Genomic DNA, 144,179 nt, shown 5'->3' with positions numbered 1-144,179 from the left:
TAATTGAAAAATTTAGAAAAAGATTTGAAAAACAAATGACTAAACGTTGTAAATGCCGATATGTTAGAAAACTTCAAAACATGGTTCGATCAATCCAGTGGGATATCATATTGATGACTGCTTTCCCGATCCTTCGAATTATTTAGCGAACTGCGAGGCGACACCATGCTTACCATGTTATTAAGATTACTCATATGATACTTTAATACAAAAGGGATGTTTGATTTTATCATTTTTAACTAGTAAAAAATATTTTTTGGGCTCTGGAAGTTCTTGAAGAAGAATACTCTGCAGCCACTGTATTAATTACTGTTAAATAATATATTAAAATAAATTGCAAATTTAATCCCAAATCTGTGAATCAACAACGGATGTAAGACTAAAAGTCGTAAGAGCGTGCCGGAGCACACGGGCTAAAAAAGAAATGGAAATAAAGAATTTTTTTTTTCAGATATCACGAACGATTCGGTTATTTTCAGAAATATCACCTCTAAATAGCAGAAATATTTCATCGAATTGTAAACTGCCAATGAAATCTCCAGAATTTATATTTTGCAAAGGGAATTGCTCTATTTTTTTCTATTCTGAAATGCAAAATTTTAAGCAAGGTAAAATAAATATTTGAGGCATCAACAATTTACTAAAATATTTATCTGAAGTTCTATCGATGTATTGTAAAATAAGTCAATTTGAAACTCCGCAGCGTCTTGTCCTTATCGAATATGTTTCAAATTATTTGAATATTTATAAGCTACAACGTGCATCATTATCCTTCTGACGCGAAGACAATACTGTTCCGTTTCCTGATATTATTATCCGAAAGAATCTTTGGAGATAAATTTTTCACTCATTAAAAGTTTTGTTTAGGCTTCTCGTGTAAGTGGATATGTATATTTATGAGCGGGAGTGGATAATTTAGACCAGAAAGGATTAATGGCGAGGCGTGCTTTCTAAAAATATACATACCATGAATGCAATAAAATTAATTTTTACTTCGAAAACCTCTAAAAACTTCAAAAAGTATAAAACTCTACGATGAATAGAATACTACTATTTACTTTATTATACTTTTATATTATGGAAACAACCGTTCAGCTATTTAGAAACGATTAATGACTTTTTTTTTTCGGTGGCTGAAATTCAAACTCAATCTTTCAGGTTTTATTTCTATGAACGATTAAGATCATGGCTCCATTTGAGAACTTTCTTTTCTTTTTTAATGAATCATTCCTTCAAATAAATTAGAGAAAGGGGGACCTCTATCTTCATATAATGATTTTTTCCGATTAGAAGACACATTTTTATTATATAAGGATGAATCAAATGATCATATCTCTCGAACCCTAAAAAAATTGCAACAGTTTTTCAAATTAAATTTATGATGAATAATTCTGTAATAATACTTACTGGCATAGGTTAATAATATCATAAATTTGACTGCATTATTTTCTGTTAGAAAACACAACTATAGGTATATTTTAATTTTGATTTTAATTACATATAGTTTGTTTTATTTATTTTAGCCTGTTAGGTGCAATTTTAGCGTTCCTCCATCTGCTGTAAAGTGTTCTTCCAAGTGCATGACGAGCGTAACCAAAATTAAAGCACAAACTAGCAGATTGAATGATTGCATAAAAGAAAAATGCTTGAAGTGTTAAGACGGCTACTTTAGGAGGGTTTTCTCATAATACTGAAGGAAGAGAGATAAATAAGATATTCTAAACTCATTGCTTCAAGGATATTCAGCAATAATTAAGACAAGTTTAATGACTAAAAATACAGAGGGTATTTACAAATTTTCGGTAAAAAATTAATTTTTTTTTAAAATTTAAAAATGTTTTGGAATAAAAAATTTTGTCAATAGCTTACTATTTGAAATGAGAAAATATTATCAACTACTTTTAAATTTCTTCTTCTAAGTTTTTGCGCTTTCCGAAGAAAAGTTTTCTTATTTCCTAATTCAAAACCGCCGAACACTTCTACTCACAACGAAGACTCCAATCGAAAAAGATAATGCTATTTCAAATATTTCTAAAAAGAATTCACTGTTAACAGATGAAAATCCGTCGAAGCAGAAATCAATTGCAAACTTTGAGTTACATCTGTAGCAATAATAAACAATAAATCAATGCTTAAAACTTCAAAAAGTTAAAAAGCCTAACGTCCACCAGCCTTAGCTGCGGCATGCGATACGATGCTGAGCAATATGTAGAATTCTGAATGAAAACTGTCTAACAGAAGACAAATGGAAATACATGGATTTACCTAAATGACTGTAACAAAAATAAGCTTCTATTTACATCGAAAATAAAGATAAATAAATGTATGAACCTGCTTCTACAAATTCAAAGAAAAACTCAATAAGGAATTTAGGACTGTTGCAGAATTCTCCTACAATAGGAAACTATAAATAAGAATAGCGGGAAAAATATTAAAATGAAATCAACGTATTATCAAAAGAAGGTTTTTATGTCCGATATTTATAGAAGAAATTTCCATTTCTTTATCCAAATTATTTTCAAAAACTGAAACACCATCAAATCAAAGTTAAAGCTATATTTTGAAGAGATCCATTGTATTTCTTGAAAAAAAATGAATATAGATATTGCATATATACTTTCTAAAACATGTTACTGCGAAGTTCCATGATTTTTCATTTATAAACTATTGTGCCACTGGAATTTAGAGAAGAGCTTTTTCTAAGTGACTGATGAACTCTGAAAAGTATTGGAAGAGAAATGGGAATCAATACTTCTGGAAATATTACAGAAAACCTTTATATCACAGAAATCACTATATGGAATATATAGTCCGCGAAATAGATTATCACATTGGAAATTAAAAAAATAATCTTTACATTTTTAACATGCAAGTGGCCCCGAAATCATTCTGGAAATATGCAAATATTCTTGATAAAACTCCTTTGTCAATTTCTCACCACATTTGCTGATAATTCTTTTTCCACAAAAGGATTATGACGTCACAGTTGAATTTAAGAAGATGGAATCTTCTCCTAAAAGTTCTTTTTGAGAAAGACTGCATGCATCTGTAAGTTTGCTTCTCTGTATATAGGACTGCAAAGACATTCATTATTTAAACACACTTCTCCATACTATAAGAAAGATTTTATAGAATAATAAATAATAGATATCTAAACTTTTGAGTCTTCATTTATATATTTATATTTTCCTCAGAAGTCCAAAACTAGGAAATTATTCATTAAAATTCAAGAAAGAATATTTTGACATAGATAAGCATCTTGTCAGTAACGAATGGCAGCTGCAAATGAGAGGAAATGCATACTGCCGTTTCATCTTCAATTTATAAAGGAAAAACAACTGAACAAAAGGAACATCAGAAAAGTTTTCACCATGGAGTACAATCCAGATTATCCAGTTCGCTGCTGTCCGGCTTCCGTATTATCAGATCTAGTTTCCCTCCATCGTAATTAAATGAGAAAAGCAAGATGTTGCCTTGGCAATATTGCCAAGGCATTGGAAGCAGGCTTTGCTACAATCTTCCTATGTATAGAGCTCAAAACACAAGTTGTGACAAGAAAAGAACAGTGTTCTGCTGGTTGTTCATTGTTTCATTAGTGTGTAACGGACCTCAAATGTTGCCGCTGTTCCTGATTATAACTGCACAGTACCCATAGAATTCCGAAATTGTTCTTGGGGTATTCGTAAATTATTCTTGTGTTCTTATATTTTTAAGTGTACCACAGTGAAGATTCCAAAATGGGTGATAAAGGAAAAACAGTTGTAGTGACTATGGAGAAGTTACGTATTATACAGTGCCTAGACCCTGGTGTAACAGCAAAAAAAAAAAAAAAAAAAAAAAAAAAAGAAGAAGGAGGAGAAGAGGAAAAAAAAATACATCTTCGGAATTAGGAATTGGAGAAAGTACAATCAGCCACTGGAAAAAAAATCGAGCAAAAATTGTAAAGTGATATGCTGCCCCAAGTACACCACTTTTCAAGTGTATTATATAAACATATATAAACTATTGACAACTGCTTCTATGATTCATCGGGACCGTTCACATTTTACGTGACTTCATATAAATCGAATGTTTATTTAGTACTCAATAAGAAGTGAGAACATACGTTTTATAACAGTGAGTTTTAGTATAAAATCTTTGTCTTCTGGTATTAGTGGGCCAAGAAATGAGTTCATAGAAGTCCGGCCTATCAGGTTTTTATATTATCCGGCCTGCCTTTCCGCCACATTAGGCTCTATACTCGGGAGTGAACTGTACTGCAAAAAGATAAATTATTATCAATTGTTTGATTTAGCGCCATTCTCTCTAGCTCACAGATCCATGCCAAATATACTACAGAAATTTGACTTCCAAAATACATCTTGTAAGGGAATAGACAGGGCATAACAACACAAAATAAGACAATATGTAGTTACATTGTTATGTAACATGAAATGAGCTCCACTGATTTGTCCTGTTAACAAGAATTTTGCAACTGATAAAATTCAGAAAAGAAGCCTCAAAGTATTTAATTTTATTTTATCAGCTAAAGAATTTATATCATAGATTTATATGCAGTATCTCGACGATACCACAAAGGATTTGCAGTGTTTCTAAGAAGATGGTGTGCAAAATGTTTTGCATTTATTTTACCTCTTACCTTAAAAAACTCATTAATAACTGCTTTTTGACTAATCTATGATGCAACTAGAATATTATCACTAGCAACCATCAAAAACAATTTTTTATAAAATTGTGTTTTTTTTTCTGGCTTTTAATAAACTAATTACTGCAATTTTCCTTCTTCAGTGTAGGAAACTACTAAAATTTTCTTTTATAGCAACTAGATCTCTCTCCCGTTTATCAAAATCTCAAGTTACATAAATCTAGATTTGTGATAATATTAACGAGAAATTCACAAAAAGTGGAGCGTAAGATAGCGAGATTCGTGCGATAGCATTAATGCATGAAAAAAAGAAAAGAAAGAAAAAGTCGGAATGTTTGATGCCTGATGTATCGAGGTTATAAGGCTGCACTTGTTTGGAGCTGTTCAGATTGGGATTTAATTCGATGACAACGAAGTAATTTTTTATTACTTTTTAGACATTTTTTGAAAGAAAAATAGAGGTATTTCACAGGTAAAAATAGGATTATTTTATTTTAATTATATTTCGTATTTCATTTAATTATTTATACCTTCTGAACGAAAAAAGTAAACTCCAGCTGTAGAATAAAAGGAGAAAATGTAATAAATCGAAAAACTGTAATAAATCGTAACTGTAAACTGTAAAAACTGTAATAAATCGAAGGAAGCACAAAAATATAACAACGTGTAAGAATATACAATTCGGATAAAAGCGTGCAAAGTTCATATAAGCATATTAGTTGAGTTCTTCGTTTGTGAAACGGCCATTGAGCTTTCACCCAGTCTAGAGCTATGTTTCTATGTTGGTACGACAAACTTTGAATTATTTCAGCTATTTTGAGAGACTTGATGGCTGGAGATGCCATCACTCCAGATGTTGAAATCATTGTCTTGTTCTATTGCTCATATCATAGCTTCGTGCATTTCCATGATATGGGTAATAGAATGAAAAAAGGATTGCGACAGCTTCTTATTTGATTTTTGAATGGCTCTATGATAAATCATTATATTTTCGGTGGGCAATTGATAGAATTACAGATGTGTAGTAAAATAATGTTGCTACAGACTTCGAATTCCTTAGCCTACTAATTCATTTCGGAATTCAAATGTAAATCAGATCAGACGATTTCCCACTGATATTATTTTTATTTTTTCCCGTCGGTGGTAAAGTTATTGCTAAAAGCCATTCAGCGCCAAAGGTCTTGGTGGCTCAGAAAAGATCCATCTGACGTTTTGATTTTTCAAATTAATAGAGAGATTTAAAATGCATGCATACCTTTTGCAATCGTTTTTCTGTAAACCTTAAATCATTTATATGCAAGAAACTACATTTGGGCTCAGAGGAAGTTGACAAACAACAATACGAGTTCCTTCATTGATACGAATCAAACTATTCCGAGTTAAAGAAATGCTAAACTAATGTTAATATAACATGAATAATCCTATAAATATTAAATTAAGAGATATAACTGAAAGATTTAACTTTATCATTTATTTTCAGTGAGCTATTTGTTAATGAGTAAGGCCTTATATCAGCCTCATTTAACTGTGACAACGAAGTATGAAACGAAAAAATTTGGATCTTTTAAAGTTTACTTGTCTTTGTCTATTATTTTTTACTATCAAAACCAATCTCTGCAAGTTAAATTTTGTTAAACCGAGTCACCCGTAGATTTTAACCGCAAACTTTTTCTGCTGCCATTTTTTAGAATAAAATAATTAACTGCAGGTTTCCACAAATACTATTTTTTCTTTTCCTTATTTTTAGAAATCTTTTAAAATTGCCTACACTGTAACCAGATCAATTAATAAAGATTATTGTCAGACTCTAAAGAAAAATGTTTTCAAATTGAGGAGCTATATTCTTGGTCTATTAGAAAAGCAGCAATCAGAATGGTAAATCTTATATTTTTCGTAACAAAATAGAGAATGGAATACATTTGGTATTTAAAGATAATAAAATTAAAATAGCAAATAATCCGTAAGATTTATCGCAACTTAAAATGATGCGGATACTGCAAATGCGGCTGTTAAGTAAGAAAAAGAAGCGTAGCATAAATAAATCATTTTTTTTCTCCATCCCTCCTCGTTCAGGAGTTAAGGCGCTTAACTTAAATGAGATTTCGGGATTAAAGGAGCGGGAACTTTGTGATTTCCATTAAAGCAACGATTTCCACCAATTGTTGCGCAGGAGATGATGTTTTCTTTCCCGAATTCTGGAAGAAAGAGTAGCCAAGGTGATCAGTTTTGGGAGAGAACATCAATGCCCGCTAAATAAGAGATCAACACAAATAATAAACAAATATCCGGAAAAAATCTTCTTTTATAGTTCATGAAGGTTTAAAGCATGAGCTTATTAACATAATTTATTCACTTTTGAAATAATTTATTTCAATATGAAACGATTCTTAAAGAAATAAAGAATTATAATTGCCCCAGCTTCGAAAAACTTGTTAGCCCCACCTACTGAAACGGTACAAAACTCGGATGAAAGAATTTTTGATATTTGAATCTGTATTTGCTTTAAGAGGATGTGACACTTCCTCGACATTTCTTTTAAGAATTATTAAAAAATTTTGAGATTATTGCAATTTAAATTTTAAATTAAATTACTTTTTGATCTGAATCTTTAGTTCAAATTAGATGAATTTTCTTAAATTTTCTTAAATTGTTGCCAACTATATTTTCAAATATAAGTATTCTTCCATGAATTTTGTTTGTATATTTTAAGAATTATATTATTTATAACTGTGCATAGATTTCAAGATACATATAAAATTTAATTTAATCCCTTTACTGCTGTGCACTGTGAATAATGGAGAAATTTAGCATCTCTCATTTTTTATATTATATATGTTTTAAAAAGAAGCATACATACACATAATGATAAATACATACAAAAATATGAAAAAGCATTAGCAATTTTATAATCTAAAAGTGAGGAAAAAATGAAATTTTAAAAAATGTCATTTTATGTTGCATTTGCACACTTTTATGTATCATCGTGATTAAAAATATCGTATAGGTAACTTCTAAAACATCAAAGGTTCTGTTTAGAATTGAGATGAAATGAATAGAGTCAGCGAGATAAGCCTATAAAATAAAAACCGTTGCTTTGACAATTATGTGTACTCTTAAAGTAGCAATTTATTTAAAGGATAGAATTCATTCGGACAGGCTTAACTATTTCAAGCATCCATTTCTTTCTTATAGAGTTGGAAAAAATAATTTCTCAAAGTAAGATTTAACATACATTTAGGAATTTAAATAAATTTACAATTCAAGATATAATGACTTTGCTGGCGGATTTCGAATCTGCTTGTTTAGAAAAAAATACATATGAAAACATTAGTTACTTCGTTATGTGTAATAACAGATGGCGTCAAAATGTGAGTAAACTCGTGTTCCATCCATGCCCTAGTAGCTCATACATATTGTACAAGATTGTATGATATTAAATAATCTTCGCAATATTGTATAATATTGTTGAATATTAAATGATATTATATAATACCACACGATATTGTACAACAGGATGTTCTACATGGGCTAACAGGATGTTCTGCATGGGTTCCATATATTCCGAATATCTTACACGTTTCAGGAATAAAAAAAACGGAGTACTAAATTTAGGATACGGAGACAAAAAAAAAAAAAAAATACTGCCCATATTTTTCTTTTTTACATTTTACCTCAATTCTAATTAATTAGTCAGTTACATTAATAGAATTCTTTGGATGAAAACTTGAATACTCATTTATTAAATAATGTTATCATAATTCTGATACTCAATAATAAACTCGGACGGTCTTTTAGAAGTGAAATATTTCTGTCAATACAAATACATTTCTTGATTATGCATTTAAAAATTATCATTGAAATTTATGGCTAAATTTATATCTCTTCTTTTGTAGTAGAACATTATGTAAAATTTCATTATAATCAGAGTATTTCATCCAGAAATTGAACACTCCAGTTTTAAAACTTAATTTACCTATATTGTAGAACTTTTCTATTAATATTTGATAAGATAGAACATTATTTAAAAACAATTATAGAAATTTGAACCATTTCTATAGAGAATACCTGGATAGAACATTTTTCATGGGTTCTACCAAGTATTTTCTTGTAAATAATTATAATTAGTTCTAATTCGTAAGTGAATTTACACGTACATGTAATTCTCGATTTAATTTATTATTTTATGCAGAATTATTTTTTTTAAGAATTATTTTGTTCAAACGATAATAATATCCATGACGGTCTTCCTTTCTTCAGCATCTGTTAAATCAGATGAAGAAATTACTCTGGAATTTTCAGTTACATTCGCATACTGGGTATTCAGAGGAATTGAGTTTTCAGTCCCCGATCGTCCGAACCTAAAACTGAGACTGGACAGCCAGTCATTTTGTCACTTTAGCCATGACATGGAGATGAGAAAAATGAATGTAGTAATAAACTCAATTCAGCATCATATAACTATTACTCTTCTGTGAGTTATACGCATACTGAATTTTAGCAACCATTTTATAGAAAAGACTCTCCTTTATAATATCTGTTTCAGGAGAATAAATTCTACCAAAGTAATAAAGTTTATTGCAGGAAAATTAAGATTAGAGAAATTTGGATCATAATTTGAATCATCATTTCTCTCCTCAAATCATTCTCCTGGACAAAGTTGTAGAAATGGACATTTTGAGATATTCGGGAGCCAACAATTAAGGCAGAACGAGGAGAAGATTTAAATTCGTTACATTTCAAGGGGTGCACCGAAGCGTCAATATCTCGAATTCACTGACCGTAACTTGCACGTCAGAAGACACCGACAAAGCTCAAAATTTTAAATTGAATTATTACTGCATTTCAATTTCGGCCTATGCTTACGACTTGCCTTTGTCGTGGGTTTTAGATCTTATATTAAGGATATGTTCGAAGTTAAGAATTGATTGGAAATTGAGTAATATCATTAATAGTTGCCTTAAACTATTTTAAATCTACGAATATAAAATGACAGGCGAAATGGGCCATATTCGTATATCGTACCATTATCCATCAGGAATTCGATCAGATCATGGATTATTGGAAGTATTGAGAATTTAACATTCGGATAACTGATGAGATGAACTTCGAATATAATTTTTCGAAGGGAGGGCATGCGTAAGAAAAGCTGTTAAATATTCATTTTTAAAGTGCTTGCCATTAAAAACAAAGAAGCAGTTCAGAAGTATGCTCATATATGGTAATACCTATTCAAAAGCGTAAATGAGATTTCAAGACTTTTTTTTATATGATAAATTTTATTTGTTAGCATCCGTCTGTCTTTGATTACAATTACACTATCACGTAAAACACAAATGCTTTTTAAATTAGTTTCTGTTATATAGATCTGTTGTTTATTTTATTTTGATAATGCTCTTTCATTATTAATCTCTTGGATATTAATTACCTTAAATCTTTCACTCTGAAAATCTTCGAATGTCACAAGAATTCGTCCTTTGTTTTCTCAGAGAATGCTATAATTTTAAAGAAGACGAACTGACTTTTAAAAACATAAAATTTGCAATGTGTTATGAAAAACAGTTTTGTTTATTTTGCAATAATATAAGCATCTTGGTATGTATGGGAAGGCTAAACGCATTTTCCAATTAAGAATTCATTAGAAATATGTAATTTGAAAAAAGAACCACATCAAAGGATCAAATCATTTCAGTTCTGAATGGGAAAAATTGAATGTAAGACTTTTATTTGAGCTGTTTCTTTTAAATTCCCAGTTTTGAGAACTTTAAATTTTTTTTAATGAAACAAGCATTCTTTTTTAACTTTTTTCTTTCTCTTTCACTTAATATTCCACTTGAATACTCGTTTATTATTACAAGTTATTATGGTAGTTTTAATATATTTTTTTAATTGAAATTTTTTCAATAGAGGAGTTAGAGGCTACTTGTAAAAATTTTTGGAAAAACGTTTATATTTTTATCTAGATTTGCGATTTTTTAATTATAATTGATTTTTATATCCTAATTATTCATTCATCAAACTACTTTCGTTCTCTCTGTTGATTTTCGCCCAGAAGAAATTATTTTCAAGAAAGAATACAAATTTCCTCCTTATGTTCATATTTTTATACATTCTCATATTACTCTGTGTCATTAAATATCTTTCAAAGCTATCAACTGTTTCAATATCGTCCGGAGCTGCATTAGGTTGTAACATACGTGGGGCAAATAGTACAATAATGAAAAAAAAAAATCCCTTTTAAATTTTGTCATTTTTAGCATTTTTTTATTAATTGAAGTACAAAAGACATTTGATAAATATTATTATTTGGCAAAGCGACAATGATAATATAAAATGGTTTATATTAAATAAAATTATTCATTCAAGAAACAAAAAAAAAAGGCCATCAAAATTGTAATTAATACAAAAGATAGCAGATCGTTTCTTCTCATATATTTTACCTGCGCCTATCTTTTGAAAATTAAGTGTTACATTCATTCGTTTTCATTGGAGTAACTGTGGGCATTTCGGCAAGCCAAGCAAAACTATTTTTTTGTTTCGGAATCTGTACCTGAGATCAAAATCCTCTTCACATTTTTTTTTCTTTTCTTTTCTTGTTCTTTTTAGATTAACGTTTTCCTCACAATTTTCTTTCCTTGCTTATTAATTAAAATTTCAAGATCTTTGTCAAAAATTATTGATGTTAATTAAAAAATATTAAAGCATTATTTTAAAACTTATTACGTTGATAAAACAGATAAGCAAGAGCTTTTTTTTAAGAAATCAGTTAACTTGTTCGAAATCAAAATTCAAGAAAATGTTCAAAATTCAAAAATTATCGATCTACGACAAAACATATCTACTGTAACGTGTCCCCTTTTCCCTCACATGGTAATTGGCACTTCTACCAGATATAACGTTAACATTTTTCCCACACATAGTTAAGTGCATATGGACCTCCAGATGTGGATCCTACAATAAAAGAATCTTTTTTAGTTCTATTTCATTTCAGTTATATTAACGTCCCGTTTTACAGCAACATTAGGGCTATTTTGGGACGTACTTCCTAATTTTGAACCGCTGTCAGATGACGAGAAAGACACTTGAGATGGTAACTCCCTCTCCAAACTTCTACATCACTTCTACATGTGGGAGGACGTTTGGCTCCGACAGATTTAGCATGCACCAGACCCACTTACACTACGGTTCTTCTGTGGAATTGGGTCTCGAACCTGAGACCCTCCGGTTCCAAAGCCAAGACCAAGCGGCCTCCGCTAAGAGAGTCATTGTGTCTGGTTATTTGTTACTATTCAGGTGTGGGAACATAGATGTATGTTCCTTCATTCCAAATCTATCCATCATGTCTTCAGGGGAAAAGAACATCAAAACACTCAGATACTAAACATTTTTCCCTTATGAAGAGATTTCTCACGTCATCAAGAAACGATTCATCACCAGCAACCGCTGTCAAGCCCAGGTGAACTTCAACCACTGTGAGCTGCGAATTGATTATATGCTCGAGAGCAACCACGATCAGGTTGAGGAAGTGTTGCTGAAGGGGGTGATAGGGAACTCAAGTTCACGAATGAGAAGCCAGAGGCGGATATCTGATGGAAATAAAATGTGGTAATTTTTTTTTCAAAGAGGAGAAAAAGGCTTCGAATTAGAATTTGGAGAAACGCTGGTGAGAGGAGAAGTTGTTCCTGATTTTTTTGAGAACCTCGATGTGATTCTGGTTTCTGTGTTCGGGTCCAATCGATAAAGATTGGTGTGTTTCTGGAGCGGCCCAGGAGGAGCCATTCTGAGCTAACAGCCTGTTACTGATATATAAACAAATAAATGACACAGCGTCTACCCCCTCTGGTAGGGAGGTTTTTTGAAATCCAACTATCGCTATCCAATAAAATAACCAAAGAGTAATGTGAAAGGACTGCAACTTTTTTCTGCACCGTGTCTGATCTGTATTTGTGTGAGCATATGATTTTTGAGAGAACAAATTTAAAAGATAAATATCAGAAACAGTTCACTTAACCCTTTAAAGGGCCATTTTTTCTAGTCATATTATGTTAAAATATTTTTAGGCTTGAAATTAGAATAAGAAAAGGGATTCATTTAGCTTATTAGATAAATTTAATTTGATTCCTTAATTAATTTGGTTCATTAATAATTAAGTAACAAATCAAGACACATCATTTTGTCTGAGATAAAGAACTGAAGCATCTAAGTTTCTGACTTACTAAAAAAATGTGTCAGAACTTATGCTAACCTACATAATTTCATACAAAGATTGATAAATTTGGTGGGAAGCATACTTCCCACGGCCCTAGAAAGGGTAAATGGAGGCAATGAGCTACAGTATAGAACATGCACCAAATTTAACCGTTTTCAACTGTATTATCAGTTATTTTTGGTGATAGTTGTCGACACTGCTCTCTGTTGTTGTAGAAATAGTTTTGGTTTGGGGAGAGTGCAAAAAAATCCGTTACATTTTTTAAACATCTCCTTTAAATGGAATTACAGAGGAGAAGAACGCGTGGTTGGAATTTTAGTTAATAATTGTTGTGGTCTGAGGAAAGTGAAAGAGATTTCAAGGGCGTTCAACTAAATTTGTGATAAACTTTCTGATTGAAGGAGCTTTGGCGAAATTTCCTTTTATCTAGTTATTATGAAAAGTACCATGATGTGGAAAAAATATAAAACAACCAACAATATTTGAATTGGAAACCCAATAATTTTGTAGGTTGAAATTGTTGGGGTGTTCATCCAAAGCACTGCATTTGCTTCCAAATAAAGAGGAGAGGGGAAGTTATTTTTGTAACATCGGTTTTAATATCTGAAGAAGGTTTTGATATCTTTAATATCTGATATCTATACTTTAATATCTGATTATCTTTAACATCGATTTTAATATTTGATCGGTTTTAATATCTGAATATATAATTTGAACATAGATTTTAATATCTACTCATCCTTAGTACTATAGGATATATACAATGGGTCATCAAACGTTCAAATAGTTTAAATGAGGCAGAAGTAAATTAAGAAAAACATATATTTTGAAAAGATATTATTTTTAAAATCTGAGTAAAATTTTTATAATTTTACCTAAGTATATATTATAAAAATGATATGTCTAGTGAAAATTTCAGATCGATATCTAAATTATTTTTGAAAAACAACTTTATCAAAAATATTTACTAGCTCTTCTCTATCAGAATTCGAGCATAGAAAAAAACATTCTTTTTCCAAAAGTTTCAATTTACGATTTTAGATATTTTTATAATGATCGACTTTCCAAAAAAGTTGTATAAATTGAATTTGAAAAATTAAAAAAATGCATTGTGGCAACTAGTTCTCGAAAAACGCTTAAAAGTAATAGCATGACGGTAATCGGAAAATATGTTCAAGCTTAATAACTGAGACAAGATCTTAAGGTCAAATGTAATTTTCACTCCTTTTTCAAAAATCGACCACTACAATACTATAAGAAATCGTAAAACAACATTTATAGAATAAGATTCGTTTTCGGTCCTCAAATTTGCCAGATACTCCATACAAATATTAAGTGACAATAAGAGTAGAAATCCTCCTCAAAGCTTCAGAATTTTGAACTGAGTTCCTTTCCGATGAGTTGAAGTAAAAATTTAGGGTGTCATGAGCATTTCAAAGTTCGAGTATTTTTTTTAACCAAGTAGTGGTTTGTAATCTATCACAATAATCAAGATCTCGCTTTTTTAGCAATATTTCAGCCTCCGGATACCAAATACGATAAAAACACATTATTTTTCGCTCACCAAACACCTTTACACGTTCGAAAAATTTCGAAAAAGGCAGATGGATGATTGGGTGTTCTTTTTCAACACCAGTTACTTGAAGTAGAACTGCATCTATATCCTTATCCACAATACATCCTCATCTGTCTGCGTTATAAATTGACGATTGTAGTCCGAAAAATGAAAGACTGGTTTGCTTGCGAGAGTTTTAAAATTCATTCTCTGTCCAATGTCCCTTTTAATATTTTCCTTTAATGCATCTGTGAGAGGCATATCAGTAGTGGAAAATACTGGCAATAATAGAAATAATATCTCAATAAATCGAAGGATCTCGCATGTCCGCTTTGGCTCGAGGGGTAAGAAAGTTCTTACAAGTTTTATTTTGAGTTTCGATAGTCTTCCACATTCTTCTCCAATCATATGTCCCAACTGGACATGGCTCTGAGCATTTTGGTTGCTTAAAAGGCAAACAGCCTGCTGTATCTTTACCTGTTGTATTACTGTTTCTAAGTGATGATATGTATATATGTTCTAAGTGATATATGTTATAGGAACATGACAGAGAAGACTGCAATGTCATCGAGATAGGGTATAACAAAGTCTTCATAAGCATCAAACAAATGTCCAATTATTCTACTAAATTCATGGAGAACATTCTTCAGTTCTAATGGCATTTGTAAAGTGTGTAGAAAAGACAGTAGGCAATCGTCTATTTAGAAAATCCAAAACTGTATATTTAGCAGAAAACACAATCTCAATTTTTTTCTTGCATTCGGTAGAGGGTAAAATCTGGCTTTAGTCATTTCATTGAAATATAATAATCTGTACACTGTCAGAGATTTTTCCAAATTCCTTCAACTAATGACATCAGTAATATAGTATAATCAGAATATTCTGCCCCAATAATTTTTAAGGCAAGTATTTTCTGAATTTCCGTCCGCAAGATTTCCTTATGCCTTGGCGACATTAATTAATGTCGTGAGTGGAAGGTCAGTTTTCGAAGGAACATTAGAAAAATATTTTCGATATTTCCAGATGACATTCGACACTTTCTGATGCTGATCTCCCCGCAGTATATTTCCACTCAGTTCTGGAATAGTTTTTCACAAATCAAGAACATTTAGAGTTGATTCAATGTGAGGAATCTTTGATATACTGACTCCCATTCCTTCTTCGGCCTCTAAGAAAAAGCAATAACCTTTTATAGAAGGACTTCAACATAATCACACGTTAAAGTTGATTTATCCCTTGTATGGTATGGACAACCCATAATTAATTTATGAAAGTTTTTACATAACAGTACCACGCCTGTCCATCGTGGGCTAAGCGTTGTTTACTCCACTATTAGAGAATATCATACCAAGTTCTATTTCCGGATTCTCGTCATATTTTTTTGTCGAAATTTCTCCAACTCCTTAATCGAAATCTTGGAAATATTTTCAAGACTAGATTTTCTATTGACTAGAGTGAACATTTATTCAGCCACTGGAGTCTCTCTTATTTGAGTTGAAACCAGCTTTCATGAAGTAAAGTAACATGTTTTCTAAGGATTTTTGCAGTCACTAATTTGGACGTAGTAAGCCCTATACATCTATGGATCATTATTCTTAAAGTAGATGAAACATCGGGAACTTGTTTCTCCCAGTCTGTACTTTCTTCTCAATATAAGGCTCCAAGCATTTGCCGAAGTGTTTAGCGAAATCGCTAAACGGTAATGATTTGGGGATGGTAAACCGAACCAAGTTAAACCTTAATCCGAAAATGGTCATCAGTTGGAAAAAAGAAACAAACCAGCTTTATTGTGACATCGTTCATTGTAGAATTATAAAAAAAGGTGTCCTTTAAAAGAACGTACTCTTAAAGGTTTTGGAATTAAAAATTTCGCAAGGGGAAGGATATATATTGAAATAACAGAAAACGGCAAAATTTTGCAATCGTAACACCCATTTTAACATTACAAAGTCAAAATTTCCTTAGGTCATCATTTCGAAACGAATAGGTCTAAACAAATGAAACTTGGGTTCCGAGAATAAGGTGTGATGTAGTTTTAAAATTTGAGGAGAAAAATGGGTGTTGCGATTGGAAATTTTGAAGTTTTCTGTTATTTAAATATATAGACTGCCCCTAACAAAATTATAATCCAAAAACTTTTAAGAATACGTTAACACCTTTCAAATGACACCTTTTTTATGACTGTACAAGGAACAATACCAGAATAAAGTTAGGTGCTCCTTTTTTTTTTACCGCGATTGTATTTTAGTTTTCACATACGATGATCAATTTTAAAATAAATCTGGGTGTCTCCTTTTTTTTTCTCATTACTGTACAAAGAATTTCTCTGTTAATCTGCCAACGAAGGAGGTCTTTTCATAATTCGGAAGTTTTCCCTAGAAATCTCATACAATTGAAAATTTGAAGACGTACATCGACAACAGACACGGAAGTCATATTCGATATAAATACAGAATAAGAATATTTAGACATAAGGTTAAAATTTTATATTTTCCCCCGATGGCAAGTATTGAAAGTAGTAGCAATCTTCTGTATCCACCATCTCGTTTTTTTTCCCTTCTACAAAGTGGGGTTTTTATATTTATGATTCACTTCACCTTACTGTTCAAACATTTCTGAGCTTTCGTCTGAATTGCATTAACTAGTTGTGGTACAGGAATTTCTTTCACCTTATTCTCAAGGCTGCTTTATAAGAATATTCTTCTTTTATCAACTTTGCACTATGTCTCCCTTGGTTATCACGTGTCTGAATGTCCCTTCAGTTTAAATTCAACCTGTAGTAAGCACTTGGGTCATCTCATGGCTGCTGTACCCAAGTGTGCTTATCTATAAATATTTCCGATTTTACCGCTTAAGTATATATTATTAATACAACAAAAATTGTCCTATATAATAGGCATAGGGAACTCATTTTCTTCATCCAAAGTATTGTAACGTGATCTAAATTTCAAATAGGCGATTTACAGTTGCACGACTACTTATAACACTTAAAAATCCTTCGCTTTGCGGAAGTATTCAGTATTTGTGGTTGATTTCTTGACAAGTTCTTCATTCTTAACTTGCAATGATACTCTGCTTTAAGTTGGAGATTTAAACTTCCAAATTGGAAATATCTCCTTTAAAGGGCCGTTGTAAAGTCTTTTCTTCCAAAAGCTTCGAATATTGTCAGATTCATCCAGCCTTTTAGCTAGTATTTCCGGACTTATATTTTCACCTACTTGTCTAGGCACTGTTTCTGAATTTCTCAGAGAATTTGCTTGCACCTGCTCTATCTCTATCAAGACACTGAACTCTGCAAAGGATTTTCTTCAATTCCTTTCAGTCATTGTATAAAGTAGTTCTTTAATTCTTAAATTTCACTTTTATTCACAGGTGATTCCATGGTTTTGATAACCACCTGCATCTCATCTTCAGCTTTAATTTTGTCTCTCATCCCATTTCACTTCGTCTTGATTTATCTTTTAGTTCTTGCTGCAATATCTTTGGCCGTAAAGCATTTTCCAATTCCTCTTCTTCAACGAATTCGGTTTTGGCTTCTCTTTTCTTTCAATCCGCTTTGCTCCCTTTTCTTCTTCAAACCGCCTCGTTCCCTTCATTATTTCCAGCACGTTTTTAATATATTCAACTTCTCCATCGTAACTGATCGGATGACCTTTCAACGATCAGTGGCAGCTTTAAAGACGTCTGTTCCGGTGATCGACACTAACTTTAATAAAAGAATTTTTGAAGCTTTTCCCATAAAATCCATCTCTCCAAAATATATATAATTAACTACGCCCTACTAATTTATTCAAAATATCGAAATATTATGAAATGATTTTTTTCGAGTAATTCCCAGTTTCTTATTCAGTGTAAATAATTTGAAATATTACTTTCAAAACCTTTAAAAGTGCACAAAAATTATTTTAAAAAATTACAAAAATAAGTTTTTTTAATTTGTCGGAAAAATTAATTCTGTCTTTTATACAGATTAACTACTAAGCAAATAAATTTAAATACGCTGACACTCGCCAACCCCCGGATGATTGTATAGCAATCAGGTTTTCTACGCAAATCTTGGTAGCTACAATGAAGATATTGCGTCCCAGTGCAGTTATTGTGAAAAAAATATGGTATATTTAATAGTGTTTTTATAATACCTTTATTCAAATCAAAACTGAGTTACCGGCCTTGTAAAAAGTGTTTTTCTTGATTTTTGGAAATATTTCGAAAACGATAAAGTAACAATGAAAATTATAAAAGGACAAAATATAGGATATAAACATTTTAAAATTATTTAAACGAATGATTTAGATTGAACGATGCAGAACTTATTGTGCGATGCCTTAGTGCAATTTAAAAAAAAACAACTTTGTAAATTAATGAAATTTTTTTAATTGATTTGCATTTTTCGTCTATTCTATCTATTTTCATCAACACAGAATAAAATTTTAGCCTTGAAAATAGCTATTATTTTTGTTTTTGTTTAATGAAGGTATTATGAAAACAAATACAACAACAAATGAAATTATTTGAGAAACTTACAAAAGATTAAAAGAAACTCATAGAACTGATTTACAGGTGAACAACTTTCTTGCAGTTATGTAAATAATCAAATCATTAAGGTCTCTTAGAATTTTACAAAACAACTGTAGATATTTTGAAAAAATAATGTATTCATATTCTATATATTGAGGTACTTCATAAATATTATGTTTACAATACCTTCGTATAAAAGCAACTGCATATCTCTTTAATCGAAGAGACCACTGTAAAGCTTTCAAATGATCTGTCCCTATATATCACAAATTTCTATCATAGTCCCAAGTTAATTCTCTTCCATATCAACGCTCTAGCAGCCCGCACGTAGGAAGTATGAAAGCCTGCAAGTTTGCAAGAGCAAGCCTTGAAATAATATACTCTTTTTTTATGAACACTTTTCAAAGCTTTCTTTATTAATTCGTTTGCAAATTGATTTTGCCTTCTTTCATTGTTTCGATAATATTTAACGGCACGGCTGATTCACATTTAAGTAATAACAGTAAACAATTGTAATGAGGATCGCGTTTGTTTATGTTTCGGTCCCATGGGGGGGGGGGCATCTCGTAATTGAGGATGAGAAACTTCTAGTATCGTGGCTGGTTCTCGCCACCCTTGTAGGCACACGAAAAGATGGGAATCTGGCTCCTCCCATCGATGACGGGACGTACTTTCTTAGGGAAGGATTATAAGGTGGTGAGGGGCCTTAGGATTCAACCACAGTTCCTGAAAGTGTTGCTGTTGCGGCGATTCGGTCATTCAAATTTTCCCGTGTGTCTTCCGGTCGGTCGGAGCAGCAAGTTTGCGATTTGTTTACATTTCGAAAAGAAATCACGTGATCAAATCAGCAGTGTTGCCAAATCCTGTAGCTAAATAACGCGTCTTTTGGGAGAAACATGAGAGAAATGTTTATAAAAATGATTAAGTGAAACCGTTTTCACATCATATTTTAAATAAAAATATTAAAAATGCTTCTTCTAAAATACACGTTTAAACTTTGATATTTAAAGACAGTTAAAAATGCAGTCATACTCAACAAAATTATCTAAAACAAACCAAATAAAATTTCTTTTTAAATTAGCAAGATTGCCAGCTGCGACACAAATAACATCAATTAAATTTTTATGTTAAAAAATCGCAATTATATTAATTTTTTTTTTATTTTTCACTAACCAAAGAAATCACATTTATGCTATATTACTTAAAAATTAAAAATCTGTTAAAGTTAAAACAACTTCACTTGTTTTTACCACAAAATTGCAAAATTAAATTACCACACCGCAAAATTAAAAATCTGTGCTAAACAAAATTATCATCACAATATACATAATAATACATCACATACATATGATTCAAAACGATATTAAGTTAAAATATAAACATCCAAAATAAATTATAATCTGCATTCTATCGTACACTGCACAATTAAATTTCTTTGTTGTACTAAGTTAAAAGAGAAGCAAAGCAGAATGAATATAGCCCACTACACAATCAAAATTTATTACTAAAATTTTCAGTATTACTGTTATGCCATTCTTGTGCAGATTTCATAGCCAACATGATAAATGTTACAAAGCAAAATTATTTTTACTTATCAATCTTCATACAATTTTCAGTTAAGATATTGTCAGGCAAAATGAATTTATCCCAATTATTCTGAAAATTAATGATTTTTGAGCCCCGAATGTATTATTGTTCATCTTATCCATATCAACTGCAACCATTTTTATAAGTTTGTAATGCTTTGTGAAACAAAACTTAAGCATTAAAAAAAAGATATTTATTCATAGACACAACATAAAAAATTAAATGCAGGAAAAATAAAACATATCCCGAGATTATCAAAATCAACCAGAATTGGCCTTCTTAGTATCAACGATTCCGCAGCTTGTTAGCTTGTCACGCTAACAAGCTGCCCTCTTCCCCTTCCTTGATCAAAAATAGCCCCACTATTCCCCCCCCCCCAAAACAGTTGCTGCTTTTACAGCGCCATCTGTAGAATAATGGAAATGTGACAAGTTGCATTAAAAAAATGGCCATATCTCACTCGCCAATTTTCTATAAAATTAAAAAGATTTTTGATTGACAATATTATGTTTGGTGTGTCTCATTCCAGTAGTTTCAGCAGATCTTAGGTGAAACAGAAATTTTAGCTCTACGTTTTTAAATGCTTGATTTTGCCGCCAGGCCACCCCGGTCCTTTAAAGAAAATCACAAGATTTTCGATCTATCAAAATTAATTTTACACACAATATAACTGGTGGAATTTTCAAAAGTTTTTTAAAAAAAGAATTAATTAAATCGATTTTAATCATTTTCATTGATGATAAAATATTCCATTAGTTAATTCATAAGTGACTCATTTCTAAAATTGAATTACTATATTTTTTTTATATAAGTTATGTTTATAAAAAAATCAACATAACACACTAGCATAAAAATAGAAAATGAATACGATGCACGAATTTTGTGTAACTTAATTTAGTTTGTCAAGCTTTCTTTATGAAACCACAACGGTAATGTTTTTGGACATAATTTGTAATTTTATCCTTTTGTAGACGGCATCTTTGCCTGCTACGTCATCATCAAACTATCATTTCATCTTAAAGAGAAATGATTGATTCTGCGTTTTTATTCTTTTTGTTAATATTAACTTGGTATTTTTACTAATTTGGTTATATATATAACTCATGGTTATTTTCTAATGCAACAACGATTATCCTTTCTTTTTAAATTTAAAATGTTTTGCTTGTTTTCAATATTGAAAATTATTAGCTGTTTGAAAAATGAATTCATTTCTATTTTCTTTCGCTGCTTATACATGATCTTTTATTCAGAAGTACTTAAAAAGGAAATTCTAAAGATATTCTTTGCAATGGATTTTAAAAGAATAATGTAATGTTTCTTTCTGTTTAATTCTAGGTCATGAAAGTTAAATATTTAGAGCTTAGTTTAAGAGTTTATTATTTGATTTAGAATAATTAATAATTCGTATAACCTTTGAAGACGCATTTGTCAGAAATAAATTGAATGGGTAGAGCGCATCTCAAAGTAGATATTTTTTTAAAATTCGGAAAAGTAATAGCTAATTTTTGGAAAAAAATGCTGATGTTAAAATTTTTGAAACGAAAACACTATGTTCCATTAATCGCTTTAGAATATAAGAATGAAAATAATAAGAGTAAAAAGTTATGTTTTAATTAAACATCATGAATAAAGATATTTCAATTTTTTCAAGATTTTTTCATTCTGAAATAAACATTTAACCATTTTAACTAAAAAGATTAGGCCATTATTGTGCAGAATAAATATGCAGACAAACAGGCGCTTGAAAAACAAAACAGAGCAAAGGCGCTTTAATCTACTTTTTGCATCTCCTGATCCTCATGTATGAAGACAATAGACATCTGTCTTTCAGGGGGGGGGTCTAAAAAAGAAGGGGGCAATTTCCACCCCTTCCCGAATAAAGACGTCATTGGAAGGGGCCGGACTGTGCTTGCGATTGGCCGGATGGGGCCCTGACGTTTCTGTCCCTAGCGCGCAAGGGAAGCGGGCGATTCTGGGGGCGTACACCTTACTTTAAAAGGGGGCGCCCTTGCAAAAGCCCCTCGAGCAACACTACCGACTTTTGCCCCTCACCTGTTGCCACTCGTCTGCAAATTCTGGTCCAATCTACAGGTTAGCAGAAGACTCTCTTATGGTGAGTGGAATTTTTTATTGAAACTTCCGCTCAAATCGTTATGAGTCGTGCGTTTCGGTTTCATTTATTTTGCTTTAAGAATGCTTTTATTTACATTTCATTGACTTGTTCATGATCAAGGAAACTAGTTGGTCAACAAACACTTTGGTTTAAATAAGAAAAAGAAAAAACAATTAATATATTAGATTTTTAGATTATCAAATGTTTTTTTTTACTTCCCATTTCTTAAATTGAATACGATTTCTTTATATTTTTATGCTTCACCCATGTGAATGAAATATTACTTTTTATAGAAATATTTCCTATTACCTTAAGTTTGCAGACTTTAAAAATTACACTCATTTAATTACAAGTGAAATATTATGGTCAATTTATTAATTATTATATTTATAATTAAATATCAATATCTATTAAGATTTCAAATTTTAAAATTTTAATAATTTGTACAAAGCTCTCTTTAAATGTAATTTAAGCAGTATGCTATCTGTATAAGTTACTATATCTTTTAATATAGCTTTATAATTTATTGCGTTGATTTAAAAATGGAGTTACTTGTGATAAAGTAGCAACGCATTTAGTATGTTATTGAATAAAAGTATTAGTTTTTTTTTTTCATTATTTGTGAAGAGTATCTATTGCTTTATCTGGTAACTGAATTATTAATAAATTTTTGATGATGAAAATCTTTTATAATAAATAACATGCAGATGTTTATTAACTAACAACATTGTAATTTCATCATCTATTCCATTAACGCATCTCAAATAAATATTTTTTTTCTTATTTTACAAATACTGATTTTTTTTGTTTGTGAGAAAAAAAGCATTAAGTATTTTACATTTAACTAATTAAAAATTTTAAATTTCATAAACTTGCGCTCATTCTTTATAATTTCAATGCACGAGTTTAAATTTCAATTTTTTTTATCATAATTGTTTTGTTAAAAACATGCATAAAAATATAGAGAAATTGTGAGGACTTTCCTTCGTTTAATCATCATTAATTAGAGAAAATTAAGTAAATCAAAATCCATTTCCGCAAATCGTTACACAAATTATAATTTTTTTGCTGGCAAAGATCTTCCAGACATTAAATTTCGTCTGGCATGAAATAGAATATTTGCGTCTTTACATACATGAATATGTAAAATCTGTAGCCAAGTATTAAATTATTGTTTATGTAGTCAATGAATCAGCGAAACAGATTTGGATGTCAAATAGTAACTTAATTACTTTATTTTTCGGCGTTTTTCGACAAGTTTTGTGTTCTATTAACATGAATTTTTTTTCCTGACATCCTGTCCAACAAATTTTAATCCTAATTAACATTCATCTTATAAAAAATAAATACAACAGGATAGAGATGTACCTTCACAAGATCATTATCCTCGAAAGTGAAGTCGTGCAGGTTTTCAATCTGGTGTAGTCTCATAAAAAACTTAATATGAAAGCATTTGTCTGATTTCATCCTTGTATTCCACATTTAAAGCGATACATCTGAGCTTATGATACAAAATAATTATTAATTAACGAGTTTGTGTCTGTTTTTAATTGTTAAACGTAATTTCTTTTGGTATGCAATTTTTTGAAATTCATTATTTTCTAAATTAACTTCTTTAGTCTTTAATGTCATAGTTAGTTAAGAGACAATGAAAGCATTTCAGATTGTATATATATATATATATATATATATATATATATATATATATATATATATATATATATATAAACAACAGTCTTCTATCGAATCGGATGTAACCAGAACCAAGACAAATGACCAGAAGGAATGTAGATAGCTCTGAAATTACACCTATGAATTGCTTAACAATTTTATTGGCCTAATGTTGGACGCCATACAAAGCATTTTGTAGATTTTGTAAGAAAACTTTCAAGATTTTGTTTTTGTTTTTAAATAGTGTCTTAAACAACAACATAATGGAATTCATTTTCAATTGTCTCTGTCTTGGAAAAGTGTAGTGTTACGAGAGACAATATTAGTTTTTTAGGAGATATCAGATAGCGGGATTTCTACTTGAAAATAAGTGTTTAAATTATTCAACAGAAGACTTATAACAAATGAAAATTAAAATGGGAGATTTGGTACTGATGGAAGGAAGTAATAGTATATTACTTTTTTCAGAGGAATAAACATTTATCTTGTATTATAATTCAAAAAATATATTCTACAATAACTATTTTTTGATTAAAGTAATATTGTCCATGTATTAGGAAAAATGATGTACAAAAGTAAGAGTATATTAAGTTATTATGGCACAATGACTGATTGAGGATCTTGTGTCAATAAATTCTACAGACGCAACATATGCATAAAAAAATGTACCGAAATGGTCACGATAACTAGTGAAACAAATACATAACGAAGAATTACCCTTTCAAATAAAATGAGTAAAAAGCATAAAAAATAAAACTTTATTTAACGCACATCTTTATCGAGACAGAAAAATCTATTAAATACGTTGTAATCACTAATTACAAAAGGTCATTTATTTTCAAAGATCCCAGATGCATTTTCTTTTTTCTATGAGAAACTGAAAAGGCACAGTCGATAATTTTTTAAATTATAAACATTAAAAAATCGACAACTTTTATTTGAAAGTAGTGTTACGTCAGAATTTTAAAAGTGTTTTAATTTAACTGTTGGCTAATTGAAAAATATGGAAGACTGGATTCCAATCCTGTGTAAAATTACAAGCTCTTTTCTTAATCGAATACGAATAGCGAAATCATTTATGCATTATTACCTTATGCTTACCCATTAAACTAATAAGGTAATTACTGAATAAAATAATCATAAGGTCATGCCACATTTGTTACAAGAAGAGCAATTAGCAAAAAGCTACTGAATGAAGACCAGACTGGAATCTCGATCCATCTGAGATTAAATGATGACCCGTTTTAACTCAAATCCGTTCAAACTTCCGTGGCAATTACTTGGCGGATTCATCGAGAACAAAATTCTGTACCTAATACTGAAATTGCTGCCACATCCAATGATGAGAAGACAAATTCATAAAATGTCAGAAGGGCACGATTTAAATACTTTATTTTCAACTTAGTCTTGACTCAAAGTGTTAAAAATTTCAAAGACAATCTACATATTAAAAATTGAACTTTTTTTTATACCTAGACAAAATAATAAACAGAATTTAGAAAACAGGTCTGAAAAGTATTAACATTTTTCTTTATCGATTAGTAGCGCATATCTTTCTTTATCGATTAGTAGCGCATATCTTTCTTTATCGATTAGTAGCGTTATGGCCAAAAATTATCATCTTTATTTTATTCTTATCCAACAAGAGAAACAAGGTTCAATAAATATTCTTCTTTGTGGAGCTGTTTGCTTTTACATATAATTTAATGAAAGATATCGAAATTTATAAAACTTTTGAAAAGGATAAAACTAGTGAAAGCCATAATCGTAAACTGCCGACGGTCGGTAATCACATCTTTTGCGAAAGCGATGCTCCACACTTAAACAGGTGGAGTTCAACAAAGAATTTCCGGTTGTCAGAATGCCTAAAAGTTAATCTAGGAATTTATCAAACAATTCAAATGGGAATCAAATGGCTGCGCTTCACTTTGACATTTTTACCTTATTGTCTGCATCGCGCTAAAAGGACAGGCAACAAAGCTCCATGGAATCTATCAAATTAGTTTAGTTCCACATTTCCGTATTTCTTTTTGAGGTAAATTGATAGGAATACGTTCGCTTGTTTGAGAGCTAATTTCGATCCATAAATAATTCATCATGCAAGGGCCAACGCATTGGAAAGATGAGAAAGGAGGAGGATGTCAAAAGTAATGAAAGGAGGATCATCAGGTGCACCCTTTGGGGAAATAACACGGCAACTTACTTGATTTTTCAACTCAGTCGAACTATTAAAGGGAGTTTCAAAACAATTTTAAAGATTTTAGCGAACGGAAGTCGATAAGTAACCCTTAATATTAGGTATATATATATATATATATTTTAAGCCAAGTATCGGTAAAGACTGTTTTTTTTTTTTTTTTTCCAAAACTCTTCATCTTGTATTATAAGAGGAAACGTCCTCGAATCTTATATGAATTAAACATGTAATATATTTCGCAAATGCGAATTGTTAGAAGCATTATATTAATGAAATGCAATTTCGAACATTTTTCTTGTGTAATTAAGTTTATACTTTGTCCATTATAATAAAAATGACTCTTTGTAACATGTATACTGCCAAGAATTTATCTTACTCCTATTCTTCAATCAATAATAATGGAACAGTAGTAAGATAAACATATGTTATTGCATTGTTTCTTTAAAAGGAAGTTTGAATTTTCTGTTTAAGCAGAACAAAACATAGAAATTGTTTCTGAGTTTCTGTAGTGCTGGAATTTCTTTTGCAAGCTTTAAAATCCTTGAAACGTTTATCACTGATGAAAGAGGTACGGCTGTTAATTTTTTTCAGAGAAGGTACTAAAGCGAAAACCTTTTTGCAAATGCAAACTATTTCAGGGAATAGTCAGTAATACCATCAGAAGAAAACATTAATTTTTACTAATTTGATGAGTTAGTGAGAATTGAATTGAATTTAATATGTTAGCGATAAGCGTTTTACCATGATTTGAGAGCGTTTCTTTACTTAGCTTTTGAAGATTGGATATCAGAGATCGGAACTGTGATTTTACAAAATCAAAATGCGTGAAAGTGAGAAACCCAAATACCAAATAGATATCCAATTAAAAGTTAAAGATCATCTGCTTTTGTTATCTGCAAAATTCCTGACCCAAACATTTCGGCTTATGAAGTTAGCTTTAAAACTACAAACGAATAGCATATTAATTAATAATTTCCTTCAATAATGATGCTTTTACATACAATCGAATCAGAGATTAAGAAGAAATCTTTCGCCTAATTGAGACAAATCGGCCATTATTAGCGAAAAAGCTGAGATTATCTTCAAGATTCATCTTGATTTCATTTTCGGTTGCTAATTGCTCTAGCTGACCACAAATCAAAAGTCACACCAAAACCGTCCACTGACTCCCCTTGCCATCTAATTTGTTTCGGCCAGAGAAAATGCTAGCAGGTCGGACAAAGCACCTCTTTTCCTCTTCACTTCAGCAATAATAGCTTTCTCCGGATTTCCTCCCCCATCGGACTGTCACCCGCTCCAGTTTCCGCTGCCAAATTGTCGGATAACACTCCAGAACACACCCTCCCTTAGAAACTTCCGATATCGGGTCTTGACAGACACGCGGTGGCGTTTCTGCTGATCTCCTGCATTCCTGGTGAGCTGCTGCATTCCTCTTCTATTAACAGAAATGATTTATATTCGTATAAATAAAGCGGCGACGATTCGTTGATACACTTTTTCGATGTTTGCTCAACTAACACTTGTCAAGGAATGCTATTGGAAGATAATCGAAAACTAAAAAAAAACAGGCCATTACTGTCTTGTCACATGAAAGTTAAACTTATTTCTTTAGTAAATTGTAATTAAGAGAATGATTCGCTTTGCTCTAAATAGAAACATTTTCAACATCTAAAAGGTAGTTTTATACAAAAGAAAATAAGAGAAATACGTCATAAGCGAATGAATATAATGAAGCAGTATTAGAAAAAAGAAATGAATTTTCTCTTTTACCAAGTTCACATAAATGTTTATTTCTCTCATCTGAACGTGAATTCAAAATATTCGTAATGACTGAAAAAAAAACATCTTTCAATGTTCTCTCTAAATTTGCGAGACTCGTTTGACTATCGTTTTGAAAATATGCGCAGATATCGAAAATCGAGATTTTTTACTATCATTCTAAATGCAGGCGACTCACAACTGAACAGAACTCTTAAGAGATTGCGATTTTTTTTTTTTTTGGAGAATGAATTTTGGAAAGAAATTAGAAAAATGATCAATGAATGTCGGTTTTTGAAATGTTCACTACCTTTTCAATCGCCTATCAAGAATAACTGCACTTTGTCTTACTGTAAAAGAATTTTATTTTTTAAAACAAATAATATTACTGGAATTTCATGCGAACTCTAGCTAACTCATGCCAATTTTTTTTATATAAATAGGGCTGATTAAAATTTAAAAAAAAATTGTACGTTGAAGTGGAATTGTTATATGTGTTTTATTCATGTTTAAAATAAATAGGACTAAAATATGAGTTCGGAATTATCTTTTAGTACGGATGCAAGATACTTTTGGCGTGTGCAAACCCCACTTCCGCAAATATAAAATACCATTTGCCATTGACGAAATATATATGGACCACTCTTAATGCATTCAGAACAGTGACTGAAGGAGATTTATAAAACAAAATGAGATTTCTTTTTTTAAAAAACTATAAAACGCTGGTAGACGGGAAAAAATTCTTCGTCTGTATTTGAAAATTAACTCCAAACTCTCTTTGCTTATGTAGTCTGACGTCAAAATTTCTTTTATTCATTTCTAATGATAACGGAATGATATCGTTTTAGTATAAGGATTTCGTAAAAAACGGTATATTTAAATGATCGGGTCTGTCGAATTATTTCTAATTTATTCATTTCTAATGATAACGGAATGATATCGTTTCAGTTTAAAGATTTTGCAAAAAACGGTATATTTAAATCATAGAGTCTGTCGAACGAGAGACTACCGGTGGTGTATGAATTTTTTTTTATGTTATCATTTAATAAATTAGATTTCCCAGATATTTTTTTGAGAATATAAAATTTTTGAAAATAATAATTAGACTCGATTCAAGGTATTAAAACTCATCAGCTATCCTTCAACTTTTAAGGGAACGCTAATGAAATGGGGAGTTAATCATTTATAGGAACAATTCATTCATTCATTTTGCCTTTAGTATCAACTCTGTGTTGCCGGACTGACAAGAATAAGCTATTCCCCGTTCCCTGTGCAGTCTTGAGAAAATGACAACAATCAAGTTAGCATTTTTAACGACACTTTTAGTCAGAAGAATTATCTTCAGGTCAAATGAATCTGCTGATTCCAAAATGATCCATCGAAAATCCAAAAAGGGTCAAACACTAGTGCCAGAAAATGTATTTAGTAATTTTCAAATTTTAGATTAATTAGCATCTATGCCACCAGATGTTGGATATTGATTTGTAATTCGGAATACTCAGTAAAAAGTCAATGGCAATAGTCACGAAAGCAAATGCTGTCGGAATGACTGTAATTGTGCGAGTAACTTTACAGTTTCTAAAAGCATTTGCTCTAAGAAAGCGAGCACACTTTCTTATCATTAACCATAACGATATTTTTGTTTTGGATAGGGAACAGAGGAAGACATATCTTAATTGCAATTCTTCAACTGCTCTACATTTTAGCCTTGATGTAAAGGGAAAAAAAACTATTTTTAAAAACTTTGACTTCTAGGCTTGAAGGAGTTTGATGAACTATTACATTTTAGACCTCGAGAGTTAAAAGTAAAATTATGCCCATCACTGAAAATGATAGTTAAAAAAATGGATAGAACTAGAAAATGAAATTTGATAGGCCACCTTTAAACTAATATCGCATTAAGCTCGATAAGGGAACAATACAATCAAAGATTTTATTAAGATTAAAACCACAAGTTACAGGATTCTTTTTAAACGTTTGCATGCTATTTTAATTGAGAATTTAGCTCAAATGTGTCGAAAAATGAAAATACTGTAGATATTGCAGAATCTGCAGATACTGTATCTGATATTTAAATGTGTATTAATATCTGTATTGACCAATACAGATATTATGCCGCGAATTCTATAGAGTTTTATTGCTCTTGTATAGATAAATTGTAAGATGATATATTGCAGCGTAAGTGTCGTTATAATTCCTCTCATACTGCCTGTGAGGATGCGCAGATTGTGTGAGAAATATATATGCAGAGTTTAAATAATCTTCATATTAGACAGTCAATAACACACACCAAAGTTACTTTCTAGCCAGTTGTTGGGATTGCTCCACCAGGTTCAATAAGTGCTGAATCGACCGACATTCGGGCACTTTCGCTTTTAAGTCACTGATGGAAGCTGAACTGTAAACACTTTGATTCCGTGACAGGGCCTATACGAAAGAAAGCCATTAGGTTATGAGCAAAAGAGCTGCTTCCCAGCCATTACTTTACGTTTAACTATCTTAAAACCCACTCAAACCATTCTAACAATTCAGTCCCTAGTCTCACAATAAAAAAATCGGAAGAGCTTTTGCCTGCTTTGAATTATCTTGATTCTCAAACAGCTTTTACTTAGAGGGACATAATACTTTATAGCTGTTAGGTACTTTTGAAAAAGAATGGTCCAATCAATCGTTACGCTAATAAATTATCCTAAATAGTTCAAATATGACAATTTCACACGGTATTCGAATACCAAACAAGGATTTTCATTTAAGAGTAACTGTCATTACACAACTGGTTAAGTTGATATTCACGATAAAAAAAAAAATATCGTTTTAATGACAGAAAAAAGAAAAATTATTTTATCAATTATGTAGAACCTCGAAAGCCGCATAGACACTTTATAGCTACTTATTCTTCATTTATTGAAATCCGATTATCCGTAATGCAATTATCTGCTCGTTGATTATTACTCAAAGTCTACGCGAACTTTTAGGATCATCTGTGTTTACTGCCTAGAATGGTAGATAAGAATAAATGACATCACAGGTGGGCGAAGCGGAGGAAAAATTCGAATGTCTGAGAAACAGGGGAGAGCATAATTATCTCATTTATTTTTCAAAATACTTTCCTGATAAGACATTTGAAATAAAATCTCGTCTATTCGAAATCAAAATTTCAAGTATTTCAAAATTGTAGAAATTACTTCCTTTGGCATTGATAAAAAGACGCCAATCGCCATATTGGTTGCTGCATTTGTCGTTTAGACGTACCAAAAATGTGAATAGCTGGAAATAATGTTGAATTTGAATTTTTAATTTCATCAAAGAGAGTTTACTTGAGAATAACTCTTTCGCATTCCAACAACTATTTTTCGTATTTCTTTGCTTCCTGAGTAACGTGGAGTGATATTGCTTTTCCTTAAACACAGTACTGATTACAGAACATAATTGCATACCCAAATGCCAAAAAGTCATTAGCACCTGGCATTTTCAGATAGCTGAGGACATGCATCATCCCTTTCCAATGGACAAAATATTCAACTAATTCTCTAGAAAACATAGGCATTTTCTCCTGAACATGGGCATAAAACAAAACCATCTTTCAAGCGATATATAGTACGCTAGATGAGAAAGCAATGATTACAATATTTGGTTTCATTGTTTCACAAACAATGTGAGCAAATCAGGGGATATAATCCATGATCTTTTGTTTTAACCAAAATGTATTTGGCTTTGCTGTGTGAATCATGTATCAGGTTGCACTTTTTACAAACTGCATCTTGATATTAGAAAAAAAATTCTAAGAGGGATCTCCTACGGCTTGTATTTACCCAATATTTAATGATAGGTTATACAAAATTCATTTAGTTGATTGTATTCTTTAAGATTCTCTCTTCATTAAATTAAATATAACGACATCGATTCATTCAACGCAATATTATATGCATATATATACATGCATACATATATTATGCATGAATAGTTAATTATGAATAAGAATTTCTACTCGCCGTTTTACATGGCTAACTGATCTCCCGTTTTAAAAGTCCAGATTAGAATAACAATTTTAGATTGTTCTAGTTTATATAAAAAAATTCTTTAAACTTAGCAACTGTAGAAAAATTGATTTTTCAATCATTTTAACTATTTAACAATGTAAAAGATTCTAAACTAAATGACATGAAAGCACAGGAAGAGAATCTACCTATTCTTCTTACGTTGCAAACTGCCCTTCTTCCGTTATTCAGTGGCATTCAGAGGCACTTTTAAGATCATTTTACCACTTCTCCTGGGAGCAACGGAGACGGAAGAATAAAACGGGAAGTCGATAAACTTGTGGCAGTGAGAAAGAGTCGGAAAAAGTAAAAAAAAAAAAAATGATAAAGAGAAAACTTTGAAGTAAAGAAACGATAAAAAATGGTAGTCCCGGGATCAAAAGTGTCATTCTTTACGCCGTGTTTACAACTCCTAAATGGATCAAAAAGTGGCTTTTCAGAGCTTTGTTCCTGCAATAGAATTCCCCAAAACCACATAAAAGTGAAGTCAGAGTTGTTGCTAAATGTTATTCCTTTGGAGTGATTTCGAAAGTTTTTTTGTAAAATGTTGGCCAGCAGTCTTAAGAAAAAGATTTTTCGCTTAAATAATTTTGTTATCGTTAACATTAACACAAACATTACACAGCCGTTGTTGTGAGCTACCTATAGGGTTAGTTTAAAATGATTTGACACACTCTAGGCACTTCCAGGCAGATCTTCAAACCGACGGTTGGTTTGACTCGTCTAACGATGTCTGGAAGAGCAGTCTTCATAACGAGAATGTGTGTGAATCGTAATGAACGTTGCAAAGTCTGTTACATGACGAGAGTAATTTCGCAGAAGAACCTAGTAGGTCTTTTCTTGCGTGAATACATGTAATATTTGGTGACTCGTTTTAAATATTTACTGGAATTTTCTCTCTTCCTTTCCTTTCTAATCGGATTCTTCCTTATTGCTGTTAAAACCCTATGGCTTAGGATGATAAATGCATATGTCAATGAATTTTTTGCGCAATGCAAATTATTGTCTAGGATCCAATCGACACCTACATTTACGAAATGTCCTTTAAAGTAATGATAACGTAAATAGTTTTTTATTTGAAATAGAAGGAAGAGATGTAGCATGAACCTAGAACAAAAGAATTATTTTCACATTTTATATCCAAAGACTGATTTTATCGCACGAAATCAGAAACACATTAAATACGATTTTAAATGTCACGATACTTATCAAATACAAAAATGAAGATAATGTTTGTCAATATGATGCTTCAGAATCAAGCATTTTCAATTATAGTATCTGGTATTTCTTAGAACAGAGCTCACTTCATAATTTTATAATAATGTTAGAGATTTGATTTGATCCTTCAGATGTGGCTTCGTTTTAGTTAGCATCTGAATTATTTTGCATCTGATGGAACTTAATAAATTTTTAAAAATTCTTAAGTTTTCTTTTCAGTATTTTGTATTCGCTAGTAAATACATTTCCAACACATGAATGCTTCTTTGAATTTTTACTTTAGGATTTAAAATTCTTTAGCCCTTATAAACAGATGTCATTGCACATCTCTTAAATATGACAAAGCAATTTTATTTTAATCATCCGTGAGTGAGATTTCAAGATTAGCTTGTCGTAGTAGCCTAACGAAGAGGCATTGCGGGAAAGAAGCCAATCTAGAATCTGCCGAAGTTTCAATTTCCACATTACTTCTGCGTGGGTCGACGCGTGTATGAGGAGGTGGGAAAAATGAATCGAATAGACTGTTGGCTGGTAGTAGAGGGATCTTCATTTTAGAAGTTGGATTTTGAGAAAATAGCATGGTAATCTAGTTTAAGCCAAAAAATAGTTTTTTTTTAAATTCATGTTATGAAAGAAGCTCTTAAATATTTGTTCCATTACTAATGAATAACAGTATTGTGACTTTGTTTGTTTGTTTATGTCACTTTTGTTGAATTTGCCTTGTTTCATGTTTGTAAGTAAGAATTCACATATTTTCACTCATTTTCTGAGGAAGCAAAGTTTATAAATTCTGTGCACTTGCATGTTGTCGGTGATAATATGCTAATTTAATGTTTTCAGAACTAAATTATCAGTTGATCGATTCAATAATATAGTAATCGCTTGCAGGAAATAGTTTGATAATGAATTTGAGAAAAACTTGATTTGAAACTTTTATAAGATTTTCAGAAATATCTAAATTAAAGAAAGAAATTAAAGATTAATTAGAGCCAGCTAAAATCTATCTTTTGATACATTACTTTCTACTTTTTGATACATTAATAAGCGTTTTTTTTTTCAATGTTTCTATAAAATTCTTATTTTAGTAAAAAAAAAAAAAAAAAAAAAAAAGGATTGGGAAAAGTTTTAAATTACTTGTTTTCCGTTTTATTTTACTTCACAATTAAAAACTAATTTGTTTGAAGGACATGACAAAAATCGATATTTGCCCCAAAATTTGCAGAGATAGATCAAGGGTGCTAAAAGGACAATGTTTTCCTTTCTCTAAATTTTTATTCTCCGAAACAGCACTGCAGCTGAGAGAGAAAGCCCTCTCCGCAGCTTGCAGCTGGTTGCTGTGTGGACCCATTTCTCTTAATGAGCTCTTCAATATTAAGAAATCGAACGGTTTCAATTAAGCAACGTGGCCGCGAATACGATCCCCGCGATGAACCGCAGACATTCGAAACCGCGCGCTGATATTAAATTCATCGGTTAGACAACAGAGGGGCTTTAATAATTCCTTTCCATTAGAGCGTCTCCAATCCTCCGGGGATCTACATCCTCCAAATCTCAGCAAAATGGCGACTCTCAAATGAAGAGGGTTCAAGCTTTGGAATCTTAACACACATCAATTAAAATAATCCTTCGGCCCAATATTGCTTGCTTAATAGAATACAATAAGGAGGAGGTCGGTTTTAAAAAAAGCAACTCTAAAACATTCATATTATACAAAAAAGATTTAATTTAATTATGTTATCAGGCTGGCATACTTATGTGATACGGAAATCGTTTATTGAAAAACACATGAATAAAGAAAAGAAACTGGGATTTTAAGAATTAATGGAAGGATGGTCAGAGAGATAGTTATACAGAGAGCTTTTCTGTAAAGAGATTTATATCGTAATATGAAAAATTTTCCGTACTGGATATAACAGCTGATGCAATCAAGGTTTAACAAATTCAAGACAATAAGGAGAAAACATTATCATGCCTGAATGGTTTGGACTGATGTCTCGAAGTCGTTTTTCGTATTGAAATTCAGCTCATAATTGTTAGAAAACTGTTATAAAAATAAATGTTTTATCTTATTATGTATACGCCTATAGAAGCGCTATTACATATAAGGAATTTATTAAAGTCCTTTATAGATTTTATACAGAAATATATGGTAACAATTATAGAAAAAGTTAAGTGACTTCCTAAGTATTCTTTATTTTAATTATTTTCCACTTTTTAGCCCTTTTTTTATCATTCAGTCTTTAATTTATAATTCATTTTTTTCATATATTCTGATACATCAAAATAATTTTTTTTTCAAATGTAATGATAGTCGTTTGAGTTTGATATAGCAACTAATAGTTAAATTCTGAAAATATAAAATAGTGCACTATAAAAAATATTATAGTATTATTATCTAATATTATTTGAAAAAATTTTAGAGAATGTACAAATGCAAATGATTGAAAAATTCTAGCATATAAGAAAGTAAATGAAAATCAACCACAAAATTCTATTTTTACGAAAAGGAAGCAATCACAATTAAATAAAAATGTTTAAAGGTATTATTGAATCATTTTTTAATATTTATATCTATAGAAAAATGGGTCATCTTACACAGAAAATTTTAATGTTTTTGTTTAAAATTCATTTAAAATTGTTAGTTAAAGGCCCAAATCACATGTTTCGCTTAGATTGAGGAAAACGTTTGCAAATTATTCAAATTAATGATTGTAATTTTATCAAAGAATTCTCTTATTTTGTTACATTAAGCGGTAATATGGTAATTACGTTAGAACTGTTTTATTAGAAACTTTTCAGCTTTTTTCTTTCAAGTTGAGCAAGTAAAATAAATAATAAAAAAAAACCGTTTTCATAATTGTATATAGGATTATATGAGAGTGCAGGAAAGTTTGATTGTAATTTTAAATTACATTGATTAAACTCAATGCAATTTCGAATTCATTTGTTTAAATTTTAACCATTTTATTCTAGTCATAGCAGATAAAGATATTTTTATTATTGAGACTACTTAAGAAAAGTTATTCCTTTATCTTATTACATAAATTTAAGATTGATTAATTAATTAGTTTGGTTAGTTAATAATGAATTAACAAATCGAGACACCATTCTGTGTGATGATAAATTAAAGCATCTAAGTTTTTGTCTAATTTTTAAAAAAAATGTCAGAATTTAGGCAAATCTACATAACTTTATACAAATATTTATGAATTGGGGGGGAGGGGGGGAGTACAATTCCCATGGCCGTAGAAAGGATTAAAAAGCACGTAATCTCAGTTTAAAATAAAATCATTGGTAAATAAAGCAGATTTTCTTTTACGCAAAACAAAACTTATTTCGATATAAAATATTTCTACATTTAACTTGCGAATCATTTGTAGTTCTCAGTTTTGAAAAAAGACAGTCATTAAAAGAAAAACTAAAAATTTTACAGAAGAATGTTTGAATAGCTTACTTTCAGTAAGAGAAATGGACCTTGATTAGACTGCGAGATTGCTCTGACTGTTTTTTAAGCTGTACAAATTCAAACTGAGATTTTGTTATCATATATCGAAGAATTCTATATTATTTAATGTTTACCATGCAAAAAAGAAAAAGAACTTTTCTTCCAAATGAACGACACGTTATATTTTGAATGTTTAGTTTCAAATGTTCAAGAAGTTAGCAGAAATTGAAAATACTTTTAACTACCACTTTGCTTGTGAATTTATACGGATAAAAAAATCATTTATATTAGAATATGTACTTAGCGGAAGTTAGAATGTAAGCAGTTCCCATACCGATTCTAAACAAGGCGATATTCTAATGAGTCAAGTAAATTGCAAATCTCAAAATCATTCAAACTTTAATTATTTGAAAAGAGAAAATTACAAACTAAAAGGCGAAAGTAGATTCCTTTTGTTTGAAAATATAAGGATAAGATTATATATAGACAATTAGTAACAAAAACCAAGTTAAAAGGAAAAATAGAATAAAAATTACAGCAAATGAAATAAGAACCTGGTCTGAAGACTCTCTCAAGGGTCACTCTCAGGCAAGGATTCAAAATAAGGGATTTTTTCTGTGAAGAATCAGACATTTGTCTGTCTGATTCTTCACAGCAAAAGTCTATTCCTCACTGAAAAAGTCCCTTATTTTGAATCCCTGCCTGAGGGTGACCCTTGAGAAAGTCTTCAGACCGGATTCTTATTTCATTTGCTGTAATTTTTATTCTATTTTTCCTTTTAACTTGGTTTTTGTTACTAATTGTCTAGATTCATGTATGTTTTAGTAGTAGCTGCATTTGCGCTCTCTAAATACAATGGTGCTTTTTCTGTTTTTTTAAACTTTTTTTAGTTTTTAGTTTGATAACGAAATAATTTGGTTTTGCTTCCGAAATTATTTTAATTTTGGATTATTTCAATAATAGATTTTAATTTCATAAGCTTATATTCTTGGTTACTTATATATATATATTTGTTTAATGTGATATGCAGAACGATAATGCAACTGACGGGAGCTTTAACAAGGTATAAAATACTTAGGATTAAAGTAGATGTAAAGTTAGTAGTAAAGTATACAAATTGATCAAAAGTAATTAGTAAAGTTAGATTGATTGTAAGTGATAAAGTTAGATAGATTGATTGATAGTAAAGTTAGATTGTTAGTAGTAAAGTATGGAAGATTGAAAAAAGATTTTCAACTATGAAGTCTAAGGAATTATATTACTATTGAGAAAATTCAAATAATAAAGTCTTGCCTTCTGATGAGGTGATAAGTCTTTAATTTTAATTATTTTAATGAGATTTTTAGTAAAAAAAGGTTACCCAATATTTTCATTTCATTGCTCTATTTCAGTAGGGAGTCTGACTTTAATCAGTCTACATTTTTAAAAAAATCGGTACTAGTAAGCACTTGCTAGTTAATATGTATCATCTTCAATGGAAGAAAAACTGTAATTCTTGCCTACGTAGGCAAGCGACTAACAATACATCATTGAATTCGTAGTCATAGTCATAGCATTTAACAACAAATTTGATAACGAAAAAAAAAAAAGACTTTTCCTCATCGTCTTGATAGGAATTTAAAGAGTAAATTTCTAATTTCTTCCTAGCTCTGAAAAGTGAGCACAGTTCAAGAATTGGAAAAGTCCTCGAGGCGAATGAAATCGACACACCATCTTAAATGTTTATCTACCAAACCATTAAACATGACTCTTTCCAACCTTCACAATATGAAACTCAAATCTTCGCGCATTTGTCGTCGAGGTTAAACCTAACGTCTTGCATTTCAATACAGTTTCAATAACCTTTCTACCTAATCGACGATTCAGGAAGTAATAATACTTTTTTGTCGTCTCCAAATCTCATATCCTGTTGTTGGAACTCCGATTCCTTATTGCTGCTGCGACAGATAAATAAATATGCATGAGCGCATTTCGAATGAATTAGACACATTCCCAATCACTGAGGAGATTTCTCTCCCAGGAAAACGAGAAAGTGGATTCTTCAAACTGGAGAAAACAATGGAGAACTTTCCCAAAGGGATGGTTTTGAAAAGCGAATAAGAGTGGGGAGAGCATTTGCTATTGAGAGCTCGCCTTTGTTGCTGAAGCTGATAGCCTTTTGTTGAATCTAGAAAATGCATAATGTAATGGACAAAAATCATCTTGAAGTAATAAGGATATGATTTAGTTAAGCGTTACACTCAATCTATTTAAATTACACGTTAGCAGTTTTATCTCACACTTTAAGTCTTTAATCGGTTAAGTTCAGTGGTGGTGTTTCTGTAACGTATTACCCTTTTAGCTGTTGCAAGAGTACAGAAAGAATACGATATTCTAAAAAATGCCTTTCAGATTTATATTCAAATTATTTGAAGTCGCCCTGTTTAATTATAATTCAATACGAAATAGTACATTTCTCAGCATTTTCTTACTTGATTTATGATATAGCCAAATAAAGGCTAGAACTATTTAATTTAAAATGCATGAAATTGAGTTCAGATTAATTTTATCTTGCAATAAACTAATATGGAAATTCTACAATACTATGAGATAAAACGTGATCAATAGTTTAATTATTTAAAGATGAATCGACCATTTCTCCGGTATATTTAACCTCGCACATTAGTTAGGACTCGGCAATTCGAAAAAGAGAAGCAATGCGTGGAATTTCTGAGCAATGCACGATTACACTGTCTTTGAAGTCAATAGCGATAAAGCATATTTAAATTTTATTTTGTCGGAAATTTGCTTTGGAATTAAATATTTCGTGTTGTCAATGTGCAGAGTAGCAAAAATAATTTTATTCTAAATATAAACATGTATCTAATAACGATATTAGATCCCAAAAGCACAGAGAAAGGAGAAAGCTTAAAAACATAAAAATAAATAAATAAAAGAAATGATCGAAATATTTGAGGGTTCAAACTACTCCAAGTTCTGAAGATATATTTTGAATTCTAGCGACATACCATACGCAGTAGTAAAAGTTTTATCGACTTGAATTCCCATAGCGGCGTACAAAAAAAAATATTCATTTATTCCGTTCTGTCGCCGTAGGAAATAGAGTCTCCGCCGAATTCGCCAATTTTTTAATCAGTGCGAAGCTATTTTGCCACCTCTCATGAGAGAGCTATTACCACCTCTCATGAGAGAGAGAGAACACCTCTGTGAGATATACCGTTAAGTAGGACACTTTAATAAAATGATATTTTAACATATAAGAAATGTCATTACCCATATAGGACTTTATAAATGCATTAACTAAATTAATTACCTAAACTTAATGAATTATAACAATTTAAAATGAAAAAAAGACAATGAATATGATTAAAGCTTAAATTAATTTATTTGTTAATTATAATCCAGTTGAGGATTGTGGAAGTTTAAAGAGGTAACACATTGGCAAATAAGGATCTTCCTTTGATAAAGTGAATTATGCACATAAATATCTCAGAAAAATCGACCCTTGTTAACGAATAAATGATAACAAAATCCGCCTAAAACCTTTACTTTACTTTTACCGAATCAAGTCTAGAACCTTTACTTTTATCTCTTTGCTGGATTAAGATAATAAAAACTGCTACAAAGTATTGATATGTATTGCTGGTAATTGCCTTAAATCAGTTAGTAGATTAGGTAACACCTTTCAAGTCTTTCACTCCACGCACTTCGATAATATTGAATTTAGAAAATGTTAATGAAAATGAAATAATGGAGCTGATTATCTTTGAGAGTAAATTACTAATTCGATTTAAGTTAGAGGAAATTCTCAGCCTTTCTGTAACACATTTGCTTTTAGCGCTATGTTGATTCATTAGCACTGTTTATTCGTTAGATGTTTATGAAGTTAATATTTCGATGTTCGATAACTGAATCCCAACGAATTCACAGATGCAAATCACTTGAACTGAAGAGCAGTCAGATAAAGAATCTTTAAAATTAATAACGTATATCGAATTTTAAACCGATTTTGAGGTTAAACTCAGAAATCTTGCCTCAAACAATCCAATGAATGATAGCTTACTAATATTCCGAACAGTTTAATATGCTTTCTGAGAGATGCTGGCATTTTATTTCGTATTTACTGGCATTTTATTCGTTCGAGTTTATAACGTCCGTTAACGAAGCTTAATGTCGCCTCTCCATCATCGAATGCAAAAGCAAAGCTCACTAAATACTTATAAATGGCAAATTAAAAGTCTCCAAATCAATAATTTTTTTAAAAAAATGTTAGGTCCTAAATTAAGATCAATGTTTAAACTTTTCGGATTAAACAGATGCAATGCAAATAAAACTTTAGGAGACAAATTCAAATCAATCAATATCAAAATAGCCCATAAAATTTTAGATCACACTCATAAAAGAGCTTCGTGAGAATGCTCTATAGCTCTATCTTTAAAATAGCTCTAAAATATTAAAGTTTATATTTTTATTATATATTTAAATAATGTTTATATAAAATATAAAGTTTATATTTAAGATATTAAAAGAAAAGAAGATGAATATTAATGCTAATTTACCGGAATTTATAATTTTTTGTTTGAAATTTCATAAGGTAATTTTAAATCTGACTCTACGATCAATCTTTCGTTCGGCATTTGTAGAGTAAATTATTGAAATCTTGTACTGGCTAACGGTAGGACGTTGCATTCACGGTTTGAAATATTAAATAATACAAATATGCAAGAATAAGATTTAATTCAAAAGACATCATCCGTTTGATACTATCACCGGTTCTACGTACGCATTTTTATTTATTTATTTATTTTGAGATAGGGCTTTATAAAGCGACTAGATTTTAATTTGACCCTTTGTGTGAGGAGGAGAATTGATCAAGGTGAAAACCAAAGTAAAATTCCGATTTATCCGTCAAATTAGGAACATCTACTCACTTTTCTGATGTCGTCACTGATCACGAGATATACAAAAATTATGAGGCAATCAAAGGAATTAAGACAGTAAAGTATCATTGCTCTTTAAAACTGAATACGTGTTTTCATGGCAGAATTACGGCTTCGAGATCTGATTCCAAGGAAAATTTGCTGTTTGTGGGCTTGGTGTAGGCGGTTGAGGATCAAAACACTTCCTCATAGTCGCGGAGTAAAATTTCGAAGAGAAGATGATAGATCGAATATCACTATTATTAGTTAATCAAGATTCAAAATTATGAGATAGTATGAAAAATTACTTACATAATTTCAAAACGAGACAAAATATGATGAACATAATTCGCGCATGACAAAAGGTGGGCAAAACTGACCTTTGAAAAGTAAGTTAATTAATATTTTTTAAGAATTTGCAAATTACGAAACTTTTGGTTGGAGTCTAAAATATAGGATATTACTGAATATATTTATTCCAATTTTTCTCGACCCGCCACTTAGAATCGAAATCCGAAACCATTTTCAGTTCTGGAATGTCTAGTCATTAAAAAAGCAGTTTTGAGTTTATTAATGCATGTACAGATTCGAATATGTAGTGAGAAATAAGATTGCTGTTGGAAAAGATCACCCATAATTTTGTAGGAAAGTAACATCTGTTTGAGACCTTATGATGATATAACATTCTTAGAATTACAAATATCTGTCCATAACGTATTCTTTTCTTTCTTTTTTTTAAAGGAACGTGAAAATACAATGGACAGCTAGAAGCTGACTTTCAAGACTTCTTTTTTATTATGAAAGTTTTGGAAATTGTTCTTTTCAGCATCATACTCTTTTAGAATGTTTTTTTACAATAAAATCTGAGTTCAATTCTGCAGAACATGAAAAAAAAAAAACCCTTAAAATTTTACACATGTGTTATTATACACAAAGTGGAGACCAAATTTGAACAAGGAACATCATTTTTTTCATTTTTATTAGTTTTATGAAACATTTCCTTTGATTTTCGGATGGCTTCATGAATTTGTAAGCATTCAATGAAGCATCCAAGTCGTTGCTTAGTATGTTGATTGCAGACTATTAAAAACAGTTAGGTCTCAATTTAGGTATATTTTAGCTTTTCATCGGTGAGTGTATATCTCAAATTTCCATTTCAAAGTATTAAAGCAAGTTTAAAATTTAGACAATTTCTTTTAAATCTTAAATTGGGTGTCTGATTGATCATTCGAAAATGAAAAGATCCCTCTAATCCATTGTTCACATAATAGTTTTTCTCCGAATATTCTAGGGATCTTATTGAAACTGAGATGGTTTGTATTCAGAAAGATTTAATTTTGTGATCACTTACTTCCTAAAACATTAAAGTTTGAAATGTATCGTACTTGCATATTTTTTATGGCAGTACTCTATTTTCTATTCATTTAATTAAACTTTGATTCCATACAAGTAGCACTTCTTACTGAATTTGAGAGGAAAAAAAATAATTTTAGGAATTCTTGTAATGAAAGATTATAAATATTAAACACCAAATCAAGAAATAATTAAAAGAAGTATTTCTCATTGTCATTATACTAGTACAAATATGTTCTTTTAAAAAATGCTATGATTAAATTAAAGTTTGCAAGAAAGATAGAAGGAAAAAATCGCAGAAATAATTATCTATAAGCTGAAATTTAGTTAAGAGTAATCAAGGAGCAAATTCATTTTTTTTCAATTATAAAACTAGAATGTAAATATGGAAGATTGTACTCTAAACGCCAAAATTTAAATAAATAAAACTGGAAAAAAGTTAACAACTTTAGGAAAAGAAATACACATACAGTATTAAAATAATGATTTTTAATAGTGATTTGAGTGATGCCATTTTAGGATCCATCAGATATATCGCGCCCATTTCATTTTGGAATCCATTATAAGCATGAGCAGAAAGAGAAAAAAAAATACTGCCTCATCTTAGCTGAAGACAGATGAAGCTACATTTGTCATATGATTGTGATCTCACATCCATTGATTCCGCATTTTAGAGTGGCGGCCACCCTTTCGAGTAATTCTTCTTCTGATTTGACCTTTTTTCTTTAATACGTGGTTTAGCTAATCTACCCCAGCACCCTAACCATACTTTATGGAAAGAAAGGGAAACGCTCCAAAGTTTTCTTAGACAATGGGAAGAAACAAGAAGCAATAACAAATTAAAAATAATAGATTTATTGCAAATGACTACAATTAATAATTGATATATTTTCGTAGATGAAGTTATCAAAAGAGAAGGAGCTGTAAATGATTGCATTTAGAACATTACTAGCTGTAACACACAAAATTTTCAAAATAAATTAAATAATTTTTAAATATAAAAATTGTTCAGAATATTAGCAATTAATGAAATGAATTCATTTTTTACAAGAAATTTTGCATTTTGTATGAATTTGTAGATCGTAGATTTAAGTTTTTGCATTAGTTTGAATTTCCTTAAATACGAAAGGTATGAAATAGAAATGACACATTTTTTTTTCGAAGAAATCATATTCATGGGTATATAGATAAAATCATAGCTTTTCAGATGCGACTAAAGTAACGACCAACATTTCCAGGAGAACAGGACGGAACAGAGAAAATATCGCATTCGTCGAAAACTGCTCATTAGTCGGCGCTCGGAAAGTCTGGGATGTGTTCCAAACAAACCCCCCGGCAATTCTTTTCGGAAAGCGAAATTAAACGATATTTACCCATTGCCGGATGGCATCAGTGCAATAAAAAAAAAGCTGCAAGTAACCGAAATAAAGAAACAGATTTCTTCTTTATATCATTCTTCGATGGAGTAAAAAATGGGTTCTGTTTAACAACCTCGGAAATTCGAATGCAGATAAAGATTCGAATGTGGAATAATAAAACACCGAAAGCCATCAGAGTTCCGCTTCGAAGCGTGGGTCTGAAAACGTCACTTTAACAAAGGCAGGTTCTCGTTTAAACTAGACAGAGAGTTTGCGGTCGGTTTATTTATGTGGACTCTCATTGGATTCTTATTTGAAATGGAATTCTTATTTGAAGGTGATGCCTTAAAAGACTAAAAGTGGTCAACAATGTTTCTTTATAAATGTAGCATTCTAAAATCGCAGTAAATCTTGCTTCGTTCCTTTTTATTTTGAATCCCCCCCCCAAAAAAAAATTATTTTCAATACTCTAATACGAAGGCAAATGAGAACTGGATGAATATATGCACGAATACCAGAATAGATTTTAACATAATAGATATTTTTTTTCTATTTATATCTTTCTAAGAAAGATTTTTCCTCATTCGTTTTGATAACAAATTTCACAAAATAGCTGCATTCTGCTAAGAAAACCGAGTTATAAAAATAGAATCTCAAAAATAGGCCTGCTGAATCAAATATTTAAGCTAAAAATTTACTAAATAGTAAGTTTACTAATAGTAAGTTAATCAAAAAATTTATTTAATTGTGAACAATACCACTCGTTACAGATGATTCTGTGGAACACTGGTGATACAAAGAAATGGTTTTTAATCGTAACAAAAAGGTAATGAAGAACATTAACAATTATCACAAAATACTTTTGTGGTGAAAATATTCTAGCAGAGAACGATCATTAAGAAAACTTCAGAAGTTCTAATAAGAAAAATTTACAGTTTTATGACGAAAAAGTGAAGAAAATATTGATTAAATATAATTGGGGAACTATATAAATGTATTTGACTACAAGGAATTGCATAATGGAAACCTAAACGATAAGAAAAATCAGAAGATAATCATAAAACTAAAATATATGAAAATTCAGTCCAGCCATGTATTTGGTAATCCATTGCAAACATTTCCAGTCTGTCCTGGAATTCTTTTTGATATTAATGGAGTATTCAATTTTGCATAGATAGATGAAAAATAGAATATTTCTTGAGTTCTGTCCTTCAATCAAGCCTTGTACGTAAATATAATCAGTCAACACAAGAATTTTTTGAGGGTAATACACGACAGAAGATGACTGCATGAAATATTTGTCCACAAAGCTTGTCAAATTTATCATCATCACTTATTTTTGACATAGAGATAAGGATGGCGTGGCGAAAACTGCTGTGAAATGCAGGCGAAAAATTGAATTGGCGAGCAAGTGTTCGGTAACATACTTAGAACAAATTAGCAATAAGTTACCTTATAAGATGATGATGGAATAAAGTATCAAAAAACTTAACGACACGCATACGATGAGACAGTTGAACAGAATTCCAATGTTTCAGCTTGGTTTTATGATTTAATAGAATGCTTCTCTTTCTTCAAAATAAATAAAAGGAAAAAAAAAATGGAATCTTTTGTCTATATTTGTATCAAGAATATAAATTTTACTTCTTTAAAAAAAAAAACGTTTCTTGTTTAGAAAAATAATCAGATTTTCTGAGCTTCAATAATGCATGGGAAAAGAGAAGAGATGAGTCAAGCTGGAGCAAAGAATTGGAAACTAGAGTTGTCTTAGGAAATCCGGGATAATTTGGCCGTTGGGGGCATCCAAGGAGAATTTATGATATTTAAATAAAAACTCCTTTATTCATATAATAAATATAAGATGGCTATTCTGTTTATAATTTCTGTGTAAGAAAAGTTGGAAAAGACAGTTGAAGCTTTAATAAATAAATTTTTCAATTATTCCCAAGAAACGAAACGCAAATTAATTATTATAAATTTATTACATATAAATGAAATCAATCTCGAGAGTGTGGTTGTTTGAGTCAATGCAAATGGATTTGTTCATTAGGTGATAAATATCTGACTTCTTATTATAAAATATTCTTTAAATAATTAACAATTATATAAAGTAGACAAAATCCGAAAAAAATACACTATTTTTAATTTTTGATTTTTCCTACACGTAAGTTGATGTGTAGGATAAATCGGAACTTCTCAAATCTTGAATGAAAAACGGAAAACGAGCATCGCATTTGGATCATTTACATTTCTGTTTTGTCAATCAAATTTTCACACAATCTGGTATAATTTCTCGTAATTTTCCATTTTTTTTACTTCGTTATCCTAAAAATTCAATAAAGGCAGTATTTAAAGTAATCTGCAGAATTTTTAGATATTAAACATTGCCATCGCATTTACTTATGAAATAAAATTAGTCTTACTTATAACCTAAGTTAGGATTTGCCCTGCAACACATATTTCAACTTAAAGGGTATGCATTCTCTATTTTTGAGCATAAAATAAATATGGACTTACTCAGCATGAATTATTACACAAAGCTTACAAGAATTTCTACAAAATTAATTATCATTCGTTAAAACGTTTAGAGAATAATTGTAACGTTGTGTAGCTACTACACAAAGCATTCGATGAGTGAATTTCCCCCAATATATTAATTAATTTCTTAAGAACTATATAGTCCTTTTTAAAGATCAGAAACAATTTCAGTTAAAAATGATTTTTAAAAAAATCTTATTTCGAAACCACTTTTTTTAATTCAATTATAAACGGAAGCTTTTAACGTTCATCTGACAACGCCTTTTTACATTTGCGTTCGAGGCTGAACATTTTCCCGCCGTTTTAAAGAAAAGTAGCCAAATGCCGAGTAAAATCTCTCCAGAAAAAAGGCTTCGTTTCCAGGAAATATTTTCCTAGCGGGGGACTATTCTTTCATGAATAGTTTTCTAATCCCTCCCATCCCAATCCTTGCGCCCCCCTCCCATTCGAAGCGCAAAGAGGTAAATTTGGTCAAAACCGCTGACGTATACAATAGGGGCTGCTTCAACCGTTGTTCTAGAATTTAAATCTTCGATGCATTTATCGGCCGATAAGACAATTTTTTTTTTTTTTAAAGTAGAATCGCGCTTTTTCTTCCCTCCTTTCCACCTCAACCCACTTTTTGTCCTCCATGAATTGCAGATCCGTTCGAGATTTGAAGGGGAAAGGAAACACGGTAAAAAGAACTTGGCTTAAGAATAGTATAAAATCAAGAGTTACGCAGTGGGATTGGACAACTTCTATTCATATTTTTAGCACGTTTTGTGGTAGATAGAAAAAACGATTAAATAGTAAAGATAAATTCATTTTTGGACGTACAAAGATATTGAATTTAATTAATTTGTTACTTTCAGTTTTAATGCCCTCTCGATGTAATTATGAAAGAAAAAAAAAATTACTCATCATAGTGAGAAGATTAATCAATGTTAAAAAAAATGCCTTCTTTAAATAAGCCATCTGAGTATTATTTAAACTTATCAAAGCAATATTTAGACGCTTCGTAATAAGTCACATTATTCTTAGTCATTATTCTAATCTAAACAAAAGAACAAGACATCCCGTAAAAAGTACACATATTTAATATTATCCAATTTATTATTTATAACGTGTTATTGTCTAAAGGCACTTGTCTTTGGTACACACCTCAAAATTATATTATCTATTACTACCTATAGACCCCAGAATGAAGCTTTACAAGCACTTGCTCAATCCTTCAGAGTCAAGTTCGACAATACTATCCGAACAAAATTTCTTCAATGCAGATATAAGGGTCCTTTTCGAACAAATGCTCAACACAGACTGATAGAAGCCAATCTTGTATGTGACGCACCTCTTCACCATTCGTTCCACAAAACATTTACCCGAATTATCTTTTCGCTCGTCATGAGAAAAGCCCGTTTTGATTGTTCGTGGACGTCAAGCGAAGTGAGACTGTGTATTTTTTACAGTTTTAAAAAATCCGTAAGAAAATGATACAAAAAGGGTAAGCAGCGTAAGATAAATATTGTAACTTATTTAAATAAAAAAAATTTTAAAACAAGAATAAATGAAATTGGAAATGGACAATTAACCCATTCAAAGCCTGAAAAAAGAATGAAAATATTTACTTTTAAAATTACAAAAAAAAAAAAAAAAAAAAAAAAAAAATCAACGTGTCAGTTTTAAAAGGTCTTCCAACGAAAAGATCTCAATTGAGTCATTTTAAATCGACATCGCTCTCTCACTTTAAAGAAAAATAATCCTTGCCAAAAGCTGTTGTTTTTATACTCCGGTTATATATATCATCATTGGAAAGTGGAAAAGGTGAAAATGTCTAACATTTGAGAACTCTATTTGATTTGCGTGCTAGTAAACCATTTTGGGCTTCATCGATCACTAGAAAACTATCCATAATAGTAAGTAAAAAAAAAAAAAAAATAACAACAACGATCGTGTACGAACGCAGCAGAAATGCGAGTAGACGGTATCTAGTGTTAGAGGAAAAGCACGAGTAGATGGAAATATTTTTCCTTGCGAATAAAGTTCAGAAAAGGGAAAGACTCTTTTCCTTTAAAATCTGATATAAATATCAAATCCCTTCCGCAGTATCTTCAGAATCTGACAGACCGTCAACGGTTAAAGCGACGCATTTTAAAGTTATTTCTGTTTGAGAAATATTCGTCTATGTTAAGGATAGCTAGCAATATCTGGAAGCAGCTTCTATAAAATAAAAAAATATGTATTTATCATAAAACTCTGTTTAGGAGACTTTATTCAATCACTCTTTAATGTTGGTTTTGAATATTTCTATGCAATATTCGAGAAATAAGTGACACTACTGTAAAAAGTAAAGGTTTCCTAAAAATTGAATGAAATATTTTTTTAAAAAGCCAAACTAGTCACAAAGCTTCTTTCATCTCTCATTTCGAAGAAGAAACACTGATTCGTAATTCAGATTGTTAAAATTCTGTTTCATTTAACAATTACCTATTAACAGAGGAACAAGTGTTTGATGAGAGGGCGAGAGAAGCAAAATGAAAAGACATAGAAAAGAATAGGAAGTAGTAATAATTTTTCAAGTTCATTTGCTGTTTAGTGATAACGGTTCCGCCACAGAAAGTTCAGCCTCTTCAATCCCTCTCAGTAATAAAAAGAACTCTTGCGATGGGTGATGGTAGTATCTATTACACATTTTGTAGTTTCGTTATTGTATGTAGATGTATGGGTTTGCTCCAATCTTCTCTGTTTCAGAGAGGAGGTTGCAATGAATGCATTTCTGTTCGAAAGCATTTTCATAGTGTCCATCATGAATTTAAATAAAAATGAATAAATTTACTGCCTATTTAACTGAGTATTTTTTTAATTCTGAAAGTTAAATGATATAGAATTAAATAAACTATTGACACAGCGTTAGCTGTTTTTATTACTCGATGATATTTAATAGAACTGAAAGAAAACGGTGCAGGCGATTAAATTTTCAGTTCTTTATTTCTCCATTAGTTAGAAAAAGGGTAACAAATTTTTAATACGAGATTCTTTGTAAAAACGAATAATAGATATAAAAAATGTTTAAAAACATTTGAGAAAATAGCAAGTTGATTTTCAATTCAGCCTGATATTTTTTTCAAATATTATGTATTAGCAATAAATATCCATAATCATTTATCGGAATTGTGCCAATCCCTATTCAAAAATATATGGTTGTTTTCATACATAAAAATGACTTGAGATAGCTTAAAATATTTTTATTTCAATCGTTCATTGATTTAATATGAAAATTCAAACTTGTGATTGTTGATATTTGTTTTTTAGTTGAGTTTACAGTCATTATTTTAAAAGTTTCCGAAAGTTAAATTTCTTATATCGCTGTTGCAATGTTCAGTTTTACTTTTTCAGTCTCTTGTTTACATGTAACATAGTAATTTTGTTCAATTATTTGCTCCTGGTCTACTCTAAATGAAGAGAAACGTTTTTCTAGTTTAAATGACATATTCTTGCAGCGTATGTACCTTATCGATTTAAATTCGAAAAATGGATTTGTTGTATTCAGGAGATAACGTATTTGGAATTTGTTTTCATAGGCTTTTCAAACAGGGGTAATTTTTGATTCGTCAGAAATGTTTCGTATGTCGTTACCTGAAAATCATAGCAACAGGTAGACCTCTTTCAATGAACCTGCACTAAAATGGATTCAGTAAAGGATCAAACTATCCATTGGATATTATTTTTCTAATTAAACAGCAACTATGCGCTGTGTCAATTGATTATGTGCACTCGATTGCTGGTGAGATGGTGCAGCACGATCTTATTAATTCAAACGATTTTAATATTGACTGAAATAACCTTGACAACTGCACTTGTGGAACATAATGAAATTATTTGCCACTTCTTTAAAATATTAAATCACAAAAATTTACTGCTGGCATTTATGAATTTCGTTATTATTGATGATGTATTATATTTATTCACATTTTATTGTTTGCGCTATTTCGTTCGCTCAGATCTAAATCATAAATTTTAATCTGACAGTTGTTTGTAGTTTAAACATTTAATAATGTTTTCTGAAAGTCAAGAGTAATAAAATGAAAGCATAACATAAAACTGAGATTGTTTGCTGCTCTCTGTTAAAAGAGAAATAAATAAGCAAAAAAATAAAAAAAAAAATAACGGAGTTTCAACATAAAAAAAGAGTTATTTTATCAAACAAACAGAGGTTTCGACTCTCAACCTGAGTTTCGAATTTTTATGATATGCAGTATAAACAACGGAAACTTTTACACACAAGTAGAAACTCCAAAAATCTTTGTGAATTCTGAGGCGCAAGAAAGAAGAATTCGGAAATATAAGTTGATTTGGCAAGAGGATATTTATGTTACTCTGAAGTTGCAAGCAGAAAAAAAAATGTTTGGAAAGAAAACTGCTATATCTAAAATTGTTTACGATATTAAAGCCGATGTTTCACCTTATTTAGCATAATTCTGGAATGTTGATACTTGGAAATTTGCATTTGCTCTTTTAATTTTGTTGCTACGTCAGAGAAGGCTTTATATTAAATAAAAAATGTTGTTTTTTTTTTATTTGCTACGGGTAGGAAATCAAGGTTAGAGAAAATATTCATGAAGGAACAGGCGAATTCAGTGAGTTCTATGATAAATTAACAAAAATAATTAATATAAACCTATAAACGAATTAAAACTTCAAGAATAAAGCAAACGTCTGAATATTGCCTGTTTTTTCCCTATAGTTTAATAGGTTAATGAAAATGTAGCTTATTTTTTGCTTTAAGAGTTTTCTAAGAAATTAAGTTAATAATTATCTATGATACAGCGAATATCAAAACACGCTTTGTGAGATAACAGCTGTTTTCGCATCACCAAAAGAAGTGTGATATTATATTTTTGATAATGAGTTGTTGTTTTTAAGTAACAAGTACGCGTCCATTGTCGAATACAGTCTTTTTGCGGAAATGTACACTATAAGGATCCGCTTAGCCAATTAACAGCTCAATTTAGTTTCAAATTTCAATAAAATTTTAACTTAACTTTATGCTAATGATTTGCTTAAAACGAATTTTTTTTTTCGTATTTTTGTGAAAACGCTTATGTTATTAAAATATTCAGCTGAATATTTTAAAACTTTGAAATAGAATATACAGAACAACTTGGTTAATTATTCTTGATAAAGTGTAAATATTATCACCATATTGTTATAATTCAGATAATTCGTATTTTTTTTATAAAATTTGTCGCAATTAAATTAATAATTTTTTTAATCGACCTGTCTGACGCCGCTTTCCATCCAACAGACCAACTTAGTTGCCTAGTCTCCCTAGTTGAAAATCCGAAACTTCAAGCAGCAATCTGAAATGGATTCCATTTTTCATAAGGAACTACATATAATATGCAGTCATTCATCAATAGTTAGGTATAATATGCAAAAATAAGATCATTAGATTTAAGTAAAATGTACAATTAATCACCCAAAATCTGTTAAATGATAATTGATTCCTGAATGCATTTCATTCAGTTATAGAAATTATATATCATTACACTTAAAAATAGACCGATGTTCATGTCCATAGTCTTAGACATATTCAGTAATTTAATCTATAATATTCTCCTAATATTCGAAATTACTAGATTTCACTTACATTAATATAATATTGTATTATCATGAAAGTTGCTCTTAAAAACTACTAACAGATTTAAATCTATAATAAAATGCATAAAATGTTATTTTAAATGTTTGGCAAAGAACAAACAAAAAAATAGTATCGCATTATTTAAATATTAAATCTTCTTCAATACGTTTAGTGCTAAAGTATTTAAAAATATTTTAGAGTATAATGATTTAAAAATGCTTTAGAGTATGAGGATTTAAAAAGACTTTAAAGTATGATAATTTAAAAATACTTTTAGAATGGGTGTACATGGATTAGATCCATGGATTGGGATCTAATTCATTATTTATGAAATTTAAACGATCCCTTCCAGTTAAAATCTGAGCCACAATCATAGAATTTCAAAAAAATTTCATTTTACTTCTAAAATGCTGCATTTGAAGAAATAATTCGATGCCAAAATTATTATGGAATTTTCCAAGGCATTAGCATATCGATAATCATCAACGTTGATGCCTTCTCTAAGGCTTCGACCCAAAGCTGCATTTTCTTGATGTGTAAAAGTTATTCAGCGCATAGTTTCACTTCGCTTCGTGGCAACAATGGTTACTTTCGAGTTGTAAGATCTGGCTTTTCAGTGGAACGTATTCGAAGAGTCGGAAGGAAAGCTAATTTCCTGGAAAGTAATTAGCTTAAGGAAATCAAAAACAATATCCACCGGGCAACTTTCCTTGAGCATTCACTCCCGTTACGAGTCATACGACGCTAATTAGAATGGCTTTAATTAAGATTATCTACCCTCCCCGAATGACACCACCTGTCGTTTCTATAACGGATATTAATAAAATCATTTCTTTCTTCAGTGAGACATTATTCACAAACGATTTCCATACATGCGAGATTCTCTCTTGATTCCAGGTTTGGACATTTGAAAATCTTCAGCATTCTCGCTGGGGCACTAATCAGCAAAGGAAAAGGATTACTTTAAAATGACAGGAAGTGTTTAAAACTCAGCAGTAAAAAATGTGCTCCGCGCTGTGTAATAAAAATTTGACTACATAATATTTCGATTGATATAAAAAAAGTGTTACATACTCGTCTTGTGGGTATTAACGTGAAATATCAAAGCAAGCAAAACGTATCATGCAAATTAAATATGTGATTGTATTTTCTTTCATTGACTTAATTTTAATGAACTCATATGCACGAAATGAGTTCAAGTATTACATTGACTTTGTCTTCCATTCGAAAAGTTAGGTATCACAGTAAGTAATGTTAACTTCTTCAGTCGAAATTGAGAAATTATTTCAATGCTTGTTTCCTTTGTTAGGATGTAAAACTAAATGGGTGGCATTTAGCGACGAATTGATTCGTCGGCAATATTGATTGTTCTGTTTTTTAATTAAATCTCTTATGCACAACCTGATTTCAATGATTCTCCTTAAAAATATTTTTAAAAAATCGGATTTTGATAGTTTACGCCTGATCTATTCGTTGTGCATACGAGCCATCTAGTCAGATTAGAAATTAAAGTACCATAAAAAGTATCTTTCAAGAAACTGCAGTTTTAAGAAAATGTAGCCTAAACCTTTTAATTTTCAAATCTATGCATAAAGTTTGTTACATTATAAACCAATTAAATAACTTTTATATGATACTAATTCCTTGTATTTTGTCAATAGAAAATAATGTGAATGGTGTAGTGATCTTTCAAATGTTAAAATTTTCCTAATCTCCTTTCACGTACACTTTCATCTTCGCCCAGTCAGCTCAATAATGCTCGTCCGAAAACGAATATCAAATGAGACGTATAATACATGATTCGCAAAGTTCATCTTTCTTTATATATAAAAATCAATTGTAATTGATCCCTCAAAATTTTACATCTGAATGAGGTTTTAAAAAGAAGCCGTGCATCAGTTTTTCGAAGAGTAACTTTTAATAAAAGAAAATCAATATTCAGCAGAGCACATGTGTTTCTGTCAAGACAACACGAATCAGAATCAATACTCACAAACATCTAATGTGACGGACAGAAAAACAAAATCCAAGAGAATAAAAATAAATTCTAGGTAAAAATGTTTTTTTTTAAATGTTAGTGCTCCAAGCGGGTTTGCATCAATACATTTTCCTCCAATCCGTTATTCATTACGAGTAGCGTATTGTACAATTGTTAGCATTTCTTTCACGCCTAACGTGCAGATAGTTTTCTATAGACAACCAATTAATGCAGTACAGTGAAACGGTCATTATGTTCTAATTATGTAACTGCTTTTAGTTTACATTTTATCTCGCACTTTTATTTAACTTAACTTATTTAACCTTTGTAAAGTTGTATAATATAGATTGCACTCTGGGACGTTAAATTGTACGATCCTCGATGCTGGCAAACTGTTCAAGTATTCTTAGAATTTAAATATCAGTAAATGAGTTCATTTAATTAGCAATGACACCCATTAAAATTAGGAGTGCTACTCGGTACTTAATTTGAAGGGGACTACATACTTGAAAGAACAAAAATAAACTACATATTATAAACTGGAAAAAAGAAAATAAAGATGAAATAAATAATTTGACAAATTCTACTTTTTATTTCATATTGTATAAGTTGGAACGTTCCGATAAAATACGTTTGACGATTAAGGAGCATTAAGGTAATATAATATAGAGAATAACAATAACTTCTTTGAATAAAAGTAGATTTTAAAAAGAATCCTCGCTCACAAATAAACTAATAGAAGAGCACCTTTTTAATTGCGTTTTTTGTTGTTGCTGTTGCTACTAAATTTACATCACTTACGAATTCATGCGGGAATTAGAACTCATTGTAGTGAGTATCAATTTAAATATCGCAACGCGCTGATTCACACACATTTTCTAACGCATTTATAATAAATGACCGCACAATTTCCATTTGCTTTCAGCATTTCAGCCACTAGCATGAAACTGAATCTTTGTATTCGATGAGCAGCGCTGCGCCTTTATGAGGATTTAATTTCGAACTAACAGAGGATTAATGGAACTGAAAGGAGAAACGAGATATTTGATGGAACCTTCATTCTCTCAATTGCCCGATAAGTACTCAGATTTCTCAAGGGTTCTAGGATTATGTCGTGTTTATCACAATCAGTGGATCAGTCATGGAACAAATCTCCGGCCTTTCTTTTCCTTCTAAAACCAAGATTGGATTTCTGTTAAAGTCTCGTTTAATACATTTTAAAATAAAACGTCCTCAAGCTGTTCTAAAAAATACAAAGATCATTATGCTTAAATTGATGAAAATTAGACAAAGTTAAACTTTAAAAAAAATTTAGAGGAGCAATTTATGAAATATTAAAAGGTGAAAACTCTTTTTAAAATTCCTGGTTTAAGAAATTCTAAGCATGTCTAATAAGTAGTTCGAACCAGTGAGAATGGCCTCCCCGAACCTTCCTCGCATCCTCTCCTATAATGGTCATATACTCTCTCCTGCCATAAAATTGTGGCCTTGAATAAAGCCGCCATGTTTAGCATAACATCAAAAAAAATTATGACGAAACAGAGATCCTTAGCGTGAATCTAGAATTTTTTACTGCATCTATCTTACGAATAGGTTTTTGTCCAGTCCATTGAAACCAAACTTTTACTCAAAAACCACAATTATAGTCACAAGATGACATTACGAATTCAAATTTATAAACAAAATTATTGTTAGATTCATTTAATAATTGCACTCTCAATCTTCCAGCTAAAAGAAATTTTCTCATGTCTTCCACCTCGTCAATCTTAAAACTTTCAGATTAAAAATGAGTTTTATTAAAGCTGATTGTGCAAGAACTAATCATTGGCAAACAAATGGCTGAAGATTAATTAGGATCCTCGACAACAACAGGTGCCACAGAAGAAAGGTGTACAGTATTTGCTTTCTCAAGGTTTGTTGGCTATATTTGGAAATTGTTTTTTTTAATTTATTAATTAATAAAAAATGTAATTGGTTCATTTCACATTATCGGACTAAAGTGAACCACACCCTACGAAGGACTTCATCGCGGTTTGACAGCGGCAGCAGAATATGAATCTCTCTCTCTCTCTCTCTCTTTTTTTTTTTTTTTTTTTTTTTTTTGAAAAATTGTCAAGAAAAAGATTCACTCTTGTTCTTGAATGGTGATTATCGTATTTAAAATTTGAAATTTTTTTTATAACCTAGACCCTAGAATTTTTTTTATGCTTGTTTGGAAAAGAGCCATCATTGATAATTTATTTCTACAAACTGAAAAATACTTCTAGGAGTTGTTAAAAACAAAAAATAATATCTTGGAAAACGTTTCTCTGTAACTTCAAAACAGAAAAAAAAAAGTCATTTCGTAAGCAGCACCCTTATGTTTTCTTTACAGGAAATAAATGAATCTTCTAAGAGCAGCATTACTCTTTCGAGTAGGTTAAAGATCACAAACGTTATTACAGAAGGAGAATTTCTTTCTATTTTGATTTTGATTGCAGAAATAATAACAAAGGTTTCGATCATATTGGTGCAATAAAAAAAATTACAAAAGATTGTCTAAGTATGTCTTATTTAAAGTATTTTTGGAATTCTTAACAACAAGCATATATAGTTTTGCTAATATTCACTGATAATTTATAAAACTGCAACGAATATGTTCTATGATTTTGGTAACTTATCTGTTATCTTATTTAGTATTATCTCTAAATATCATATAAATTGATTCTGCATGTAAAAGAATTCTGTTTTCTGTTTTCTCATCGCAGGTTGCGAGTACAGTATTTTGACTACTTTTTTTTTATTATACGTGCAGCTATCCTCGGCTCTCCAGACATTAAAAACAAACAAAAAGGTTTAATCTAAAAGGTTAAACAAAAAGGTCTTCTAAAAGGTTTAATCTATTGTCTCCTTAAATTAAATCGACATCAACTTAATATTATCGACTTAGTAATGGCTAATTAGATTCAATGATATAGCATGTGAAATTCTCGAAGTGATTTCGTTTCAAGGCACATTAAAGTTTAATTATTGCCGATGTTTCTGTTATTGGGACATTTTACTATATGTGAATTGAGTTATGTTACTTTTAAATAAATAGCTATAAAAAGTCTTTTTTAATAATATTTTTAAAAAGGAAATATATCAAATATATTGCACCAATTAAAAAAAAATCAGAACAAGTTTCTTACATGCACCTTTGTTGTGACAAAAAAAAAAAAAAAAAAAAAAAAGAAAGAAAAAAAAAATTAACCAAGGGAGATTTTTTTTGAGGACGGGGGGGGGGAGAGAGATCCTTTCCTATGATAACAAAATTTAAGTTCTTTAAAAGAACTCAAGTAACATGCCCTTGTTAAAAATGATCTGCTAATCAACAATGATCAGCAGACCCTACGGTAAATACATTTCATGTATTTCATACATACATACATACATGTATTAATACATATTACATGGTTTAATAATACATACATATATTGAATTCCAATAAATCGTTCTCGTACAAAAATTTATCAAATTTCAAAAATCAGAAGGAAATTTAATTTTACAAAATGAATATTATAGAGAAATGATGCAAAATAACATCTTCGATAAAATAAAATATTTTATACAAATATTAGAGAGAAAATCTATTTTTTCATCAATATTATCGAATATTTATAATTTACACATAATTTGTCAATAACAATTGGCACAATTTGTTTAAAATACCGTGCTGAGTAAAATACCACATTTCTTACTGTCTTAGTAAATCGAAACAACCTTTTTTCATAAGAATATTTAAAATAGTTCTGTTTAAATGGATTGTTTTTCTTCAATTAATAAAATAAAATATATATATATATATATATATATATATATATATATATATATATATATATATATATATATATATATATATATATCAAAAATATATGCATATTAATTCTAGAATTATCCCATTTATGATGATCTTTTGACTTTAAAATTTTTCAGGTATGAGTTTTTTAAGCCGCTTTGAGTAGTACTTAGCGTAAATTTAATTTAATTTATGATAACAAAGAAAATTGATAAGCTCGTTGCATTGGTAGTTCAGTCATCACGAATTATTTTAAAGTTTTGTTATTTTAAAAAACAACGTTCTCTAAATGGATGTTGAAATACAAAAAGGCACGACAAAAGACCGCGTACTTCACGGATCATGATATGAATGTTTTTATCTCATACGTTATTTTATTTTATTTCAGTATATGAGAAAAGGAAAAAAAAACATTAAAATTGAAGCTAACACCGAATACCTGTTCCATTTACAATCCCCCGAAACATTCCAAGATTGGAAGATACATTCCTGGGTCTTCAAAAGACAGAATGAAATATCATCTTGAGCTGTATTTTTTCTCGCTATTTAGCAATTAAGAAAAAAAAATGTTCCTTGTATTCTGATAAAATCACGCTCTGAAGAATTTGATTAAAATTCATAAGAAATTTAATTGCGCATAACAAATGGGAAAGGCTGGGCGAATAAGAAAATAATTGCGGCTGAATGTAATTAATAAGTAAGAAAGTTTTTTTATTATATTTTTAGGAATCCCGCGACTTTTTAGTAAATCCTCAGAAAATTTGAAGCACGACATGCTTTTAATAAAATACACATTTAATTAAAAGATTGCAGATGACTTCGCTTTTAGAAAAACTACAGATTACAGCAAGATATCAAAAAAAGTTTAATTATTTAATTTTCTGAGCTCAACTAAAAATGCTTCGTCAAAAAAATAAGAGCAAAAGACAGTTATGTGGGAAAAAAAATCACAAAATAAAATAAAATAATAATAATAGCATTCTGTGCCCGTCTTCATACAAAATTCAAAACTGAGCGAGGCAATTGTATTTTTTTTTATCTTTCAGAATGTAAAAAACAAACCAAAATGCTTTCTGACTTTCAATCGTGAATTTTGCAGCTTTAATTACTTTTCCCGGCGTATTTAAGAGGCGCTCGAAAAGAGATGCTAAGGAATAGGTTTAACAGTAAATATGTGACCAATAATTGAATTTCAAACTGTCAATGTTGGTAGTTGAATAGCAGGATTTGGTGCAATTACTGCAGTCTCTTCGCAGTTAGGATCGATTCGGCTCATTAGGACGACCCTTCGGGGCTGTAAAGTTAGCGTTAGCATGGAAATATGTCTTCATGTTGCCACATCCAGAGGCATTAGTTCAAAAAAGTGCACTAAAATTAATCTTTAGTGTCAATAAAGATGGAAGTCTCTTTTTAGATTAAAAAAAAACCTAGTTAAATTTTTCGAACAAAAGGTTTGCTTAATGCCTTGATTTAATGGATACACACATAAATGATTAACAACGTTGATTTAGGCGATGTAACATTATTGAAAGTGAGTAATTATCGAAGGAAAAAATATTGCTACACAAGTTTTACATTCTAAGAATTTTAGTCAAATTATTTCATTTTTTGTTTATTACGATGGAATTTTGTAATTGAATTTTCGAATCCCTTTTTAATTTACTAGAATTTTTGTAGCTTTTTAAATTATACCGTATTTTATTATTCAGAACTCAATATTTGATTATCAGTTAATAAGTAAATTAAATTAAATATTAATTCCATACAAGTGACGCCACTTGGGAGTGACTTTCAAAAACAGTAAATTCTCAAGACAAAAAAAAAAAAAAAAAAAAATACAAAAAAAAAATTCTTTTTTTTTCTCTCTAATGAAAGTGCTTGTCAATTTAAATGAAGGATTCAATTTGTGCGTCTAGTTGCACATTAAGAATTCTTTTTATTTGTACTGCATTCTGTATGTTGCCTGCAATAGAACATATTCAAACGTATTTCTACTGGAAGATTGTGTACCAACATTCTCTAGTAGACTTTGTTGATGAAATCATATACTAAATTTCAAATATCTAATTAGTTGTCTCTTTGATGCGACAACGCTGCTTTTGGTTTTTCTCGATGGTTATTATCGAGCCTAAATTATGAACTAATACAATACTGGCGACATATCAAAATCCATTCGTAAAGCCCCTTCTTATTTTGAGTTATTGTAAATCAGAGGCGGATCGTATGCAGGAATAATAGAGCTCCTCCCCAACTCTTTTCAAAGTGTTAATTGGATCGCTTATGGATTGCGTTTAACGTATGATATTTAAACCCATCAAAAATAAAACGCAATTTTCTTTGAATGATTTCATTTTCCAAGAGAAAAAGGTGAGAGCGCGATCAATATCAGCGATGTTAGAAATCGTGTTTTGCAGGCTTTTTGGAACAGAAACGACAAAGGAACAATAAAAGAAAATGAAAAAAATAATTGAAGAAGTAATAAATTTTTAAAAAAAGATAATATAAATTTTAAAGCATTCAAAAGGGATATTCGGCGGTTTTCGTTTACACCGTTTGGAAAATCTGAAAGGAAGAGATTCATCGCCGACTCTAATTTCAGGTCGTGAAGAAGAAGCCACCGAGGCAGATAAGGAACACAACCTTTAAAAGAATACGAAGTACAGCGTTTCTGAAGCGACATATGTTATCACCTCAGAATAAGATGTCGGAAGTTTGAATGAATGACTCACAATGAACAGAAAAAAAAACTAAATTTTTAAATCGAAATAAGGCTATACATTAATTGATTATACATTAATGATGACATTATGGTTGATGTATGATATCATATGCATCTCTTTAGGTCGATGTTTCAGCCTTTGAAGATTTTCTGCTTGCGTACTTTGTGCATGAAAAGAATAATAAAACTTGATTTAGATTCAAGACAAAGAAATAGTTCTGTTTTAGATAAATAATGCTTTTATAGGAACTTATTTCCTGTTTATTTTAAGAGATGCGTTTTTTTCTCCTATGCGAAATGCTCTAAAATGAACATAGTAATTATAAAAAAAAACATATATATTGAAGAATTCTAAATTTTCAAATATCTTTGAATGTAAAATTAGGTGCCTTTCTATATTTTAATGCTTTATGAACATGATGATTGAAAAAAGCATCTAGTGGAGTGGATGAAATTAGAAACAACGTTCTTCTACAAAAATTAAAAATTTGGCTCGAGTAGTAAACCCAAAACGTTGTAGAGAATGTATTCTTCTCTTCAAAACAAACTCCCTTTTTTGTAAAGTTTGTTGTATAGAAACTATTCGAAAAAGGGCCACCGTTACAAATATTTATATACAAAATACAAATATACAAAAATAAATGCATATTCTCGAAAGAGATTTATGGGCGCATTTTTAATTATTGAACCTATTCGCACACGTATTTTCACTCAAATTGAAGGAAAATATTAACTTATATGAAAATCCATTCCATTTATCACCTCAAAAAGAAAGAAAGAAATAAAAGGTAAAAAGGAAAAATGTAAAATGCCACATACCTAAATGGATTATTAAAATTTCTAATGATTTCGAGAACAACTTAACAAAAAAAAGCATTAATGTTGTTCGAAATGATTCGTAATGCATTTCAACCTTTCTTTCAAATTTTCATTTTTATCTTCAGTTCAAATTATATTTACTTCAGCCACTTCTCAAAGAAAAGATTTTAGTGACTCATTGACGGGTTTTCACTGCACACACGAATGCAATAAAGAATCGAATATTCCTGTCTCTGTCATTACAAAAGAAAATTACCATTCCTGTAAAAATTGGCACTAATGTCACAGCGCAACGTTAAAGCTCACATTATATGCTTTTAAATTTAATTTTATTGCTCGTTTTTTCATATCTAGATTCTTGAACGACATAAAGATTTTTTTTTCCTCATTTCAATAATAGCTAAATAGCTCATTTTTCTATTAAAAGCGCATTTCGTTAAATAAATTCGCAAGCTGCAGAGAATAAATGAAGCAAATTACAGTTCAGTTTAAAACTCAATTTGCTTTCGTATTTGCTTCATGTACTGTTATAACTGGAAGAATAAAATTGATTTTCGCAGATTTAATGAGCCTTCTCAGGTTTTCATCTGAAATACTTCAATCCAATTAAGAAATATAGCGTTGCGGAGTATCGCCAAGCAAAATACTGAAATGACTCTTTGTAATGTAGAAATGAATGATATTTTATTACCAAAAATAAAGAGTGTGCTATGTGCCTTTTAATTCATTTGTAAAAATAATAGACTGTCCGGGAAAAATGAGTCAAAGATCAAATTTTAATTTTTTTTTGTTTGAACAATTTCAATGCTAACTCAATTAATGAATTCTCTTATATCATTAAATAAGCAATAGGTTGTTAAAGCCATTCTTTGATGCGAAATTACTTTTTCTTTTCGATATATTTTATAACCTTTGATATTTTTTAAATGGCAATCGTTAAAAAAAATAAAAGATTGCTAAACATGCAATGAGCGAGATTCTTTTCGGAAGATTTCTTTTAGGACTAAGAAAATAATAGGATATTAAATTAGATTTCAAATGGGTGCATCAAATTAAGTAAAATTTTGTACCTGGCTGCACTCTGTGTGTAATGAATTTTTGCCTCTTAGGTTGTGGGGACATCAGTCGTGGCATCTCGAGGAACCTGAATCGTAAACAAACAGTTATAGGTTAGAAGTCAAGAATTTCTATTCTGTGGATGTGATCTTAGACTATATTATTCAACAGCGGGAAAAACAATTTTCAACAAGCACTTTAGATTTTATTTATGCTTTAAATTTTCCAGAAACTAGAACACAAATGTTGATGAGTTACTAACAGTAAATTTTCCACAAAGGCAATTTACATCCATATCTTGAAAGTCAGACATTTATCGAGTTCTCTGGATCGTTTTGCCTAATCGAAGATGTCACACTTTCTTATTGTTGTGAATCCATGTCTTGTGGGTTTGGTTAGATATACTATTAACCCAAACAGGTTTAAAATCGCCACAAAGCCGACACCAAGGCATTTTTAACATCTGTATTAAAACTGTTATATCAATTGTTATAGCAACTCATTTGTATTCTTATAGAGCAAATTTATTAAATGTCTAATTCCATTGGAAATAGTTTTATTCTGTTGCTCTATTAATTTATGACACGTGTGAAAAATATCTTTATTTATAATGAGCGAATATCAGAAAAAGGAAACTCGACAGTCGTTTGAAAGTGATCTTTGAAAAACCCGGAAAAATTGTTGATCACATCTCTTCGCCTTTGTGAAATTCCCCGAGGCGCTCCGATTTCCTCATCAAATTTTAAATATTTAGAACATAACCTCCAATTTTGATTAGCAGGTTTGTAAGAGTCAGAAAATAATTTCTATCCCTTTAAAGACAGACAGAGTGCATAAAATTCCACACTTGAACAATAAAATTACATTCTTAGGAATATGAAACAAATCAAATTGACTTACAAAGTGAAGTGACAAAACAAATCAAAATACTGAAGTAATAAGTGACAAAACAAATCAAAATAGTGAAGTAATAAATGACAAAACAAATCAAAATAGTGAAGTAATAAGTGACAAAATAAATCAAAAACTCTTTAGGAATATTCTTCCTTAAACTGCCAATAATATTGTCACTTATGTATGAGCTTTTATACGCCATACACGCACATTTACCCAAACATATACAAATGGCAAAGGCCACCTAACAAGTTTTCTCAGATTGTTCATTTTTTTTACCTTGCAAAAGGCACAATGGATTTTAAAATATAATTGGTGCAGGGAATTTCGTATAAAATCCTCCATAATTGCCTCCATTATCAAAAAGAGGAAATAAAATTAAAATTCTGCAGTTACAAAGAAAAAGTAAGCGATTTTTTGAGCAAATATTAAAACGATCATTTTACTGAGTATAATAGAAATTATTTAAAATTCCTGCTCTATTTATTTTTATTTATTAACGGAAATGCCCTAGTTTATAAATACTATAATTAAAATTGAGTAGAATTTTTATTAGCGTACTTAGCAATGTGCATGCTAAAAATAACTTTTGAAATATGGTGCCTTTCTCAAATAGTGTATACTCCGAAGTTTAGTTTTTATCCTTTAAGATATTTAATATGGATTCCGATCAATTTTTTCTTCACATTGATGTGTTTCTTTAAATTAAATTAATTATTTTTAAATACCAACAATACACCAAGTTTAATTTGTTACTTTTGAAATTATCAATTTTACATTCATGGGAAATGTTTGATGTGAATATAAGTCAATAAATTTCGATCCTGTCATTTTTTTTTTTTTTTTGCTTCCGGGTTTGTTTGTTTTTTATTATATTTATAATGTTTTTACAAAAGGATAAAAAGATAGGGAACGTATAATTACCACAACCTAAAAGACGTGTAGATGACGAATTTTTATTCACCTCTAAGGAGTTCGGGAAATTTTCTAGAAGCAGTTCAAGTAGTCGTTTACAAAGATAAAAAATTTGGAACAGAGCGATATTCTTGTTCTAAAAGAAGATCCCGCAAAAGAAAAAGAAAAAGAAAAAAAAAGGAGGGGGGATTCGATTGTTTAGAAATATCTAATTGGAGTATCAGATTATCTCACCATTTGGGATTGTTGTTTTTTTTATGTAAAATCCTCTCTAAAAATCAAGAGTACGTTTTTTTTTTAATTTTTAGGCACTTTTAAACAAAAAAAAAAAAAAAAAACTTTTTATCCCCTTCCTTTAATATCTTTTTCCACTCTGGGAGAATTCATAGATTTTGAGACGTCAAAAAAGAGAGAGCTAGAAAAAATTTCAAAGGAAAAAAAATTCTTGCATAAATTTTTTAATATTTCCATCTGAATGGAGTTTTCTCGCTTTTTATCATAGGAAAGACAAATCTTCATAAATAGCATGAAACATTATTTTCTGAAAGTGAATCTAAATTTTGTCCCCGTAATCAATATAAATTCGATTAGAAATATAGTATTGTCGAAGTTATTATATTAATATTTGGACACTGAAAGCGCTGTCAAAACATCTAAAATAAAAACGAAATTATTTCATGTAGAAAACACTTTGGAAATAAAGTAATCTGGGAATTTACCTCATTTTTGGCTACTTTTTCATTCGTGAAAATTTATTATTATTTTATTGTTACACTTTGTATTATTAATGCGATTCCCGACTCCATTCAGCTTTCCATAATGACCCGATAAAATCTCACGCAATCAATGTATGTGTGTGTAAGATTTAAATAATGGGACCGAAACAGTGCTTCAGTTCAAAATAAAAGCTTTCTGAAGCATTCGACGCGTTTCATAAACTTCCTGTTAAATTTATTTATAAAAATTTAAATCTTAGTTAACGATGGGTGGTTAATCGCTGTTAGGATAATGATATGATTATTATTTAAGTAAAATGAATATTAATCAACATATTCAAAATGACAAGTAAAGGTCACTTCTGATTTAAACGCTGGTAACTGTTTTTAAAAACTTTTATTTAACTTAACTTGTTTCATTCGTTAAAAAAAATTTAATTTTGAAATTCATTTCTTTTTACTTTAAAATATCTCATAATTTTGAAATTTTGTACATTTATGTGTCGTGTTCTCGTTGTCAATATATTATTTTGATATTTTCAGAACTTAAATATCAGTTTATCCATAAAAAGAATTTAGATATATCCCATACGAAGAAAGCGCCACCTGGGAGCGAATAGGAGGAAACATTTTCAGGAATCCGTTATGTTTGTAATAATTAATTATAAAGAAAAGACTAATAATTAGAAAACATTAAATTTAAAAAATCTACTTTTTAGTACATGAATGGAACATTTTAAAACTGCCTTTCCCTCTTGAAGTGCGAAATGATCTACATGTTTTACTTCTTCCATTACATTCCTGCTTAAGTGAAAAAAAAATCTGATTAAATATGTACTAACGTGTATTAACGTGTAACATGTAACGTAACGTGTATACATTTGTGAGCAACAAGCAAAAAAGATTGCCGAAATAAAAAATGAAGTGAACGATTTCTTTTGAGTGGAATTCTTAGAAAAATATTGTATAATGGGAACACTTTTTTTTTTTTCTGGGGAGATACAATTTATTTTCTCTATCGAATCGATTTGGATGATTTCCTTTGAATGCGTGATTTCCACTTCTCAGACAGAACTTCTTTGCTTCTTCATGTAGCACTGCTCAGATGAGTCGTGAGGAGTGAGGGATAAAATAGAGAACGCCACAGACTATATTTGAATGAGACATTATGTTTTTGTTCAGATTTATTTGAAAGGGCATAATAATCTCACTCAGTAAATTTGATCATTTGTTAATAACAAGAAAACCTTTCTGATCTAATGTTTGCAATTGATGAAATAGTTTATTAAATTAAATTAAACAATAATTGAATTAAATTATTGAAATATTAAAATTTCTGAATTAAAAATCTAGTAACTTCGAAAAAATAATGACAGTTGAATAAATCAGACTATAAACAATATAGGATAAAAATAAAATAAAATCTATTAATTCACCGTAGCATTCACTTTTCGAATAAAAGCGGTCATTTTTGTTAGAGTTTTCAGAATATATCAAAATGGCCGTTTTCTTGAAAATGTAAATTCTAAAGAATAACTGAATGAAACCTACTGATTCTGCTCAGTTTTAAACATGTCAAAAACAAATGCCGACAACACGAAAAACAACTTTAAAAAATTATAATGCCATTTGTTTTAGATGGTACAAAATATTCTGTTGCAAGAATAGTTAGGTTAACTTTGTCGTCATACTATCGCAGTAGGTTATGAGAAGTATTTGCAAATACAGAGTTTGTTTAATATTTACATAAGTAGGCCATTAATGCAGCTGCATACTAGAAAAATATTTTTTCGTCTCTTGTACATTCCTGATTTCGAAACAAAAACTCGTCGTAGATAAAGCATTGAATATTATTTAAAGCACGCGCAAATAATAATAAAAAAGATCCAATAAAATCTAATTATGATTTATAGAGCATTTCATTATGGTTTCCTCTCTCTTAGTTCTTAGTTTATTGTTTAAGTTTCTTATTCGAGATTTGCAAAACTAATTAAATGTTGCGGTAAAAAAACAGAAACTGAAACAAAAATCCTCTTTATTTTTTTTATCCTTTTTATGAAGAGAAATATCTAATTGTAACTAAGAATTAGAAATTCGTTATTCAAATTTGTAAATTCTTTTCACCCTTTAAAAATCGGAATAATAACTTAGTATTTGTCGTCAAGGAAATGTTTTGATAAGAAATCAAATCAAACTTATTTTTGGAACAGAGACTTTATTCGTTCTTCATTCCTGCAATCTGTTTTAGCGTTCATTTTCGATCGTGTAAGTGTCTGTAGCAGTATTTGTTTAGCAAAGAAGTTTCTATGCATTCCTGTCAGTGGGGGGTTGCTTATAACATTGAAGCTGAACGTTGGTGAAAGTGGGGGAATATTTCCGAACAACTCAAGAAAGAACTTTCATCAATAACATTTTCATCTGGAAAAACGAACACAGCATTTCGTACTTTGGGAATAAATCGAAAAGAAAAAATCAAACAGCGGGTAGGTCAACAAATGCAAAAGGTTACGAATACCCTGACGATAGGATGGATTTAACTCCGGGTTTTGTCCTTTGTAAATCATTGTGCTGAGTACATTGTGCAATAAGAACTTTATTTTTAAATAATATAACGGATTAAATATCCCTTGATGAAATGGCGAAAAGAATTTACAGAAAGTTAAAATCATCCATTTTGAATAAAAAAATATATTCTAATTTCTTGCATGCCAACACAATTTGAAGCGTTTTGTATTTCAGGCTGCCTTGAAGAAAATCGTGTTTGAATGCCTTTCTTTCCACCGAGTGCGTTTGAAATTTGAAACAAATCTACAATATTTGGGGAAATATCAAAAACTGAATTTGTTACCTGTAGCTCATTGAAGTCATGAGTCGAATAACAGAATAATTCCGAAAATTCAATTTTCAGACTTAAGATAATGTAAATGATCCATCCATATTGCAAGGCTGATTTTTTTGACAATTAGGATATGCTCTCTTTGTATATTTTCAGATCGTAAAAAAAAAGTATCTGACTTTTTTTTCCTACCGAAAAAATTTTTCGATGATGTTCCCATTGAAATCTTTTACATTATATTCCTACAATTCAATGATATTTCTTTGAAAAAAACTATACTTATTTTTTATTTATGGCATTTTTATCTGAATTTCACGAATATCCACCATGACAAAGATATATTTAAAATATCTCGAACTTGCCCAAATGTAATGTTCTTTCGAAAACTTTTATCAACTGAGTTTGCTTGTTGGCTGTGGTTATTGGTTTCGGTTGACGAGCAGTAGCCATTATTATACAGAATGTAAAGAGTTCTTCTATCATCTTTTAAAACTTATATATATATATATATATATATATATATATATATATATATATATATATATATATATATATATATATATATATATATATATATATATATATAAGATGCTTTTGTTCTACGTAGGGCATTATTGGAAAAAAAAAAGAAATAAAAAATTGTATTTGCCAAATTAAAAAAAAAAAATCGAAGTTCAAATGAAAATTTCAAAATTCAACACGGCTCGTCCTAACTCCTAAAAAGGTTATAAAATTGTGGCTTCAAATCCGATTTATTTGTACATCTCGATCTGCATTATTGGTATAAAGTATTTTCAGCGCAAAAACAAAAAAGTGCGCGGCCTTGCGAATTTTAATTTTATCTACGTGAATAACTTTTTTCGCAGTTCATGCAAAGAAGTGCAAATGACATGAACGGACAAAATCGAATTGAGTTCGTTACCTCAGAGCGCGGAGTTGATACTTTTTTACGAACGTGACTTGAAATCTTCCCCGAAGTCCTCATCAGAGCTGACAAAAGCATCCAGTGTCTGGAACTGGCCTGATTTGCGGTCTAATGAAACATCACGCGCCCGAAATGTGCTATTTGTGGAGGTTCAGGCATCAAACCCACAGATACAGACAGTACTGAATATTGAATGAGAATACAATACAGTGAATTGGGTGGGAAAGACCTATTTTTTTAAAAACCTGCAATAAAAAAAATATGATTATATGAAATCATTTTTTAAAGTATAAAAATTTAGATTCCTTTCAATTCTATTAGTTTTTAGTTTTCAAAAGGAAATCTATTATTAAAAATTTAACTTAACAAAATGAATGGTTATGGTGTTGTTTCCAGTTTACACAAGAATGGTGGCCTCTCAATTCAATGAATTTTATGGTATCCAACATGTCAACCTTAAATAATTGATACTTGTGTTATTTAAAATAATTTTCAATTGAAAATTGAAATAAATGTATAGTAATGCAAAAACATTTGGCGAATTTTTGTAATTAAGAAATTAAAATAACAAAATGTATGGCATTTATAAATAGGAGTTGAAAATAATTGTAATGTTAGAAATGAATAACTGATGAGACTGAAGACTTTCAGATGTTGTGTCATTTAGAAATTATTTTGTACATTGCAAACAAATTTCGCTGGATACATTGCAATACGGATCAATGCCCATCACGAATGCTTAAAGTTATTGTGATGCAAAAAATCGTGGAAACTAAAAGATGTCAAAGGAACATTCTGGCGTTTTCTTGATTTGGCCCACAACTTTAAATATATTAGCCTAGTTTTCAATAGCCATTAAAGTTAATTGAATTCACAAAATTCATTTGGCAAATCTTAACTAATTACCAAAATATTTCTTTAGAAATTAAAAGCTCGTGTAAAGACAATGAAGTAAGGAAATTGTAAAAAAAAAATGTTTATATATTTTGATGTATTACATACATTTATCAAGTCTTTAAATTTAAAATATATTACACGATTTAAAAAAGGTTCGAAAAAAATATGCACGAAAAAAATGGATTTTAGGCTGTTGAAATGATGCGTATGAAAATGATATAACATACAGAACATTGTTGTGGAAGAACTAATTTTTCTTGTTTTAAAGAAAAATTTGATCCATACCTTTTAAGAGATACTTATTACTTGATGAAGATGATCAACAGTTTAGAAGAAAATATATTTTTAAACATCAGTAGAAGTCCTTTTCTATTGATTATTTGATTTTCTTTCCTCAATATACGCTCTCAAATATACTGTAGAAGAATCTGAATTAAAGAATGTGTCCCAAAACAATGAATCTTATAGAATAAAGAAGAATCGACGTTTCTAAGTGACCGTATGCAAATAAACTACACGCATACAATTACAATTTATGTAATGAAAAAGGTGTAGCGAATATTTTACACCATGGTGTATTTTCTCAACCTTTTAGTTACTATATTGCGTGCAATATGTGTGCTCCACAATGTGTGTATTACTATTTTAGATATCCTAATTTTGCAGCTGAATTTAAGGACATGGTATTTCGTAGCCAAGTGATGAATTCGGAAATATGAGAGAAAAAAAAAAGAAAAAATCGCCAATTGGTGGCAAAAATCGAAGATCAGAACCTCTTTTTCTTCTCTTCAAGATAAATAAAGAGAAGTTGCCAGAGGAAAGCGCATCGAGTGAAGTAATTTCTTTGCTTTGATTGACAGAAATAAGAGCTTAATGGTGTACGAAAAAAAAATGCTTTCATTGCGCGAAAATGACAGCGGGATAAACAACAATTAGAGGAGGGCAAGTACTATTTTTTCCCCGGAAGAAAGACAAGAAAAATAGTATCACATATACCGGAGAAAGCTCCTAATCGTTAAGCGACCTTCAGACGTTCGAATTCAAGCTGATCCTTGCATTTGAAAAAATCTTTAATGTATAATTTTATTCTTACTCTTATCAAATGATTATGATTTTATTATTATTAAATTATATGCTCCGATTTGCTTGGGATGAAATTATTTCCACACTTTAAGTTAATGAAAAACTAACCGTTTATTTAATTATCACAAAAACTTCATTAAAATCTTTCTTATGTTTAATTATTTGTGAACAAAATTTGGAGAAGTAAATAACAAATATTTAAAGCAAAGGTTAAAGTCATCTAATCAGTATATTATACATAATATTATAGTGTAAAAGACTCTTCTTTATATAAAATATTACAACGCATAAAATCCTGTATTTTCTTGTTCAGGACAGTAATAGTAAAAGAGAGAAATCACTGAATTTTTTTTCTTATTCAGTCAACAAGTATCATTCACTACTATGACACTTTTCACATTAAACGTGGAATTCGTAAAATTTAGAATTGAAGTAATTCTAAGTGATAATGTTATTACGAAAGTAATATATATATATATATATATATATATATATATTTTAAAAGATTAAAAACGATTAAATACAGATTTTTGCTATTTTCAGAATTCAACTTCAATTCTGATCAATGAATTTGACGTTTCGCTCCTTATTCTTAAAAAAGTAAAAAAGAGGAGACAGATATTTCCAAAAATTCAGAGGGAGTTGGGACAATACAAAAAAAATCTCTTTTGGCAAGTAATTTTTTTTTCTTACAAATATGAACACCTGAAAAGCAGCAAAAAGGTGATTGAAATTCCAAAACTCTTCAGAAGAGACTGGAAACGGTTGATTTAATATTAATGGAAATTAATATCTATAATAATTTATTCTTAATGGTGTAAATTAGATATCGACCATTAAAAAAAGGAAGCAATGTCTGTCTAACGTGTTAAGAATAAAATGAAATCTTTAAAAATAAAAACATTCACATTAAAAAAAATGAATAATTAACAGAAAGAAAATGTTAACTAGAGAAAAAAATCATAGAATTATAAGCAAAACTATATTAAATATTTTAAAATTTTACATTAAATTCTTTTTTGAAGTATCAATTTTGGGATCTCATTTCGTAATTTTCTTTCGAATATTTAGCTTCCAGGGTGCCATCTTAATTAAGATTTGGTTTTTTTAAATGCAGAAAAAGTAAAACTGCTCAACTATGGAATCATCTTCAATTGCTGGTGAAGGAATGAGAGCGGAATATCAAGTAATTTCTTTTGAGGTACTTTCCGAAAAAAATTTTTCTCCGCCGTGATCAACAACTTCTAATTTTAATTACATCAAAAGTTTTTTTTTCAGTTTTTTTTTTTTTTGAATAATTACTAAACCGTGATATGGCCTAGAGAAAAAGTAAACGATTAAGAATTTTTATAGCCATACGTTTTACTTTTTAATTCTACCCCTTGCACTTTTTGTGCAGTGGATAAAAAATTCCATGCACAACTGAGTCCACTGATATTTTTCAAATTTTTTTTTCTTTCAAGAGATCTGTTTAACATGTTGGAATGCCATTATTGAAGGTTGCCATTTATTGAAGATTAAACTGGATTACAGATTACTGATTAAAAGAGATAAATATTAAATTGTAATACTGATGAGTTTTCATAATATATAAATCTATGTCGTTAACTGTGCATATCGTGGCAAATTCCACTTTTTTCTCTTTTCACTGGAAATATTTTAATTCCATTTAAAAATACAAAATTGAATTCTTTTAAGTCATATTGAAATGCTTCTGTTTGCTTTTAAATATCATTCGATGGGCTGAAGACAAAATTTTATGAAATTATGAATTTTCTTTTTTTCTTATTTTTTTGAGTGAATTTTAAAACAATAAACTTAGCCATTTTTCTTGTGTGGATTTGAGAATTAAAAATTAGATTTATAAAGAACAAAGTTTGGAATTAGAGCACTTGAATGAGAGATATCAGTTTTCTTCAGCACTTTTTGTTCTTTTATTAATCTAAGTCCTTTTATGTAAATGCACGCTCTATGGTCAAATTGCTTTGATACTTCAAAATTCAAAGAGAGGAAAGATTGCTTTTACTCTTCAAATCAATCAAACATTTGTATGTGGAGCCAGGCTACTAGTCCTGATTTGCCTTTATCTTGCTCACTGATTCATTTCCTGTAATTTTTTCACGTTTTTATTGTTTTCGTTTCTGCTGATCATTGCACTCTTAGAATAAAAAAGCAAACAAACTGGATTTTTTTTTTAAAAATGAAAATACAACTTTAAAAATTTAATTCAATGGCTACTGCATCCTTCATGGACGAGTGGCACTGCCTACCGTATTAAAAAATTCTTACACATGTTTCCTTTCAACAAGATGAGTTACGCATGAATATAACCTTTTTTTCGCAACACCATCATTAATTTGGCAGCAATGAAATGCATAATTGATTATTAATGGTTTTGCATTTATGTAAAAAGAAAACTTGAAATAATTTGCATTTTCGTCGCTTTTGTTGAATAATTCTGTATCTTAATATCTTCGATAGAAGTTTCAATTTTTGATTTTAAAGAGCGTTATTTTTTTTAACTGCCACTGCAGCGAAAAGATGGAAATAAGAATCCTTGATTAAAATTATCGATTTCTTTAAAAAGGAGTCTTCTGACAAGAAAAATTAGGCGCTTCTTTCTTGTTGTTGACGTCGCAGAGAGGCTCACTTGACACCTTCTCATTAATCTTGAGGAGAACGGTTCTTTTTCTCGCTCGTTTCTGTGAATCGCTCGAAGACTGGAATCATTCGTAATCGAGTTAGAAGAAAAGTCGTTTCCACTCACTTGTTGAGAAAATTGAGTCAATTGGAACTGAATGATTTCAAGAATGCAATAATTAACAATCAAAAAATCCTTTTCGGATTTGAATTAGATGGAATTTAGACTAAAATTGGGATTCCAACTTCAGTTGATGCATTGATCTTGACGGAAGAATATAAAGAATGAACTCGAATTAGGTGTTGAAAATAATAGAAAAATGTTAGAAGAATAAAAATATTTAAAGTTCGAATTGAAAGATTTATTACACTTGCGTTCCGTAAAATATGCATTAAATGCAAATTGAATTATTTGAAAACATTTTAAAAAAAGAAATGGAATGCAAATTATAGAATAAAATGGCGCCTCCGTTTCCTGCATCTGTTGCTGTGGATTCCCATTGAACGAACAGAATGAACTTCATGAGATATAATAAAATGATTTTTAATTTCCTGCATCTAATTTAAATGAATTAAATTTTTATTTCGAAACTGCAAATCCTACCTGACATTTTTCCGAGCGAAGCTCTAATGATATATAATTGTGAAGCAATCATTTTTTAAATAAAAAAGTAGTCATTTATAAATGAAGTTAGTGCGAAAAAAAGCGTCAAATATCAATTTTATTACTTTTATAATATCAAAATTAATAATTATTACCGTATGAATTGTATCAAAAATAATTTAAAAATCTAGTTTAAAAAAACAGGTTTTAATTTTTAGAATACATTAACGATTATATGTCATGAACAAAATTTTAACAAAAACTAGTATGCTTTCAGGAGATCATAATTCTTATAATTTAGATTTCTGTCACGATAGCTATCATTCATACAGGAAAAGGCACGATTTTATTTCTGATTCGAGCTAATGTATCGAACAACTGATATTTCTTTTGTCTTAAGAATTTTTTTGCGGAACCTAATGTTTTTGAGATTTACATAAACCGCAGATTTGCAGTCATAGTGTTAAATATCAGAACATTAAACACAAATGAACTAAAGTGCATTGGATCATGCTTCTATTTAAAAACGTTTTCCCTATAAATATCTCAAAAGCAAAAAAAAAAAAAAAAATGGATGAGTACGTCTATTAATAGCATAAATATTATAAATTAATTAGAAAAATGCTGAATAGTACAGACGGACATCAAAATAAAATGCTTTATATTTTGATGTTCAAAAAATTTTTTTTGTCTGTTAATAATTCATTAGCGGAAAAAGATCGAATAACATGTTCTACTACAGAAGTCCCACTGAATAGAAAATAATAAATAAAAACTCTCATAAAGTTCAGATTTACTTGTAAGTATTCTGTATATAAGAAAACTTTTTCTCGTGGAAGAGGCCTCTGACTCGAAGCTCTTGCTTTCTTAGAAACTCCCATCCAGGATCCCGACCCAATTTGTTCGATCAACAACGAGATCCCGCTCCGAGGAGCCGAATTCAAGGCGATCGAAAACAAGGTTCCTTTCCTCTGTCATCTCGTTTGTTTTCGTCAATCAGATTGCGCAATATCTCGTTCGCAGATCCGTTGAGACTCTTTCCAGTCATTTTCCGAGCGATAGCAAGCGAATCAATTTTCTGTGAGAATAACTAAGGCTTGTTTCAAGATCATCATTATATTTTCTTGGCATATAGATGTGAAATGGATTGTACAATGGAATTTATTTTATACAAGACCATTATTTTTGTTTGGGGACGAAGTTTTTGATAGTCTAATAACAAGAACAAACAACCATGTAAATAAAATGAAGCTTAAAAGAAAAAAATATTCTTTTTTGCTTGTTTTAGATTGGTAAATCAAAGGATATATTTTGAATTTTTCGGTCGTTTAGAATCAACTATATGACAATTTATAATAAAATTAATTAGTAATAAGATAAATGAAATCTGAAGTACAATGCAGTGATATTCTAAAAATAAATTCTTAAATTGCTGAGATTTTTCGAAAAAAGAAAATAATTGAAATACCAACGAAATAAAAATTAAAAGCCTTCTTTCAAAGCTACTGTCAGTTCAAATACACGCATCAAGCGTTAATAATTTCATCCCGAGATAAAACTGTCCATGATTCTTATTCCGAATTCTAAATTCAGAAAATCGGAATGAAATTCAGAAATCTTCCAAGTTATAAAAGGGCTCTAAAATATTTGTTAGTAATACCAAAAAAATTGTTTAACTCAACAGTTTATGTCTAATTCTTAGGCAAAATATTCTCCTGCAATCTAACACCATCCTAAAATAGCATTTGGCTGTTTAATGTACAAAATAATAATTTCAATCATTGAATAATAAGTGAAAATATGTTTTAATGTTCTGGCCATACTGTGGAATGTAACGAGTTATTAATAAAACCATAAGAAATTCATTGCGTTTCACTCGTTTTGAATCGTATGAACCATATAAATAATATTCCATCTCCTCGTCCCGTCAGAGCATAAGCATGTTACTGATATTACATGCTGTCCACATGAATGGCAATTTGACGACAATTCTGCATTTAGAACTAATTGCATTAAACTTTCAAGTAGAATATCTATCAGATAGCATATTCTAATTTATCTATTTAAGAAACAGCACAGAGATTCTTGAAAATACATATTAAACAACCCGCATGAAAGATTTCAGAACCAATCGAGTGATCACTTTTTCGATTTCCTGCGCTTGCTGAAGACTCTTTTCACTTCAGTTCGCCCTCATCCCTATAAATGAATGACTCGAATGACAGCTGCCGAGTGAGGAAGAGAGTTGCTCCGAGTGGTTTTTGCGAGGACACCACTCAACACCTCCCAAGGGAAAGACCAAAAGATTATTTTGATGACAATAAGTTGGCACGCGAACGCACTAGGTGGGTGGGAAAAGGGAGCGGCATTTTCTTTGAGATGTAATAAAGTCAGATGTCACCGCGATGGAAGAGCAAACGACAATCTCTATTGGGCGGACACACCTCTCCGGGCTGTTTGGCTAAAGTGAGGACAGAATTGAAATTAAAGCCCCCTCTGCTGCCTTCCACGTTTATGGGGCGAGGGGGGGGGAGGTTAAGCTGTAAGATTTGCTGCCTGCCTTACCCCAAGGCAGAACTAAAAGCGAAAAAAAAAATAATAATACTGCAAACCAACCCATGAATGATTAAAAAGTAGAATGCTGCTGAAGACACTTGCTCTCAGTGAGCTGGAGAAACTCTTAAAATTGATGTTTAAAAGGTAGAATCTGATATCTTATTTTGCTCTCGAAAGCTCCGCTTAGACACTAAAAAAAAAAAAATTTTAAGAAGATATCAAATGTGCTGTTGGTTCGTTCGCATCACACTGGATCCGCTGACGAGACACAGGCTTTGCTATGCAAAGTTATAACTTTTGTTACGCATACGCTATTTGTTTCGGTGAATAAGCTAATATTTTCTAAACTGCCGCAGTTCTTACTCAACATCCCACTCTCTAAGACTGAGATACGTTATTTAACATTTTGAACTTGTTTAAATCAGAAGTTATCCTCAGAATAGACAGTCCCTTTCTAAATTTTCACCTGTACACCAGAGAAAAGCATTTGACCCTTGACAGATTTAAAGTGCTTTTGTTTGATAGACATGACAAATCTTCCAAGGAATCGGGCCCCGAAGTTGCGCTCTTTATCTTTATCCCCTTATCTCTTAATTCTCTATTCTCACAGAAATATACAATTTGTAAATTTTCTGTATAATTTTCAATTGCTTTGACATACCTTAATGATTCAACTTAAAATTAAAAAATAATAAAGCTTGTGCATTTTCTTGCACACGCAAATAGAGGAATTCTGCAAAAGTTAAAATTCCACAAAGATAAGATAAATCGAATAAATAACTTTTATATTTAAAAGCATTTCCGTAACAGATTTATTTCTTGTTTGTTAACAAACACAATTTTTTTTGGACAGGGGAGGGGAGTAATATTGTTTTCAGTGCTTTTTAGAAGGTTTTTTATTGACTCCTTTTCTTTAAAGAACCTTTCTATTTTCACCGTACACGTCGCGATTTTGTGAATAATGTTTATAAACAATATCTTCGAATGCCGCGTCATTACATAAAAATTCATTGTAATAGTGTGATAATGAAAACCTTGACAAATAGACGATAATTTCGCAAAATTAAAGTGCTACGGGCTACCAGTTTGTTAAAAAGACATTTTATTAGTAAATTCTTTCGATATCGGGAACGATGCTTAAGATAATCTGTGGGGAATACTCAAAGAAATGGAAAAAAATAATACTTAAGGGACGAAAGTTAAACACCGCATTATGACAATAACATCTGTTAAAGAGAATGGAATTTTTAAAAAAAAGATAGAGCCCAGTTCCGCAAGAATTGGTGCTCTATTTCTTCTGATGAAAGATTTTCCCGCGTAAAGGCGTCAACTCTTCTCCGGAAACAAGAGAACTTTCCTGTGACATATTTTCTGTTATTGACAGGGTCCAGTTCACACACGCTAAAATGTCCTGTTTAATAAGTCCAAGAAGTGAATGAGATGTCAAAAAAAGCTTCAATATGAAAAGGGTGGAATAGAATAGCCTTAATGCATTTTAAATGTGAAGAAACAGCGTCGTAATAAAATAGAAATGTGAAAATAAATAACGAGTATGAAAAAATCTTATGTGTTATTGATAGGAGGAGCAAAAATCAAGTACTGAGAAAAGTTCTGCAAAAGTTTTTTTTTTTTTTGAATTGATTCATATTATAGAACTTTTTTTTAATATTTAAAAATTCAGCCATGTATAATGAATCAAACTGACTTTAATGATAACATAAAATGTAAAGCTGGAATTCGAAACGAAATAAAATAAATGTATAAGGAGATGTATTTTATATTCAATGAATGTGGACTTTTAAGAAAGTTATGTTAACACATTTTTATTTTTTCATACAGGGAAGCTATAGCAATTTAAGATTTTGATTACTTTGAGTACGACAGAAATATCTTTAGAATTATTTCTCTTCTTTCTCTCAGTATGTAGAAAAATTCACTAATTCAATAATTTAAAGAGTCTAGATTAATGAAGTCTAGAGTACTCATTACATCAAAATTTTAATTTAGTACTAAATTTTTGTCCAAACCCACGATATATTGTGAAACACATAAAATTCTGTACTATTCGCCGAAACAATTTAAAAAGGATCATAATTATTAAGATCCTTAGAAAGGATATTAAATGAAAATAATATATGCATCTATTACTATTTCATTTATTTATTTGAGTATTGCCTCTGATATCCAAGAAATATAATGTGTATTTTAATGCTGCTTTTAAATCTAAGTGCCAATCTATAAAGAGAAAATAGTAACTAAATTTACAGACGAAGATAATTAGAATTAATTATCATAATTAGGATTGAAATGAGCACTTCTTAAAATATGCTAACGTATTTTTGCTTTCACTATTGTTGTCTAACTACAAAAATTTGTTTTTGTTATTTTGTGTTAATATTTTATATTCCTTCTAGTACTTATTTAATACAGTATTTTTACGATTGGAGATGTCATAACCAGTTTTGTGGAGTCCCATAAAAAATATTCTCTGAAAAATCGAATGACAAGCAACTGTGCCGCATCGCAGTTTCGCACGGGTTCCTGCTTCAGCGTTTTCCTACGAGACGGCACGGTCAAACCGTCGAAAGAAATTGAAGCGATGAGCTTTTCTTCTACTGATCAGATTGCACCTGGGAAAGACAGAAAATTCGATTTTATAAGCCTCCGTGATTTTTTTATTACCTCTTAAACACCAAAGAATTCAATTTTTTCAAACTTCACACAATGAATCGGGGAAATAAAATTTTAAAGCAATTTTTTCTTTCCTTTTTAGAAATTTTTAATAGAATTTCATGTAACAAAATTGTGTGACGTCAAAAGACGCTTGTGGAATCTGGGATTGTAGTATTATTTAAATATTCAGGTATATTAATTTGAAATATTCAGGTCACGAACGCTTTTTTTAAGATACAGTTTTGTCTTTAAGGCAAAGTAATTTCTATAAAAATAAAGAATAATATTTCAAAGAAAATAATGGATTCGCTGTAACGTTACATTTGGTACACACAATTTATCAGAGAAACTAAATTTTTTAAAAACTTAACTTATACCTTTGCCATTTAAATTTTAAGAACAATGGACTATTAAATATTTATTTACAAATATTGTTTACAATACACTTTTTGTATGCATAAAAGCAAGTTCGTTCTAGATATATTCTAAAAATATGCATCGTCTTTTCGGATTGCGAAAGATAAAAAATATATATAGTATAAAATATTTTGCATTTCCACTTTACAATACTAAATTAACATGGATTGTGAAAAAGAATTTCTGAAACTTATTGCAGTTTGTAAACTGTGCTCTTTTAAATAAGTCTAATAATGCTAACTAATACACTGGTACTCATACCATAATTAATTTGCAAAAATACTAACAAATATATTATCATTTAAGGAATTCCAATAAAGTTGTTTACATTTATTCAAACAACGTTAGTGAAATAAATTTTTAAGCTCACCGCATTTATCTGTGAAGGTTGAAAACAATGATTTATGCTTATCGCAAAGGTTGATCGAAAGCAACAAAGAATAACAAATAAATTCAACATAAAATTATGCAATATTAAGAAACTAGACTCAATTTGAGAATTAATAAATGCCCACTAAATTTGATTCAATTCTTATATGCGAATGAAATGAATTAACCGAAAAGAATATAAATAAACGCTCAATAAATTGAAACTTTTATTACGACAAATGATGCGCAGTTGATTTAAATTTCAATTTATTCCTGAGTATTTTACGTTGATCAAGGCAGTATGAAATGATTCACGAACATTTAAGAGAGAAAAAAGTGTCCTTTAGAAACAGATGTTATTCTGGTTGTGTTATATCAGCTTTATTTCTAACTCTTGATTAATATTTGTTTCTAATTTAATATAAAGTTCCTAGGATTTTCAACTGAACAGAGCTCGGGTAGTTTTAAAGATACTGTTACTTAGTTTTTTTTATTACAATATAATTGAAGAAAAGAGGAAATTTCCTGTTTCGCTAATTTTGTGTCATAGAATCGTGCAAAAATTTAAAAAGCGTAACATTTTATAAATTAAAAGCATGGCCATTGTGCTATCATAAATAATCTTGTCCCTTTTAAAACGAATTCTTAATTTTTAAAACCTGCTCATTTTTAATACCTGAAAAGTTAAAGCTAATTTTAACCCTTTTTTTAAATGTACTACATACTGTTGGATGGAAACAATAATAACTCGTCGTATTTTTGAGTCTCGTCGATTTAAATGCTTTCACTAAAAAAAAGGCAACTTTCAATCAAGGCAATCAAAGACATTTATATACCTCGACGAATCAGGAACATTTTCCTGGATAGTTAAATATATTCCAGCCATTTACACATTCGCAGTAAATATAAAGATCAGAAACAATGATTCCGAACTTATTAGAGTAAAAAATGCTATTTGAATATTACCGAGAAAAACTTCAAAAGAAGTCGAACTTGAAATGTAAATGGGGAGGGGGGGGGGGGAAAGAATGCGAATGAAGAACTAAGCACAAAAGGAATTGCAGAATCTTCAGGAGAACATTCTTCTTTACATCTTTTCCTTCACCCATGGGCATATCTTTCAAAAGTTGTGGCGCTTCGTCCTTAAAAATAATACCAAAAAAAAAAAAAAATCCCGTTTGTTTTGTGAAAGGAAGATGTTTGAATCCTGTCTCGAGTTGGAATCGTGGCAAGAGTGCGTAATGATCTCCACCACCGTACCCAAAAGACGGATAATAAAATTTTATAATGGGTATGAAACAGGGGGAAAGGACTTCAAAAGATGAGTTCTCTTGCTTCACGTCCTCTAAATGCAAGGGGAGAAAAGAAAGATAGCATTTCTTTGCATCTAGAAAAAAAGAGGCATTTACATTTGACATTTCGATAGCAATGCTTTTTCATGTTTTATTCCAGTTTCAAAATGAGAGATTTCGGAGTCGCCGATTATTTTTCCCATCGTGCATTGCTTTGTAGGCCATTTTTTCAGTTGGAAATGTTTCAGCTAATAGGATAACTTTCCGACATTCTTGTAATGAATAGAATCAAGTCAGGATCCACTCGAAAATTGTAAAACATAGCTTACATCATGGTTTCTTTTTTGTTTGTTTTTAATGAAAACGGATTTTTATTTTATTTTTACAAAAATTAGTAAATTTCGTTAAAATGAGGAAAAATATGCAGAACAATGATCCTTTTGCTAGATACCATAAGTTAATTGCTCAAAATATAGTCACATATCATGGAAACTAGAGAAACTAAATATATGCCAAATTTAGTTAATTTTGTGTGTGTGTGTGTGTGTTATTTGATTTCAGTAGAAATAAATAATCTGAAAATTCATTCATTTATTTATATATCTACCAAAAGCAATAAATATTTTTTTTTTTTTCGTTATAACAGAACTACATGAAATAATTTTAGATTATATAGAAAGAAGAAAGCCAAAAAAATTTCAAAAGAGATAAGATTATTAATTGACTGGTTTCCGTGTCTTTAATTTCTATTAAATGAATAATATCGAAATAATATGTTCCATTTTCTATAAAAAAACAAAGGAGATATTCGGAAGACAAACTCGAGAGACTATTTTTCACGTTTCGGTTGTCTGGAATCTTAAGATAAAAACTTGTAAATTGGTATTTCTAAGTATTATCGTAGTGAATATTTTACTAATATTTTTTTTTCTATTTTAAAAACGAGTCAATTAAAATAAAACTTTGTAAAATTAATTAAACACCTAGAGAATGTCAAAAGTGTGAAGTTTCGCGTTCTCATTTGCTACGTATAATTTTATTCAGCGATGCATTATTTATTCGCCCGCGATATACGAATAGCTACTAAATGCATCACACCCCTTTCCGTGTGTATTCATCTCATTTTCTTCTATTTTCTTTTTTTTCTATATATATTTTCTTTTAAAACACTTCGTTTTTTCTTTTTTAAATCTCCCCAGCTCAAGAAAATACCAAAAAACTGCACTCTTATATTTTAGGCATTTTTTTTTTTTATAGATTCATTATGATTTGCATCAAAAAGTACCTCAAAATGTTAACTTAATTCTAATTACAAATCGAACTACCTCGAGTATCCAAGCTCACGTTTAAAAAAAAGAAAAGAAATCTCGGTGCACATAATATAAAATATCAATACTGTGCTCAGCAAAAATAGATTGTGTAACATTTTTTCAACATTGCAGTACACAGAAGAATATTTCTTCACGAATCAATGCAGCGTTATGGCTTCTCTTATGATTATTTAATGAGCTCATTGAGTGCTTCTATCTGTCATCATCTCGCCTGCTTAGACGAAGCATTCATCATATATATAAGTTGACTTTATTTAAGATACTCACAAGCGCTTGAAGTTAGACGAAAATTCTTGGCCCTGTAATGCATCAACATGGACACTGAGAGGCTATTATATATCTCATAATTTATGATGAATAAAATTCTAAATGAAAGAAACATCAGGCTGAAGAAAAAACACAAAACCTTTGGAATTGGCCAAGTACATTCCAAACACATTCAAGCATCAAACATTCAAGCATTATTGAGGTCACCCACTCTCATTTGCATGCTTTAGACAATATGATGCACAGAATAATAAATGAAAATAACATGTTGAAATTAGTTTGAACTGTTTCTTTGCAAAATAATAAGAAAAGTTAGAAGTCAGAGATACTTTTTAGATAAATATAAGAAAATGATACACATCAAAGATTGAGTTCTGTTTCAACAGACTATAATTTTTCGCAATACAATGTTTAATTTAATTATTCATTTAGCAAGGTTGGGAGATCTTGAGACTAATTTCAATGATTTCAACAAAAAATATTTAATTATTAATTTATTGTTTTTCAAAATTATCTCATAACTTTATTGCGAAGTTTTAAAAAACAGTTTTTAAAAATCGAAAAGTTACCATATTTTAAAACAGATCTCGAAATCACAAATTTAATAAGCAGAAACCTTAATGGAATTATAGTTTGTCCTTATTTACTTGTGAATAGCATCTTTTAATTTTATTATTATCCAAATACAATATCTTATAAAATATTCTTATTCCCGTAATATTGTTTGATAAAAGAAAAAATACATATTAATTTTTAGACAAGAATGTTAAAAAATCATAATTTTATGATTAATATGTTTCCTAAATTAATAATTTATTTTATCCAATATTTTGTAATGATAATTAAGATTACCTTTATAATGTATTTTTGTGCAGTACTCTGAAATGTAGAGATTTTACACAAAAGAAAAAGAAAAGTCTCAAGTTTTAAAAATACACACTTTTTAATTCAAATTGCGGATTCACGGCTTCTTAAGTACGGTTTAGATAAATATAATTCTAAAAATGGAATCTTACAAAAAAAAAGTTGCTGACCACTATTTTAGAAAGCTGCTTTAAACAATAGTAACAACTATTCTTAAAAGTAATGCTATGAAACGGAGCAAATTGAGGATTGTTGATTCGTCTGAGAACGAGTATAATTTCTATTTCTATTTTTTTCTACTAAACTATATTTTAAGTTGTTCTTCCTTAAGTTCATTCGATTGCAAATAAAAGGCATTTGAAAATATTTATCAAAGTTTAATATTGAGATATCAATTGATGTTAATCAAGAATGGATATTTGATTTTTCTTAAACCAATTGATTCCCCCCCCCCTCCCCTCCTCCGAAGGCATCTCACATAAGGGGATATGAAGCTTCAGGAATGCTGGTTGTTTCTCACCTGCTTGGTGGACACACAAATGGCGTAGAGTGAGATGGCCTTCCGTGCGAGTCAGAATAATCAGTTATGATTAACCTCGTTGGTTATAAAGCATTCAAAATTCCATTATGTTCGAACTCATTTCTGTTCTTGATATGTACGTTTAGATTTGAGAGAAGTTCATTCGTTATGACTGAAACACTTTCCTCACATTGTCTAAATTTTTATTTAAAAATTTTTTTCAGCAAGTTGAAAGATTCTATTTGCACGAAAGTGTTAAACTTTGATAGAAAGTAAAAAATTTCAATCAGAACGCAGCACTCTTCTCCACCCAGTTATTCCCCCCCTCTAATTTTATAAGAATGGATTATAAAATAAAATTAGATGCAAAAGAATATAACTGATGAGATTTTTTTCCCTGGAAGGTCTCAAAAATATAGGTTATAAAATAGTTTAAGTTAGAGGCAGAAAAATGATTTTCAAACTTTCAACATTTAAACAGCTGCAGTTATAGAAAAACTTTTAGCACAAGATTAATTTCTCAGAATAAAGCGACAATTCGTCTCTTTTCCATTTTTTATTCAACTGTAAAGGAATAATCGGGAAATGAAATTCTTGATTTTTCTATCGTTTCCTCTACCGTGGATAGTTCTTCGACAAACTCGGTTCTACATTTCATTCTTTCTACAACATATTCCTCGCATTTCCAGATTTGTTCGAATCTATGTAGTGCGCAAGATATTATGGACTAAATATTGTACAAGCGAAGGAGAGTTTGTATGACGAGTGATCACAATCGATGAAAATTTGTAATATTTTCATAATTTTTTTTTCTTTCATTAGAACCATAGCGATAGATAGTCTTCCTATAAGGAATCTACCAAAAAGAACTTGAAATGATTTCAAAGAAGCCGAGACAAAAGGTATAAGAAAAAATATTCTGATTTTAGAGTAAAAGAAATCCCTTAAATAAAAGTTTTCAAAAAAAAAAAAAAAAACGAAAAATTTTCCCAAGACAATTTTCATTTTGTGCTAAGAAAATTGTAGAAAGCAGCAGCAAACAAAAAAAAAAAAAAAAAACCGGAAAAGACATTGAACAGAATTTCCCGCTCATCTGAAAGTTATGTCCGATCAATAAGCCATTAGCGGTTGCTGTGGTCTGAAATTCTAGCATATCATTTGATACTGACACGAAGTTTTTAAATTAACCGCCTAAGAATTTACCTCTTCTAAAGGGATGGTGGTGATTAGGGTTTGACGGTTTTCAAGCCCGGCTTAAAAAAAACAGTTTTTTTAAAGTAAATTTGTCACATTCGAAATCGGTTTTAAATTAAGAAAACCGGTTTTAAGAATTCATATTATTATGTTAAAATTAATTTTGAACTTATTTGATTTGCTATTCATTCTGTGCAAACAAACACATTTTTTCAACTTTGCAAGTTGCGTTGGCCAGTGCTTGTGCACTGCATAGTTGCGCCACGAATTCGTCAATTTATGTTTTTCATGAACATCCCTTTTCACTTTTTTCTCGGTGAAACAAAAGTTTGATAAAGTTCATCTCTTGCTTCTCGTCGGATGTTTTGTCTATCGGTATGAAGTCGGTGCTAATAGAAACGTCAGCAATATGACTGCCTCGTTTCGAAGAACGTGTGAAAGGAATAAAATATTCACCGTTTTCTGCTTCTTGATCACAGTATTTAATGATATCATATAAAATTTTCTTCCTACCACTCCTGAAAGCTTTTTTACACCACTTGAACTAGCCATATCAATACGAACATTTAGCTAAAATAAAATGCTGTCAGAAAATACATAACACTCACATAAACGTGAAAAAAAAATAGAACTAAAAAAGTATCTAATACGAGAAATCCAAGGTCAAATGTGCTCATCGTTCCGCGTCTCACCCTTAATGAAATGAAATTGTCGAAATGATCCTCAGAATGATCCTCCTGATCCGTTTCGAGTCATGATAGGTTTGCTTAATATAATTGTTTAGTTTCTTGAAGACCCTGAAGAAAAACTTACAAATCCAAAGACACTGAAAGCTGAATTTTCATTAATTGAACAAACGAATAAAAGAACAAAAAACTTAGATTTGTAATTTGATGCTAAACTCAGTAGCTAGTGAACGAGTATTTTCAATTTCAGGCAATATTGTGTCTAAAATAAGAACGAGACTTAGCCACCGTTCAGTGGATATTTTATGTTTTTTAAAATCCTATTTCCTCAGGAGAAATTAAAATTAGTAAAAATAATATAAATATTATTTGAAATTTTTATTTGAGTTTTCATTATTTTGTGTAAGTAATATGTATATGTAATTTTTAATTTTGTTTTTTATATTTTAACTTTGATATTGATTTCGTTTTTTGTTATTTTATATAAATTAAAATAAAATAAAATAAACAGAATAGGGAAAAATATTTTATTTTTCCCTATTCAATTTTTTTGACAAAAATTCGAAAACCGGGTTTTTTGGAAATATCGAATTTGAAAACCGGTTTTTCAAAAAGTCGGTTTTTCTATAAACCCTAGTGGTGATGCAAGAAATTTTTTTTTTAATTGTCATAAAATATTTCCTATATAGAAACAAAAGATTATAACATTAAATACATAAACTTAAATTATCGTTTTCCGTTGGAATATGTGCATCTTTGAAATCCTAAAAGACTTAAATTATTGATGGATTAATTAAAAAAGAGAAAAATTTTAATTGTTATTACTAATTTTTTACCTTTACTGCAACAACAAGTGCGGACAGTTAAGGTAACTGGAAGTAAATTTTGCAGACTTTGTCATTTTCTTCGATTTGAGATGGTGATATGAGATAGAAAACAGACAAGTTTTCTATGAGGACATAATTATGTTTTGTAGTTCCTCTTTAAGCAGGTCCTTTTTTCCAAATTATCTAATTAATTTATCATTCTCTGCCAGAGCAACCTTCATAGTTGTATCGGTATGTTCCCAATAACTCCAGAGATTAAAGTGTAATTAGGAACCGCTATTTCAGCTTCTGATATTAGCAACAAACATATTTGAAAGGTAGGAAACTACTGCTTTTTATCTTAGAATTTATTTCATCACCTGTTCCCAATTACCTCGAACTATTGCTGTTTTATTAATTTCCGATAAAATATATATGCCATTAATAGAATTTCCCACATGATTTTTAACTATTTTACCTTTAATTTGGTGAAGTTCAAAATCATTCTATCCTCAATTCTGAATAGAAAAATCAGGAAATAAACTTTTATAAAAACAAAAAATGAATGAATTTTATTCTGAATTTAAGCAAAAATGACTGAGAAAATATTTGATATAGAAACTCGCTTTAAAATAAGTAAGAACTTGTAGCCCCATTTAGTAGTAGCACAGCGTACAGTTCTTACTTCAATTAGAATCTCATATTTAACTCATTTTTTCTGGCATTTTTGACGTCTGAAAAAGTCTATTTAAATGATAGCATCTGGTAAAACATCTTTAATTTGACTCTTGAAATAGTAAACTATTATTAACTCTCAAAATGTTTTGATTTAGCCAAACTGAGGCTGTTCGAATCTATTATATTCAATTCATACCGTCAATTTCACAAAAATAATAGCAGTATTAAACATAATTGATCAATATATATATATATATATATATATATATATATATATATAGGGGAAAAATCAACCATGGGTGTTTCGAAATACGGTACTTGTCACATTTCTTATTTAAAAAAATAAAATCCTCCTAGGCAATCGCATTTTTTTCTTCTTCGATATCAGCTTTCTTGTTTTTTACTGTACTTGACTTCAAAGAATATCAAAAAGTTCTGAATAACCTACTTTCGTTCATGAAAGGGGACACAACTGTAAACTGCAAGATAGATTCTTTAAAAATATCAGTTCCTAATTTAAAGTAAAATAATGACTGGCCGATATTTTGCTTACTATCCACTGCAGCAAATCCTCGCATTTATCGAAAGAAAGTGAAATTATTTTTTAAATTAGGAATACAAATAGATGTTGAAATTTTAGAGATAAAAATTATTTGGAATCCACATCTAAGAGGAAGTAGAATGTAATGTTGTCAATCAGCGGAAAGTTGAGTGCGATTATTTCATTCATTTTCAGGATTCCTAAAACACCTGAACCGGATCACTAACAAACGTATGTTTCCCGCTTAAGTTCTTTTGAAGGGATAATTATTACGAAAAGGTATGCTTATCTATAAAAAAGTTTCCAGCTAATAAGAAAGAAATTATACTTGAATTGAATGAAAATAATTAATTTTATTATTTTATAACCCGCTTCCTTTTGGAGCTTTCAAGATATCACATTGAATTAGAGTGCGCATAATAAAATGATCTTATTTCAATGCAAACTATAGACAAAACTATCTATCAGGAAATTATGACATTTTTTGTGGGAAGGAAAGACAAATTTGTTTGAATGAATAAAAAATTAGTTCAAAATTTCGCTGCTAGGAGACATTTTTTAAGAAATTGCATATCACGTAATAAAACTTTATATTTGTTAATTATTTCTTATGCGAGAAGAAATAATTATGTACATTTTAATAATTATGTACATTCATTATGTACATTTTAATTCACATTTTAAATGCGGTTTTGAGACCAATTTTCCAATCGTACTGTACTTTTCGGAGGCAATTGCGATTTACTTTCGATTCATTGAACAAAATACGATAATAATTGCAAGAGTCTTTTGGTGAATCAGTAATTGATAATCAACTTTGCATAAGTAATTAATAACACAATTATATGCAATTAATAAGAAGCACTAAATATTAAACTGATTATAGAATTGGATGGAAATAAAATGATAATCATTAAAACATGTTGTAATAAATGTAACGTTCGATAATAGCATAGAGCTGATTAATTAATGCCTTATAAAGCCTGAAACATTTGAAGACAAGAAAATATGTCGTAGATCAAAACCTATATCCAGCTTACCTCATTACGACTGCTTCGAGTTTTTCATTGCTTTGTAAAGCTTCTCTAAATGACTAGTACTGTATTAGTCACAGCTATGTCAACCACTTCCAGTTTCAAATGAATTAATCCAGTTTCAAAATGAATTATGGATATCGCCTGACGTCAACGTCAGGCGATATCCATTTTCTACTTAACCAAATTTAATTCGGTCAGGCTTTCAAATAATTATAAATATTCCTTGCAGTAAACAGTCTTTTACCACTTTACCATTAAAGCCATAAGCAATTTAAGCGTTGATCAGTGCAAGATGTAACGAATTCAATTAATCACATCTTTTCATACCTCAGACGCAAGCTTTCCTAAATAAAGGTGGAACGAAAAACGAAACCACTTCACGATCCCTAGAAACTTTTAATATGTTTAAAAATGAATGACATCGTCATTTAAAGGGGAGATTATACATAAAGAAAAGATTTCCCGCAAAGTAAAAAAAAAAAAAAAGCAGACGATAAAAATACTAACGAGGCATTAAGTCCCTTAAAACCTTTAAGTCTTCAGAAGGCAGACATTTTTCTTAAAAAGAATATCTTAAATGGTAGTTTGAGGATAATGATAAGCTTTTAATGAAAAGAAGAGGGATTATTCCATTTAATTGTTATGGAGAAATCTGCATTTAAGAATTGTCTCCATTTCCCCCAGAAGTGTCCAGAGATTCGATCCTTCTTTTTCAACTGTTTCGTTTGCATTTCCCTTCAAAAATGAATTTTTGAATGACGCGTCCCTTTCAAATTATTTGCGTAGTTGATAATGAATAGAAAAATATGTCTACGATTGCGTAAGGTATATTCATTACTAATGGCCTTATTCATGAATTCAATAATTCAATTGTAAAGACTGTTGCCCTGACGGAAACTTTTAAATCATAATATATGCACAAGAAATAAAAAACAAATGATTTCCTTAAGTATGATCAATATTTGTTTTTAAATATTGTTATTACAGTTTTATGCCAACATTATATCAATGAAAAAGGCTTTTTATCATAATTTCGTATTATTTTGATAAGTAATCAGAATCATATTTTTTTATATCTGACAGTCATAGTAAATAGTTTAAAGGATTATCTCTAAACACTTGTGTATTTTCAGCCATTCTTGAAATTAAGCTCCTTAGAATGTATGTATTTTAAAACTTCGATTAACCCTCCCTGTCAGGCCCAATGTGGTGAGGGATAACAGAAATTGCTGAATACATATATACAGTAAGATGATTTCGTTGCTGACCTGGGACGAAAATGAAAATAAAATCCTTTAAAAAACAATAATGCATGCATATTCTATTTCATTTTACAAAACTATCCCTGTGTACTCTAGCATAACAGTACAGAATATAATACTGTAAACCCATGTTACTTCAAAGTATGCAGTTATCTCCTGTGTCTTAAGAGGCTCGAACTCTCTGTACTTTGAGCACAAGTAGGATCTTCGCTGCACTTACTTTATCTTACGTTTCAGACCACTCAGATCTTGCTTTTAAGTCTTTAGTTAAGAACTCATTCCTCATTGCAATCCATTTCTTCTTCAGTGAAAATCGCACAATTTTATCATCTCACCAAATCCATCCATTTTGCAACCAAACTGTTTCTTTCAGTGGAGTGTTTTATCGCTGTTTAGTCTTATACTGCTTAACAGTTGCATTTCAATGGGTTTAGAAAAGAGTTGGTTTCATCCATTCTCTGCATATTAAGGCCAAAGGAGGACATTGAAAATAGATTCTTTTATACTCCATTGATTCTTAACTTAATCGACAATGATGGCATCATCAATGAAAGTGAGCCTTCTATAAGAATTTTTCTGTAACACCCTATTTTTAATTATGGCTTGGCCCATAGGTTGGATAAGGCGGACTTCACATACGGATTTGCATTCGCAGGAAGAAAAAAGAATGTTGTTTTACCATCATTACTTCTGAATTCACAAGAAAGATATCTCGGGACATTTTGTAGTAACAGTAAGGCTTCCAGCTATTTCTATTTATGAGCTGTAGTATGAAAGTATGAAAACATCATTGAGCCATTGAACTCATTTATGCGCTTTTTCGGCACAATAATTCATAGGAATTGTATTAATACTTACATTTTTGAAAACATGTTATTTCTTTTGGACTTATCAGTCACAAAAAAGGATAAGCCTTGATAACCTATAACATTTACACGAAGAGTAACTATCTTTCGGGGCCTTAAGTTAGAGGCTGTCTTTTTCTGAAAGAATGCTTTTTATGACAAAACTTTCCACTTGCGACCGACTTCATCGTAATTGAAACTTGTTCCCTAAAGAGGTTCTATTTAGATATTTTTAAACTTTGCTGCTCTGTGAGATCAACAATAAGTGGGTAATTTGCATTCAATTTTTCTTCTTCACTCATGTCAAGCTGTCAAATTAAACTTATCAAGTTATTTTTTGATTTTTCAAAATGTTCACCTCCTTTTAATGTCTTGTTCACTTCGACTTCCTTGGTCATTGTAACGGGATTTGAAAGTGGGATCCTTTGACTCCTTAGTTGAATATATTATTGTGACTTGACATTATGCATCAGGTGAAATTTGACTTCGTGGGTTTTGTTTTACGAAAAGCGCTTTCATTATTTTGGCATGCGGAATCGAAACTCAGTTAAAAACGCTGAGCAGTAGCTCTGTCATAGCAATGTACTGAAAAGTTAATCAGAGTATTATGAAATAAACCATTCATTCGAGCATTTAGTTACTCTACTATAAATGAAGTAAGAAACGCAATAGCGACTAGTTATTTATAGTTTTATGTGTCAAATAAAGTTTCGCACTTTTGCCACCGCCGATTTGACATTTCCATCATCATGCACTGGCAATACGAAGAGCAGCGCTTCCATCTCTCCGTGGTGTAATAGTAAACTACGGACATTATTAAAAATATCTGTTCGAAAATATTTTTTGGCGATAATGTATAAAGAATATTGATAATTGAAAGAGTGACAGTTCATCAAAGTTTTTTGTATTTAAAAATACATTAATGTATATTTTGATCTGTTTTTTTTTTTTTTTTGCATGATATGTTTTTAAGAAAGCTATTGAATTAAAGATAGACATTCATTTAAGAATCATTATTGTCCATTTTTCTTGAATAAAATGAATAAATGCATCGATTGCTTTTTTCTAAAAAAATATTTATTTTTGAATGCTTGTGCCAAATTTATATAAAAATAAGTAAGAATTCTATGTGCAAGGAATTTCTTTAATATTGATTGGTTTCATTTAAAGATATTCCTCAAATTGACATTTTCAGTCATATCTTTTGAAATCCTATCCTTTGAAAATTAGCTGAAATTCTTCTGGTTTTGAAAAGTTGAATCTTAAAAAGTAATTTTACGAGTCGTTTAAAATAATTTTAAAAAATCAATCATCATAAATATATCTATTTTTTTAATTAAAATTAGTTTCCCTTTAAAAATTGACTTCTTCCAAATCCACTATAATTTTTTGAAAATTCGCTTATACTCCACATCCTTGGAAAGTAAATCTAGACACATTTCTTATGCAACCGGTGAAACTTTATTTTATAACTTCCCTCCGTCAATAATATCTCCTCTTCTATATTTCTCCTTCTTTTTTCCCTTATATTTGAAAAAAAAAGAAGAAGAAGAACATGCGTACCACATGTTATTTTCAATGATTGATTTGGGTGTATTAAAGTATCCGTCTCTTTTCTCCAAAATAAGACAGATAAGTAGTTCAATTTCAAAGGAAGCACAGTTCAAGAAAGATTTTTTTTTTTTGTTGCGATTTAGGAAATCTGTATATTCTTGGGGTTTAATCGAGTTTCCGTCGTCCAAAACGCTGTCATTTGGAGCAGTGGCGGATTTCAAACTAGGCAGGTGCCTAAAGTCACTAGAATGAGAGGGGGCGGTCGAAAGCAGAACGATTTAAAAACTTTACTTTCATAATTTCCAAAGTTCGTAAAAAAATACAGATTTTATGTATGATAAAATCTATGACAATATTAACATTGATTCAAGTATAATTCTTTAGGTTTCTATTTGTTTTATTACTTTCACCTCGGTAGTAGAACATTTAAATATAACTAAGAAAATCTAGTAAAATAAAATCGATTGCTTTAATAATGTTGAGTACACAGCTAATGTCGCACAGTCTGATTTCATAATATTTTTTTAAAGAACTAATTGATACGCAACTCGATCAATTGCTTTTGTATTGTGGTCATGTTACTGGGCTGCGAAGATCCCAGGTTCTATCCTCACTCATTCCAATTCGCTACATTGGCTCCAGATCAGAAGGTTGCGTGTTCAGATTACGTCCGGGTCACCAGATATGGCATGAGTAAAGCAAAACTGAAGAAGTAGTGCCGTCATACATTTGGTGTGTGTGCTTGTTAAAATAATTCAATTCAAAGTGAGACGACATAAACATTTAATATTTACAATTAATTTACATTTTTAACATTGAAATATAACGATCGTAGATTAACACAGGTAGCGCTAATGCGATTTCAAATTTTTAGAATACAAGCCAATAAACAAGGTAGAGTTGAGTTGTTACGCAACTTCTAAGTTCAATAATAAAATATTTTTCTGCTTCTTCGTTGCACCACAGTTGCTTTATTATAAAGTTAATAATCAAAAATATTAATTTAAAATTAATTATTAACATGATTAAAAATGGGTTGAAAAGCGAAACTAAATTGACCGTCTTTCTAAAAGAAGACCCCATATTGTGCGCTCTCTAGGGTACAAAAATACCTAAATACACCCTTGATTTTCAACAAACTGTTTGCTTATTTTATCCCATTCGGACCAAATCTTTGAAATAAGATTGGTTTTAACTGCTAATTTACTGATATATTCCATTTCACCTTCACTCCAAAAAAAGAAACAATAAATTTTCACAATAACAACAACAGGCTTTCCTAGTTGTTTCCTTTTTACTTTCTTTATTATAATTACAACTGTGAAAATATAACAGAATCACATTCTCAGATTTATTTAATACTTATTTATGAAATATTCGATTAAGAAATCAAAAATTTGAGGCAAGTGAGAGCAAATAGGAAAAAGAGAGAGAGAGAAAAAAAAGAAAATTCTCAAAAAACGACGAGAAAATAAACAATAGAATGAGCTAATTCACTTTCCATTTTAAGTTTTCTCCGAATAAAGCAGCAACTTATTATAACTTAATTTTTTTTCTTTTTATTTCGATTTGAAAGATTTCGCCACCATTCAATACGTTTTGTTCAATTTTTCTAAACAATGGATCAAATGAATTTATTTTTTTTGGATCAAATGAATTTAAAATGTTTACCTTTTATCCTCTTAAAGGAACCTTATAAAAGTAAAAGTAAGAATTTTAATTCGATTTCTAATTAACTGAAAGGAAGGTTAGAGTGAGTTCGGCCAAATGAAAAACAAATTTATATCAAAAATCTTTATCTAAAGATAGAAAAAAAAAATCAGATTTTGGTTGAATAAATCGTCATAGTATTAAGTAAAAGAAATTTTTAAAAAAATATTTCGAATATATTGGCATTTCTTTAATATTACCTATTGATTTAATTTATTTTAAAATATATTATAAGCATGAAAGATGGCAAAAACATAAATAAATGACTGTCCAATCGGTTTTTACAGCAGAAAAATAGAATTTAAGCAAAAAAAGTTTAGATTTGTAATATATATATATATATATTTGGTAACGTGCAATATGAATGTAAACTTCATTCGCTAAGTTCTGAGAGAAGCGACGCTTAACCAATTACTTATTAAATATGCGAAAACTGATTAGAAAAGACCTCCTCCCCTTTCCCTTCGCCAAACGATATCCGCAAATTACTCTCGTCTTTATCATGTCCGAATAGTCACTGATCGATATGCTTCCTTTCTTTTTCTCGGCCAGTCTGTGCCAGGTTGTCCTTGAGCGTGTTCTACAACCCCTCCTCACAGTCATTCCCCGTGCGAATTGTTGGTCGGGAAGGAGATTTGGATGAGAAGAACATTTCGAGGGTGCCTAAAGAGAAGGTGTAAAGGGTGGCGTAGAATATTTTAAAGTTTAATCTGTGTCTGTAACGGGAGCCGACGACGAGCGCCAACTTTTGTGGCGATATCAAAATGTAATTAGGCGACGGGACTGTGGCGCGTAAGGAGGTTAATTAATTAAAACACCCCCTCGGAAATTAGCAAGTGCTGATGAAGCAAACAAGAACTCATTTGAATGCTCTTCGAAATCATCTGCCGAGGGCTTAGAACAAAATCTAGCCCCTTCAGGCTTCGAGGAATTTGAATGATGTGCCATCTGTTTGAGCTTAACCTCTTGAAAGGAGGTTGTCAGTAGGCAGTTTTAATTTATGGATTAATACAAGGAAAATTAGAAGAAAATCAAGAAGATTGAAAGAATCTACGAAATACTTCCATCAGTCCTGGGTCTAAAATATATAATATACTAGCCCAGAATGACATATTTCTTTGAGAAAATGACGAATAACAATGAAAAACAGTGTTAAACTTTGGTGACGAAAGTTATGATTATCGATGAAGTGTTATTACTCGTAATAATCCTTAGAATTTTAGTAAGAAATATATTATGTCCTTAAAATATTATACACAATAGAAAAATGATATAATATGATCTGTTAAATATGTAGTTCTTATTATTTAGAAAAAGGTTATGAAATCTGCAGAGATTTCAAACTAAGTAACCCTATTCAATTTTAAACAAAACAGTATTTAAGAAGAAAAAAAAGGAAATTATTCATTCGTTCGTAATAAACACAGTGTTTCAAAAAATGTTTTCCTAGGAAATCCTTTTTAACCACATGCATGCAATTTAGTCAAGATGGTTCTTGCGCCAAAAAATCGACTTAGACTTTGGAAAGCTTTTTTCTCTTCGAGTGAAATAAAACATTTTAGAGGCGTAAAATACAAAATAATACAAAAAATGTGAATATAAAAAAAGAATAATGTATCCGAATGAAATAAAAACTAAAATTTCATCGCAGAAAATAAAAATATTTAGAACATTTTCAAATTTTATTATTCCCAAAAATAATACAACTCATGGAGATTATGAGTCCTTAGCCAATAAAAAAATGATTCACAGAAACTAAAGAATGCGCTTTGTTTGGAAGTCAAAATAATATCACCCTTTGCGATATACGCCAAATTTGATGATGATGTCGTGTCCCCATTACCACGGAAAGAGGCTGCAGTAGCTTCTGAGGGTAAAGACCCCTGAGCATCCGAAGAAGTCTGACTTCTAGCTCATATGAAGATGACACTCACACATTCGCTTGCACAACTCTTTTTTACAGGGGGAGGGGGGCACATTCACACATGCAGAACAGCCATGCCCGAACCGGGATTCGAATCCAGAACTCCCAGATCACGGGGAAGACGCACTACCTCTATGAAAGGACACCGGCATACACTATATTTTAAAAGGCTTTATAATTATTCAGAAATACTTCGTTTTGGAAGATATAAATTAGAGAGCCGACGTCCTGGCATAGAGGTAGCTCGTCTTCCTCATGATCCGGGCGTCCCGGGTTCGGGCATGATTGTACTTCTGTGTTTTATCTGTGAGGTGAGTGAATGTGCGCCTCTGTAAAAAAGGGGTTGTGCAAGAGAATGTGACGCATGGAGTAGCTATGTCTTGGCCCTAGTTGGTGCTACTAAAAAAACTAGAGACGCTCACTCGGCTTAAATCGCAGACAGATAACTGTCAGCGGGCTTATAAAGTGCCATAAGTCACAACACAACACACATAAATTTGAGGGGAACGATTTTCGAAGAATTTATTCATAAATTTGCAGGGCCGGTACAAAATGGAAGCAGAAATACAATGTATATAAATTTAAAACTATTATCAAGAAAGCTAAGAACAAACTCTAGTTTTTAAGAATAAAATATTTTCTTAAGAGCAAATTGTTTTAATGTTATCATAACATTAATATTAATCTAAAATGAAATCGATATTTTTTATCTTAATTTATTTATGGGGCAATTTTTCTCATTTTTATAGGAAGTAAGCATAGAAAGTTATTTTCTCTTCGATTGGAATAAAATGCTTTTGCAAACATAAAAAATTTGAAAGATTACCCCCCCCCCCTCCTAATGCTTTCTATGATCGCTGCAATATTAGTTTTATAACCACCATTTTTCTCACCCACGCCATTTTGTTGAATCTTAGAATTCCAGGGTAAAGGAAGAACGAATTTTAAGGTGAAGTCATCTTTCATGATTCAAGAAGACGTTAGGTTGAGAAAAGAAAAGAAAAGAAATAAATAAAAAAAAATAAAAAAAAGCCAATTTTCTTTCTCACTTAAGTAAAATTAAATGCGGCTTTGGGTGAAAATAACGTCCGACCGAATAAGCGAGAGAAATTGTTTTTAATAAAGAACCATTTTTGTTTCTTGAAGCCAGCAAGCAACAGTGGGTGGAAGACACAACAATTCTCTGTGATTTACTACCAACAAATTTTATGATACGCCTTGTATTGTTGACTGCAGAAAAGAAAAAGGGGAAAAGAAAGGAATAAACTTTAAAAAAAAATACTGATGATTCAGATGGAAGAAAATGGGCCGTTTCTTCTAATCTCTTTTGCAGGTGTTTTGCGCTTAGTGTATTTTTGTCTTCTTATGTGTATTTTTCTTTTTTAAGTAACTAAGTCTAGATGCTAGTCTGCAGACTCAGAAGTAAAAAAAGGGGGATAATTGCTTCGAAAGATTACAAGAAATAACGTAAAGCACTGAAATAAATAGAATGAGTTCCATCTGGTGTGATCACTGGACTGAATAAAATCCAGCTTGATTTCTGGTTAGTCATTCGCAATTGCTGCTGCTTAAATTCTCGACCTTTTTTCCCCCGGCATTTAAAGGAAAAAAAAAAAAGGAGGAGCAATGCTTTTAGTTTGTGTATCTTACAAATAAATATTGCTCATTAAAATTGGCTGAGAGGCTTGTGTAGCCTTTTTAACAATACCTTTGGGATGTTTATTTATTTTTTTTTTAATTAGCTCATATGGATCCCTTTGAAAAATATAAATCTCACCAATTTTATGCTTTCTTCTTTCAAACAGCTTTTTATTCAAAAGAGTACTGCTAATTTTGGAATCCCTACTTACATTGGAAAGACTGTGCTATTATTTTTTTAAACAGCCTATTTTAAAGATTCCGTATTATTAAAATACATTTCAAACATTAGTGAATCTTATCAGTATATTTAAAAGAAATATAACAGAATAAAAATTATTAATAGAATCAACAATAACAATTTATTTTGCGATTTGAATATGATTGATTTACAAAAAATATAAACATGTGCAAATGGCTTACGTAATAATAAAATTGTATATTTTGAAAATCATTCGCCATTCTTTGCTATTTCCAAGCACATTCAGAAAGGAAAAGAAATTCCTTTTCGTTAAAACAAGAACACCCGAAAATATTCGGAGGAGGAAAGTTAGTATAATTCTCATGTCTTTAAATTAGAAATTATTTTTGTTGTCGTTATTTAAAATAAAAGGAGAGTAGCATCTAAATTCTAGTATCTTTTGAATACAATTTTTTGATTTTAAAATAAAATGAAATAATGAAACCGGTGTTATCGGATGTTCAGGATCACTTGATAACATCAAATATGCTATGGAACTGCAATTTTAGAATACAATCGGTTTTATAAAGGAAAAGGAGGAGCTGTAATTTTTCTTCGTATAAAAAAGTGGCGAGGTTTTCGATTGCGCTGTCATATCGAACGTCACAGTTTTCGAAAAGGCAAGTTCGAAAATGATCCAGCCTTTTTTTTATTTATTTATTTATTTTTAACATTCAAAAACTTGCCCAACCTTAAACTTCCACCTACCCAATCAGTTTCGTTTCAAAAGCGCAGAAGGGAAATTACGATACATGAAACTGTTGAAGGGTTTAAATTCTGTATGAGGAACAAAATAAAAACAATGAGAGATTTAATTTATCTCATCCATTTGATAATGAGGCGACGTTGTTTCAGTTCTGCAGACTATGCAAGAGGCTATCTTAGGTTTAACATATAGACTCTGCTAGAAGATGTCTAAAATATAAATATATATGATGTATGTTTAAAATATTTTGCTTTCTCTTGTAAAAATCGGGGTAGAAATGAAAATTAAATTATCACGTTATATTTGAATGCGAAAATTGACTCCACATGACGATATGTTTCGGCAAACACTGTGTCTTAAATATGTAAATTTTTATTTTTTTTATCGAAATAATTATAGTTTCACATACATGTAAGGAAGTGCTTCTTATGTTAAAATATTATGTAGGAATGTCAATGCCATGTGGGAATAAAAAAATATATTTTTTTAATTTTTAATTTAAAATATAATTAAATTATATTGCATTTAAAAATAGTATAAATATAAAAAAATAACAATAAACTTTCAATAAATTAAATAAGATTCAATGAGAAACAGGGACAACAATAAACACATTTTTTCCCCCTCCAACTTTTGACGTTATTCTTTCATTTCATCCTACAAATATGGAACTTCTCTGCCGAAAAAAGAGCGAAGAGGCGATAAAATATCCGCCGCCATTTTCCCCCTTTTCTTTATTTGAACGTTTTGTTTAGAAAAACAAACAGTTTCAAAAAATTAATCAAATTTTTAAATGAAAAATATTTTTCGAGGGGAAAAAAAAGAAGATACTGACATTCCGGTCCGAGGAGCAAGTGCTTTTGTTTGCGCATCAGATTTCAGTTTAATTACACTCGATGACCGCCCCCGGTTCTGAAAAAGAGGAGAAGATGAAATTTAATTCCGTCTTAATCCGTTATATACACTTCCTTGGAGGGAGCCTTATCTGTTTGTAAAATCAAGAAGGAATAAATAAAAAAATTGTTTTGCCATTCTTGAATTTTATCATTAAAAAGTCCTGATAGATTAGGTTCTCGACTTTTAATTGCGTAATCACTTTTTTTTCCTTCAGTTTTGCTACAGGAGAAAAAAAAATGGCAGTATTAGTAAGTGTAATTAGCGATGTTGGATGAAAACTCTTTTTGGGTCCAGGTGAAAAAACGTCGTGTGAGAGCGGTACGTGCGTAATAAGTACCCCAATCGTCATTCCCGAAGGACTCTCAGAATTCGATTTTTGCATCTCCTTTCGATTAAATAAAATTTTGAAGAAACCCTGAAGGTAATGCGCGGAGTGGGGCTCCAAGGACTTTTGAATCCTGCTTTTTAAAATTGCCATAGCAACCACTTTAAACTACCCTAGCAAATTAATGATTTTTTTTTATGTAACTTTCGAATTTTTTTTTTATTATTAAATTTATATCAGTGTTGTTCTTGTATTGTAGATCAGAAATATTTCTTAAGGTTCCGAGAGATGTTTGAATTATTAAACAATTTACGATGCTTGATGCAAACCAGGGCACTAATGACCCTATGGTATGATTCGGATGAAGAGTACGAATATGCGTTCTAACCTCTGACACTGATATTTACCAGCATTCTTCACAAATGGTCAGATCGATGTGCGAATTTAGAATGAATAGTCAGAACATTTGCTGGACATTTTTCTCCGCAACACAAATGAAGCCAGTTTCCCCAAAGAGTCCATTACGAATCATCTCCCTTACAAATATTTTTCTAGGAGCATCCTCGAGTGTGACTGAAAAGATGAGCATGCGTATCCACCTCGTCTGGAGAATAAAATACTGGTGACATTTTAATGTTAAACGCATCCTGATGATGGATCATACCCCCTCTGGGAAGGTTGGCCCCTGAGCCGTTGACAACTGTTCTTTCTTTCCGCAGTGCAGAATCATATCAGGTAACTTCGTGTGAATTAACTTCTATAAAGACTTTAAGTCAGACCTTCCACTGTTGTTATCTAAATATTCCAAAAATCATTTTCAACAATGCAAGATGCCACATTTTCTCTTATCCTGAATCCTTGACTCACGACAAGTTCAGACTTGTTTCACCAAATGGCCATCATAATGCTTTTTGATAGCCAAAAGTCCTTGATATTCGGGAAATTCTCTTATATAATATTTTCCCACATAGGGCCGTGGTGGCCTGGTGTTAAAATCTCGACTTCAGAACCAGAAGGCTTCAGGTGCAAGACCAGATTCCATCGAAGAACCGATGTGTATGCGTGTCTGGTGCATGTTAAATCAGTCGGGGCCAAACGTCCTCCCGCTGGTGTGGTGTGGAAGTTTGAAGAGGGGGTGCCAGCTCTGGTGTCATCCTCGTCATGTGACCGTGATCCAAAATGATGAGGTCCGTTCCAAAATAGCCCTAGTGCTACTTTAAAAAGGGGCGTTAATATAACTAAACCCTCATCTAACACTCACAAATGTAGTTGAGATGATCGTGTTACTAAAGAACGTTTGAGGCCATTTCTCACTATTAACGAATCGTTCGAAAATAATTTCTGGTTTATAAGAAATAATTTCTGGTTTATAAGGGAAATAGAGATTTATAAATTATGATTTATTTAAATTAAAGACAATTGAGAAGAAAAGAAGTGGAAATATTTTGGCGATTGCATCAGTATTTCTCATATTCAATATCATTAACTCTTGCTTAGTGAATGTTTCGGATAAAGAAGTGTAATTTATAACAAAAATACTCACGCAATAATACTCACCATAGTTTTAGTTAATACATTTATACACATGCATTACGATGACTGAATACACTTTTATTTTGGAAGCATTATTGTTGCTCTATAATTTGGAGCAGAATTTAAAAATAATATAGATAGCCGAATGAATCCTAAAACATCAAAATGCTACGATGCCTCGAACTAGAGAAGCAAATCTAATGTTTCATTTTAAAGAAGGTTTCAGAAATTCATGTTTAGAACTTTTTTTTAAATTTTCTAGTCATAATTGATGACTTAACTAATGTAAATGGCTCCCAGGGAGCGTATTTTTTTTTCAATTCTTATTATTAATTTACACTCTCCCGATATATATTTATATAATAGAAAAATAAAACAAATTTTCAATAGTTAATAAAATACTTTTTATTTATCCACTCAAGTTCAAATACATTTTTTTAAACTTGTAGTGGATAACACTTGATGTTAATACAGTTTTTTAAAAATATTAATGAATTAATTAAATTTGTCCAGTAATTTCTATTTTGTCGCCAAATCCGTGCCATGTCGCCAAATTTGTCGCACAGCTTTGAGATTACTGACACGATACCCGATCATAAATAATATAAGATATGTATAAATAATATACGAAAATAAGTAGGAATTGACTTTTAAATTTTTTTTATATATTACTTGTTTATTTTCACTTTATATTTCGCTTGATATAACTATAGCAATCCAACTGGCGTTAGGGGCTTCTACATCTCTCTCCGACCACTTTATTTTTAATGAAAGCTTTTTTTCCGTTTTGAAATTTTTTAACTGGCAAAGTCTGGAAATCAGATTAGAGAAGCAGATGCTTTCAAAAATCGTTTTGAAATTTTCTTACAGATGTTAAATTCTTTATGGAATCAATAAAGATATATTTAGACATAAGAAATAAATTGACACTCTGAAATAGCACTAATGAATAAATCGCTAATAATTCAAAGTTCTTAGTGCATTCGCACTATATCACTCTTACTGAAAAAGCGATGAACTAAGTTAACAAATTCGTAGTAAGTAAAGAACGTTAAAAACAGGGCCTAAATCCAACAACAAGAAGTTATTACTATTGTTATTTTTGCGTTCCAAATATCTGTTATTTCAATCATATTATTAATTAAAAATTATTACTTAATATTAAATATAAAATTTATTAATTGTAATTAATACTTAATTTACTGATTTAATTAACGTGTGATTGAATTAATTTATCTGTTTCAGCTTACTTCTTAAATGTTATTTTTTTTCTCAAAACTATTTATTTAATTTATTTATTAGAGTGAACCATTTTCTGGAAAAGATGAGTTAAAAATTCAGAGTCATTTCTTTAAAATGTTTACTTTAGTCCTATATTCTACCAATAGATGGCGCCAGCAGTAAACAGAGTACATCTAATAAAAGTCAATCATGTCACGAACAATTAAAAATGATCTGTATAGAATAGTGCATCATCAAATACGAATATCGGTCACTCCCGTAAAGTGGAGCGGTGACTTCGCACTTTCCAGTGAAGCCTCGCACTTTCCGATGAAATCACCGCTCCGATAAATTTCAGTGATATGCAATTCAATGATACGATACGATAATTCCAATAACCGGTACGTTCACTTTTCAATCCAATCACAGATTTCTTTCGAGAGCTTCCATTGGACAGATCGTATCGATTGTTACTTTCCAGTGAAGTCACCGCTCCGGCAAATTTCAGTGATATCGTATCGATTGTTACTTTCTATCGTGATCCAAAACCTGTAATCGAAATATCATCAGTAAGATCGTATCAAGGATTTGAATCACACCCCTCTTTGAAAAGTACTGATCACTTGTATTTGTGACTTTTTGATATTGGTTACGTAATAACCGCTCTGAAAATATTCGTCATCCCTAGATTATAGCATTAAAGGACGAATGATTGTGATTTTGCAAAAATATTTTGTATAACAGGAAAACAATCTTTTTTCTTGTTTAAAGCAGTCAGTTAATCTTCATTTTCAAGAATTGAAACGATTACAGATTTTATTTTATTTTTATTTTTTTAACTAATCTTGAATTAAAAAAAAAAGGTTCGAATATTTGAAGTTTCGATTATCGATGCACAATTATACATGTAATAGGAGGAAATTAAATAACTATTTGAAAATTAAAAAATTATCTTTTATCTGTCCTTTTTTTCAAATTTGTATTATCATTCAACTGAGAGCGTACTTAAAATCTCATTGTAAACATTGTTGAATGCTGTATCTAGTTGTTTTCACGGTTTTCTGTTCCATTCCGAAATTTTAAAGAACACTGTCTATTTAAGAAATTTTCAGCCTACAGCATGAGATAGTAAGTTATTTATAGCAAAAGTTACATTAATAGTAAGCAGTCGGCGATAAAGAATAACAAAGACACTTGACGATTTAAGCGGATTAAGATTATTTTAGTGCAATTGAAATCAAATTTTGTTCAATAACATGAGAGTCAGTTTCTCAAAAAACTGTATGTCTCTCTCATGAATTGTAATAGATTTTTGTAGAAAAATATGTCTACTAGTGCCTGTATATGTGCATTTCCTCATTCTTCCGAATTCAAGAATTCTGTTTTTTAAATCAAATTTACGACATAGGCGAAGGAACATTAAAAACACAGAAAGTATACTTTTGAAGAAGACTTTTAAATATCCGTGGAAATTGTTGTCTCTTGTATCGTTTTCTGAACTAAAGTGTGTGTGTGTGTGTGTTTTTTTTTAAAAAATAGATAATGCTGCTTATTGTTACAGCATTATATTATTTTTACATAGAATTAAAGGAATAATAATATTTTTAAATGCACACTTTTCTTAATTTTAAAGTGTTTTTTTTTTAAAAGAAAAGTCTAATAGATTATTGCAGCTTCCATATGCGGAACGCATTATTCTCTAATCATAATGCTTTCAAATTACCATACTGTTTAAGCAAACTGTCCGAATCGGACATCAGCATCTTAACGAGTCGTCATTTTTAATCGCGATTCTTGTAGAAATTCAATTTAAGACTTCGCTGTCTAACGAAGTTCCCTTCCTCTCTGAATCGATAAATGAGACTCATTATCTTCCTTCATTTATCCTTCTAATATCCGTTGCAGCCACTGTTATGATAGCCTTTCATACGTGATCCGCAAAGCTTACGCTTTGCATTATAGCTGCCAATCCTTTCTTTTTTTAATTCTCGTTTCGCTTTCATAACCTCCGACTTTCATCTTCCCGTTATGGAGCATAAATCCGAAGATGGTCTAAAGTTAATTTTATAGCTGCCACCCTCCATAATCGCCTTTCTTGAACCGAGCAATTTATGTCTCTTCCTCGTTTATCCCCCCCCCCCGACTCCTCGTAATGGAATGAAAGCCTTCCTTACACAATGGCGAAAGCTCTCCTTCCTCAGAGATAACATTAGATATATCTATTAAGAAATTAAGAAATTTTATTCTTTTCTGACATACTTCCTTTTAAATTTTGTCCTAATTTTATAGCAATATTCGCATATTGTGAACATAATCGTACAAAATTATGTTCACAAGTTCTTGTCTTATTTGTAAAAAAAATGTGCAACATTTCTTTAAATATTGTGGAACTTCTTAGCCTTTTCTATATGTTATACAGAAAAAAAAAAACCAACATTTTTTTATGAATGGCATGATCTAAAACTCCTAAATTACTTTAGATGAATATGAAATACTTTATTTGCATAGCTGAAATAGAATTATTACTTGAAACATAAAAATAAGCATCAAATAAAGATTCTTGAATATAAAAGCACATTATTGATAAATATTTCATTTATGAAAACTTCGATAACTGTTACAAAGGAATGGCTTGTTTTTATTATTTTATAAATTACAATGCAAAATTTGATTATCCGTAGTAAATTATTTTTCTGAAGCAAAAGTGGAAAAATAGAAGTTAAAAAAGATATTTTAAATTTCGAACTCATTAAATAGAAGCATGTATGTTAGAAGCTTTCATCTCAATCAAGCTTTTCCCGCTTATTTCAGAGAAAGTTTATTTCAATTGATATATATTCCTGCCTCTTCAGTAATCAAATGTTAAAAAATTTTCAAATATATCCCATTCATTCCATTTTCTATCAGGGATTTCTTTTGAACAATCATCGAATGATTTGAAAAAAGGTGAAACGCATTCACATTTTAACGGAAAGTTCTAAATTTTGAAATCCCGTGAATGAAAGGCTCATTTGAGCTCATTAATAAATAAATATATTGTGTATAATCAATGAAGTATTTGGCATTCAACATGTTTTGACTGCACCCTTTCACCAAAATACTTTTCTACTTATTATATTTATATATATTGATATTGAGGTACCTTCTATCAGTTTTAGAGTTTGTAAGGCTCTAACTCTTTTATTCTTCGTTTATGAAGATAATTCTTGAAATAATTAATTCGCAATTGATAAATTTCAGATCTAGGGTCATAACCTAATTTTCTAACTTTATCCATTGATGAAATAAATTGATATGCAATTGAACATTTAAAAAAAAGTCATATTGATGAATTTATCTTCATTTTGTTCTTTCATTATGACTAAAAACTCACAAAATTTTATATATTTTGCATTGTTAGTCATGCAAATTAAAAGTTTTACACGCATTTTAACTGAAAGCTGTTTATTAATTGATAAATAATCAACAATTTACAGGAGGAAAACATCTCCGCGAATGTGCGAACTTGCCATTATATTATTTATATTCACTCTAAATTGAACAACAAAAGAGCATTTTCTGCACGGAACCTAAATAATTTCATAATAAATTCTCTCTTCTACAAAATACCATCCTAGAAAATAATGCATTCTATGTAAAGGTCTGAATATATATATATATATATATATCGAAGAATTATTTTGCTATTTTTGGACAGATCACGGTTAGTTAAATTGAAATACATATAATAAATTATTATTATTGAAATACATTTGATAAATTTGATAATTACTATTAATTAACTATGCGAAAAAGACAAAAAATAATTAAAATTTAAACAGGTGCAAAAAATTTTTTTTTTAAAGTTAGCATTAAGAAGAAAGTTATACTAATTTCATTTTTCGAATTTTATGGTTCAGCTACATTTTTTTTAAAACACCCGAGTATTATACTAGATCATTAAAATCACAATTATAACATTATCGGATGATATTTATAAAATAATCTTTATTCATATTCGATATTACATTTTTTTTCTAATGTATGTTTCTTCAACATTCCAGCTAAAATATAATTTTTCATCAAATACACCTGCACTTCTAATTATTTACTATTAGCAATTTAATCTTACATCCTAATAAAAACCTGATTTAGAAGTCATCTTTCCTTTATGGGTTAATTTTTTAACCTATAAATGAAAGTTTGTATTATTGTATTGTTGCAATTAGTATTATTAATATCATCTGGTGACAAAAAGTTACATACTTAATAATTTTTAACAAGAAATATTCCAGAAAATCTAACTTTACGTACAGAGAATACGCATTCTAAATGTTCTTCTATTTAGTTACAGATTTTTTTTTAATAATTGAAATTATAACGATAAAATAAAAACAAGCAGAGTATTTAACTCACACTTCCGATGTTTAACCTAACTAGGTTACAGTTCCTTTGTTAACAAAAATTAAATTGCAAATTTCCATTTATAAGCAATTCAAATGGGAGCATCATTTTATAAGGCAAACAAATTACTGGACACTGTCTGAAGGATCAAATATAAGTAAAACAGTATTTTTATTTAGTATATATAATAAAATTCAATCTACATTGTCTCAGAAATGGGATTTAAAACTTCTTAGAGAAGCTAAAAAAATCTGCTTAATTTTTAAATAACTTTAAAAAACCAAAATTGCATATAAATTTGAACATATCTGTTTATTCGCGTCTATAATGAAGAGTAAACATTAAAAATCAAACATGACTAAATTATTATCTGACTTTCACATTTAACATTTTCAAAAGTAGAAAATTTAGTGCATGGAATGAATAGGAACAAGAAAAGGATATTTCCTAACATTAAATAGAATTTGATGGAACGCCATTTATGCGAATAATACTCTTTTGTTCAATCTACGGCAAAATAGCCGTAGAAAGTATACACGAGTGAAAAATCGACATTTTGTTTACAAAAAGAAGATGAATTTCTTTTCACTTGCTCGGATAACTTTGAAGATATATTTCTTCCTATGGGGCAACTTTCCAGGCAGGATCCTTAACCAAAAGTCCTTTCTGCCAAAATCTCTAATACCAAAAGGACTTTTATATTTCGAATAGAGTGAAACTCCTTGGGAGGCAATATATTTCTTGTTTCAGAAAGATGATTTTTTTTTTCATTGATCTAGAGGACACTTCGTCATTGTCTCGTTTGGAAGACAGGCGAGATTACGTCCTTCCATCAAGCGACAATCTGCATTCTTTGCCCTTCAGGAAGAACAAAAGGGGAAAGAACCACGAAAAGGGAAGGGCCATCGATCAATCGAGCAGATATTACAATTAGATTAGATGAATAAGGCCGTTTCAAATCTTCTGTAGAATGACACTCATTGTGTAAAGTTTCAAGGGATGTTGATTTAAATAAGTTTGTGCGTGATATGCATAATTTTAACTACGTGACCTGACACGATAATTTAATCATTGCTAAAAATTTTGCTAGGTTTCAAAATCTTTCTTTTCTCAGTAATATGCAATCTGCTGCTAAACATGCTTCGTGTTCACCAAATAACCTTCAAATGAATTTAATTCTAATATTAGAATGCAGAAAAAGAAGTAATGTGGTTTGTTTTATTTTAGTTTATATTAACGTCCCATTTTAAAGCAACACTAGGGCTATTTTAGTACGGACCTCGTCACCTTGAACCGCTATCAGATGAGGAGAAGGACACATGAACTGGCACCCCCTCTCCAAACTTTCACACCACACCAATGGGAGGACGTTTGGCCCTGACGCATTTAACATGCACCAAACCTGGAAGTAATGTGGCATCGCGATACTTAGCAATGCACTGAAGCTTTGTGCTAAATGACTCGCGTTTCAGGTGACTTGCATGATTACTTTCTGACGTGATATAAGATGCTGACATATATTTACATTATAGTAAGTAAAGAAGAAAAAGATATAGTGCGTTTTAAAGCAGTGGTGATATGAAGAAAATATCCTAAATGGGCTTTTCACTATTATTGAATTAATATTTTCAAAATTAGTAGTAAAAGGGGAGCAGAATAATCCTTTTTTACAACAGCAGCAAAATGTCGAAGATACCATTCAAGTATCGAGTCATCACCGAATTGTTGCATTCATTAGATGTATTTATTAGATGCATCCACTTTGAAGCAAATTAGAACTTTAAGTAACGAATAATTGTAATGCACTTTAAATAACTTATATGAACGAATTTTTACGAAGAAAATATACAAAATTAAAATATCCTTGTGAAGTTCTACAGCTGAAAACTCCCATGTTAATCAATTTCATATTTTCAACTGGCGAATCAAATGAATTGCAAAATGAGTCACACAACTTATAAAATATATTTTGAAAATACGTTCCTGTATTTTGAGACAAATGTTCAGACATCTGATAAATACTGTGAGAACAACGGGATAAGAACAAGGAGCTCGGCTCATTGCGACCTACAACATCCTACCTCTGTCTTTCTTAATGCACCGTTCTCCCCGGCCGCGACGCCTAATCATCAGCAATTAAGCTATCGGTTATGGCTTCCCTTTCACTTCAGTTCTGGGCAGCGATGACTGCCAATTTAACCATTAGTCTAAGAACATTCTCGATTCGCTAATTGCTGTGCTTTTAGGTCGTTAGTACTAATGGTTAAAGGTGAGACCGAAAAGCTTCTCGAATTGTTTAGAATCATAATAGTGCAACGCATATTGTTTGGCGAGTGATGAAATGTATAATTCATTTCAATCGTACGAAATGAATTCGTAGAGAAAATGAAAACTTATTGAAAATGCTGATAAACTCTTCCAATAAGAATGACATATTTCTAAAAAAATTTAGTTCACTTAACAAAAGGCTTCAGCAAAAAAATAGTTGGATAAGATTTTGCTTTGTGTTCTAAAACATTTTGACAGGAATTATTTACTATCGACACACAAAAAAAATTAATTAAGAGCAACGAATACAATAATGCTAATTCGACTTTATTTTATTTTTGAAATGAACTGTGATATTTGAGGTTAAAGAAAGTAGTGTTTGCGAAATGTGATGATATTGAATGGCATTTCACCCGCAGGCAGTCTTACCTATTATAGGTTTCCATATGCCATCGAATATTCCAGAACACAAGAATGACTTCTTTCAATAATTCAGTAATAATCTGCTCGAAAAAAGATTTGTGAAATCTTATTCAAATGTTAACAAACAATAAAAGGTATATAAATTATAAATTTTTTTAGAAAATTGAACAACAATACAAAGTAATGTTACGTGCAATTTTTTTTTTTTTTTTCATTTTTATGCATTTTTTCGCTTGGTTCTAATTTTATGAAATATCAGGTCAAATCCGTTTCATTAAGAGAATGACTACGTTTTACAACAAAAAAGTATGATTTTAATACTTACGAAATTTGGATTAATCTATAGCCAAAAAAGAAAGGAAGGAAAGAAAATCCAAGTGAATTTACAAACCATTTCATAATCCGTTTAAATGTATCGAAGTTGCCAAACAGCTGGTAGTAGCTAAAAATTCGAAGCTTTCGTAAGTATTGCTGGATGCAGTAGATGTGAATAAAAACGGAAATGAATTTTTAAAAAAACGAACTTTTAAACCAATTATTCCCAAATAATTTGCAAAGGAATCTTAGTTTGGGGTTTTTCTTATTTGAAAATGGCCACATTCCATTTTATTTTAAAATCGGGGAAAACTGTGGTATCTTCAGGTAATGGCAGCTTGTGTGTCAATGCACCGCATTCACAATGAATGCCCTTCGTTAAGAAAACGCGTCAAACGTTATTGACATAACAACTCGTCATCTGTCACAACAGACTGCCACTTACGAAATTGTGGCCACACTGGCATTTTGTGTCGTTCAATTGCCTTTCCTTCGGTTCTCGAAGAGCAGCTTTCATTTCGCGACTTAGGCTGACGGCTGTCAACTTATTAAGAATGGTTCTGCTTCCACGAGGCAGACTTCAAACATTTCCACAATCCTCTAACGATTTATTTTTTAAGGGTATAAATTCCAACATAATACCAATGAATAGGGTCTTTAAATTATAATTCATACCTTGAAAAATATTTTACATGGTGATTTTATTAAAATTTTATTTTTTTTAAATTTGATTAAAAATTATTGATTTATTAAAACGTTATTAAAAATTGATTATTATTTAGTGATTTTATTAAAAATTATTTAATCTCTTTAACGCATAGTTTTGAAAAATATTTCTCCATTTTCAAACACGGTCAGATAATATGGACAGCATTTCTTTTCCAACTTCTGTATCACGTTAACGAGAGAATCGCTGATCCCGTCAAATTTAACATGTGACAGGTGCGTGCACAAATGAATCTTCGGGTTATATCGAACTTGATTGTACCAAGGACCTATCCAAAAATTATCAACAAACCACTGAAATGAGGGATATTTTTACGGAACACTTGATTTACTTTCGAAAACTTATTTTGTGCTAAAAAACAAAGTTTACAAATTATATTTCACATTCGATTGTCATTCATTTCTTGTTGATTTTTAACTTAATAAAACTCAAATTATTATTGGAAACCTATTAATTTTAATTTCTGTTTAATTATTATCTGTAAGATGTAAATGCTCCATTTTATCTCTTTTTTAATTAAAACGAGTAGACGAACATTAATATGCAATTTGAAGGGAGAGGACAATTCCTACTCCCAAGCCAAGAGATGCAGCAGTGGGATTCCATTCACTCCTATTAATTCAAATCTTTCACTTAGAAAGATTTATAGATGACTTATTTTAAGTTTAGCACAACAATATGGTACCTTTAATATAAAATATAATTAATATAATATCATTTTAATATAAAAAGAAAATAGATACAAGGTGTTCCGAAGTAATTACCTATTTATTTAAATCGAATACATTTAGGACATTTAAAACATTATAACCATATATAGAGAGAGTTTTTTTAATCTGATGTCACACACACAAAAAAAATAGGTACTTGCCTATAGAACACCCTGTTTCGAATTCTAAAATGATTTAGGTGCAGAAAAACACTGTATCTATTTTAAAAATTATATTTTTAGAGTTATTCAGCTTGTATACTTAATATTATACTTAATTTTGCAAAAAAGTATGATGTGCAAATTTGTCTGTTATATAAAATAATCAAGTATTTTGAACAACAAATAACAGAACAGTTACAGAAACTTTGACAGTTTCAAATAAACTTTACTAGTAACTTCAAATCTCTTAGAAATGTATCAAATATATCATTAAAAAAATTTAACGTGAAAATTTAAATTTCAGTATTAGACAATTAAATTGAAAGTATATTTAAATTGTCCTTTCTCATTAATAAACTGCGGAAGTTGAAATTCAGTCACTAATTCTGAATCTTAGATAGATTATTTTCATTATACACCTATTAAAACTAATTAATACTCAACTTTACAAGTGACTAATGCTATTCTCATTAGAACTCCCGAGTCTTGCATTACACCATTAGTTTTAGAACATTCTGCACTTCAAAATTAAGATTTGCTGAAGAATGAATATTCAGTTTTTATTAAACCAACAATTACAAAAAAAAATTATTTTATTTATTTCTGAATCATTAAAAGTCTTTTAATAGGTGAAAATGGATCGAAATAATTCATATTATTTAACTGACCCTGACAAAGTAAAATTTCCCGTGAATATCATTTCTCATAATTATTGTGGAGTAATTAAACTAGTAAAAATGTCATTAAATCCAGAAATCCTTTAAGCATTTTTGAAATTAAATTTTTGTATTATGTTAAATGTTTATAAAAACTGTTCGTAAATATTTCCAGAAATGAACTGAAATAATTTTAGCAAATTCTTCAAATAGTTTTATTAATAATTAACATTATAACAATTTAATAAATAAAAACTTTTATAAATATTCAAAATGTAGAAAATATTTTTTTCCAAATTGTCAAAACAAGACTTCGGTTTGTGTACTTTTTAATTTTATTTTTTCAGTTGATTATTTTTCAGTAGCTTCTATGAATCCTTTTTTTAGGAAAAACAATATAAAAGTTCCTCGAAACCTTCAAAAACTCTAATATCTAAGGCACATTCTTAATGCTGTCTAACATATCCAAGCATCTGTTAAGCCAAACAACAATGCTCCAAGTGTTTATACGACATATTTACATGTTATGGGATTTTGTAGCCGTAACAGGTTCACATGGAAATTCCACTGGATTGCTGGTGTTTTGTAGCATCCTCTCCTCTCAATTCTGTCATCAAATCTCCCTCAGTAAAATCTGTCATTATTAAAACAAATAATTGCGCAGTACATTTAGATGAATCATAACATTTGTCTACGATTGAATAAAATCGAAGCAGTCTACTAATCCAACAGACTTCAGTATTGACAAGTTTTCGACACTTTTCTCATTTGACAACCATTTCGTATTTGTTCCGTATTTTTGATACTGACTTATTGTGTCATTGCTATGTTTTCTTACAATTATTAAAGTTTTTATTTCCTCAAATCTATTCTAAACGATCGTCTATTTTCTCCCTTTCAGATGTGCTCCTTAATCGTGTCAGCAGCCCTTCTGCTGGTTATCCTCTGGGAGGGTCGTGTGCAGTGCGACTTCTCATCTGGTGAGTACTCATTTCAAGAGCTGACTGATTACCGAGTTCTGTCACAAGCAGAGCTCAAGACAACTGCGGAACGTTTTCTTAAAAAACAACTGGCACTTTGCCGATGATAAGCTCATCTCTGCGAGAATGCGAATAATTGCGAAAGTGCCTGCTACCCAGTACAATAAATACAGTGTTTGAAATATATAAAGAGCTAATGAACCAAGTTCGGCTTTTTGAATATATATTTAGTTATGGAGGATGTTTAGTTGCTTTTTTGGAATTGGAAATGAATTATTATCTGGATCGTTAATCATTCAGTATGAAAATTTTGAGAAACTAAGAAGTGCGCTCATTACTTGCTGAAAACTATCAAAATACCTGGTATTTTATAGTTGTCAAGAAGCTAAATGAATGAAATGAAACGAGAAAAATCTGCTGGGGAAAGCTTCCGTACCTTTTGATTCAGAAGTCAATTTTTATTGTCTCATACTTTGAGAATATATATATATATATATATATATATATATATATATATATATATATATATATATATATATATATATATATATATATATATATATATATATAATGAGAGTTTAAATTAACTTACATCTATGAACAAGAATAATTTCTCAACGTCTCATTGGATGTCAGAACGAATTCATGTGAAGGGAAGTGGAGGTGGAGTGAAAACAATTTGTTTAAGTCACTTATACGCTTTTTAAATTCCTTTACACAGTCTGACTTTCATTTGTGCAAAGATGAAATTTTACAATGAATTTTTACTCACTCACTGACTCTCTAATGTTTCAAAATATTGTATACATGTGTGATCACAATGACAATTCACTGTATTTATATCTTCAGGATTCAATTATCAAGTAATCCTTGATTAAATTAAATTTCTATTTCTTAACATGGACATTATCTAATAGTGAATTTGAGAAAGAATTATAAATAGGAGAATAATTAAAATAAAGATTATAGATAATAATATTTATATATTAGCTTCATTGCATATAAGTAAATATAGTAATAAATAGGGTACGTTTTTTTTTCATTAGTTTTCGCCTTCAGAAGAAATTAATGAAAAAAAAAACTGAAAAATCTAAGGTAAATTAATGATTAAGAAATTAATCGAGTAATTATTACCGAATACTTTGGTGAATCATGCCAATTAACGATCATCCACTGCATAAAATGGGTTGAGAAATGAAATTTTGAGATACCTACATTTTCAGGTAGAATTCCAAAATACTTTTTAGTTTTTAATGTAAATTTAAAGCGGTACAATATTTTAAATAGTACTGATTACAAAAAATACGTGAACTATATTTTTGTTACAAATTTATTTTTCATAAATTATGAGTCACAAATGTTGATTCCAAGTGCAAATAAAATAAGAGAAATACAAATATATCTTTTTTATTTGAAACAATAACCTTGTTTACCAAGAAGAAGTAATTAAGTAACAAATAACTCAAATAATACTTTAATTGTAACTTAATTAAAAATTGAAATCCGAATAGCGTATGAATTTGCTCTCAAAAGACGGAAGAATTCTAAAATAACCTTCTTAATTTTCCAGACTATCTTCTTTTAAACACAAAGTTGTTCGGCGCGAAGGACTTTAAAATCGTTCGTGATTGTTTGCAAATGATGAGTGGAAAATGAATGGAAGAGATCACTTTACAAGATATTTTTCATTATACGATGTATTTTGTCACTATTTCGCTCCAGTGCAGAAATCCAACAATCATTATTATCGACTCGAATTGTCCAATGTATCAGAAAAAAAGTTTGAATTCTTTCTTTAAAAATGGATTACGCGTTGCCAAGAAGTCTTCAATTTAATAAAAACTATATGGGGAAAGCTCGCAGTTAAGAATACTTGAGGCGGAATCAGTCCTCGAAGTATCGAATAAAAAAACAATAATGATTTTTAACGATGGATTGTTGATTCATTCAAAGCTCGGTGTTTGCTCTAGCTTTCTCCTAAATGCCGGAAATTAAATTTCTCGAGGATCTGGCAATAAATAATGCTCTTTTTGAGGCTTTTAAGCTATTAAGTTTTGCCTAAAGAAAAAAATTCAATCATTTGTATTGCATTCTTGTGCATCTGAATTGCTATTCATATTTTATTAACGCATAGACCAAGAAAAAATTGTCCAAATAAATGAAATTTGTTGTATTTATTGAAAATATATAGAAGGAGATAAAATTATTTGGCTTTTAGAAAGCAAAGCAACTTGTAGGTTGCAAAAGGTATGAGGAAATTAAGAAAATTTTATGCTATGCTGCCGTCTCTCAATGAATATCCATAGCAAAACTGATTATCTAGATTCTTGAATGATATCACATTTATACAATAATTTTCCATTCTTTTTCTTTTGGGTGCAATAAGTATTGAACGACGTTATTCCTTTCACCTCCTCTTTTTGTCCTTTTTTTTTTTTTCTTCTTTTTTTTTTTTTTTTTTGCTTTTTTGCTGAGTGGAAGCTTTAGATAAGCATTTCCGTTGCGAAAGAAATCTATCGGAAAGTCTGTTTTATGCTGCATATATTGCGACTCGCTTATCTTAGCTCATTATCAAGTTGACCACGGTTTGAAATGCACCCATTGCAAAGAGACTTTGTCAGTGGACGAAAGAGACAGCATACAGCATCTCTCTTCTCGCATTCGATTAAGAAGGAATGCAACACTTGCATATTCATTTGTCAAAATCTTAGTTTAAAAAAACAACGAGGTTTTCTTTAGACTGCATAAAATTAAAACACGGTGAAAATTTTTTGGAAATGCTACGACTAATGTAAAAAAATTAACATAAAAGATCGATTGGCGATCCAAAAATCAAGAAAATGGGGAACAAGAATGAAGTCAAAATACGGGTATGTGTTGCTCTAATAAAGAAAAATTCAAAATCAGAAAATTCAGAAATTCTTAAATTGCATGGTAATATAATTGAATGAAATGGTGTTTCAATTGTTTCCTTTCAATTGATTCTCACGAACTGCATTATCATATGTATGATAAGCTTTTAAGATATCTCAAATACCTTTTTTATGTTTATAAAGATTATTTAATGGATGTTCATTTGGGTTTTGGGAAAATAAATTTCTGTTTTGTAACATATTGTATAACATTCATAGCAGTAGTGGGACATAACTGATATATTGTACTTTTGAACAAAAAGCCCATGACTGATACTTGGCTCTTTTAAGCAAAAACTTTCCGTGAGTACACTGTGTATCAAGACAAAACTTTCAGAAGACATTAATTCAGAGCTCTCTTTAAAGAAGAATGACGAAGAAACCAGATGCTTGTAAAGAACTGCCTACCTTTCAGTATTTCATTTTCATGAACATAATATCAAATTTTTATTTTATTGGCTGAAATATATAGGATGTAAGAATTCTCAGAGAAACAATTAGGAATGAACTTTTGTCACGATCTAGTAAGACTAGTATTACAAATCGAATTACTAACCTTTTATTAGTTAATGTCCAATTGAAATTATAAAACTTTTGAAAAAAAGTTGTGAATTTTGGACGAACTATTTTTTGATTGATTTAGTTCTTACTAGCCGCCTTTGGCGACCAGCCGGTTCACCAATCTTAATGTTCGTTAAAATTTTAACAATTAAATTTTTTATGCAATTCCTGCTTTAATAGCTTCTTCATCAAAATATTTTAAAACTTCAAATTTTGAAAGTCATATAATTAATTCATAATATTATAAAGGCCTTCAGTCATATCGTAATATGTATCTCTCTAATTTTCTGTTAGCTCCCGTAGAATTTATGCATTAAATTAAAGTGGAAGGGATTAATCCGCAATTAATATAATAATATTTTTTACTGAAACAAAGTATTTTTTTGTAATATGATTAATGAAAACAGAGTCACTGAACGTTTAAACTTTATGGGCACTAAAGAATATCCTTCTTAATTTATGTAATATCTCAAGAATTTGTCAACAAAATTTTCTCAAATTCATACAACAAAAAATGCGAAGTAAACTAAGTTAAGACAAACGTCGTTTAAAATCCAATAAAGTCATTGATTTTTCCAACAAATAATTTGTTTTTTTCTTTTTCATTGAAGTCCTCCAAATAAGACATTTATTTGGATTGAAGGAAAAATAAATTTAATCTTGTTTTCATCTGGGTTTTTTAGCTTAATCATTTCTTTAAAATCGGCGAATGAAATGACAGATTGTGGATAATAATCTCAGAATGAACGTTTATTATCATTTGACGCATCCAAAGACTGCATTAGATGTAATGAAATGCTAAAAAATATTTCTTTGATTTTAGAATCGAAAATGATTTTTCTACCTTTCTATTTCAATCAACAATCTCGAAAAAAAGATCAATTCCAACAATAGAGGAATTTATTGCGTTGTGAAATTTTCTTTAGTGCCAATTCGACTTAAGAATGATACGTTATGGAAAGTTTGGGGTCAAGAATTCACTCTTTGTTTGAGCTCTTTACAAAAAATGAGATAGCTTTAGCTTTCGCTTCATGGAGTTTCGATCTTCATATGCAGCTTTTTCCTATCAGTGATTCCATTGAAATAAAATGAACTCATTTTCTGAGTCTTTAACTTACAAATTATGTTGATTTGAATTTTGACAATTTTCTGAAAATTCAACATGCATTATGAACTTATTGTTCTACACTCATGTCCATAAATTAAGGAAAATACAAGTTCAGGAAAAGAAAGAGTCGGAAGCAAAACAAATGAGACTTATTTGTAAAGCCTATTTATTAAACAAAAGGTAAAGAGCAAAAACGATGCTATATGTTTAATATCATTAATAAAAATTTTGATTTTTTGCACCCTCGTGCAAATTACAAAAAAAAAAAAAAAAAAAAAACCATTTACAAAAACCAATATTACATGGTTGGTATGATGGTTAATACATAGTATGTCTCCCAGCCGATGCAATACAGTCCGTACAACGCCTAGGTATGCTGAGTTTCAAATGATCGATCTCATCTTGGGGAAGATTACACCACTCATCAAGCAATGTTCTCCGAAGTTCCGATAGACATGTAGGAGGTGGTTGGCCCTCACAACTCATCGGCCAAGCATGTCCCACACATGTTTTACTGGATTCAAGTCTGGTGAGAATGCTGGCCAGTCCATACGGGTGATATTCTCCTATCGAATTCCATCGCATGTCGCATTCGTTTATTTATGATGTTTGCATGGTGAGGAAGGTCGTTGTCATCCATAAACACGAATTCTGCATCCATGGCGCCCGAAACCAACGTACATTTTATTCCAGAATGACGTCCCGATAGATTTGGCCTGTCATGGTTCCAATTTGAACATGCAGGTAAATTTTGAAACTCTGAATAATTCCTCCCCAAACGAGCACCACCGTAACGGTGTCGTTCAATGATGTTCTCTTTGTGGTAACGAGTACCTTCTCCATATGAAAGTCTGGCGAGAATCAGACTGCAAGCTCAATCTGGACTCGTCGAAAAACATCGCACAAGCCCACTGTTGCGGTGTCCACAATGCGTGCTCTCTACTCCAGGCTAACCGCAGGCGACAGTGAATTGCAGTAACGCATCTGACAGCCAACGAACATATAGACCAATCTGACCTAAGCGTCTGTACACGATCTGCCTTGAAATTGTCGTACCAGTGACTGAAGAGAGCTGACAAGACAGGTCTGATGCTGTGCTCTGTCTGCTTCTTTTGGCAGTAACTTCCAAATACCGGTCCTCATTATAACTCGGGGGCGACCTGTGCTGTAACGTCTACTCATACTACCATTATCTTGGAATTGTTGCCAAACCCCGAAGATGACACTCTGGGCGATTCCAAGTTCCTCAGATAATTTCAGCTGGGTACGCCCACATTCCAGACGGCCGATAATTCTACCACGTAAAAAATAATCCAAATGCGTCCCTTGTGTCATAACTATGCGGTTATTCCACTGAAAGGCTTATAAAGCGCTTGCGAGCAATTTTTCTTCTTTGCCTGTATTCCTTATACATCACTCTTTTACACTCTCGTCATTGTGACGTACTGTCGATGTCATCTGGTGGCTTCCTGCAATTTGCATAAGATTTTTGAAGATGTGTGTAGTCATTTTACTAGTGATATATGCATTTAAGAGTTCGATTTCAGCTTGATTCTGAATTATCCTTAATTTATGGACATGAGTGTAATTTCATTCTACCTATGCGTTGAACGAGTTTCGTGTCACATAATAAAAAATAGCATATTTAAGAAGAAAACCTATGACAAGACAATTAAAACATATTTTCCCCCAAGGTCAAACTCTTATATAAGGGCTTTCTAACACTGCTACAAAATATCTTATATTTTTAACTAATTTATGTTTATTTCATGATTTCTGTTAATTATGAGGGTAAGTTCTTTTTCGATACTTTTTTCCAATAGTATTCAAAGTGATTCAATTGGATACATGAAAATCTTATTGAAAAACAATGAATTATCAATTGACTGTCTTAATTATAAATAATTCAATTGTTTAATATGAGTATTAATTTAGTTATGTTTGCAAACAATTTATAAATTTTGAGACTGTTACTAAACTGAGAAAATTTTCATGATGATTGTATTCCTGATTTCAAGTTTGATCCGAATAAAAAAAAAAGTGAATGTTAATGAAATGCTAAAATATATTCTTTCAAAAATGGTATTTTCTGAAAGAATATATTTTAGTATTTCATTAACATTCACTTAATGAGTATCAGACATAATTCTATATTTCCGAGAAAATAAAATTAGTTTACATTCTTAAATAGAGAATTTGTTTTCAGAGAGTGGTTTTTTGTTTGTTTGTTTGTTTTTGTTTTAGAGATCTTAGAACAAAACCATAAGGAAATTTAGATCTTGAAATATTCATAGAAGAAATAAATGTACTCTTTTGGCAAGAATTATTTTTGCACTTTTAAAAGAACATCACTTTTTTGCATGAAGAGAAAGAGTTTAGAAATGAAACGATTTTTTTACCCTTTAAAAATACATAACTTCATATTAAAAAGTCTATTTTAAATTTGCCTTTTAAAAGAAATGAAACATAGAAGGATTTTATATTTAGTAGAGAATTATCGTTTTTCATCAAAAAAATAAATATCTTTAAATATTCTAAGAATACCAAATGAACATTTTAAAATAAATGGATTGATTGTGTTTAATATTAAAATTTCATTTTGCATGCATGATATTCACTTCAAAGCCAAAAATTAATTAAAAGTGGCAACTTTTTACTCTTCAAAATACATTTATCTACTGCCATAGGATGAATATTTTCGTAAAATTTTAGTGCCTTGAGTATAATGTTCTTAAATAACAAATGAAAACAAAAATTCTTTTGGAATGTAAAACTAATTTTCAAATAACAATAATGGAATTAAAGGAGATTATGCGTTTCAAAATCGGACAGAGCTTGAAATGTTTGTGAAATAAATGCAGAAATATCCATTGTAAATGAATGAGCCAGGCTTTTAAATTCGGCTTGTTTTACTTTTCTTTCATTGGATGCTGAATTCGAAATGCCTGCAAACTACGTCAAATAAGGCAATATTATTTGCTGATATAGTTCTTCGCTTGCGGTAATGGAAGTGCTCCCGTGATCATTTAAAACCACTTAAAAATCACTCGTGCGTATCAGTGGAGTATCATTGAAACGGTTTTCATTTTTTTAAACAAGCAATCTGAATAATTTTTTTTAAAAGTAAATTTTTGAGATATTTGATACGGATCTCTATGATTTTTCATTGCTTTTTACGAAATGTTTTTTGTGATTTTTACCTTATAACGTTTCAAAATAAATTAATAATATTAATTCATTCAAAATAATTTAATAATATTTATTTATTTTATCAAAGTAATTCTAAGGTTGATTATATCCTGTTTTTGTACGTTTAAAATGCAATGTTTATGCAAATCTATAAGAAAAATAGGAATGATTCAAATACGTTGTAAAAATAATTTTTTTAAAAATGAAGGAAAATTCTGGGAGAAATTTCGTCCTACAATTATAATGGGTGTATTCATTATGCATAAAAATATACATGGATGATAAATGGATGTTGCAAAAATATGCGTCCAAATTTTAAATGCCATAGAGGTGTGTGCTAATATTCTTGGCATTTTTTATATACGCTTAATGACACTATTCACTTCACCTTTCATCAAAAACTCACTTTTGCAACTTCTCTTCAAACCATGTTATTCTACAGAACATAAAATACTTGAATAAGAGTAAAGACTACCGTGACAAAAATTTAAATTCAAACATAAAAATTCGATTATTTTCAACATATTATATGTAATATATTATAAATGAGATAACTTCGCAAATGAGAAAGAGATGCTGACGTTTCATTCATTCCATCATTCCTTTCTTCATATCAAGTAATATTTCATCCTTTACATGTTTATCTTCTTATTTCCCAATTATGGCCAGTTTCTTGGTCCAATCATGGCTGTCGTCGTGTGCAGCGTGCTCAACAATGCAGAAAAAAAAGAAAAGCATTTTCCGCAACAACAACAACAACAAAAAAATGAGCTTGAAGTTTTTTAGGCTCATTGTTTTCAAATGCGAAGTCGTAGTTTATAAATTTAGACCATGAGAAGCGCAGAAAAATCAAAAGGCACACGCAACCCAGAAGATAACTAAGAAAAATATCCTACATACTTAGCTGGAAAAGTAACTAAGAGCCAGTCATACCCATTACTAACATGTAAATAGCTGCTGTTTCCATAGGATAGATAATATGCCACAGTGCTATTCGTTTTAGTGTCCCACTTTTCGACAATTCTATCTCGCTGAGAGGTGAGACGCTGAAAAATGAGGGCATTTCCGGAATTCTTCCTCATTCTTTGACATTGAATTCTCCCTCATTATAGATACTTTTTCATTTAATTTTTTCCGCTTATGAGTGAGTATAGTATCGCTTTTTCTAAAGTTGCCGAGATTTACATATTTTTTTAGATTATCAAGCATTCGTTTGATAAATTCGTCATATGAATAATTTTCATCAGAAAGATTCAGTCCACTATTGGAACAGTCCCTCATGCATCTCTCCTCTTCTGACAGTCCCTCATACATCTCTCACTTTGAGAAATCACTCCCTCAGCGAGTATTTCATTCTTCTCATGTCCTTTTTGCTTACGTCATTCATTCATTCATTCCGTCAAAATGTAGCTCTTCATATATACAGATTCCGTTTCAAAAACGAATTAAGCAACAGTTGGAAATATTTCCAGTACCCCAGCTGCCTTAATCCAGGAAGATGATTGTAGTCTCTTAAAAATATTTCTGTTTTCGTTCATGCCCAGAAGTGATGTTTTATCATCGTAAAACTTACAATATGCATTGGTTATAACTGTTAGCTCACTGAATGAAAGGAGGCTGAATTTTGTTTATATTAGCATCTCTTTTTTAAAGCAATACTAGGGCAATTTTGGGACGGACCTCGTAATTTTAAACCATGGTCAGATGATGAAGGCGACACCTGAGCTGGTACCCCTTTCCAAACTTCCACACCACACCAGCGAGACGGATTTAACGCGCACCAGATCCGCTTACGCGACGTTTCTTCGGCGGAATTGGGACTCGAACCTGCAACTCTCCGGTTCTGAAGCCGAGAATTTACTACCAGGTCACCGCAGCCTGAATGAAAGGAGGCAGAACACTGCTGAGGATAAAGGGAGAGAAAAAGTTCAATGGAGATGATGACCAGGAGGAAATTGTTTTTATCTGTTTTTTACTCCATAGTCGCCTTGATTTCCCATTCGGTCATCGAAACGAATCACTACAAACAAATTACTGATCACTAGAACTATCATATTTTATACGTACTAAAGATCCACTCCACGTTATTTTGATCAGTACAATCGATTGATCATTATATGCGAGTTCAGTGAAAGCGGCGACATAATTAAGCGATAATATTGCTTATTATTGCTCGTTTTTTGTGTTAATGAATAAGAAAAACAAACGACAGATTGTAAAACTTGCCAGTACATTAAAGTTTTCTTCTACAATCGTAAACAGAAAAGCTTTATTTCTTATTACATTTCAGAAATTTCTCTAAGAGCAAAAAAGACTTTTAAATTTTAACTGCGACATTTCTTTTCACTTATCATTACTTTTGCTTCTTTCTCTCACAGGCGGTGGAGATGTGTCTGACTCCATCCCACTCCTCGCATCTGGAAAGCGTCAGCATAACATCATGAGATTCGGCAAGCGTCCAGCATCTGGTCACAGTCTCATTCACTTCGGAAAGAGAGATGAGCAAAGCGGCAACAAGGGACACAGCTTCCTGTACTTCGGCAAACGCGCTGAAGGCGACTCTTCCATCTGGGATTACTTGGGACCCAACAGAGATCCATCCTACAAGCGAGGTCACGCCATCATGCGTTTCGGAAAGCGTGGACCAGACAGTCACAGCTTCATCCGCTTCGGCCGCGACGCCTTCAGTGCTGAAGAAAGCAATGAAGAGGACAAACGAAGCAACGGCCATGCCATGATGTACTTCGGAAAAAGGGGAAACGGACATTCTATGATGTACTTCGGAAAACGAGATGACGCATCAGATGATTATCAAGGTAGTTACGGAGATAAACGAGCTCATGCTATGATTCACTTCGGCAAACGGGAAGATGATGATGGTGCTTGGGAGGGAAAACGTGCCCACTCCATGATCCATTTCGGCAAAAGGGATTCAGATGGCCCCAGGAAGAGTGGTTCTCATGCCATGATTCATTTCGGGAAACGAGATCTTGATGACGAATTAGATGAAATCGAAGCAGCTGAGCAAGGTTACTGGAGTCCAGAGATGATGGAAGCTAAGCGCCAACACAACCTTCTTCGATTTGGGAAGAAAGACCGTAAGGGATCCCATGCCATGATCCACTTCGGTAAGAGAGACATCGACGAAGACAAACGTGCCCATGCCATGATTCATTTCGGAAAAAGGTCTGCTGATGACGCTTTGCAAGGAAATCAGTCTAACAAGGGGTTGAGTCGAGTGAAGAGAGAGGCCGGGCACCCACAGGAGCTGACCCTGGTTCGATATGAAGATCCCGAGGAAGACGTGATTTCATCTGAGGAAAACATAAGGGGCCCAGGTCTGTACGGTCCTGAATTTTGGAACCCAATAGAGCAGCAACGCCCTGAAGAAGAATGGGATCCGAATTACATGGAATACAGCCACCCTGATAAGAAGGATGGCTCTAAGAATGTTTTTCTACGATTCGGTTAAGGAAATGAATCTTTTATCTGTTTCATTAACCAAAGAATAATACCTTTTTTTTGTGTGTCAATTTGAATGTCCCACAGCGTCGGTTTAAAATGATTCTCTTTACGCGTCATGGACTGAGGCAATTCAGAGCTTCATAAAATGCATATCGTCTTCTCTTCTGTACATAACGGAAAAACGAAAAAGAGCGGAGGAAAAAATGTGTTTCTTAAAGCTCGTCGTATCTATTTTCGAGGAGTTGTGTTTTAAAATTCTTTGAGACGCCTGTGAATCCGTTTCGATAATCAAAAATAAAAAAAGAAAGTAATTAGAAAATTGTCAACTGCTTATCCCATTATATATATATATATATATATATATATATGTCTCGAATTCTATTTGTGAATGGATGTCAAAGAATTTATCAGCTTCAATTGTATGGTTTAAATCAATAAAGACTAACTCGGAATTTTTCTACTTTCTTTCATTCTAAATGTATTTTGGGTGGGTTCATTACATTTTTGTTTTCATTTCACTTAAGGCAATTACAAAAAGTTATATATATATATATATATATATATATATATATATATATATATATATATATATATATATATATATATATGGATAGAAATTTTTAAACAAAGAAATTCATCTAATTACTAATCTTTTTGAAAATAATTGACAATTCTTCGATATAAAAAACGTGTTGAAGAGCAAAAGCTAAATAGCTACGGAACAAACTCGTGTGTTCTGAGAATATTTCAGAAAATGAATGTTATTTATTTACAATACTGTTTTACTAATCATTGGGGATAACAAAAATGTAACAAGAACTTTTGAAAAATTCTGAAATATATTAGTGATGCAACATTAACTGATAAAAACTGATTTTTTGAATAATACAATATTAGCTCTTGGAGTTTTTTCTAGAAGTAATTCTTTCAGGAACTACGGTTTTAGAGATCTAATTTGCTTATAAAGAATACAAAAAACACGATTTCCCTTAAGGTTATATAACATATTTATATAATTAAACAGATAATTTTCTAATACTTCACTAGTTTGACTTTACAAATTACATTCTCTCTTTTTTTAAAAAAAATGCTCGATTACCAGAAATAAATTTTGTCTCTAAATAAAATCTATCTCTAAAAAAATTATAATTATAAAGGCGTACAGTAAATAACGTGCCGAAATAGAAACGAATTAGTGTACTTAAATAAATTTATGGCATCAAATATTTATCTCAAAGGAATAATCAGTGACTTTATTTTATTTATATTAGCATCCTCTTTTAGAATTAAACATGAACTATTTTGAAATAAACCTCATAATTATCAACCTTGTTCAGACGATGAAGAACATTTTTGATTGAATAATTTTTACACCACTTCAAAGAAAAGATATTGGACTTAAAAGATGTATTTCAAAAAACATTCAATATACGATTTTCGATGAAATCAGATTTTGAATCTATAATGTTTTAATTCTCTCCCTAAAGCAGAAAAATAGACATAAGAGAATTTTTTTCGAGTTTCTACTTGGAGGATATCATACAAGATAAGTATTACATATAATAAGTAGCATGTTTAAATAACTTTATGGATTATTCTTCCATCATTCCAACACATCAGCGTCCGAATACATTCATACTCTTCTTTCAACAAACACTATTAATTGCACTAATACTCAAACACTAATATTTTTCATGAGAGGGAATATCACTATGGGAATATTTCCTGGCTCATTTTGACTTGATTAGAGAGTTGCAAAGAATCAATATTTATCAACAGTAATCCCTACTTTCATATGCTCAACTCATACTGTTCCTCTGGGTACCAATCCGCCAAAAATCCCATGCAACTCGAATGGTTCGCAAAATTTGGCGTTATCCTTTCGCTTCCAGTGAGCAACAAGGCGAGAAGAGTCATCGTCCATTGCGCAAAATGTTATTGCCTCGATTCGAGGTCTTCTGTTGATTCTCCGACATCTTGATGATATGAGCACGTTACTCGTACGCAGCAACCTTCGGCTCATAAGTCAATGATTGGAACATCCCTTTTTAAGAAATCAGCCACGCGGAAGTTATTCAATAAAGAGGCTGCGAAAACGAACACATCAAATATTTAACAAAAACAGTAAGAACAAAGTATTGCAAAATGAGTTTAATTATTGCTGGAATTTTCTTTTTTTAAAAATTATTACTGGAATATTTAATAAAAAAAAATAACTGCAGAAAAATATCACCAAATCTTCATCGAATCTGAATAACAAATGCTTTTATTATTTCTATCGAATTTCGTCAGGCATGCATCGTACGAGAGGTTTATTAAGATTATTTATTTATTTTTTTAGATTGATAGATAAATCATCAAATTTATAGCTAATTGCCACATTTTGAAAAAAAAAATTAATAAAAAAGGGGATTTTTTCCTATGACTGTACCTTATAGAATATTTTTATTTAAATGACATACGCAAAAAAGGAATCAAATTGATATACGCTTCGTAATGCCGGAGAGCCTTGGAATTTTTTTTTGTGTGTGCATAAGTATTTAACAGTACATCGTAATTTTAAATTATTTAAATTTAAAATGAAGAATACTTTTAAATAACAAATATTCTATAAGGTACAGTCACAGGAAAAAAATGGAGCCCCAGCTTTATTCTGGCAACGTTCATCTTGCAATAGTATAAATTATTCGAAAGCAATTCCTGATAGATTTTTTAATGAAAAATTTTATAAGGGCACATTTATATATTGATATAAGAAAAAATGACAGAATTTCCAATAGCAACAGCCATTTTCACATCAAATTTCAAAACTGAAACATCAAAAATTCTTTTCTGAAACCAAATTTCATTAGTCTGACTCTATTCATTTCGAAATAAAACAAAATTTTGACATTCTGATGTCAAAATAAAATTTTGAACTTTTATTCATATCTTAATAAAGAATGCAGTTATTGAGTTGAACTCTTTTAGTTATGAATATACAAGACATTCTACACATTTTGCTCACAATTTTATTGTTAAAAAATTTTTAATATACGAAAAAAATTTCAAAATTAGAATTTAAAAATATTTAAATATTAAAACATATAAATTTGGGCATAAATTGAAGAACAAGATCATTTTATGGGAGCATGTAAAATTTCAGAAAATTCCGACGAGTCTTTCCATTATATTAAGTTTTCTATATTGTCCTTTAAACGATTTTAAAATGTCAATAGTATTTTATTTGGCATTCAAATGCAATTAATCATGCATTTCTTGAAACAAATATCCTTTTTTACGTTGTTGTAATGTAGTAAAAATACATAAATACATTTTTCATTAATTTCAAAAGATGCTTTCTCTTCCTATATTATTTTGATAATAGTCACTATTTTTATATGTGGAGGACAACTTCTTGTCCTTGATGCAAGCCAGAATTTTTTACTCGACGACTTAAATAATGCCACAAAATAAATATAAGAAATGACTGAAAATGGGAATTTTATTTCCTAATAAATACTTTATAGGATTGTAACCTTTTCATTTTGCAAGCATGCTGACCAAATTATTTTATTAACCAATTTTTCACTTTAATTAATTCACTTCTTTTATTTTTTTTTTTACTTACTTTTTCCTAGTTATTTCACATTTTTTTTATCACCACTTGAATGCATAACGAACTCCAAAATCTGAAATAAAGAAAGGACCATTTCTGTATATTTAAACTTATTGATGTTTGCTTATGTACTCGATATTTATTATAAAAGTCACAATTTCATAAAATTAATCTGTTGTAATTGCAATTATTATAAGGTTGTATATAATAATAAATAGAATAAAAAACCAGACTTTAAAAGATTATTAGAAAACGTATTTAATATTAATTTTTTGGATTCAAAATATATTTTGCATTTATCCCCTACGTATGCGAATACAAAGGATTTCAAATAACTGTAATGGTTCAAGACGGATTTTGATACTTTCAAGTTTATTGAAATTTTAATTTGCAACTACTTTTATAAGTATAAACTTATACAGTTTTTGCTAATAAAAAATAGAAGCCGATCAAATAAATACTTCAGTTCATTTGAATGTCGAAATGAAGAAACTTCTTGGAAAATAAAGTTTTGTAAGAGTTTCTGTTGATAAGCAGTCTATTTTGGAACTCATAATTTCAAATGAAATTAATTTTTAAAGATTTCACACTTAAAAAGAGAACAAGAGATTATAAGTGACTTTTCTTTTTATAAAATATGTGATAATTATATGAATTCGAGAAAATCATATGAAAATTCGTCAAATAATTCTCTTAAAAGCTTTAATATATCCATTCTTATATCCTTTTGAAAAGAATTTCAAACTTAAAAGAACGAAGACAAAAATGCATACAAAATAAATACACAATCTAAAATAAATCTACGATTATTAAGCTGTATACTTCTTAGAGACATCCTTTTGAATAATTACTCTCATAATTATATAAATATAATAATTATTTCTGCAGTCGAATAGATTAGAATATTCCTATAATTTTACAAAATAATAATTATTCCTATAATTATATCTGCTTTGAATTTTTTATTCTTATTAGGAGCAGCAAAATATGGAATGAATAATGGTTTTAAAAACCGCAATATTAAAACAGCGCAACATTCATGGAAATAAATGATATGTAGAATAAATGAATACACATTTAAAATGATGTTCTGCAGTTTGCATTCCACCGTCTCTAATAAACATGCATCTTTATACTTGTTTTTATATAATGAATTCTTTCGCATTAGTAAAGAAAGTTAAGTTGTCTCTAATGCATGTACAAAAACTAATTTATTTTTATCATGGAGTAAAATCTAGACAATTTTTTATGTGCTTACAAAATAAACTGCTGCCTCATTTCATAGAGGTTTACGAGTAGTAAGCAATAATGATAAAAATAGTACCTACTTGTAAGAAAAAAGCGCAAGGAATAAAAATCAGTTAATTTTTCTCTCTCCCTCTGTCAACATAATATTAATTTTAACACAAAAATAGATATTTTTTTTTCCAACAATAGAAAAATATTTTCATTTTTTCCCCCTTTGCTCATACAACAAAATTTTCCACTTTGACGCCTTCAATGTGCTGGCGGCTCAAGCTCAGATGCAATTTAAGAAAAATATTCTATGCTCTTAAATATTTCTTTGCGGGTAAGAATCAAAACTTTCCCCAGAAATTTTTAATGTAAATATATTGTCATACATGAAGTAGCGACCCATTTTATTTTAACACGAATATTGAAACCTTAAAGATGCTTTTAAAGCATCGCAAAAATAAAAACTACTGCTGACGTCCAAAGAATATATAAACCTTACACACCTAAATATGGAAACAACTTCTAAACACAAAATATCAAATATTTCCCGATGGCATATTAACCAAAATATGTACTCCGAATAATTATTTTCCCTCGGAATCTAATGGCATCGAAAGAGGGTGCCGCCACAGTAAATTCTAAAGTTTGTACAATTTCAAATATATGGATTACCATATATTTTTAACATTTTAAGCACGTCATCTTTTAATATATGTTACTACCTTTAAAATTTCGTGTTTTTTTTTTTTAATTTTCATTTTCTATGATTGAAAACAGAATAATGTTGGATGGCTCCTTTTTTTCTCTTATCTGTAATTTTTATAATACATAAATTAAACCAGGGAAATTATAATCTTGATATACTTGATATCAAGAAAATTTTCAAGTTTTAAAAGATGCCCATGCCTAAGAAAAGTGTTCCTACATCTTCATAAAGAGAGAAAACTGTTCATTATGCAAAATTATAAGGCATGCGGGAGAAAATAAGGTCTAAAATGGAATTAAAAGAGAATCGTAGTTTTCATAAGAGGCTTAGCAATGTTCAGTTATACATCACTTTAAGATAATCATCCACCGAGTGCGTAATGGAATTTTAAAGGATTACTTGAGCGAGTATTTATTGACAGCTGCTTCCGAGTCACTCCGCAATGAACGTTGCGCAATAATCCCAATCCCCGGTTTCAAGTGAAGTTCCATGATGCGTCTTTCATCCTTTCATTCTATTAAAAATAACAAATGACAAAGAAAATGAAAGAGCTTAAGTCAGCCCAAAAGAAAAATGCAAAGAATTTCTCTTTTAGCATTTCTAAGTCTCGTAATATAAAATTTAAACATTAAAACAATTAAAAAGCGGAATAAAGGTCCAAAGTGGAAACAATAAATCTATAAATAAGATCATGTACTCAGAATAACTACCGGATTATTCTGTTAAAGCAGCGATTCTCAACCTGGGGGGTGCGAGCACACTAGAGGGGGGGGGGCGAGAATATCCAAGAGAAAATATTATTTTAAAAAATTAATTAACTGACTTAAAGGAAAGCACACATACACATAGAATACAAAATACATTTCCACATATTTAATAACTTATTAAAGTAAAATAGCTTACTAAATCAAAACTTACTTAATCAAAACATACTAAATTAAAAAAAATTAATAATTATTAGTGACTTTCTTGGGCTTGTCTTGAAAAGCAAAATTTTTTGAAGGAAGGCTTAGTATTAGAAATAGCCACTCTCAGTTCTGTTTCTATATTTTGTCTTCAAAGAAGCCACAGCAGAAAATACAGTTTCACAAAAGTTGGATGTTGAAAATGGTAATAGAATGTGAAATGTCCTTATTTATAGTGCAGAAAAATCATCCTTACTCCTGCTCAAAATTCAAATAGCGATTTATTACTAAATTGTCTTTTAGTTTCGCCACTTATCGTGAAGTCTATGAATTTTTCTTCCTCATCCATTGAGAGTCCTTCGGTAGTCTTATGAAATGGATCCCTAACCCACTCGTAATTTGCTACCAGTTTGTCGTCAGCAAGAAAATACTTTTTAAAATTCTTTACCAGCATGGCTAAAAGATTTTCAATGGTTACAAAACAACTTTAACATGTTCTTCTTCAGCCTTGTAAGTTTGAGTACAATCATCCACATTTACAAACATTGTTAGGTTTTTTGCTTTAAATTTCTGCTACACAATTCCAATTTTCTACAAAAAGCATTAACTTTATCACTCGTATCCAACATACATATGAGTATTTGCTCCTTGGAGTTGAAGATTCAAGTTTTTTAATTTCTCGAATATGTCGACCAAGTTCCTCAATTTCATCACAAATAAACCATCGCGAAAATTCTCGGCGTCCGCTCTGTTTTCTTCTGCTAGGAAATTGGCGATTTCTTCTTTTTATTCATAAACACGTTGAAAAAATTTCCCACGCATTGATCATCTTGCCTCGCAATAATATAGTAATGCTGAATGTACTGAAACCCATGTCTTTACAAAGTGTGGAAAAGATTCTCGATTTCAGGGGTCTCATTTTTTTATAATTTACTACGGTTACAATCGTAGTTAACACAATATTCAGACAAGGACTCATCGCTTTCGAAGCCAAAGCTTCTCTGTGTCACGCAACTTCGAGAAAAGCTGGCACAATACATCTTCGGCTATATCGCCAATTCGACGAGCAACAGTATCATTTGAAAGAAGTAAGGACTGCAATTGTTTTGAAAAATTATCTCCAAACATAGTTTTTACAATCTCAATTGCTGTTGACAAAATAAGCTCTTCACTAATGGTGTGAGGTTTTTACATCTGGCTATTTTATATGAACTTTGTAAGATGCAATTAAGGCTTTTTTTATTCATAGACAAAGTTTCTTTAAAAATGAATTTTGCTTTTTATATGATTTTAATTTTAATTCGAAAAATTCTCTGGATTTGTTGACGTACTCACTATGAAGCGTTTCCAAATGTTGTTTACCCCCTCGGGGTCTCACCTTCTTTAGGTGAGTACGAGTGTCCCAATCCTGAGGTACCCAGGGATCTTTACTCCCTTTATGTTTACTCTCCCCTACGCCTTTTACTGTCTGCTTGATCCTTCCTTCTCTCGAGGGTAGGCGAGGGACTTCTTCATGAGAAGTTGTCGCCGCTCTGTTTGCTTCCTGCTTCTTATGGACAGCAAATACCCCTACGTGTTTGCCGTGCGTGGCGACCCATTAGACGGGTGGTGCACTGTGGTCCCCGGTGTATCAATCGGTTGGTTCCTAGTCACCTGAGTGGCTAGCCTGCTAGGGATCAAGCGAAGGGGTTACTCCTTGGGCTTGGTGTTAAGGGTGGTCACTGTCCCCGGGGGTAACTCCGAGCGTATAGGTAACTGATTAGCACTATGGTAAGTACTGAGGCTGGAAGTGCCCAGAGCCAGTGGCTACCATCCCTTGTTGGGCTTCGTGGTGGGCGGTGCCGTCGGACCTGAATTTCTACCAATGTCGTATGGGCAAACGGAAATCTGCTCCCTTAGGTGGGCAACAAATTGCTTCAAACAACTCAATGACAGCTATCTTTCCAACTTTTTTTCTCGCGAAAAGAGTTTCCAAAACGAATGAGACTTTTCTTTCGGTATCTCCTTTCTTAGTTGAAAAAAGCATCACTGGAAATATCGGAGAAGTAAAAAGCACCAAGAAACTTCGTTCCGGAGACTTGCTATTGGAAGTTTTGTCCTGAAACAATCGCAACAAATAATGAAATTGAAACCATTTGCTGATATCCAAATCACCGTTTCTCCACGCGTTTCTTTAAATTCCTCTAAGGGAGTTATCTCCTGGGGAGAAATGTTTAATGATGAAGAGGAAGAAATTCTCAAAGAATTGAAAAGCCAAGGGGTGAGTCATGTAAGACGTATATCCATACGGAGAAATGGCAAACTCCATAAGACAAAGCATTTAATATTGACATTTGGTCTTCTTCATTTACATCAGCGCTGGTAAACCCAAAATGTAAGTATTCTTGAGAATATTTTCTTGATTTTATTTTCGGAACCACGCTCGTCTCTGTACTTGTTGGTGTTTGACTATCGTCTGATGCTTGCTTACTTCCGCTTAAAAATTTATCCATGAGTCTGCATAAATCTACTGCCGTGAATATTTAATATTTTGAATTCAATTAACACGAAAATATATATAACATACACATTCACGATAGATTCGATAGCGATAAAAGGACCGACTCCAATGAGACTGGCTGGAATTGAAACTTGAGTTATCGAACATTTTCCTTCTTCCTATGAGAAAATATTTGCTCCGCACATGCTCGAGACAGCATAGGTCGTGTGGATTCCTCTCCACAAACAATGGTTATTTTTTTCACTTTTGTTTAGTCATGCTTCTGTTTTATTTCTTTTATTATTCGAAAAAATGTATTCCGAGTTTCTAAATTTAGCTCACTCCGTCTAGGTTAATTTTCATTAACGAATTTTTTTATTTTCATATTCTTTTAACGTTATCTCCCTGTTTGGCTTTCATTTCAAATATAATATTTAAATTCCCTTCTTTCATTCGCTTCATCTGTTTACCGCCGGCTTGTCTAAAATGCAAGATAAGGTTTCTCGCCAACGTTGGTTCGCTTTTACTCTTGTTTTGGCAGTTAGTTAAAAATAATATAAAAACAGAATCCAAAATACTCAATATACATTATTGTTGTATACATTTTATTCTAAATGGGGGCGAGATGAAAATTATAATTGAAAACTGCTCCACAAATACTGAAAGGTTGAGAAACGCTGTGTTAAAGTATTAAATATTTCCATTTTTAAATGGCGCAGATAGATAAATATTAAAAACGACGCGTAATATCTTCATGAAATTCTATTCCTTTTTCAGTTTATTTTAAATATTGGAATGAGATGATTTTGCACAAATATATTGTAAATTTGGAAAGGATGAAGTTCAATGATTCGCGAAACAAGAATGAATTTACTCTTCATTCGCTTTTTTAGTGATTAGCAAAATTTGCAATTACTTTCTTCTTTGCCTCTTTATTTTTACATCATAATCTTGAATTTGACTGTTTTATTCCCTCAATGCACTCGATACAAATAGTATAATTTTTTTTCAAATGTTAGGCATAATTCGTCAATAGAGATTTGCATAAACACGACATCTGAAATTCTTAAATGGATGAAATTCAGGTTCAGCTTCAGAATTGCTAATCAATTTTGACAGCCTACTGCTCTGCGATTGCGATGATCGGAATTGAAGGTTTCATGAAATCTCTCGTAGATTCTGATAATCCAAATTGTAGAATTATATCAAATTTGAGTCACATTAGAAGTAGAAAGAAAAACGTTCAAAATTTCTACTTCATTATACTATGATGAACAAATCACTCCATAACGTATTAAAAAGTGAAAAATAAAATGAATTCGGTTGATTTAATGAGAAATTCTCATTTATTAACATCTTGTCAAACAAAATCATGTCAATACGTCATCCGAAACAATTTTAATGAATTTGCATAAAAGAGTGAGGTTTATAGCCGAATTGTTAGTGAATCCCAGATACTTGTTGAGAAGTAATCTGATGAATCAGTTCAAGTAGCTCATTAAAATGTTTCGATATTTTTTGATGGAATGACAGATGTATGAGATATTAATCAAAATTAGAAACCATGTACATAAAAGGGAAATGTAGTCGTAAATAAAATCATTCGTACGATTCATTAGCACTGAAACCAAGCAAGAATCTATTTTTTATCGATTTACTTTGAAACTTAATATACAACTGTACCCATACTTATTAATAAGCAATGAGCAAATCATTTGGGAGGTACACAATCAAAATCTCTAACTGTATTTTATTTCAAAGTCTAAAAAACGCAAATGATCGCTGAAAGAATGATTCATAAAGATGAATCAAGTACAGAAAAAATGATCACATACAGTAATCACAACATTGAATACATGATCCAAGTCAGCAGTGTCTCAAATCACTTTATGAACTGAAGCACGGAATTAAAACAGGAAGCTCCAGCAGCATTTGTGCGATTCACAGTTGAACCGCACATTCTAGACTCACCATAACTACTTTTCCAAAGCTGATGGGCTCGTCTTTACACTACGAATCCAAGCGAATGTTTGGATTCGTATTTTGAGAAATATTCGGTTTCGACAATGGATGCAAAAATCACCATTGCTTTAACAATTGAAATGTTCATTTTTATAAGACAAACTGCATTCATTTTCGACGATTGAACTCAAAATTCATTTATTGCTTCCAAACTGTATAATTACGTCTCATGCATTGAAACTAATCAAATAGCAACCATGCATTTTTTAGAATAGCTTAAAAAAAAAAGGGAGATCTAAATTCAGCTTTGGTTTTAGCAGGTTATTAAATATCAAACATGTTTATCAACTATCTGGCGTTCAAGATACCGTATTCTATTCGAGACTCAGTGTTAAAATAAGAAAATATTTAATACTTTGATGAACACAGAACTTAATGAAATAATACACTCGTGGTATGAGTAAATTCACAGTTCACTTGATACCATTTCTCCCTCAGTCTTCATTTTAACCCACTTTTAATAAAAATAATTGGCATCCCAAAAATGAAGTGGTATTCACCTGACGTTTGGCTATTTAATGATCAGAATGAGTACTTGTGAGATCAATCACACGATCATAAAAAATGACTTCCATCTTTCTTTATTTTTTGAGATGTGGAATGATAAGAAACGCAATGCAAAATAAAAAGTAAATCCGACCAATGCTATTAAGTTATCGAGTCCCTGGATTTCTAAAATAATCCAAGCCCTTCATGTTTTAAAAAAATTTCTTCACGAGAAGAAATGTTTCGGGGAGGAGAGTGACGGGCATTCAGAAATGAAAAGAGTCGTCAAAGGACACGAGTTAAAAAAAGTTTTTAAATATCTGGTCTAGAAGAAAAATAGCTGCATTTCTTGGCATATTTGAATGCGAGCTACATACCAACATCGAATCAATTAAAAAAAACTAATAACTATACAATGAAAGAGATTACGCTGCTCGATAATTCATTGTTGAAGAAAATTGCAAAAAACTCACATCTGACGTATGATCATTTAATTAACGTATAATTCACATCTAACATAATAATTTAATTGTTAGTAACATATAATAATTTATTTTAATTAATAATAATTTTACTCACATCTAACGTATTTAATGAATAAGAGATTGAGTATTATTAATAGATAACGTATAATAATACTCACATCTAACGTATAAAAATGACAGTAGTAATAACAAAATTAAAACAGCATTCAAGATTTGAAGACATTCAATGAGATAGCTACTGCCATTTCCATAATTCTATATTCTAAAGTACCTATTTATAGAATGAAAAAGATGAAATCATAACATAATGATCATCATCTTTATTTTTAGCTACAACTAGCCGTTTCTGGCGACCAGCTGATTCTCCAGAATGAATGCTTGTTCACTTTCCAATGACACAATTGATGTCACTTGGTCTCAAAAGGTTTTTAAGTTTGAAATTTTGGTACTCAAAGATCTCCTAGTATTATAAAAAATTTACGCCGTACTCTTCTGTATTATGTGTATCTCTTATTATCCCTCAGTTCCTTAAAATGTGAGCTGTCAATCGAAACGGATGCGATAAAACATCAATGGATAAAAGATTTTTGCTGAAATGAAACATTTTAATTAAAAACAGATGAACATTACAAAAAATAAATGAATTCAGCAATGAAGTTTAATATGAACTCCACAATATTTTTTATAACTTATGCGATATCTCAACGAATTATTCAATAAAAATTTCTCCAATTCATAAAAAAAAATTCAGTTTTTAGTTTTTGCTTTCAAAGGGATTAAAAGACATAAGTAAAGTAATTTTATTATAAAAAAATAATATAAATGCTCATTATCAATAAACGTATTTTTGAAAAATTATAAAATCTAAATTTTTTGTAGCTTTTTAACCTGAAGGAATCATATTAAATAAAATATTTTTCACACTCCATCTTTTTTTAAAAAGTTAAAAATTATTTCTATTTTCTACGACCAAATCTTATTGAGTCATAAAGTCTTGAAAATCATTGTTTAAAGGAATTAAAGGAAACAATTTCGTCATTTTAGACTAAGCAATCTTTTGGAAACTCCGGAAACTGATCTCGTATCTACATTGATCGACAGACGATCAATGGAGCGATCTAAAATCTTTTATAATATAGTGTAACGGATTGGCAATGAAACAATTTTTAAAAAATCTTTTTAATTCGTTCATTGCTTGTTTGACTGCATAGTTTTTAATTTATTCATTTAGTATCGTTCATTGTATTATTATCTCTACTTAAACAACAGCTTCATTGTGACCAATACAAATTCTTTTTTACTTTCTCCAGCATTTATTTTTTTTTATATCTATTCCTTTTCTCAGATATTTTCAATGTTTTTTGATTAAAATAAATATTTTTATATGAAAATGTAAACAAGTTTATTTCTCATTATGAACTAAATTTTGGGAAGACATTTAATACATAGATCATAAATATCCAAACTCTCCACTGGTGCCCCGGACGTGATCTGAGCTCGCAACCTTCTGATCTGAAGAAATAAAAACGCTACATTTTCCCATAAATGCATCACGTGCTCATACAAGTTAAAATTGTCTTTATTTTGTGTGAACTAAATTGTTAGAATTGTTGCTTAAAATATTTTTTTTAACTGATTAAAATTAGAAATTATATGCTAAAAAATTATATTCAATTATATATGTTTTCATTTCTGCTTATGACAATGCTCATAATTAGAAACGGACCTGAAGTCGGTACATCCCCTTTTGATCGACATTTTTTTTTCTTCAACATTTTAGAATGATACTAGACCAAAATTATAAAGCGTCTACTCTTTGCAAGTAATTAATGGGTCCTAATAATGTATCAATATAGTTAACGTGATATCAGACTCATTCCCTTAAACTCATGATCAATGATTTCTGCACAGTTGTTATTGCTCTTTAAGAATAGTATCGTGCAGAATGTAATTTGAGAATGAAAATCAATTTTCTGTTTCTGACTCTTTCAATTCCAGATTTCAATCCACATAAACAAATTAAACAGATTTCAAAATTCTCTAAAAAATACTTTCCATTTTTATAATTCTCCTTTTTAATGAGTATCAGAAATGCAGATCATGCAGAAGGCTTTTAAAAATTAAATACTATATTTGGACGTAAATCTCACTCGCTTCAATTTGTTGATAAAACTTTTTAAAATTAGAACTTCAGCATTAATCTGTAGGCAAAAGAATGCAGCTCTCTCTTTCTTATGTGAATTTATGGAAAGCTATTTAAAAAAACGACTTCCGCCTATGTAACCTTCTAAATATAGTAAATTTATTAATTTGATAAGAATTAATAAAATAATGAAAAATATTTACGTTTATGACCTAAATCAAAACTACAAAAGTAAAAAAAGCACATTCACAAATTTCAACTATATTGAAAATGGAATTAGAATTCCTGTAATTTAATAAACTCTATAGTTACGTCAGCAGCGGCGCAATTTGTGCATTTATTTCAACTAGTAAGAGTTGTAAGTTCAAAAAAATCCACAATAACAGAGCTTTGTGAATCATTCTATTTAATTTCATTAATAGCTTATAAATCAGTTTTTGTTGTTCTGAGCCGGACTCGACCGTGATTCTGGAGGTTTATAGGGAAGATAATTATAAAATGACCACACATGCTGGTTAACTTCATTTTTGTGGGATATTGCCGAGTCCACCGGTCCTATCATTAACGAATATGATTTGAAGGTGTGTGCATGCTGAATAGTAACAAATCACGTAAGAACAAGGATTCTTGTTAACACCATTTCTCCTAAAGGAAAATAATGTCGTTCCGTGATGTTTCCCGATCAAAAACAGATTCCCACTTTCTCTTACTTTTATCGTAACCCTGAATCTAGAATCATCAGTGAAGGTCACCCATTTTTGTGTGTTCACTGCTCATGTTCCGAACTTAATTGTAAAAGTTTATCTGAATTTCAGCTAGAAAGTTGGGAGGGGGGGGGGTCCAATTCTGGCCACTTGCAATAGAGACAAGACTGTTTAAATTTCCTGTTTAAAAGTTTGGTTGGAGACTATTGTTTTACGATTTCAGTTGCCAAACAGAACAATCAATCTGAAGTACAGTCACCGAGAATGTTTTATCTTGCTAAGCAATTGCAAATTGTGATTAATATTATCGTTGGATAACATCTGAACCTTTGCACAATCTTCAGCATAAAGAATGACGTATGATCGCAAGAATTTCAATTCGGACATTCCCACAATTCTTTCCTTAACGATCATGTCGTCTTTCTGATATAATTCATTCTTTTTTCATAACTGACAGCCACTATTACAGCAATTGCGAAAGTATCTGTTTCAACTCGTCACTTTTCTTGAGATCTTTTTTATGTTTGTACCGACACTTGCAGATTCTTTTTAATTGTGTCAACTGAAACGTTTTGCATAAGCATAATATTTTAATTTCATCTTTAAATTTTGCATAAATAAATTCTATAAGCTTCATAAGGAGTTTCAATGATGGACATTTCCTCTTCATTTTTCGAATTATAAGAAACATGCTTAATACCGTTCATCTGTGTTTGAGCAGAAAATAAATAGAAAGTAAAAACCATTTAATGTATATTACGACGGAATATAAAATATTGAATAATATTTGTACGTTCAATGTTTGAACTTCACAAAATAAAAGAAGGAAAGTTTAAAGAGAAAATACATTTTTTTTTTTATTTTTTTTAAGTAAAGGGTCTCGTTTTCAGAAAAATGTGGTCATTAAAAATAAATTTCGAACTGAAAGTTAAAATCACTTTTCTGATTCATTATTGAATTTATAAAAATTTTAATATGTTTGTATTTATATAATACAATAATTCGAAATAGTTTATAAAGGCAGCTGTGATAATTTTCAGAAAAGAGCATGAAAATTCTCGACATTCAATGAATTGCAAAAAATAAATAGATTTTTCAGAATATCAAAAATTATTTTCACCAATGAACAATACAGTTTCAGAAAATAAATTCATTCAAAAATTTATAAAAATTATTTTTTGCTCCAATAACATTTTCAAAAGGTCAGAAGAGGAAAGCACATGACAACATACCAAGAAGTATTCATATTAATATTTAAAACTTAATCATGAATTAATGGGAAGTCAATTTGTTATTTTTAAAGAATCTTTTCTGCATTTTTAATAATGTTTTTATGAATGCTATATTCGAAATAAATAAAAACAGAAATGAGAGTTGATAAAAGCTTACGCTTTTCTCAATAAAATCCATTCCATGCGTTTCAAAATAATGCAGGTTTTCTAGATAAAAAAAATAAACGAGGTGTTTCAAAGAAATTCCTTTTTATCCATGTAAAATAAGAGCTTTCGCATGAAAAAAGGAAGAGATACGAATTTAAAGTCACAGGAATATTTTGTCTCTCCATTCCACGTGCATCCAGAATCAGTTGAGAGAATTCAATGCTTTTTCAAAAAGACGCTTTTGACAACTGCGCTCCGATTATCGTTGATTATTGATGTGGACATTTCATCTTGCTATTTGACAAGACCGAAACAGATGAGAGTACATTCAAAATCAAAACGAAAGGATGGCAGATCCTACTTCAGAGATTAAAGAATTTTATCGTCACATTAAAAATTGTTATAAATTGTGAATTATTATAAATATTAAAATATTAAAAATAAAGTATGTATTGTATAGAGCTGAAAGGGATATCATCAAAATTGTAAATTTTAGTTTTAAGATAGTGCAAAAACCGTTTTATGAGAAAATAGATTTGGAAGGTTTTTTTTTCGTCCATTTCTATAGCTGACCAATGACTCATCTGACAATGCTTAAGCGTATTTCTAATAATATTTTGCAACTCCGTTTTTTTTTTTTTTTTTTTTTTTTTTTCATCTTTAACTTTCAATTTACGCAAATATGTAACACATTGCCAAGATGCTTAAAACCATTTTAAGAGGATAGTTAAAACTATTTTCATTCACTGTCATGCTCACAAAGACATCAACGGGTTCCGAAACAAAATACGTCACCTAATTAGGTAAATAAAAAAAACCGGAATGTCTCGAACATGTGAACATTTTCGACCCCTCGATCAACGAAATGGATGAAAAAAAAATTCGCCTCTTTCGAGAAACAAATATATATTAATCTTGGATGTATTATACTTATACACTTGGGTATATTATACTGTTGTATTATATATAATAATACCATAAGAACGTATTATTACTATTAAAACTATTATGTATATCAATACTATTGGAATGCTGATTATAGTTATATATTCCATATCGTCTATAAAGTTGAGGAAAAATGAGAATTCTATCATCAGATTTTCATCTTTTATTACATTGTAAAAATCTAATTTGATTTATTTGATTTTGATACATAAATCCATGACAATGTCTAGATTGCTTTGAAACATGATATTTAAATTTGAAGCATTGTAACTCGGACATGCCTACAATTTTTCAATCTTGCAATAGAAGAATTATTTATTTCTAAACATGATTACTGTGGATTACTGTGTGTCCTTATATGAAGTAATTTTTTTTTTTTTTTTTTTTGCAATTTTATTAAGGTGCCATATTTATTTGAATTACTTTGTAAAAATGAATTATTGTCATGTTTTCAAATTTTTAAGTCAAGTTTTAGGTGTCGATGCTAAAGTTGAAAATTTTTGAATTGCAGGGAAACTTAGAGTTGGAATAGCATTAATTAAACTATTTTTTAAATATTTCATTGCAATTTTTAAAAATTTCAATTTGTTACACATTAAACAAGCCTATGAATTTAAAGCTACTTACAATTGGTTTATATTCTGACTTTTAATTTATTATAGTAGATTTTTTTTAGTCCGCATATTTTCTTCTAAATTGCTTTACAAATAACAACATGTATTATTTTTGTTTGTTTGTTTTTTGTGTAAAATGTGTTGTACTTTCTATCAAGTCATGCCATGCCATGTTCTGCTGCATTATTTACCACTTTTAATTAACTTATTATAACTTTATATCACTTGTAGGATTCGTCTTTTTTCTATTCTGTCGCACCCTTTTAAGAAAATTTGATGGTATATTCTGGATTTTTAAAAGTATCATCATGTCATTTGATACAAAACAATTTTTGCAGATCCCTTTTTAAGGACTATGGACCAACTCTGTACGATTCAAGGGTTTATAATTACCTTCCATTTTTAAAGCATTGGCCCTTTTCCCTTTCGTTTCTTAAGAAACATAGGCGCTAGCAAATGGAAGATCAACAAGTTTCTCTCACAGGTAACACGAATGTCCAAAAAAAAAAAAAAAATACATCACAAATGTCCAATTTTCCTGAATTTTATTGTTTGATGACTAACAACAGCTATTGCTTTTCCTATTCCTAATGGAAGTTTTGTAATTAATTGGTCTTTTCCTGAAACAATGATTAGTAGACGATCAACAGTTTTACTCCCTACGATGTCTTCTAAAATTTTTCCACGTCAGCGCACAGTCAAAGGCAAATGAGTAGAAAACTCGTTTTTTTTTTAAATATTGACGAGATATATTTTCTATTTTCTCTCCATTTTCATTCTCAGACGCAGAATAGTCGATTTGTTCACATTGCACTCCGGTGGATCACATCTTACACTTTAAGAGTTATTCCTCAAAGCAATAGCTACTTTCCAATCATTTGTGTTTGTTACATCA

At 30.4% G+C, this 144,179-nt stretch overlaps 1 protein-coding gene across 1 annotated transcript; it reads left to right on the top strand.

The window, feature by feature from the left end:
* The first annotated feature begins 22,551 nt into the window (after window positions 1–22,551).
* LOC129963629 (protein PRQFV-amide-like) lies at window positions 22,552–126,026 on the top strand. The gene is made up of 3 exons (XM_056078110.1): window positions 22,552–22,624; window positions 114,269–114,347; window positions 124,496–126,026. The coding sequence occupies exons 1-3, from the start codon at window positions 22,622–22,624 to the stop codon at window positions 125,587–125,589; spliced, it is 1,176 nt and encodes a 391-aa protein (XP_055934085.1). The 5' UTR covers window positions 22,552–22,621; the 3' UTR covers window positions 125,590–126,026.
* Window positions 126,027–144,179: the final 18,153 nt, after the last annotated feature.

This window comes from Argiope bruennichi, chromosome 3 (assembly GCF_947563725.1).
Source record: "Argiope bruennichi chromosome 3, qqArgBrue1.1, whole genome shotgun sequence".
Lineage (NCBI taxonomy): Eukaryota > Metazoa > Arthropoda > Arachnida > Araneae > Araneidae > Argiope > Argiope bruennichi.
This window is presented reverse-complemented; position numbering and strand designations above follow the sequence as displayed.

Coding starts and splice junctions, on each gene's coding strand:
- LOC129963629 (XM_056078110.1), top strand. Junction 114,348..124,495: donor GCAGTGCGACTTCTCATCTG/GTGAGTACTCAT, acceptor TTTCTCTCACAG/GCGGTGGAGATGTGTCTGAC.